The sequence below is a fragment of the Neomonachus schauinslandi genome, chromosome 13 (genome assembly GCF_002201575.2).
Source record: "Neomonachus schauinslandi chromosome 13, ASM220157v2, whole genome shotgun sequence".
Lineage (NCBI taxonomy): Eukaryota > Metazoa > Chordata > Mammalia > Carnivora > Phocidae > Neomonachus > Neomonachus schauinslandi.
Genome location: NC_058415.1, coordinates 24,793,094 through 24,913,322, shown reverse-complemented (window position 1 = coordinate 24,913,322; position 120,229 = coordinate 24,793,094). Strand labels below are relative to the sequence as shown.

The following is a 120,229-nucleotide window of genomic DNA, read 5'->3' as shown; positions in this document are numbered from 1 at the left end:
GTTAAACTTAGTCTTACTGGCAGAGAGCATCCCTGGATGTAACACTGGCTTTCAGAGCAGTCATTGGTCATTCAAAAGTCATGTAAGAACGTAGATTATTAGTTGGAAGGGTTTTCATTTTTGCCTTTTAACAAGTTCAGACCTTGAACATAACCTAAAAATTAAATAGACTCGAGAATATCTGGCACTGAAGAGTTGGGTGTACCACTTGGGAAGGGAAAGGCCTTTTGTGTTGCCACTATTTGTAAATGGTGTTTGAATATGGGCTGGAAATTAAGTGGGGAAGTTCTCAGTAAAACATGCTAATGGAACGTTGAACCAATTTTATAAGAAGCAACTAGTACATATGCTGATCTATGGAAGCCTCACATTTAAACGTGCAGTTCTAAAATGTGTTCAGCTTAACTTTGAAAGCTATTACCAGAATGCCAACAGACCTGTTAAAAACCAGGTTGCACCAGTTTTTTTAGGAATGATTTTAAAACCTGTGCTATTCAAATTTTAAGTTTGCCTTTAAAATGAGACTACAGGGGCACCTGAGTGGCTCAGTTGGTTAAGCGTTCAAACTTGGTTTTGGCTCAGCTCATAATCTCTGGGTTGGGAGATAGAGCTCCATGTCAGGCTCTGCACTCAGCACAAAAGCTGCTTCAGATTCTCCCTTCTCTCCCCCTCGTGCTCACTCACCCTCAATACAAAAAATGAGACTACAAAATATTTTTATTGGATGATCCAGTGTTTTACTCCTAAATCTGATAACTGATTCTACTGGAATGCATAGAGACTGGAGGAAAATGATAAGTGTTTAATGCTATCAGTTTTTTGGAAAGGGATTCAATCTTGGCTAAATAAATTAAATCATGACTTTACATCTCCCATTTATCACCAAGGGTTGCTCATTGCTGGCAAGTTTCAGATGAAATGGGCTCAGTTTCTCTATGGAGCCACTGAACTTATGGAAAGCTTTATAAGTGTTTCTCAAAAAACAGGTGATTTTAAAGGTGGTTCGTAGGACCACCTTTAAAATCAGTGGTGCTGGGGGTGCCTGGGTGGCTCAGTCCTTAAGCATTTGCCTTCAGCTCAGGTCATGATCTTGGGATCAAGCCCCACATTGGGCTCCCTGTTCGGCAGGGAGCCTGCTTCTTCCTCTCCCACTCTCCCTGCTTGTGTTCCCTCTCTATCTCTCTGTCAAAAATTTTAAGATTTTGAGACCGCGAGAGAGGGAACACAAGCAGGGGGAGTGGGGAAGAGAGAAGCAGGTTTCTTGCACAGCAGGGAGCCCAATGCTGGGCTCGATCCCAGGACCCAGGGATCATGACCCAAGCCGAAGGCAGACGTCTAATGATTGAGCCACCTGGGCACCCTGCAAATGAAGTCTTTAAAAAAAAAATTAGCGGTGCTGGTTAAACATTAAAACATCTGGACCATACCTCAATTTGAATCACAATCTCTAGAAGGAGGTACCAGGAATCTGCTTATTTAACAAAACGAGTTAATAGTGTGTTTTGGTTTTTTAAGATTTTATCTGAGAGAGGCAGGGGGAGGAGTGGAAGGAGAGAGACAAGCAGACTCATTGAGCGCAGAGCCCCACACGGCTTGATCTCATGACCCCAAGATTGTGACCTGAGCCAAAATCAAGGGGTGGGTGCTCAACTGACTGAGCTTACCCAGGTGCCCCAAACTCAGTAGTTTAAAAACTAACATAATACAGCAATATGTAGTAAGAAACAAGTATGGGGGCACCTGGGTGGCTCAGTCGGCTGAGAGTCTGCCTTTGGCTCAGGTCCTGGATCCTGGGGTCCTGGGATTGAGTCCCATTTCGGGCTCCCTGCTCAGTGGGAAGTCTGCTTCTCCCTCTCCCTCTGGCCCTCCCCCTGCCCCCCACTCGTGCACTCACTCTCTCTTGAATAAATAAAAAAACCTTAAGTATGTTACCATACTTTTTCATTAATTCACCCATACTTAGTTACCCAGGTGTACAGGTACAGTGGTAGACCCTAAGGATGCAGTGGTTAGGAATCGTTCATTTGGAGAGTGAATCCAGTAACAATGAGAAAAACCAGTGTTGTGAGATGTGTTTAGGAAAGCAGAAACCAATGTGTGTGTACATACATGTATACACATTCACAATGATACACTGTAGAGTTAAAACCAGGAAAATCCCTGTGCTTTGACCCAAAATTCTGTCCCCTGCTCTTAGCAGATGAAAGTAAAGACAGCTTGTGTACATAGGTAGTCATCATTTGCCCCAACCAGGCCTCAGCACTTAGAGAAGAAATCTGACCTGAGAGAAACAATACCTAGAAAATTAAGCACTTTACATTTGTCTGTATTTAAAATGGGGAGTTAATCTGAGTCAAGGACATTGGAAAATCTAAGATGCAAATGTTTTATAGGCTTGAGTTCCTGTTTGCCAACAGGGTTGTGGTTAACAGATACACCAGCTATCCTGTGACCTCAAGCCTTAGCCTTCCTAGCCACCTCATTTTCTGTCCAGAACCTGTTCTCCCACTCAATATCTCCACCCATTTCCCTCTGCTCCCCCAAACTCAGACCTGTAACCCCCAGCCCTGTAGTTGTGAGAGAAACAGTATGTCAGCAGAACTTCAAACCTTTTAGAATCGTTTCAGTATTTTACCCTTTTGGTCATCTTATCCCCCTTACCCCTTTTTTCCGTGAAGTCTTCCTATCTTTAAGGATGGACTTCATGGAAGGGAAGGGCCAGTTCACCTAGAACAAAATATCTGGGGGTCTGGGAGGGGGACGTAAAACAGCTGCTTATCAGAGCAAAAGGGGGAGAAGTCATTTTGATAGCGAAGAGAGATTAGGCAGGAACAGAGTAGAATAGAAGGCATCAGCCAGGTCCCTCAGTGACCTCCCTAGGGTTCATCCTGAGGCTGGACAAGTAGAGGATGATTAGTGAGAGCAGGAACTCCAGGTAGGTTAAATAGGAAGCTAAAGGCAGAGAAGGCTTAAGCCTCACTTCTATTTGGAATGCTGCAAAGTATTCCTATGACCACATGGGCTGGTAAAGCACAGCAGAAATTGAGGCATATCATGTTTTGGCACAGAGGGACACAGATTTTATGCACACACACACACACATACACACACACATACACACACACTCCACAGGATTTGCTTTGATTCCTAGATGGCAAAAGAGGGACACCAGTTGAGTGCTAATGGGCTTGCCATGGGGTCACCATGGTGAAGGGGAAGGTTACTGCATAGCAGAGGTTGTAAGGTAGATAGCCCAGCAATGCAGTAACCTTGCTGGTCTTGGAAAGGTGGAAGTGAAAGAAAGACCTTTTAGAAAAAACAGCCCTAATAAGGGGTCTGACCTTTAACTGAATAATTATTTCCCTTAAATTAGACCATTTAAAACTGGAAAAGACCAACTTGCATTTCACTTGGCAAGTTTATGTGGTTTTTTTCTACCATCACTGGGAATGGGAACTTAGGAGAAAGAGGGATATGGGAATCTGAGAGCCTCTGGAAGTCCCCATAAAAGCAAGAAAAGTGAGGCAAATACAACCAAATCATAAGTTTTAGGTGGAAGTGGCCCCAGTGGGCTTGGGGTCTTCATTTGGTAGATCAGGTAGGTTTTTATCTAGATCATTTCTTCATATCTGTGTTTCAGATTGGCACCAATTCTGTGTACAGTTCAGAACTCTGTGATCAGGCCCTGCTTCCGTGGCTTCCTTTCACCTGAGAGCCTTCCTCTAGTGAATCTCTTGCACAAGAATTCCTGGCTGGGCCTGTCTTTTAGGGACATGATCTAAGATGGTTGAACTGCAGCTGGAGCAGAGATTTACATCACCCAGACATCCTTGGCTTAGATTTTGATGCAGTAAGTAATGAGACGTACAGTTATCTCCTTCTGAGGAAGGGGTGAAAGTTTTTCATTTTAGAGAGAACAGCTGCATTCTGTTAGGCAGTATGTTTTAAAGTATACGTATGTGAACAAAATAGCCATAGGGGTGAATTATAATGGACCCTTTTGTTAAACGACACAGCTTCACTTTGCCCTCTTCAATAGTACCCAGCTTTGCTTTTGCAGTTTTTCTCTCGCAGCTGTATGTAGACTTGACAAGATAGAAATCCTGGTCCTGGGAGAGTCCTTCTCACACCAAGAGAGTAAGCATTTGCGCCAGGCTTGCCTAACCTGGGAATTTGTCCTGGGAATTTAAATCTTGAGCAGAATGATTGCAGGCAAGTTACAATGATCACGGTAAGTTTGTGAGTTTTTGTTGTTTGTTTTTTCAGCAGCACTAGTAGAAGAAACCTTTGGGCAGTTTCTAGAACTGCCCAATTGCCATTTAGAAGTCTTGTTCCCAGCCTCTCCTTCTATCCAGAGAGGTTTTTCATAGCTTTTCAAAAAGTTTCTTTGCTTAGTTTAGCCAGTCACTATCTGGTACAGGCAGCCTTGCTAACTTCAGGCAGGACAACAAAAGTCTGGGTAGCAGCTGCTTGCTCCACCTCAGCGGCCATTGCTGCCAACCAGCGTCACTTGGGCCTTCCCAGTTTGGCCATCTGGGGCATAAATCAGTCATTTTCTGGGGGACTGCGGGCCCTATCTCGAGGCTGCCACTGAACATCCGAGGCAACCAGCAACATGCCTCAAGTTTTCGCTTTTGCCTCCTCTTTCAGACTTGAACAAAATGCCACATCTCACAGAGAAGAGAACTGACTTCTGGAGCAGCTACCACAGCGGCTGGATGATGCCATGTGGAAGGAAAGAGGAGTCAGTTCCGGAAGGGAAAGCTCCGACCAAAGGGTAATCAAAGCAAGGAAAGAGATGTGCCGCCGGGTGAGCAGCCCCCTCCCACCGGCTAGCCTGGCCTGCCACGGACGCCTGGGCAGGCTGTCGGTTTGGCCCAGGCCACCCAGCTGTCTAAAAACGCTTGGTGTTTTTAGAGATACAAAAAGAATTATTAGACTACAATAGGAGTTGGCACTGTTGCTCTTGAAATGAGCCACAGGCCGTCAGCTTTTGCTAAGATGATTAACAACACAGAGAATCTTGGAAAGAAATTGTTAGCTGTTCCGGACAACTACAAGGTGACTTTTGTGCACAGAGGTGTGTCAAGGCCAGTCCCCTGCTGTCACTCTTAAACCCAGTTGGCCTGAAAACAAGAAGGTGTGCTACATGCAAGATGACAGGAGCTTAGTTAGCTAAGGCAGCAGGAGCCTAGAAGTTTGGGGATGTGAATATTGTCTACCCTAAACTTGGGAGTTTTGCAAAAATTCCAGATTCAAGCCCCTGGAACCTCAGCCCGGACACCTCCTATGGGCATTAGTGGGCCAACGAGACTGTGCACGGAGGGGAGTTTGCCTTTATCTGTGATGTCAAGGGAGCCATGGTGGTTGGCCCCGTGTCCTCCAAAGTCCTATCCAAGCTGGCAGATGTTTCCTAGTTTGGTGTGATTTTTGCTGGTGTTCAGAAGAATGTTGGCTCTGCAGGGATCACATTCGTGATCACTAGCGATGACCCCCTGGGGTTCGCCCTCAGAGAGTACCCTTCGGTCCTGGAATACAAAGTACAGGCCCCAAACCACTCCTCAGACAACACACCTCTGTGTTTCAGCATCTATGACACAGGCTGGGTCCTCAAGTGGATTAAGAACAAGGCAGTGCAGCCATTGGAGAAGCTCAGCTGCATCAAAGCACAAATGATTTGTGATATTATTGATAATTCTCAAGGATTCTAGGTATATCCAGTGGATCCCAGAATAGAAGCAAGACAAATATTCCATTCTGCAGTGGCAGTACCGAAGGACATAATGCTTTAGGAAAAAAGATTACTTGCTAAAGCTCTTGAACTCTATCTGATCTCCTTGAAAGGGAGTGGGCCTGTGGGAGTCATCCGGCCTCTCTATATAATGTTGACAGGATAGAAAATGTTTAGAATCTGGCAGCATCCATGAAAAATCTTTGGAGACACATCAGCTATGAACACATCTCAACCAATATGTATTCTGCCCCTGTGAACAATGTATAAAATTTAAAGTAACTTGAGAATGGCTACAAAAACAACAAATCTGGAATTTTTCTTGAATGAACATTTTATTATAGATTCTTCTTTTTTCAAAGAACAACAGCAAAACATTCACAGCTCTGCAAAGCTGGTGGGACTTAACAGACACCTTAATTCTTTTTTTTTTTAAGATTAATTAATTTTTTTTTAAAGAGAAAGAGTGGGGCAGGGAGGGGCAGAAGGGGAGGAAGAGAAAAAAATCTTAAGCAGGCTCCACACCCAGCGCAGAGCCCACGAAGGGCTTGATCCCATGACCCCGAGATCATGACCTGAGCAGAAATCAGGAGTCCGACACTTAACCAACTGAGCCACCAAAGCGCCCCTAAGATTTTATATTTTTAAAGTAATCTCTACACCAAACATGGGGCTCAAGTTCACAACCCCGGGATCAAGAGTCACATGTTCAGGGTGCCTGGGTGGCTCAGTTGGTTGGGCGTCTGCCTTCGGCTCAGGTCATGATCCCGGGGCCCTGGGGTAGAGCCCCACATCAGGCTCCCTGCTCAGTGGGGAGCCTCCTTCTCCCTCGACCTCTGTCCCTCCCCCGCAAAAGAGTCACATGTTCTGAGCCAACCAGGCACCCCAACAGACACCTTAATTCTGACTTGAACTGGAAACATTTTAAAAAAATCTTCCTTTTGCTTTTATAACAAATCTAGCTTACATTGTCTTTCCTTTTTTTTAATGTTGTCTTTGGTGCTACTTTTTCTAGGTAGATCTCAGTATTCAAACTTGTCTGTGGACTTAATTATGCAAATTGTAGCTAATTGCTTCTGGAGACACACAAACACACAGCATGGAGGGTGAATGGGGTCCTCTGGGTGCTGAATCTTGATCCTTTCCAAAATGACAGCAGTGGAGTCTCCTGGGTTCTGCACCTGTTAATTCAGGTCCACACTGCCTGTGTGGTGAGTGTTTAGGGGTTCCAGGCTAAAGGGCAAACTGGGGATCTTTCTTTATCCTGTTATTTTCATAAAGAGATATAAGTGACATACTATGTGTTTATATAGCAAGGTCTGTTTTTAATACCAAATAGTTTATATCTTTATGCATTTATATTTCTAGTAATACAGTTCTCAGAATCCTTGACTTTGTGCATTATAACATTACATTAGCAACACTTGTGGTCCCCATCCCACCCTCCACCCCACCTTTTAAGCTGCTTAACAAAAAAGATAGAGTTCTCTGATTCACTTTTGCTTTCCTTCTAATGGGTAGAAGAGAGAAGGCTGTATGTTTGGTTCTTTATTTTTTAATTAAGCCATTGAAATAAAATTCTCTGTCAAACTTCCTTATCCTTTGTTGATTTGACGGTTCTCTTTATAGTGTTTGACCAGAATGATACTATGAGTTCTGGAAGATCTTTGCTGAAGATTCTTTTCCCCTACTGTTTATCCACTGTCAGTGTTTTATGTTGAGTATGTGAAGGACATTAAAATCCTAAAATATCTAAAAAGAGAGAAAGAAAGAGAAAAGAGAATTTCCTCTCAAACTGCTCTGAGGCAGTTTCTCCATATAGTCTGTCCAGTGTAATGGAACTGTGACAACACTCCTACACTGTGACTAGCTGTGTCTCTTTGAGGCTCACCACGAAGCAGCGGCTAACACAGTATCACATCCCCCTGTATTACTTTCCATCTGAACCTTTTTTCCTTTCCTTCACTGTTGATGTCTTCAGAAGGCACCTCATAGATAAAACATCAGCACTTAATCTCTGCCTCAGATAAATCCCTGCCCCTTTTCAAAAGAAATATTCCTTTGTATCTGTTTACTTTTTGTACTTTTTAAAAAATATTTTTAAAATTTATTTGACAGAGAGAGCACAAGTAGGCAGAGGGAGAGGGAGAAGCAGGCGATGTGGGAGATGCGGGACTCAACCCCAGGACCCTGGCATCATGACTTGAGCCGAAGGCAGATGCTTAACCGACTGAGCCACCCAGGCGCCCCTGTAGTTTTTTTTTTAAGATTTTATTTTTAGGGGCGCCTGGGTGGCTCAGTCATTAAGCGTCTGCTTTCAGCTCAGGTCATGATCCCAGCGTCCTGGGATCAAGCCCCGCATCGGGCTCCTCGCTCTGCAGGAAGCCTGCCTCTCCCTCTCCCACTCCCCCTGCTTGTGTTCCCTTTCTCGCTGTATCTATCTCTGTCAAATGAATAAATAAAATCTTAAAAAAAAAAAAAAAGATTTTATTTTTAAAGTAATCTCTACACCCAACATGGAGCTTGAACTCACAACCCTGAGATCAAGAGTCAAGTGCTCTACTGACTGAGCCAGTCAGGCACCCCTGTACTTTTTTTAAAAGCAGGTTTTTACATTTATGATTGTTGTGTCCCCCTCCCTCACTTTTTGCACTACAGTCTAGCTGAGTGATATATTGCCAACTGGCACCAATTCTCCAAATCAAAGTGTGTAAGGGAAGTACACTTGTGTGACCCTCTTTAATAGAAGATACACCGGGCAATCTGTCTACTTCTCTTTGCCAGAAGTACAATAACTGGAAGGCCTGCTGCTCCTCTTCTACATAGTTGAATTTCAGTTCTGGAAATTTCTTCAGCCTGTTTGTGCAACAACCCCTTGCTTGATAATTTCCAGGACCCATTCCACTAACAGCTCAGCTTCAGCTTCTAGCAACCTTGAGCGAAAGAAGGTGGTTACCAGATCAGTATTTTGCATTATATCCTGAAGTGGTGAGGTCAAGATTGTTCAAAGAGATCTCATTTGTAAAGCAGTGCACGCACCAAGTTTGGATTGTGGGGAAGAGAATCTGTCAGGCAGGAACAGATGATTTTCAACGTTGTTCAAATCACCTCTTCAATGACATTTACTTAAATGCATAACCTATAAAGGAACATTAATGGAACTCAGAAAACCTCTCAAGGACTGTGTAGTTCGTTCCACAACTCTGTTGTGTTTTTTAGATAGCAAGGAAAACAAGCAGATTACTGGTTTATTATAAAAGGATATAACTCAGGAACCAACCAGATAGAGAGATGTATAGGGCAAGTTACCTGGGAAGGGGCATGGAGCTTCCATGCTCTCTGAGCATGTCATTCTCCCCAAATCTCTAAGGGTTCATCAAACTGGAAGCTCTGCACTGTTTTTTTATGATGTAATTTAGTTCTTTCTCCTAAGTAGGAAATATTAATTTCACTAAAGGCAAACTATGGTTCAAAAATTCTAATTGATTTTGAACTGTAGTAATGTTAATGCTATATAATGGAGATAATATATTTATTCTGTTATAACTAAATATTTTAAAACAGAAATTATTTAAGAGCCAGAGTTTTCACCAGAAAGGGTCCATTCTGTCCCTAAGCCAAAGCCTGTAGATGGAACATTTTACACACAATAAGAAGAGAGGAGGAAGAGAAGAGCTTCCAATGGTACTAAGAAAACCAGGATAATATAATGGCCCAAAAGCGAAGAGTGAATTTCAAGGAAGTAGTCAATTTTAAATGCTATAAATGGATAAATCAAGGAGAAAAGGAACAGAGGAAAATTACTACACAATAGCAAACCGTATCTCTTTTCTGCTAAGACTTCTTGGGGCTTTAGTCTATTGATCACTTTAGGAGAGTCCAGGGGGAAATGAAAATAGTTGAGATGTCCTATCTTCAAAAATCCATTTCACTTCTCTGCTTTCCTCCTTCCGCATATATGAAGAATGACAGCCTCCTCTCTAGCAATGTCTACTGTCCATCCATTGCTCTTGCCAACTTTTGCAACTTTTCCTCAACAGTTACCTCTTAACCCACTATTTCTTTAAGTTTCTGCCATAGCCTATCATGACAGAAAATAGCAGATGTAGCAGTGATCGTTGCCAATGCTTGACATTTAATTTAGCTATTCAGAATGATGGCTTTCTTGTTGACTGGAATAATCTACTTTGGATACTGTGTAGGAGGGGGAAAGGTGATAGGGACACACCATTTATCATGCCTCCTCCCTTTGTTAACCCTGAAAATACAAGTTTAGGGACTATTTAGAGGTCATCTTGATCTTCTCTTCAAAGGCCTATGCCTGCAGGGTAGAGCTTCTGGCAAAGATTTTCAAAAGAAAAAAACTCAGCAGGCATGTTCCTTTGGCTCTTTGCCCCTTTTATTTTCATCTTTCTTTCTGCGCACACAATACCCATAAGGGTAGAGTCATCCTACAACCATAAAGACAAAAGCCATATATACTAGGTATCCCTAGTGACACAGAAAGCAAGGAGCCTAGTTCCTTGCTGACATTCTCAAACAGGTACATCTGCTATGGGTTTATTATATGAGAAAAACAACCCCCTTTGTATTTAGTCACTATAATCTAGTTTTCTGTTGCTTAAAGTATAATACTACCCATTTGACTGTCTGCCTTCCTCACTAATCATAAGATGTCAGAGACCATGTCTGTATCTGCCACCTGTGCAAGACAGGAAACTTTCATAGCAAGTTACAGAAAACCCAACTCAAAATTGCTTTAAACTTTAAGGAAGTTTACTAACTCACATAATGAGATCCAAAAGTGGGAGAGACTTAAGAGCTGACATAATCCCATTATTCCAGCTCCATTTCTCGACTATTCTTTTGGCCTCCCCCACGTGTTGACCTCATACACAGGTTGCCATCAAAAGGATGGTAACAATTTCACACCTCATATCCAAGCTCAATCATGTCCAGAGGGAGCGTGAATCTCTTCTGGAAGTTCTCCTGGAAAAGCTTTTCTGGAAGCATCCTACAAACCTATCTTTGCAATTCACTGAGGTGAACTAGGGAACATACATGATCCTTACCCAGTCCCTTGCAAGAGGGTGGTATTACCCTTAGACCGGTCCAGACCACTCTTGGAGATCAGGATGCTGAGCTACACCAGTTGTGGGTAAGAGGGATTCCTGAACAACATCAGGATTCTGTCGGGAAGGAAGAAGGAGGGAAAGAATATTGAGTAGGTAAAGAACTCCCTTTTTGTATTCCTAACAGCTTGTACACATATTTAAAAAATAAACCCAACTACCACGCAAAATTTATGCTTTATCTCAACAATAAGTTGAGAGAAGGAAGCTTATTTTCTTATTTATACTACTCCTAGTGTCTAACTCAGTATCCTGAACATAGTAGTAATCTAAGTTGTTGGTTTTTCATTTCTGTCAATAAGTCTCGGTGAGAGAAAATGGCCTAAATTATATAACCTCCTGAATTCTTTTGTAGATTGCCAGATTTTCTTGCTAATCCATTTTTTTAAAGATTTTATTTATTTGAGAGGACAGCGAGCACGAGCAGGGTGGGGGGACACGGTGCAGAAGGGCAGAGGGCAAGGGGAAAGCAGACTTCCTGCTGAGCAGGGAGCCCCATGGGGGGCTCAAGATCCCAGGACCTGGAGATCATGACCTGAGCCAAAGGCAGATGCTTAACCGACTGAGTCACCCAGGCGCCCCTTTTGCTAATCAATTTGACTCCAAAGACTTAGAGCTGCTGGCGTAGACAGAAAAATCCCAAGTCAACAGATTTACATTTATTCAACAACGCATTAATGTACTAGTGACATCTTCTGTAAAAGCAAATCATAATGAAATCCTTAAAAGTTTTTTTCTTACCAAAATGAAGAAACTGGAGAGATGAAGATGTTCTGCTTCTCTGGGGGCACAGTTGTCAAACTTGAAAATTCTAAATCCTCCAAAAATTCTCTAATTCCAAGATTCTTTACTGTCAATAACTAGAGATGACTACTGTTATTTTTAATAGTTGATTTTCAAAAAGACACGAACATTTCATATTATGCATGGAGATTTAAGTCTGAAGGAGAGCACAAATACATTATCTCTGTACTAAAATTTCATCAATAGGCAAATTTGGATCATCACTAATTGACGAGGGTACCTCTCCTCATCCCATTAAAAAGTATTTTTTAAAAAAGTTTGGGGCGGGGCGCCTGGGTGGCTCAGTTGGTTAAGCGACTGCCTTCGGCTCAGGTCATGATCCTGGAGTCCCTGGATCGAGTCCCGCATCGGGCTCCCTGCTCGGCAGGGAGCCTGCTTCTGCCTCTGACCCTCCCCCCTCTCATGTGCTCTCTCTCTCTCATTCTCTCTGTCTCAAATAAATAAATAAAAATCTTTAAAAAAAAAAAAAAAAAAAAGTTTGGGGCTGTAAGGTGATACTTATTTCCTCTAATAATGTCTCCTCATTAGGGCCACTAATATAGTCACTACTTGACCAGAATGGTTGGCATTGGTGGTTTGGTTCATAGAAAGTGCCCCAGACTTGAGGGTTTGAATCCCAACCCAGGCCACTGCTGTGACCAGGGTCTAACCGCTGAACCATACAGCTTCTCTTGCAAAAGGAGGAGTACAACCGCCGCTGTTGCCACGGCCAGGACAATAGGGATTCAGTACGAAAGCACAACTCCAGGCACACAATGTTAATTTTAACAATACATTGGTTTCCTCATCCATTTCTCCAAACGTCTCAGCTAATCTTAAACGTCCATACGGCCTCCGAATGCGCCAGTAATTTAGCACAAGAGGCCTGCCTGGGAGATGGGGTTGTGGGGGACCCGCCAAGCCGTGTCACAGCCTGGGGGCGATTTAGCCCCCCCCGCACCGGAATGGGCGTCGCCAGGCTCGTCGCGGTCCAGGAACCCGGATGCGGAGCGTCGCCAAGGGCAGCTTGCCCACATTTCGCCCACTGGGTAGAGGGGAGGGGCGGGAGCCGAGGGAGAGCAACGCCGTACACCGCGTGCAGTCATCGCGACTCCGGCCACGGCGGCGAGCCGCAGTACCACGTGCCCGAAGGGAGGGTGGAAACGTGCACCAAATGGCGGAGCCGCACGCCTGGGCGGGAAGGAGCGCAACTGTGGACCGGCGGGTGCCGGACCCTCCGGCCAGTTTTCGGACCTTCGGAACCGGAAACGGGTCCCAGGCGCGCGCCCGGGCGAGAGTGGGCGGGGTCGCCCTCCCGGAAGTGCCTCTGGTCCAGGCCGGGCGCGCGACCCCGCGGCGTCCGCCGCTCAGCTGCCCTGCGCGGTGGAGGGAGGGAACCCGGAAGTCGCCCGCGCTGTTGGCTTTCAGAGCCGTTCTGGGAAGGCGGGGCCCTGTGAGGGCAGCGAGCCCACGGTGGGAAGGGAGGGACTGCTGCTGAGGGACCCGCACCCTTGCCCCGCCCAGGGAGGGAAGCGAGTTTGGCCAGCCCGCGGGTGAAAGCGCGGTTCACCAGTCCCAAAGGGAAGGACGGGATGGACGGGCCCCTAACTCCCAGGGAGTCCGCAAAATTCATTGCAGAGAATAGTCGGGATGTGTTCATCGACGACGGAGGCGTGCGGAGGGTGGCCGAGCTGCTGCTCGCCAAGGTCTCGGGGCCCGAGCTGCACTTGGGGGGCTGGAAGGCCCTTCACGAGCTGAATCCCAGGGCGGCTGACGAGGCCGCGGTTAACTGGGTGTTCGTGACAGACACTCTCAACTTCTCCTTCTGGTCGGAGCACGACGAGCACAAATGTCTAGTGGGGTACAGGGGGAAAACGTATAGCGGGTACTGGTCCCTGTGCGCCGCGGTCAACAGAGCCCTCGACGAAGGTTGGTGCCCCTTCTCCTGGTCAGCCCCTTCTCCTGGTCAAACGGCCTGTGACGTTTCGGTTTACCGGCAGGGTCCCGAGGAACGAGTCGGGAAATGGCATACGTGTTCATAGGCGAACTTTGAAGTTCTTCATTGCAGTTCTTACCTGCTTAAAATACAAGTGTGAGAAGAAGCTGGCGTTAAGTCCTTAGTGAGAAATGATCCTGTTTACCATCATAGCTAAGTATACAAGTTTTCTAAAGAACGCCACTTTGATGACATCTGAAGAACAAAGGGACAGATATAACACATTTTATGCAGTCAAAATACATCTGGTGTAGTATAACAATTGCTAGAAACGAATGAATAAGTACAGACGAGAAAATAGAAAGTGAAGGGTATGCTTCTCATTTTTTAATTCTTCACCCATTTTTAGTGCATTTCTGTAACACTCATTTGCTTTCTTATTATTGTATGTTGTAAAAGCAAGGGTCTGATGAATATAAAAGTATGACGTTGTTCCTCTGCATTTTCTTTTTTCCCTAAGGGATACCTATAACCAGTGCTTCCTACTATGCCACAGTGACCCTGGATCAGGTTCAGCATATATTCCGTTCTGACACGGACGTTCCCATGCCTTTGATCGAAGAGAGGCATCGGATTCTTAATGAAACCGGGAAAATTCTGCTTGAGAAGTTCGAAGGCTCTTTTCTGAATTGCGTCCGAAAAAGTGAAAAAAGTGCACAGAAGTTAATGCACCTGGTAGTTGAAAGCTTTCCTTCTTACAGAGATGTGACTCAGTTTGAGGTGAGCTGCTTCTGTTGGGGATTTTAGAATTCTTAATTATCTTCTCAGTTAACTTTTTTACTTCCAGAACTCCTTTTGAGATTTAAAAACTTAAGTTTTGAAGTTCCTTCCTTGTGGACAAGGAACAGTAACAAAATTGTTAGTGTTTCAAAGACATTACTTTTCTTAGTTTTCTAATTAATATATTTCCTTTATTTTTCTTTTTTTCTTTGTCCTTTTAAAATGTTTCAAAGCTACAAAACACTGAACCTTCAATATGATGCTATTCAGGGACAATGAGGTCCTTTTACAACTTCAAAAAATTTACTTCATTGGATGAAAATCAGAATGTATTTCTAAATCCTCTCTAATAAAAAGTATTTTTTGAGGCTCTAACATATATATATATATACTGTGTTTTCTTTTTCATACGTGGAATACTTGAACAGTGTTATTTTCTTTTTCTTTAAACAGATGTACTTTTAAAATGGTAAACATTTGGTATACCTTTCCACTGTACACCTGGGTTCTGTTTTTGTAAAATTCTTTTAGAATTCACTATCATTGTGTGTTTTAACTGTGGCAAAGAATTGAAAGCAACTTCAGAGGAATCACATAATATAAATCTACTGAATAAGTTCATGAATGCTTAAATCATATTGAAATTTTAAAGCTACCCTTTTGAAATCACAATTCAACGACTAACAAAAATTCCCAATGATATTGTTTAAGTCGCTCTTTATGATTTACAAGGTGTTTGCATGTACACTCTCATTAGATCCATAGAAGAGCTCTGTGGGGCCTAAGGACAAGGATCATTATTGCCCTGTTTGTAGACCAGGAACCAAAGTCTGAAGAGAAAGGTTAACTGGTTTATCTTACATCATTTAGTCAGGAAATAAATAGCTAGCTTTTCAATTCTGTAAAGTGAGAGATGCCTGATTATGTTAAGATTCTTTTATTTTTCAAAGATTTTATTTTTATTTATTCATTTGAGAGAGCGAGCATGAGCAAGGGGGAGAGGCAGTGGGAGAAGCAGATTCCCACTGAGCAGAGCCAGATGTGGGGCTTGATCCCAGGAACAGGAGATCATGACCTGAGCCGAAGGCAGATGCTTAACCATCTGAGCCACCCAGGCGCCTCAGTTAAGATTCTTTTAATTGCAAGTGACAGACACAAAACTAGAAAAACCTTAAGCAAAATGAAGAATTTGGGGATAGGAACATCAAGGACCAAGGACTCAGTGCCATCAGGATTCAGTCACTACTCTGATTCTCTTGGCTCTGTATTTCTCGCAGACTAGCTTTCTCCATGAAGTAGATGTTCATGAATTTTGCATCTTATTGCTTCAACCACCAGAGAGAGAGCGGGAGGGAGGGGTAGACACCCTCTCAGGTACCGTTCTAAAATTCCTGGCTAAATACTGATCAAATCGGCAGGGATTATGATCAATGAAGTGTGGCTGAAAGGGCTGTGGGTGGGGCAGAGGCAGTTCCTAGAAAAGAGACCCTAGACCACTGTTAAATTTCATTTTGTTCTGACTAACCGTTTTGCTGATGCAGAGGTTACTTTGAGATTTATCTTTGTCTTTTTTTTTTTTTTAAGATTTTATTTATTAGAGAGCAAGACACACACACACACACACACACACACACACACACACACACGGTGGTGGTTGAGAGCATGAGCAGTGGGAGGGGCAGAGGGAGAAGCTGAGCAGGGAGTCTGATGCGGGTCCCAGGACCCTATCTGAGCCGAAGGCAGACACCTAACCGACTGAGCCACCCAGGCACCCCTATCTTTGTCTCAACCTCTTTTAAAGAAACTGTGGATCAAGTTCCTTGGTTCATGATTCAGGCCATCTAAGTGTATTTGTGTATAAAAAAATGAAACTGCCATTCATGTGGCTAAGAATCCATGTATTCCAGAATCAACATTGGTTGGAGCAGAAGAAGGGCTAAGAGTAAATTTAGGATGACTTCAGGATGGAATAAATTCATGACATGTAGTTTGTTTGTCTTGAAGTAGTCTTGAGTTTTTGTTTTTGTGGAAGAAAGAGTAAACTTTTTTGGTAGATGGTAATACCAATTTAGTAAGCAACTTACTGATTTTCTATTTTATTACAGCACAGTGCTTTTGATTTACTTTGCTGAAAAGTTCAATTTTTTAAAAACTGTGCCGGGAGGGGTGCCTGGGTGGCTCAGTCATTAGCGTCTGCCTTCGGCTCAGGTCTTGATCCTAGGGTCCTGGGGTCGAGCCCCGCATCGGGCTCCCTGCTCTGCGGGAAGCCTGCTTCTCCTTCTCCCACTCCCCCTGCTTGTGTTCCCTCTCTCGCTGTCTCTTTCTCTGTCAAATAAATAAATAAAATCCTTAAAAATAAATAAATAAATAAATAAAATAAATCAGCCTTAAAATTAATCTATATCCTGGCACAGTTGTTTTTGTTTTTTTTTTAAGATTTTATTTACTTATCTGACAGAGAAAGAGACAGCAAGAGAGGGAACACAAGCAGGGGGAGTGGGAGAGGGAGAAGCAGGCTTCCCACAGAGCAGGGAGCCCGATGCGGGGCTCGATCCCAGGACCCTGGGATCAAGACTGAGCCACCCAGGCGCCCAAGGCTGATATATTTTAAAATGAATATTAGTACCTGGACCGTTTCCCATGAGTACTCTTTTCTAAAAAACATTCTTTTTTTTTTTTTTTTAAAGATTTTATTTATTTATTTGAGACAGAGAGAATGAGAGACAGAGAGCATTAGAGGGAGGAGGGTCAGAGGGAGAAGCAGACTCCCTGCCGAGCAGGGAGCCCGATGCGGGACTCGATCCCGGGACTCCAGGATCATGACCTGAGCCGAAGGCAGTCGCTTAACCAACTGAGCCACCCAGGCGCCCTCTAAAAAACATTCTTAAAGAAAAATCCCCAAAATGTAACAAAAATCATACTTAAGGATTCTGACACTTTCTTAAAGGAGTATTATATTTTTTCATTTATTTTTTTCCAAAAGATTATCATTAGTGTTACCCAAAAGCAACGTATTTCCTATGATTCCTAACATAGCACAGAGCACATATTCATTTAAAAGATATGTAAATAGGGGTGCCTGGGTGGCTCAGTGGTTAGGCGTCTGCCTTTGGCTCAGGTCATGATCCCAGGGTCTTGGGATCGAGCCCCACATCGGGCTCCCTACTCTGCAGGAAGCCTGCTTCTCCCTCTCCCGCTCCCCCTGCTTGTGTTCCTGCTCTCGCTATCTCTCTCTCTGTCAAATAAATAATAAAATCTTTAAAATAAATAAATAAATAAATAAAATAAAAGATATGTAAATAGTAAGGCGTGCCTGGCTGGTTTATTCAGTGGAGCATGCAACTCATAATCTTGGGGTTGTAAATTCAAGCCCTATGTTGGGTGTAGAGATTGTTTAAAAATAAAATATACATAACGTACTTTGGGCAATTAACTCCAAATCTAGAGGAGTTCTGAGCCTTTTAGGACTGCTTTTGAAATTGAGAAAGTGTTAAAATCAAGTGTATGTTTTTTGTTTTTGTTTTTTTAAGATTTGTTTATTTAGAGAGAGAGAGCACAAGGTAGGGTAGGGGCAGAGAGAGGGAGACAAGCAGACTCCCTGCTGAGCAGGGAGCCCTACCCAGGGCTCAGTTCCAGGACCCCAAGATCATGACCTGAGCCAAAACCAAGAGTCAGATGCTTAACCTACTGAGCCAACCAGGCGCCCCATTAAACAATAATAATAATAATTCTCTCACAGCCCAATTGTTTTCATAGTACCATTTTTAATGACTTCACAGTAGTATTCCACTATAGGGATGTACAATCCCATAATTATTTGCCCAACAATTGTGTTTGATACACAGTTTTATTTTTTAAATTGAATTTTATGTCATGTTGTTTTCAGTTTTATGTGATAACAAGCAATACTGCACAATCGTTTAACACTTGTAATTATTTTCTTAGAATGAATGGAATCATAGTAATGGAATTGCTGAGTCAGAGCATGGCCTGGATTTTCAGGCTTGTGATACATAAAAATGCTAACAGTTCTCTAGAAAGATGATAACGAAGATGATCAGCAGTAGCATAGGAGAATGCTCTTTTCCCAGCTCCTTCTTAACATGGTGATAGTATTGGTTGCCATATTTTTTAATATTTAACAAGTTGCATAAAATAGTCATAATTGTTTTTATTTTTTTATTTTTTTTTTATTTTTTTTTTTAAAGTTTTTTTTTTTTTTTTAAAGATTTATTTATTTATTTATTTGACAGAGAGAGAGAGAGAGAGAGAGAGAGCGAGAGCAGGAACACAGCAGGGGGAGTGGGAGAGCGAGAAGCAGGCTTCCTGCCGAGCAGGGAGCCCGATGTGGGACTCGATCCCAGGACCCTGGGATCATGACCTGAGCCGAAGGCAGACGCTTAACGACTGAGCCACCCAGGCGCCCCGTCATAATTGTTTTTAATGTATATTTATTTGCTTAGATTATCACTCATTTTTAAACATTATAAACAAATTAATAAACTTTTAATTTGGACAGATTTTAGATCAGTGATTTCCTAACCTGGTTGTACTCCAGAATCAGCCAGGAAGCTTTAAAATTCAGATACGTTTCCAAAGCAGCTCTGATTTAGAGCATATAGTAACAATGTAAAAGTCCTAATGAATAAATCAGCTTCCCTCAGGCTATTGTCTTTACTGTGACATACTAACAAAGTGCATGAAAAACGTGGTCTTTTTTTTTTTAAAGATTTTATTTATTTATTTATTTATTTATTTATTTATTTATTTGACAGAGAGAGACACAGCGAGAGACGGAACACAAGCAGGGGGAGTGGGAGAGGGAGAAGCAGGCTTCCTGCGAAGCAGGGAGCCAGACACGGGGCTCAATCCCAGGACCCTGGGATCATGACCTGAGCTGAAGGCAGATGCTTAAGGACTGAGCCACCGAGGTGCCCCTAAAAATGTGGTCTTTTTTGATACTTTAATCACTAACATTTTATGTTACTCTTAAGCATTTGTAATTCTTTTTTTTTTTTTTTTTAAAGATTTTATTTATTTGACAGAGAAACACAGCGAGAGAGGGAACACAAGCAGGCAGAGGGAGAGGGAGAAGCAGGCTTCCCGTGGAGCAGGGAGCTCGATGCGGGGCTCAATGCGGGGCTCAATGCGGGGCTCGATCCCAGGACCCTGGGATCATGACTTCAGCCAAAGGCAGACGCTTAACTACTGAGCCATCCAGGCGCCCCAAGCATTTGTAATTCTTGACCTTTCTAATTTGTTCATGATACATTTGTTGAAGAGAATCAACTCAATGGTCATGGATTTTTTTTCAGTGATAATAATTGTTTTATAAAGGTACTATTTTGAAAATATTTTATTCACCAAGCAATATTATGGAACACTTAGGGAATTGTTATTTTGGGATTCGCTGGTATTTTCAGTGATATCAGTTAATATTTTAGAGGTGAAGAATTTGATTACTAAAATCATTTGATTACTAAAACCATATCAGCTTGTTAAGAAAATGTTTGATAGATGACTTGAATTTATTTTTAGACTCCTCACTTGAATCTTTTGTTTTTTTTTCAAGGGTATTATAATCTAATCTTTGTGATATACTAGTTGGCTACCATGGAAACAGTGGTCATGATGTGACAATTTATGTTTTGTTAGATGCTAGCACTGATTTTGTTACGTAAGTCTGGTTCCTGTATTTTTCCACTTTGATCTATGGATCTTATTAAAAATAGGAGATAATAGCTTCTATCTCTTACAGTAAACATGATGTAATAATTGTGTTTGATGCACAGATTTATTTTTTATATTAAGTTTTATGTCTTACTCTTTAATACACTAGACTTAAATATAAACCTAGTTATCATATGTAATTTCTAGTCCAACAATTGCCAGGTTGTCATATTTTGATAGGTTTGGAAATATGGGCTATTCCCAAATGATGTAGAGATACTTTTTTTTTTTAAGGTTTTATTTATTTGAGAGAAAAAGAAGGCACGCGTGCACAAGCACGAGTGAAGGGAGGGGTAGAGGGACTAGCAGACTCCCCGCTGAAGCTGAATACAGAGCCTGAGATCATGACCTGAGCCAAAGTCAGACGCTTAACTGACTGAGCCACCCAGGTGCCCCTAGGGATACTTAATGGTGATTTGTTCCCCCCAGCAATCTCATTTATAGACTTTCCATCCTGTGAAAAAATGAGCATATGTGTTTGCTCTGGAAAACAAGATACTGAATTTCTTAAAGGTGGTTTTAGGCAATTTACTTAGTAAAAGTAGTTCTGGATTGATTGCAATAGGTATACCTTAAGCTTAGGCAAAATTAGGTTCTCTCTCATTAGGACAGAGTATCACTGGAGTTTGTTTTTAGTAAATAAAGGAATCTATGTTCTCATCTTAAGGAATTTTCACATGGAGCCTTTCCTTGAAGGATTTAATTTCTTTTTTTATTTAATTACTTATGTTATTTACTTATTAAAACATTCTCCAAAGTGGACAGAATAAATTTTGGGACTCAGTAATACTGATTTTCTCCTTTAGCAGACAAGCAGCTATAAAAGATGATTTGAGATTTTTCCTTTGGTATTAGGATTAGGATTAGATTGTAATTATCCATGTCTTTCCATAGTTTATGCTGATCTGCATTTGTAATTTTATAGAGAATTTTTGAGTTAAATTATAACCCACTATCCTGTAATGCTTGGTTAAATTTGTTTCTTTGTTGTATAAATATAATTGGGAGTTTATTTTGTTCTGTGGGCTTACATTACTGATTTTGACCATTTCCAAAAAGATAGACTTGATAAATTCTGGCTGTTGATCAGTTATGTCTTTATCTCTGAAATACGTTTATCATATTATCTGAAAGACAACAGTTAAAAGTTGAATGTTGTGAGTCTCTTCAGAGATGAGTTTAAGGATGTTTGTTTCGGGGTGCCTGGGTGGCTCAGTCATTAAGCATCTGCCTTCGGCTCAGATCATGATCCCACGATTCTGGGATTGAGCCCTGTGTCAGGCTGTCAGGTTCCCTGCTCCGTGGGAAGGCTGCTTCTCCCTCTCCCCCTCCCTCTGCTTGTGTTCCCTCTCTCGCTGTGTCTCTCTCTGTCAAATAAATAAATAAAATCTTTTTTTTTTTAAAGGGATGTTTGTTTTCTTCTTTATACTCTTCATGAATTATGTTGCAATCAGAAAAATTTAAGAAGCTTTCCAAAGAAATACTGTCTAGCCATTAAAAAGAATAAGCAGGTGGGTTATAGTGACACAGAAATATATATATGAGGTAATGTCATTGAAAAAGAACACTAAATGCCACAATTACCACAGTTGTATTTTATGTGCCTTGAAAAATATAGGAAGTAAATTTGGAGTGAAAGAGATAATTTAATATTTATTAGAGTCCCTTTTTTTTCTATAAAAGGTCCATAAATTCTTTTTTTTTTTTTTTAAAGATTTTATTTATTTATTTGAGAGCGAGAATGAGAGAGAGAGAGCATGAGAGGGGGGAGCGTCAGAGGGAGAAGCAGACTCCCTGCCGAGCAGGGAGCCCGATGCAGGACTCGATCCCGGGACTCCAGGATCATGACCTGAGCCGAAGGCAGTCGCTTAACCAACTGAGCCACCCAGGCGCCCCAAGGTCCATAAATTCTTACCAACACTAAAATTATTGCACCCTTGAGAAATGTTTTCAATGTGTGCCCTTTTTTTCATAGCATACATAAAAGCTATCGGATACCCAGGTAACATTTATATTCTCTTCATTCATCAGGGGAAAAGAATTTCTTTTTACAAACGGGCCCAAATCCTCGTGGCAGATACGTGGAGTGTGTTAGAGGGGAAAGGAGACGGCTGCTTTAAAGACATCTCCAGTATCACTATGTTTGCCGACTATAGATTACCTCAGGTTCTTGTTCACCTCGGAGCGCTGAACTACTCCAAGGAACTACTGGAAAAGCTTCTCAAAGGTTTGCCAGCTTAAGACATTCTTTGTTATACTATGAATTGTGATTGAGTCTCTGTCTTGTTTCTTTCACAGAAGTTCTCCTTTCCTTTAAAAAAAAAAAAGCACTGTTTATTGTTAAAAGCACATGTAAAGGGGCACCTGGTGGCTCAGTCAGTTGAGAGTCTGCCTTCGGTTCAGGTCATGGTCCCAAGGTCCTGGGATCAAGCCCCGCATCAGTCTCTCTGCTCAGCGGGGAGCCTGCTTCTCCTTCTTCCTCTGCCTGCCACTCTTCCTGCTCTGCTCTCTCTCTGTCAAATAAATAAATAAAATCTTAAAAAAAAAAAAGCACATGTAAAGAAAAATGCAGGGACAATTGAAGTAAGAGAAAATCACTTTTTTTTTTAAAAAAGATTTTATTTATTTATTTATTTGACAGAGCGAGAGGGAACACAAGCAGGGGGAGTGGGAGAGGGAGAAGCAGACTCCCCGCTGAGCAGGGAGCCCGACTGGGGGCTCGATCCCAGGACCCTGGGATCATGACCTGAGCTGAAGGCAGATACTTAATGACTGAGCCACCCAGGCGCCCCGAAAATTGCTTTTTGTTGTTGTTTACACTGTAGAATGTAGGGAATTACACTATTTAGTCATAGTTTCAGAGCCTCATCTTAAAATGAAACTGAAGTTTCTGTTACCTGAAGGTGTGTGATGGATGCTAGGTCCATCAGGTGTAGTATTTGAAGAGTGTTAATTAAGCAGTGACGAGCACACTACACTATGAAATAAAAGGTGGCCTGAGAGATAGGTAACATGCAGTGGGTTTCAAGTCAGGAGGCTCCAACGTCTGACACTGGGTTACCTTGCATGAGTCATTTGCTTTTCGAGGCTCATTTATTTATCATTATTGGATTCAGTTATTGAGTCTCAAGAGCGGGAGCCTTGTTATAATAAATGAGCATAGAAAATTATGTTTGTGTGAAAATCAGCTTTTTTAAAAGTTTTTATTTAAATTCTAATTCGTTAACATAGAGTGTAATATTGGTTTCAGGGGTAGAATTTAATGATTAGCTTTTTTTGTTTGTTTGTTTTTTTAAAGATTTTATTTATTTATTTGAGAGAGAGCACATGAGAGGGGGGAGGGTCAGAGGGAGAAGCAGACTCCCTGCCGAGCAGGGAGCCCGATGCGGGACTCGATCCAGGGACTCCAGGATCATGACCTGAGCCGAAGGCAGTTGCTTAACCAACTGAGCCACCCAGGCGCCCTAGCTTTTTGTTTTTTAAACATGTCTTTGTATAAGAAAAATAATTATATAATTTTCACGTTAATTTCTCTCTTTTGAATGCAGTATTTTCAGCTATTTTTTTAATTTTAGAAGAAAGTAGTTGTTTGCTTGTTTTTTTAAGATTTTATTTATTTATTTGAGAGAGAGCGTGCATGCACAAGCAAGGGAAGGGGCAGAGGAAGAGGGAGAAGCTGACTCCCCACTGAGCCGGGAGCCCGATGTGGGGCTCAGTGTGGGGCTTGATCCCAGGACCCCAGGATCATGACCTGAGCCAAAGGCAAACGCTTAACTGACTGAGCCACCCAGGCACCCCAAAGCAGGTAGTTTTTATGACTGAATAATTTTCTCTTGTGAAATAGATTTCAATCACCCAAAATAAGAATAACACAGAATATAAATTATTGCTGTGGTTGCTTCTACCAGTTTTTATGCTGCCTTGGGCAATCCATTTTATCCCTCTGTTTCTTCATTTGAAAATAAAGCTATCTTACATTGTAATGATCATGTCCTGGATCATTAATTATTGGATACCAAACATTTAAGCATTCAGGGCTTCTTTTCCATGTAGCCATATGCAGCTGATCTTTTTTTGGCCGGTCTGTCCACTGCTGGTTCCTATCCATAACCATTCTCTTGCCTGGTTTCCCTCACCCACATTTTCTTTTTTTTTCCAGTTCAATTCCTACACATCCACGAGAGCTTAGCTCAAATACTATCTCCTCCACATAGCTTTTTCCAGCTTTTCATGATTTGTGCACCTCCTCCTTCTGAATGTTTATAGCACCCAATTGTCTCTGCTACTGTGGGGGAAACCCTGCTGAGAACGGATCATGTGGCACAGCCATACAGAGTGGTCTGAATTTTCTTCTGCCATCCATTGCAACTGCAGAGGCCCTCTTCCAGATGTCCAGCTGCAGCTGTTGTTACTGCCTCTGTTATACCCAGAGCGTGATCTCATTTCTTTGCCTCTTAGTTTATTTAAGCAAAGTTGGATTTTTTTCAAAAAGTACTTCATTAGCAAACTTAGAGGAGAAACAGAAACTATAAACATAAAGGAGTACACACAAGAATAGCACACTAGTTTTTAAAAACTATCTGAAGTGAAATCTAGAACCAGGTAGCTTGACTAGATGAGGTAGAACCTTCCTTAACTGGCCTTCAGTGATGCTTCTTCCAAATTTGAGGATAGGTTACACTTATATATGTATATTTTTTTCCTCTCTCCTCTTCTGAATATCTCCAGGCTAGCCCTTGGAAGACCTACCCAGATTTCCATCCATTTTATCTTTTTTTTTGGGGGGGGTGGTGGTAAATACAGTCTTTTCACTTTATTTTAATATGAATTTAGATTCTTTTTTTTTTCTGTCCATTTTATCTTTAACCCATCTCTTCACCAAAGGCATATTTTTTTAGCCAGTTATAAATACTGCCAATCCAGTTTGGCTAAATTTATATTCTTCACTCTGATTCTAGGGCTGACACCAGTCATGGTATTTAAGGCCCACCCTAATCCAGTATGACCTTATCTTGATTACATCTGCAAAGATGCTATTTACAAGTAGGGCCACATTCACCTGTACCAGGAGTTAGGGCTTGAGTGTGACTTTTTGGAGGACACAGTTCAATACTACAGTGACTTATTGGATGGAGGGGACGTAAGTAATGCTATTTAAGATCCCAGGTGCGACAGTGGGCCCTAGTGGGGCTGGGGCATTGTCCTACTTTTCAGTGGATCACAGGGCCTCTTAGGTACTATGAAGCTCTGCAGAAGGCTGCGGATTGGTGGTCAGAGGCCAAATATAACCTGCAGGTGTGTTTTGTTTGGCCTGACCAGTGTTTTAAGCACTTTTAGTTACTTACTAACCTTGACAATTAGGAGATTTCACATGAAAATCAGACTTTTTTTTTTTTTTTTTAAGTGGACTCCACACCCAACATGGGGCTTGAAACTACGACCCTGAAATCAAGAGTCCCATGCCCTACCAACTGAGCCAGCCAGGCACCCCAAAAATCAAACTTTCTGACTTCACTTGTAAAAGGGGGAGAAATATGGGAACACTGGGTCTACCATTAGACAGGGCAGCACACATTCTGTAGCTCACGACAGTTTGCATCTGGCTGTGGCATTCCCTTACTCTGTCTCCCTGATCCTTAGAGGCAGTTGAGTTGATGAGCCCAGTTTTAGCCTCAGTGGCAAAGTACAGCCAGTACCCATCTTGCAGGATCAGCTACACCCCGGAGATGGGCACTGAAGAGACTGCGGGGCCTGTGAAGCTCTCAGCTACATATTCAGGGAGGGCTTGACCAAAGGATCCTGAATCCAAAGAACAGTGGTGGTCTTCCTTGCTCAGGTGAACAACTTTGATTTCTTAGGTTCTTCTTGATGCACTTAGGACGTACCTAAGACAATGTTCAGTTTTCAAGTGAGAAAGGGAGGTATTGTTTATTTGGCCCCCTTGGAGTCCTCCAAATTTTGCAATGTTTTTTTTTTTTCCTGACATCAAATCCAATTTTAAATCCTTTGTTTTCAAGAATTTAATAATCTTGCTGTCATATTTTTAAATTTCTGGTGACCCCATGTTCATTTAGCAGCTATTTACTGGGGAGCTGTATGTGCAAGGTGCTCTGCTACCTCCCAGGAATAGTGACGCAAGCCAGACACGGCCCCTGCCCTTGTGGAACGTGCAATTTTGAATTAATGCCTGAGTTTAGAAGTGGTTTAAATGACCCAAAATCAAGTCCGTGTAGATTTTATGTTATTGATGCTTAGTATTTGCTCTGTTTTTTTTCCCCCTTACAGGAGAAATGCTCTCGTATGGGGATAGGCAAGAGGTGGAAATCAGAGGGTGTTCACTTTGGTGTGTTGAACTGATCCGGGATTGCCTTCTGGAGCTTATTGAAAAAAAGGGTGAAAAAACTAGCGGAGAGATCAATTCTATTCTTCTGGATTATTACTTGTGGGACTACGCCCGTGACCACAGGGAAGATATGAAGGGAATTCCCTTTCATCACACGCGCTGCATATATTATTGATCCAAAGTAAACTTGCATTTTTGTATCACATAATCATTTGTACGGTTTTGCCTTAATATTAAGAGAAGGTAGGGGTGCCTGGGTGGCTCAGTCGGTTAAGTGTCTGCCTTCGGCTCAGATCATGATTCCAGGGTCCTGGGATCAAGCCCCATATGGGGCTCTCTGCTCAGTGAGGAGTCTGCTTCTCCCTCTCCCACTCCCCCTGCTTGTGTTCCCTCTCTCGCAGTCAAATAAATAAAATCTTTAAAAAAAGGAAAAAAAAAAAGAGAAGGTAGTAGACGTTACAGCAACAAGAAAAGTGATTACCCAGTCTCACTTAAAAAATTTTTCCTGACCCATCACTCTGCATTCCCAACTTTGTCCTTTGTCTCCTTGTTGAGTTTTGATCGTATTTTCCTTTTCTGTGGGCACATGACAGGAAAAATGAAGGAATTGTGATGCTCTCTTTAAAGCTCACATCTCTTAAAATTAATCATGCCTTATAATGTGATTAGTCATCAGTGATAATATTTCATCCGTTCAATTGGTATCTTTTCTCAGGGTGTACTAATTTCTTATATACCTTGATCCTTTGATATGGGGGGGTAGGGTCTTAGCTGTATGAATGCTGCGGCTTTTGTATAAATCAATCTTGACAGCTTATTTTAAGCTTTTTATTGGTATTGACAGTGGGTTTTGCACATAGTGATTTTCAGTTTAGGAAATCTATCTAATATTCCTTTTTTTTTTCTTTTTTTTCAGTGTAACTATACTGAAATTGAATAAAGGTTTTAAAATTTTTTCTTAAACCCGGAATGGATTATTTCATTAAAATTGAATTTACCACATATAATTTTAAAAGGTTTACAGTGAGGGGTGCCTGGGTGGCTCAGTTGGTTAAGCATCCTAACTCTTGATCTCAGGATTGTGAGTTTAAGCCCTGCTGTTGGGCTCCACGCTGGGTGTAGAGCCTACTTTAAAAAAAAAGAAAAAGGTTTTAAGTGAATTTGATTATTTGCTTTATGTTGCAGACCTTTTGTTGCCTACCAAGCACTCATTTCCCACCTTCAGCCCCACCTTCCTTCTAACATAATCTTGATTTTTGTTAGCTACCAACCTTGTCAGCTAGCCGTGACTTTGTGTGAATTCGAAAAGGCATCCTTTTCCCCAAGCACTTTACTGCCATCTGCTGAAAATTTATCATACTAACCTTACAAATGACAGTGACTGAATGTGAAGGTGCCTGGCCCGCACCCCTCCCCCTTTCCCGGTACCCCCCGCCCCCCCTTGTGCACTGCGCAACTAGCACCACCATAAGCAGTGCTTTGTTTTTATCCCTCCCTTATGTGACTCAGGGAAGGTGGTCCCGTCTTCATCTCAAAAGGTAGACCGGCTTAATATGAAAGGTTTATTGATAATCCTATCCTCTGCCTGTGATTGCTTTAGTAATGGGTATATAATCTCCTGGCCAGTGACATTGGAGGAAAGTCTGCGGGGGAAGCTTCTGGGAAAAGGTTTCTTCACTTTGAAGAAAGAGATAGAGGAGAAGGTCCCTCTTCTTCCTCTGAGCAGAGTTCTGTCTGAACTCGATGCCTGAAGCTGTTAGTAGCCCTTGTGTGGAGCCAGAGCCGGCGCCCCTCCCCTGCTGCACCTGTCCCAGCAACTGACCTCATTCCTGAGGTGATGGACATATTGCCTGATTGCCACCATTTTCAGTGGGTCTTCTGTAACTTGGAGTAGAATGTATCAAAATGAATAGTTTGCAACTTAACCCGCTCTCAGGGGACTCCTCCTCCTGCTGCCTTCCTGCCCCTCTCCCTCTCCTTGGGTCCCCTCCATCCTTGGGAGCTCTGTATTAACCCTCAATAAACTTTGCTTTGCTGCCCACCACTCTTCATCTGATCTACCTCTTCATTCCTCGAAGCGGCGGGACCAACAACTTCTGGCACTGAGGGAAAAGAAATCCTGCAACATTAGTTCTTATTCCTTTGTGACTCAATTCCTTTTAATAAAGCTTTTGCTCTGTAACAAGTTCAAAAACATTTTGGCTTTTTTTTTTCATATTTCATAAATTCTTCAGTGGCTACCTGATGATTTGCCTCCCTCTATAAACTCAAGTAAGTCGGCCATGGGACCAAGTTAGTGCCCTCCCACCGAAGCAAACAGGTTGGGTTAATGACTTGTCACTGCATGAAGTGTCTCAGTAAGAGGATGATTTGGGGGAGGGTCTAAGGATGCAGTGCTCTCTCTAGATTGGATGCTGTCAGAAAACAGGGGCAATCGGACCTTTGGCGCTCTCAGTAAATCTCATCTATAAAGAGAGGGCTAGGGCAAGGAAGAAGTGGAAGCCGTCCAGCAGATGCCACTCATTCACCAAGATAGAAGGATGTTTGGTACTGTGTGTGTGGCACAACGGCCTTGTTTTTGTCTGTGCTTGGACAACATTATCAAGCAGCCTTATTTCATCTCACTTTTTCAGTCTTGATGTTGGTATTCTGGGAGACTGTTCAACAGGAGCATACCATGGGGTGCTGTGAGGGCCAGCTTTCCCAAGGGCTGCGTTCATTCCTTTCACAACCTTTACCTTCCCCCTGGCTAGCACTAAAGAAATGAATAGATTTCATTCGATTTCATTCAGAAATCATTTATTGAGCTCCTTCCCCGTGCTCCCTCCCCTGAAGCTGAATGGGTCATGCTTTAATAATCTGGTTGAGGAGGTACAGGTTGAATGAACCACAGCAGATGATGTAGGAATCAGCCTTGAGGCAACTTCACCTTCTTTTTCCTTGTGAGTCTGTGACCCATCTCTCTCAGTGTACTTAGGTCACTTTTTCTTTTTTTTTTTTTTTTTTAACTTTGGTTGATTCTTAGCCATTCGGTGGATGCCATTGTCAAAGACAAAACCTGCTCAAGTAAGGAAGTTGGTCTTGTTCCGCACATTGCACCATGAAGAACACCCCAGATCCAAAGATTAGAGTCTCCTGGCAGGGTGGTGGTGCCTTAGACTTTTCTAGGGAGGAGTAGACACGTTACAGGTTGTGGGGGAGGGGATTTACAGATGGGGTTGTTTTGCAGTCAGAAGGCTCACTTCACTGAACGGGATTTCCCAGTGCTTATCTCCCTGTCTAGCTGGTTTCAGGGGAACAGACGGTTCTAACCTCAGCTAATCATTAACAACACAAAGAATGAGGGATTAGAGAGGCAGTGTCTGGCTGTGTTAGCAGGTTTAAGCAAAAGGGGAAGGATCTGTGTTGGGCCTTGTCACCGGTGAACAAGGGAAACGTGAGAAAGAGTTAATAGTCTTGTTTAAGTCACTTAGAGAAGGGTGCTCCTTTTGGATAGACTGTTTCCCAGAACATAAAAGGGTGGGGGATTTCATTAAACAAAAGGTTGGAGAGATTTCTTAATGTCACTGTTTTCTGGAAATACAGAGTCCTGGTAAAGTTGAACATTGTCACCATCAACCCTTTCTTGTGCTTGGGTATTGGCTGGAAACAAAGTAGGTTGTCATGGCCTGGGCAACATTTTTATTTGCTCATTTATTTTATTTGTTCCCAAACCATGGGAGGTAATGACTCTCAAAGTAAGGAAGTCTGGAATTGTGAGTTCTCCACAGTATAAAATGTCTAGAGTTAGGATCCAAAGTTCTGGGCTCCCCTCAGGGGAATCATTATATGCTCCCTGCCTTGTTCTGTCATCAACTTTTGAACAAATCAGCTAAAATCTCTGTGCCTGTTTAATTCACATATGAAATGGGATAATCTAACTCCGATTTTTTTAGTTCTGGTTACAATTTCCTTTTTTAATCATTTTGTAGAATATATGCATGCCTCAAATCATTTATAGGATGAGGTAGGATGAGACTGTGGTGGTTAATTTTATATGGCTAGGCTACAGTGCCCAGTTTTTGGTCAAACACCAGTCTAGATGTTGCTGTGCAGGTATTTTTTTAGATGTGATTGACATTTACAATCAATAGAGGAATAAAGCAGCTACACTCTATTAAATGGGTGGGCCTCATCCAATCAGTTGAAGGCCTTAAGAGTAAAAACAGGTTTTTCAGAAGAAGAAACAACTCTACCTCAAGACTGAAACATAGAAACCCTGCCTCAGTTCTCCACTTGCTGGTATGCAGATTTTATTTTTATTTTTTATTTTTTTATTTTTTTATTTTTTCTTTTAGAGGGAAAGAGAGAGTGTGTGCATGCACAAGCACTTGGGGGGGGGAAAGAGTGGGGAGGAAGGGAGGGAGAAGGAGAGAGAGAACCTTAAACAGGCTGTACACCCAGCATGAAGCCCAATGTGGGCTGACCCTGAGATCATGACCTGAGCCAAAATCAAGAGTCAGATGCTTAACTGACTGACCCACCCAGGGACCCCTGGCCTGCAGAATTTGGTCTGAAGACTATAACATCAATTCTTATCTGAATATCCAGTTTGCTAGCTTGCCCACCAGGTTTTGGGCTTGCCAGCACCCTGCCAATTCCTTAAAATAAATCTCACTTTCTCTCTGTCTAGATGGATTGATGGATGGATAGATATAGATTATATATCTATGTCTATCTTTATCTCTATATAGTCTATTGGTTCCGTTTCTCTGGAGAACCCTAATACAGGTATGAATAAGTAATGTGGCAAAATAACTCTTGTCTAACTCAAGAATATTGAATATAAAATAAAAAATTAATAAACGCATGGCAACACTAAATCATTTGCAAGATTCCTTTCCTGTATAAAATTCACTGACTCAAGTCATTGGAAGTTTGAAGAAATACATTATTGTGGCATTCATCGAAGTTTCTCTTTTTCCTATAAACTACATTCCTTCTTTTCTTTTTCCTTTCTGTTTTGATTTATCCCACTGGGTTTAGGATATTTTAGTTTCTTTTCTTTTTTTTTTTTTAAAGATTTTATTTATTTGACAGAGAGAGAGAGAGCGAGAGCAGGAACACAAGCAGGGGGAGTGGGAAAGGGAGAAGGAGACTCCCTGCGGGGCAGGGAGCCCGATGTGGGACTCGATCCCAGGACCCTGGGATCATGACCTGAGCCGAAGGCAGACGCTTAACGACTGAGCCACCCAGGCGCCCCTAGGGTATTTTAGTTTCAAGTGAAAGAAACCAGACTGAAACCAGCTTAATGAAAAAGGAAATGTAATGATAAAAAAACCACCCAAAACCCAGATAAGTCCAGGGAAAGAGCTGGCCTTCACCATACCCAGTTATGGTCCAGGGATTAAAATGCACAAAGACCACATCTTGTATTTCTTTTTTGCTCTGTTGGAGGAGATCACTCTAATAGCTAGTGATTCCAGGCCACAGAATGCAAATCTTTGCCAGTAGCACAAGCAAAAATCCGGGGCTTGGCTGACAAGCCTGGCTTAGGTCCCAGGTCCCTGTGGCCTGAGGCAAAGGCCAAGTGATTAGCTGGCCTACCAGGTGGAGCAGGGGCAGTTCTTGAAGAAATAGAGAGGGGGTCTGCTTCTAGAAAGGAAGAGGAATGGTAGGTAGCCCCAAAACCTTGTCTTCTACAACTTTGTATGTTCAGAATTCTTCGGCAGATCGGGATCATTTCAAGTTGGCAACTGCCGAGGAAGAGCTAGGAAAAGGGTAAGGCTGCATTCTGAATTGATCCAAGGAAAGAAATAATCCAATTTCCTATCTGGAGGTGGGAAAAACCTAGTAACTAACTCCCTTCCTTCAATATTCGATTTTAATGTTCTCAGGATAGACTAAGGATTGGTTGGCAGATGAATTAATTAGTATTCTTTGGTTGTGGGAATGGAATTCAGTTATTAAGGCTCAGTAACTTTGATGAAGGCTGAGTTAAAATGAAAAGAAACAGTAGCTCCCAATGGTGTTTAATAAGAAGTCTAGAAATACTTTGAGGAGTGGTGAAAATGGCCTTTGGACGGCAAGTAAAAAATATAAAACGTATGAGTTCATAATCACTCTGCCCCCACTCCAAAAGAAGAACCCTATTGGTTGACTTTAGAGCTTGGTAGGGACCAGTTCATCATTCTCAAAATCAATCAGTGAAAGGGAAAAAAAAATCAAGCATGCATCCTGTCATTCCTAACTGCTGTACTATTTTCAGGATAACCCGATAGAGGGAAAGCTCTTCTTATAAAACAGTTCCAGCTAATAAATGCGAAAAAGGATATTAGAATTAGAACATTACCATTTTGGAAGCCCTAATAAAATAATAGATCCAGAAAATGATCATCAATGTCTGTTAAAACCATTAGGTAAAATGTTAATGGGGAACTTTTTTTTTTTTTTTTTTTTTTTTTTAAAGATTTTATTTATTTATTTAACAGAGAGAGATACAGCAAGAGAGGGAACACAAGCAGGGGGAGTGGGAGAGGGAGAAGCAGGCTCCCCGCAGAGCAGGGAGCCCGATGTGGGACTCGATCCCAGGACCCTGGGATCATGACCTGAGCCGAAGGCAGACGCTTAACCGACTGAGCCACCCAGGCGCCCAATGGGGAACTTTTTAAATGGATGGATTAGGCTGGAGGCATCTGAACTCACTCGTAATTTTTATTTTATTTTTTTAAAAGATTTTATTTATTTATTTGACAGAGAGAGAGGGAACACAAGCAGGGGGAGTGGGAGAGGGAGAAGCAGGCTTCCCGCGGAGCAGGGAGCCCGATGCGGGGCTCGATCCCAGGACCCCAGGACCATGACCCTAGCCAAAGGCAGATGCCTAACGACTGAACCACCCAGGCGCCCCTCACTTGCAATTTTTTTTTTAATTTTTTTTTTATTTATTCATGAAAGTCAGAGAGAGAGAGAGAGGCAGAGGCAGAGGGAGAGAAGCAGGCTCCCCGCCCAGCAGGGAGCCCGATGCGGGACTCGATCCCAGGACCCCGGGATCATGACCCGAGCCGAAGGCAGACGCTTAACCATCTGAGCCACCCAGGCGCCCCCCTCACTTGCAATTTTTAACAACACTGAAAGTGGGATATGCAGACACTATGTGCCTCCTGGTGTGTTGCAATAGGAAGTACACAGTCCTGTGTATGAATTATTCTTGGCAGAAAAATTGAACCTGAATCTCATCAGGAATCTAGATCTAACTACTAGTTTTCAGGAAATGTAGGAAATACAAGAACAAGGTAAAATGAAATGACAACACAAAGATGCGATTGCCAAATCTAAGAATGTGAGATGTTCTAAAGGACAAATGGGCACTGTTTTTTCAATAGATCGTTTGTTTGTTTGTCTGTGTGTGTTTTAAAGGCGGGAATTGGCATGGGTGTGGAGAAAAGGGAACCCTTGTGCACTGTTGGTGGGAATGTAAATTGGCGCAGCCACTCTGGAAACAGTATGGCAGTTCCACAAAAAATTAGAAATAGAATTACTACAATGACACTTTTGGGTATACATCCAAAACAACTGAAAGCAGGATCTTGAAGAAATATGTACACACCCTTGTTCATAGCAGCATTACTCACAATAGTCAAAAGTTGGAAACAACATAATTGTCCAATGGAAGATGGGTGGACAAACAAAATGTAGTCTATCCATACACTGAAATATTACTCAGCCTTAAAAAGGAAGGACATTCTGACACATGCTACAACATGGATGAATCTTGAGAACCTTGAGTTGTTGTTTAACGGGTATAGAGTTTTGCAAAATAAAGAGAGTTCTGGAGATTGGTTGCACTACAGTGTGAATGTCCTCAACACTATTGAACTGTACACTTAAAAATGGTTAAGATGGAAAATTTCATGTAATGTGTATTTAACCACAAATTTGAAAAAGACAGAGGGTAACTGTTACTGATTATGAGAGAATGAAAGGCCATATCAACCCAATGCTACATGTGGACCATGTTTGGATCCTGATTTGAGCAAATAAACTGTTAGAGAGTGAGCGAGGGAGAGCGATGCAATATGTAGAAAGCCACAACTCAGCTCAGCCTTTCGGGAGGCAGCGTTGACTTTGTCATCCAACACACATAGGCTGCAGTCTTCCCTCTGCCACTTACCAACCATGTAGCATTGAGCAAATTACTTGTTTTCTGGTTTTGATTTTTTAAATTTCTGTAAACACTTACTGAATCTCTGCAATGAGCTTAATATTTACTATCTATTAAATACTGACTATGCTCAACAATGTGGACATAAAAATAAATAAAACATGGTCTCTGCAGATGCTGGAGAATTGATCAATGCAAGAGAATAAAGAACCCCTCAAATAAGCCCATGAATATGTGGGAATTTGTCCCATTTCATTGATTCTAAGACAATTTTTTTTCACATTTCACTTCAACTTATATGAACTGTATGAACTTATATGAAATATATTTTCTTATTCAAGATCATCTGATTTGGGGTTTCTGTTACTTGTAACATAAAGCACACTAACGATAAACTTTTCAACGAAGTCTTTTTTTATTTTTAAGTAACCCAGAGTTGGTTTTTGTTCCTTGGAACCAAGACTAATTAATTCAACTATAAAAATGACTTTAGGGCGCCTGGGTGGCTCAGTCGGTTAAACGGCTGCCTTCGGCTCAGGTCATGATCCCAGGGTCCTGGGATCGAGCCCCGCATCGGGCTCCCTGTTCAGCGGAGAGCCTGCTTCTCCCTCTCCCTCTGCCTGCCTCTCTGCCTACTTGTGCTCTCTATCTCTCTGTCAAATAAATAAATAAAATCTTAAAAAAAAAAAAATGACTTTAACCCAGTATTGCTGATGGTTATCATTTTGGTGAATTTTGTTGAATATTTTTACTAACTTGTGTTCTTACATGTGAATTTCTCCCCTGAACGAAATTGAAAAAATTATTGTCATTCTAGCTACCTAACAATTTTTGAGTAATTATTCCTACTTCCAAACCTCACAACAACCCTGTGAAATAGGGATGAGTTTTATCCCAATTCTTCAGGTGAAAAAACTTGGTATTATTTTGTATCCTTATTTGAAGCATTTTCCTATACCAATTTTTTGTAAACATGAGTTTCAATGAATAGATAATATTATTTTATAAATGTACCATTAATTTATCAATCCCTTTCATTGAACATTTATGTAGTTTCCAAGTTTTTGCTATTACAAATAGTATAATAAACATTCTTGCACACAATTCTTTTTTTTTTAAAGATTTTATTTGTTTGAGAGAGACAGAACAAGTGGGAAGGGGGAAAGGGCAGAGGGAGAGGGGAAGCAGACTTCCCGCTGAGCAGAGAGCCGGATTCAGGACCCTAGGATCATGACCTGAGGCAAAGGCAGACGCTTTACCAACTGAGCCACCCAGGCGCCCCAAGCATGTCATTCTTTATCCATGTATCTATTTTCTCAGGAAGATGACAAGAGGTGGGATTATGTATAAAAGTGACTCTTGCTAAATGCTTGTGGGTTACATTATGAAAAGTTGCTGTCAACTTTACAGGTGAGAATGGTTTATTATTTTAATTTGCATTGCTTGGTTTATTAGTGAAGCAAAATGCCATTGGCATGCAAGCCAGACTTCAGTTTTCTTCTAATCTTCTGCCTTCCAGGTCCACAGGGCCAATTTCTGGTTTTGTCCAGCACTAGACTGGACTTGGGGACTGGCATATCTTTAAGTTCCTACAAAAAACCCTCGGTCACAAATGCCTCAGTTAGCAATGCTGACTTTACTGAAGATTTTGCCGGAGAGAGGGAGGAAGGGTTCACTTTGCACACCTCTCAGCATACAGCCTAAGGATCCTGTTAGCCATTTCTGTTCTTCCTGAACCTCCCTTACCAGCTGTCTTCTCCCTCCTCTCTGCTTCAGCCTCTTCCCAACACCTTCCCCTCCCTCCATCTTACTCATTTCTTTTCAAGAGCAGTCAAATAATTCTTCTCCTGGTCTCATATAAACAATATTATTCTTTTTTTCTGAAGCCTGGGCACCAACCAACTCAAACCCAGCTGTAGGCTCCAAAGGGTCTCCTCAGCAAGATTGTGTCTGTCTGGACAGTGGTTTCTCGTTTCAGCTATTAAAGGTAATATCTCCATGGCTTTGAACGTGGACTTCAACTACCTCCATTTTGACCTCAAACTTTCTTTCTTTTCTTTTTATTTATTTATTTTATATTTATTTATTTATTTTAGAGAGAGGTGGAGGAGGGGCAGAGGGAGAGAGAGTCTTAAGCAGACTCCGGGCTTGAAGCACAGAGCCTGGCTCCGGACATGGAGCCCCATGCGGGGCTTGATCTCACAACCCTGAGATCAGGACCTGAGCCAAAACGACTGCGCCACCCAGGTGCCCCATTGACCTCCAACTTTCTAATGAAGTTCTTCTTTCCAACTTATCTCTTAACTCAGGCAAAGGATCCTGTGGGCAAAGCATCCCCTGATGGGAACAAAACCTACCCCCTCAAGCAATGACAACTGCCCTGAGCCAGCAAGACCCCATGTGATTGACCCCAAGAAATGGTGGATTAGATTTTCACTGCCCACCTGCACATATCCTACCACTTTTGCTGCACATATTCCTTATATCAACTTGGAAGCATTTTCAGCACCTTGGGGACAGTCTTTGAGATGCTAGTCCGCTATCTTTCCGGTGTTGGCCTCACTGAAATAAATTCCTTTCCTGTTTCACCACCACTTGTCTCTCTGCCTTCAGATTTTGTCAGCGGCCAGTGGCCGAACTGGTCTGTTTGGGACCCCTGGAGCCAGGTGCTTCCTGAAAATAGCATGGTCCTGCAAAAACTTTTGTAAGCCAAATGGTGTGAAGTGAAGAAGCAACTACCATTAAATTTTATGGAAAAATTTTGACCATTCCCAAACCCCAAAAATGACCTGTTGTAATTCCTCTCTGATACCTTAGGACACATCTTGCTAACAAATGCACAAAATAAATCAAGATAAAGCACAGATGCTCACAGACACACTCAAAACTATGGCGGCTTGATGCCCAGGTGCTAAGTGTGGTTTCCCTGAAGGCGACTCTCTTCTCCCGGGGTGCCCACTGCCTCTGTAAGGGTTGGTTGCAAAATAAACGCTGAACCTTATTTTGGCTTTCACCTTTTATCATAAAATCGAAAATCCTCTTTGGATTTCTTCCATTTAGCAAAAAGAGATAGTAATGTAAGTTTTTCAGCCAAGAGGCATAGTGTGAACTTTTGAAAAGCAGGGGATACCTGTAATTCAATTTATAACTAAGTAGCTTTTTTCCCCCACCTTCATTCCTAAGTTTCATGAGAGAAGGGATGCTTTTTGAAAGTTACTTAAAAAAAAAGAAGAAGAAACATCTCTTGGAAGAAAATGCTTGGATTGTGCTACTAAAAATGGGGAGGCATTAAGGCATTTAAAACTAGATTGGAAAAGTTAAACAGAATTATCATATGACCTGGCAATCCCATTCCTAAGTCTATACCAAAAGAACTGAGAACAAATACTAAACAAATACTGGTACGTGAAAGTTCCTAACAGCATTATTCATATTAGCCAAAAAGTGGAAACAGCTCACATGTCCATCAAGTGATGAACTGATAAATAAAATGTGGTATGCCCACACAATGGGATATTATTCAGCAAAAAAAGGAATAAAATTACTGATACATGCTACAACATGGGTGGACGAGGAAAACATTGTTTAGCAAAAGCTGGACACAAAAGGCCACAAATTGTATGATTTGGTGAATCAAAAATGCCCCAAACAGGTAAATCGATACAGAGAAAGCGGACTGGTGGTTGCCAGGGACTGTGAGAGAGGGGAATGGGAGTGACTGTTTATTGACACGGGGATTTCCTTTTGGGGTGATGAAAATGTTTTGGAACCAGAGGTGATGGTTGCACAACTTTGTGAATGCCTAATGTACACCTTAAAACGGTTTGATGTATGTTATGTGAACTTTACTTCAATAAAAAGAAATGGAATTGGCTGCAAAAATACTGAAACAACGTGAGTCTTTCTCACATTCATTTTGCAAACCGGCGGGGAGTTACTTTGGTTCCGCACTCTGCGAGAGGTCCCAGTGAGTTGGCTTTGTAGCCACGCCCGGAGCTGGCCTCCCCGCCCGGTGGGGCGGGGCTTGTGGGGGCGGGGCTTGCCGGGGACGGGCCTCGTCGGGGGCGGGGTCTGGGGCGCGGCGGAGCGCCCGGCCGGGAGGGGGCGCGTCCGGGACTGGTTTCGCAGGTTGCCCGGAGAACCCGCGACAACAAAAGGCCCGAGCCGCGGCGGCGGCGGCGGCGGGGCGAAGCGAAGCTGGGTAGTCCTGCCCTGGGCTAGCCGCCGGAGACCGGGGCTTTCTCGAGCTGGTCAGTGAGTGGAGGGCCGGCCTGGCGGGGCACGGTGCGGTGCGGCGCCCTCCCGCCCTACTGTCCGCCGCGCCGCCGCTCCAGCCCGCCGTTGCGGAGAGGGGGCGCCGCCCAGGGGTAGGGGGTCGGGCGCCGCTGCGGGACGGCTCGTGGGGTGGGGGGCGGTTGGGGCGCCTGCACAGCCGAGGAGGGCGCCGGAGGGGGCTGGGGTCGGTGCCGGGAACCCCGCCGAACGGCCGGGGGAAGTGGGGTCCCCCGTGAGATAGAAGGGCCAGGGGATTAGGGACGCGCGGGAACGCCGGACGGAACCTCACTAAGTCAGATCCTGTGTTTCTGGAGCTGGTGCTTCCAGCTGCCTCATGGGGGTTTCGTTTTGTCACCGGCCTCCCTTTTCCATGCGGATATTGAAACTTTGGTGCAACCCAAGCGCCGTAGAAGTCTGAAAGTCTCCTCCCTCAGAGGCAGGTTTCGTTGAGAAAGAACGGTGCCCAGGTTCTTTCGTTGAAACACCTTTTAAATAACCCTTCGCCCCCTCCAAGTTTTCAAATTTTTGTTTTTCCACTTTACGTTCTCTATTCTCTCTCTAGTTATTTATGCATTTGTGACCTGTTCTGAGATACTTTTGCGATTCACTGTCCATTTGCTGGGAAGTTTCTTACGGAAATATTAGTAAAGCAAAATTTTTAGACAACCACTACTTCTGAAAAATCACGGGCACTGGATGGCAACAGTATTTGGAGACACTTCTTTTTGATCAGCGACATGGCATCAGTGATCAAAGATTCTCTTGCTTTTCTCCGATTTCAAAACTCCATGGAGTATGCCTAAATATTACCAGCCAATCAGATTTCACCTTTCTTTACTTTTATTGGTGACATAATACATATGCTTCTGATGACTGCAGTTGATCAGAATCTAAAGTTTAAGTGCTATGGATTTTTTTTTAAGATTTTATTTATTTATTTGACAGAGACACAGTGAGAGAGGGGGAGTGGGAGAGGGAGAAGCAGGCGTCCTGCGGAGCAGGGAGCCCGATGCAGGGCTCGATCCCAGGACCGTGAGATCATGACCTGAGCGGAAGGCAGACACTTAAGGACTGAGCCACCCAGGCGCCCCAACTGTGGATTTTTTAATACTTAAATTCTTGGATACTAATTTTTGGGAAGCCGTAGATTTAGGGGACCTTATTTATTAGAAAAGATAGAATTTCTTTTGCCTTTTTAGGAAAACTTTCCCATTATAAAAACCAAGAAAGTGAAAATATCCCAGTTACACTGCACCTTTTATTAGCAGTTTTGTTGGAAATAGGTTTGGCTTAACAAAGACCATGACTTTTGTTTTAACGTGATAACATAAATAAAAAAAATAATCTGTATAATAAAAACTTCAAATATAGATGTTTAAAGACATTTGGAAGAACCAACTCATACAGCATCCTTGTAGTTTATTTGGAAAAGTTTCTAGTACCAAGTGATTGCGGAGTCCTTTAGGATCCAAGAAAAGGTATATCATACATATGAATATTTTTTCACAGCTGACTTTAGTTAGAATGATTAAAACTGCCAAGGTTAGGTGCATCTCTTTATTGTGGCCATTAAATATAGCATGTTGACTCAGGATTTTGCAGCCCAAGGGAGCTGATTTTTTTCTTTTTTACTCTCAGTGGGCTTTTAGAGTGATGTATTTGTTATTGTGATCCTTTTCAGACTGTCCACTCACAAAATTATAATGCACAGTACTGCTGCAGAGTTTTTTAAAGGCTAGTGAATATTAAATATGTATTAACATTTCCATAGTAAGTAGGGCTGAAAATGTTTTTTTAGTCTATTAATGGTCTACTAGGCTACTTAATGATACTGTGGAAGACTCTTTTCCAAAGCTGGCCGCATCATTTTACATTTCCATCTGGAGTATGTGATGTTTCCGTATTCTATACGTTCTCACCAACACTTGTTTTGTTTTGTTTTTTAAATTTTATTTATTTATTTGAGAGAGAGAGTGGGAGAGAGAGAGCACCAGAGGCAGGAGGGTGAGAGGGAGCAGCTGACTCCCCACTGAGTAGGGAGCCCGATGCGGGCTTGATCCCGGGACTCTGGAATCATGACTTGACCCAAAGGTAGACGCCCAACTGACTGAGCCACCCAGGCGCCCCTCACCAACACTTGAACTGACTGAGCCACCCAGGAGCCCCTCACCAACACTTGTTTTGATCTGTCTTAAAAAAATTTTTTTAAATATTAATATCCATCTTTTTAAAAATTGAAGTGTATTTAACACACAGTGTTACATTAGTTTCAGGTGTACAGACAAGTCTATATGGTATGCCATGCTCACCACAAGTGCAGCTATGATCTGTCATTGTACAATGCTATTGCAATACCATTGACCCTATGCTGTGCTTTTTATCCCTGTGACTCATTCATTTCATAACTGGAAGACTATCTCCCACTGCCCTTCACCCATTTTGCCCACCCCACAACCTGCTACCTGCTACAAACCATCAGTTTGTTCTCTGTATTTATGGGTCTAATTTTGCTTTTTATTTATTTGTTTGTTTTGTGTTTTTAGATTCTACATATAAGGGAAATCATGTGGGGGGCACCTGGCTGGCTCAGTCTGTTGAGCATGCAATTCTTAGTCTCACACGTGAGACTCGAGCCCCACATTGGGTGTAGAGGTTACTTAAAATAAATAAATAAATAAATAAACATTAAAAAGAAAGGAAAAAATAATACGGTATTTATCTTTCTCTGTCTGACTTATTTCACTTAACATAATACTCTCTAGGTTCATCCATGTTGTTGCAAATGGCAGGATTTCATTCACTTTTATGGCTGAGTAATATTCCATTGCATATATATACCACATCTTCTTTATCCATTAATTTATTTTTATTTTTATTTTTAAAGATTTTATTTATTTATTCATGAGACAGAGAGAGAGAGAGAGAGGCAGGCTTCCCACAGAGCAGGGAGCCCGATGTGGGACTCGATCCCAGGAGCCCAGGATCATGACCTGAGCTGAAGGCAGATGCTTAACCGACTGAGCCACCCATGCGCCCTCCATTAATTTGTTGATGGACACTTGGGTTGCTTCCATATCTTGCTAATTGTAAATAATGCTAATAAGCATAGTGGTACATAGATCTTTTTGAATTAGTGTTTTTGTATTCGTTGGGTAAAATACCCAGTAGTGCAATTAGTGGATCATAGGGTAGTTCTATTTTTAATGTTTTGAGGAAGCGCCATACTGTTTTCCAGAGTGACTGCACTAGTTCACATTCCCACCGATCATGCTTGAGGGTTCCTTTTTCTCCACATTCTTGCTAACACTTGTTATTTCTTGTCTTTTGATTCTAGCCATTCTGACAGGTGTTAAGTGATACCTCATTGTGGGTTTGATTGCATTTCCCTGCTGGCTAATGATGTTGAGCATCTTTGCATGTGCTTATTAACCATTTTTCATATCTTTGAGGAAAAAAAGATTTAAATTTGCTCAAATTCATTTCATCTGTTCTTCCTTATAAAGCTTATTGCTTTTGCTTTTGGTGTTATACCTGAGAAACCGTTGCCAAACCCAAGGTTACCAAGAGTTACCCCTATGTTTTCTTCTAAGAGTTTTATGAGTTTTAGCTCTTACACTTAGGTCTGCGAATGATTTTGAGTTAACTTTGTATATGATGTGAAGTAGGAGTCCAATTTCATTCTTAGCATGTGGATATCCAGTTTGTGTCAACCATTTGTTGAAAAGCCTGTTCTTTCCCCCACTGAATTGTCTTGGCGCTCTTGTCAAGAATCATTTGCCCATAAATATGAGTATTTATTGGGACACCTGGGTAGCTCACTTGGTTAAGCATCTGCCTTTGGCTCAGGTCATGCTCCTTGCTTGGCTGGGAGCCTGCTTCTCCCTCTGCCTGCCACTCCCCCTGCTTGTGCTCTCTCTCCCCTCTCTCTGACAAATAAATAAATAAAATCTTAAAAAAATATATAGGGATTTATTTCTGGATTCTCACTTCTTTTCCATTGATCTTTAAGTTTGTCTTATACCAGTATCATACTGTCTTGATTCCTGTTGCTTGTCTTTAGACTTGGGGAAGTGTGTCCTCTGACTTTGTTCTTTTTCAATATTATTTTAGCTATTCTGTGTCCCTTGAATTTTCGTATGAATTTTAGGATCAATCAATATATAAAATATTTAAAAAAAAGAATTTTAGGATCAGCTTGTCAATTTCTGCAAAGAAGTCAGCTGGGATTCTGATAGGCGTTGCATTTGAATCTGTAGATAGAAATTTGGGGAATATTGTCATCTTAACAGTGTTTTAAGTCTTTCAACCCACGAACATGAGATGTTTTTTGATGTATTTAGATCTTCTTTACTTTCTTTAACAATATTTTATAGTTTTCAGAGTATAAGTTTTACATGTCTTTCATTAAATTTTTATTTCCAAGTATTTTATCCTTTTTGATGCTACTATAAATGGAATTGTTTTCTTAATTTATTTTTCAGGTTCATTGTAAGTATAGCTACCAACTTAGGTTCCCCCCCATCACATGGCTTTCTTGATTTGTGTTTCTTTTTCTTTTTTCTTTTTTTTTTTATTAGCATATATTATTTGTTTCAGGGGTACAGGTCTGTGATTCATCAGTCTTACACAATTCACAGTGCTCACCATAGCACATACCCTCCCCAATGTCCGTCACCCAGCCACCCCATCTCTCCCACCCCCCTCCACTCCAGCAACCCTCAGTTTGTTTCTTGAGAGTAAGACTCTCTTATGGTTTGTCTCCCTCTCTGGTTTCGTCTTGTTTCATTTTTCCTTCCCTTCCCCTATGATCCTCTGCCTTGTTTGTCAAATTCCACAAAGCTGTGAGATCATATGATACTTGTCTTTCTCTGATTGACTTATTTCACTTAGCATAATACCCTCTAGTTCCATCCACATCATTGCAAATCCAATTTAATTTTTAATATATTAATTCTACCAGCGATTTTCAGAAACAAGTACAACATAAGTGAGGAGTGGAAAAGCAGTTTTTCAGTTAGTTCTGATTATTTTTGAAAAGAAATGATTTAAAATTATAGAAATCCTGGGGCGCCTGGGTGGCTCAGTTGGTTAGGCGACTGCCTTCGGCTCAGGTCATGATCCTGGAGTCCCTGGATCGAGTCCCGCATCGGGCTCCCTGCTCAGCAGGGAGTCTGCTTCTCCCTCTGACCCTCCCCACTCTCATGTGCTCTCTCTCATTCTCTCTCTCTCAAATAAATAAATAAAATCTTTAAAAAAAAATTAAAAAAATAAAAAATAAAATTATAGAAATCCTTAAAACTGTTTTCTTGGATTTATCTCTAATATTTGTGGCAAAGAGATATAGCTATAAAATCTAATAAAGGGTTTGCTTTCAACACATGTGTACAATTACTCAGTTATTTCCTTGCCTTAATTTTCTAACTCCCCAGTTATTCAATATTTAGATTAGTGAACTGGGAAACATATTACTGCTGCAGAAAGAATGGCATGATGGAATCCTATGCACTTATCTCTTAGCTTCATCATTTGCCAACTCATGGCGCCTACCCCTTAGATTGTTTTGTAGCAAATCCAGACATTTCATATCATCTGTAAATTATAGGTATATTTTTATAAGACAGATTTACTTGTAACTATCTCTCAATGGAACAAAACCTGCTTTAATTGACTTTGTTTTAGAAGATGCTTAGTTTATTAGGATAAAGAAGTCCATAATTAAGTTTTGTTTTTATTTTGATACACAGGAGTCCAGATCTTACATAAAATGGATATTTCTCACACTAGATACTGAATATTAAGTAGAAAGTTATTTAGTAAAATCTAAGCTGCTATGGAAGAAATACCAGTAAAAGTTGCTGTAAGAATCCGACCTCTGCTGTGCAAAGAAGTTCTTCATAATCATCAAGCTTGTGTGAGAGTTATTCCAAACACCCAGCAAATTATCATTGGGAGAGATAGAGTCTTTACTTTTGATTTTGTTTTTGGCAAAAATTCCACTCAAGATGAAGTTTATAATACATGTATAAAACCACTAGTGTTGTCACTCATTGAGGGCTATAATGCAACTGTTTTTGCCTATGGACAAACTGGATCCGGGAAGACCTACACCATTGGAGGAGGCCATGTTGGTAAGATTCGCATATTCTTTGACTTTTATTTGAGACACTGGAATGAAGCTAAAATATGAAGATGTGTTTGTAATATCATCATCTTTGAAAGATTTATTTTTAAATATTGAAGTTTTCATTCAATTTAATTTATGATTATATTTGATTAAGGAAACAAGTTTAAGACAGTGTTTAGTGTTCAGCCCTTTGCCATTTTTTCCCAGTCTTATTGAGATATAATTGACATATATCTTTGTATTAGTCCAAAGTTTACATATAATGATTTGATATATGTATGTATTGCAAAATGATTACCACAGTAAGTTTAGTTAACATCAATCACATCAAGTTATAAATTTTTTCTTGTGATAAGAACTTTTTTTTTAAAGATTTATTTATTTATTTATTTGAGAGAGAGAGAGCTAGAGAGAGCACAAGCAGGGTGAAGGGCAGAGAGAGAAGCAGACTCTCCACTGAACTGGGAGCCTGATGTGGGGCTCGATCATGACCCTAGCCGAAGGCAGATGTTTAACTGACTGAGCCACCTAGGCGCCCAAGAACTTTTAAGATCTAATATTTCAGCAACTTTCAAATACACAATGCAGTATTGTTAACTACAGTTACCATGCTGTACACTACATCCTCAGAACTTATAACTGGAAGCTTTTATGTTTTGACTGCTTTCACCCATTTCCCCCACTCCCTGCCTCTGGCAACCTTTTGTTGTTTTGAACAGAACTTAAAGTAGAAAGAAATGAGTTAACATGACCAGATTTTGATCTTTTAACATAGTCCACGTGTAAATATCAAGAGTCCTACAACCAGAACTTCAAGGCGATAGGAGGAATTTATTATGTGGTTTAAGGTGTCTTTTTTCCCCATTTTTAAATCAAATTTTTATTTTATTTGTTCCATTTTATTGAGGTACAATTGATAAATAAAATTGTACCATATTTAAAGTGTACATCATGATGATTTGATGAATGTATATGTTGTCAAACGATTCCTCCAATCTAGTTAACACATCCATCAACTCACATGTAAGTACAGATTTCTATTTTATTTTATTTTTAAAGATTTTATTTATTTGAGAGTGAGAGCATGAGCGGGGTGAGGGGCAGAGGGAGAAGCAGACTCCCTGCTGAGCAGGGAACGCGAGGTGGGGCTCGATCCCAGGACCCTGGGATCATGACCTGAGCTGAAGGCAGACGCTTATCCGACTGAGCCACCCAGGCACCCCCGGATTTCTATTTTAAATACTAAATATTTTAGGATATAATTTCTCCTGCTTGTAATTCTAGTTTGGAAAAGGTGGAATCCTTAGGATTTCCTGTAGAGCTGGAAGGAAACTTGAAAATCATTTCTCTTTGTAAGTGTGGCGCTCTAGCTATGAAGCGATCAATGAAGGACTTAGTTAGAGGGCTAGTGACAGCTGGGATGGAAGTCAGGTCCTCTGTTGAGATGCTTACTGTATTGGTATTTTTCTACTAAAAGCAAACTTGAGTATTGTACATATATATGTATTATTGTCTAAAATTATTGCTAGTATTCTGTATATGTGTAATGACTCTCAATGTATTTTCTACTTTCATGCTTTTCAAATATGGAATATGTGACTTTGAGAAACATTTCTCATTACATGTAGGGATTGTGGGGGAGAGTTGGAGGCTGGCTGTGTGGTTTGAGGAAGCCCTGATTGCAAAGATTAAATGGAGGGTCCATAAGTGCCCAATACCCCCCATCCCCCTCACCACCATTTTTAGAATCACTGTTATGAAGGATTTAGGAGATTAAAGATACTAGATTATTTTAGGGTCTCAAAATAAAAAATTCAAATTTTCTACTATAAGTTGTGTTTTTTTGTTTTTGTTTTTGTTTTTGTTTTTTAGGATCTTAGCTTTTTTTTTAATGGGCAAATGTTTTATGATCCTTAAGACTATGTTCTTTATACTAATAAGAGTTATAAAATGGTTAGAACTTGGTGACTTAATTATCGCTATATTGCTTTTATTAAGAGGCCGTGCATACAATTTTAATACCTTAAGGGAAAAAGTTAGGTTTATCTATTATCCTGAAATATTTTAACTGCTATAAAATACTTTATACTTGATAACACCATTAGAAGCAGTTTTTGATTTTTTCCCCCTAGCTTTTTTTATTCTTTTTTTTTTTTTAAGATTTTATTTATTTATTTGAGAGAGAGAATGAGAGAGAGAGAGCACATGAGAGGGGGGAGAGTCCGAGGGAGAAGCAGACTCCCTGCTGAGCAGGGAGCCCGATGCGGGACTCGATCCTGGGACTCCAGGATCATGGCCTGAGCCAAAGGCGTCGCCCAACCAACTGAGCCACCCAGGCACCCTATTCTTTTTTTTTTTTAAATCATTTTTTTTCATCATGACAAGTGTGCTCTTTAATCCCCATCCCTATTTCCCCATTACCCCATTCACCTCCCCTCCGGTAACCATCTGTTTATTCTCTATAGTTAAGAGACTATTTCTTCATTTGTCTCTCTCTCTCTCTTTTTTCCTTCGCTTGTTTGTTTTGTTCCTTAAATTCTACATATGAGTGAAATCTTATGGTATCTGTCTTTCTATGACTGACTTATTTTGCTCAGCATTATACTCTCTAGCTCTGTCCGGGTCCTTGCAAATAGTAAGATTTCATTCTTTTTTTATGGCTGAATAATTCCATTTTGTGTGTGTGTGTGTGTGGTGTGTGTGTGTGTATGTGTGTGTGTGTACTACATCTTTATCCATTCATGTATTGATGGACACTTGGGCTGCTCTCATAGTTTGGGTAAATACCCAGTAGTGCAATTACTGGACCATAGGGTAGTTCTATTTTTAAAGTTTTGAAGAACCTCCATACTCTTTTCCATAGTGCCTGCACCAGTTTGCATTCCCACCAATAGAGCAAGAAGGTTCCTTTTTCTCCATATCTTCGCCAACACCTCTTGTTTCTTGTGTTGTTGATTTTAGCCATTCTGACAGGTGAGGCAGTATGTCATTGTAGTTTTGATTTGTATTTCCCTGATGAGAGATGTTGAACATCTTTTCATGGGTCTGTTGGCCACCTGGATGTCTTCTTTGGAGAAATGTCTGTTCATGTCTTCTGCCCCTTTTTTAATTGGATTATTTGTTTTGGGGTGTTGAGTTGTATCAGTTCTTTATATATTTTGGATACTAACCCTTTATTGGTATTATTTGCAAATATCTTCTTCCATTCAGTAGGCTGCCTTTTAGTTTTGTTGATTGTTTCCTCCTCCGTGCAGAAGCTTTCTATTTTGATGTAGTCCCAATAGTTTACTTTTGCTTTTGTTTCCCTTGCCTCAGGAGACATATCTAGAAAAATGTTGCTACAGCTGATGTCAGAGAGATTACTGCCTGTGCTCTCTTTAAAGATTTTTATGATTTCAGGTCCCACATTTAGGTCTTTAATCCATTTTGAATTTGTTTTTGTGTATGGTAAAAGAGGGTGTTCCAGTTTCATTCTTTTGCATGTAGCTGTCCAGTTTTCCCAGCACCATTTGTTGAAGAGATTGTCTTTTTCCCATTGTATAATAGTTCTTCCTTTGTCGAAGATTAATTGACCATATAAGTATGGGTTTATTTCTGGGTTTGCTATTCTGTTCTTTTGATATATGTGTCTGTTTTTGTGCCAGTACCATACTGTTTTGATTGCTGAAGTGTTTTTTTTAAATTTAAATTCAATTAATTAACATATAATGTATTATTTGTTTCAGGGGTACACTTCTGTGATTCATCAGTCTTATTTAATACCCAGTGCTCATTACAATACAATTACATACCCTCCCCAATGTCCATCACCCTGTTACCCCATCCTTCCACCCTCCTCCCCTCCAGCAACCCTCAGTTTATTTTCTATAATTAAGAGTCTCTTATGGTTTGCCTGCCTCTCTGGTTTCATCTTGTTTCATTTTTTCCTCTCTTCCCCTATGAACCTCTGCCTTCGTTCTTAAAGTCCACATATCAGTGAGATCATATGATACTTGTCTTGATCTCTGATTAACTTATTTTGCTTAGCATAATACCCTCTAGTTCCAACCACGTCATTGCAAATGGCAAGATTTCATTTTTTTTTTTTTGATGGCTGCATAATATTCCTGTGTGTGTGTGTATCTTCTTGATCCATTCATCTGTTGATGGACATCTGGGCTATTCCCATAGTTTGGCTCTTGTGGACATTGCTGCTATAAACATTGGGGTGCACGTACCCCTTCAGATCCCTACATTTGTATCTTTGGGGTAAATACCCAGTAGTGCAATTTCTGGGTCATATGGTAGCTCTATTTTCAACTTTTTGAGGAACCTCCATACTGTTTTCCAGAGTGGCTGCACCAGCTTGCATTCCCACTAACAGTGTAGGAGGGTTCCCCTTTCTCCACATCCCCACCAACATCTGTCGTTTCCTGACTTGTTAATTTTAGCCATTCTGACTGGTGTGAGGTGGTATCTCATTGAGGTTTTGATTTGGATTTACCTGATGCCGAGTGATGTTGAACATCTTTTCATGGGTCTATTGGCCATCTGGATGTCTTCTTTGGAGAAATGTCTGTTCATGTCTTCTGCCCATTTCTTGATTGGATTCTTTGTTCTTTGGGTGTTGAGTTTGATAAGTTCTTTATAGATTTTGGATACTAGCCCTTTATCTGATATGTCATTTGCAAATATCTTCTCCCATTCTGTCCGTTTTTGGTTTTGTTGACTGTTTTGTTTCCTTTGCTATGCAAAAGCTTTTTATCTTGAGGAAGTCCCAATAGTTCATTTTTGCCCTTGCTTCCTTTGCCTTTGGTGATGTTTCTAGGAAGAAGTTGCTGCAGCTGAAGTCAAAGAGGTTGCTACATGTGTTCTCCTCAAGGATTTTGATGGACTCCTGTCTCCCATTTAGGTCTTTCAACCATTTTGAGTCTATTTTTGTGTATGGTGTAAGGAAATGGTCCAGTTTCATTCTTTCTGCATGTGGCTGTCCCAATTTTCCCAGCAGCATTTGTTGAAGAGACTGTCTTTTTTCCACTGGACATTCTTTCTTGTTTTGTCAAAGATGAGTTGACCATAGAGTTGAGGGTCCATTTCTGGGCTCTCTATTCTGTTCCATTGATCTGTGTGTTTGTTTTTGTGCCAGTACCATACCATCTTGATGGTGACAGCTTTACAATATATCTTGAAGTCTGGAATTGTGATGGCACCAGCTTTGGTTTTCTTTTTCAACATCCCTTTGGCTATTGGGGGTCTTTTCTGGTTCCATACATATTTTAGGATTATTTGTTCCAGGTCTATGGAAAAAGTTGATGGTATTTTGATAGGGATTGCATTGAATGTGTAGATTGCTCTGGGTAGCATAGACATTTTAACAATATTTGCTCTTCTAATCCATGAGCATGGAATGTTTTTCCATTTCTTTGTGTCTTCCTCAATTTCTTTCATGAGTATTCTATAGTTTTCTGAGTAGAGATCCTTTGCCTCTTTGGTTAGGTTTATTCCTAGGTATGTTAATGGTTTTGGGTGCAACTGTATATGGGATCAACTTCTTAATTTCTCTTTCTTTTCATTGTTGGTGTATAGGAATGCCACTGATTTCTGTGCATTGATTTTATATCCTGCCACTTTGCTGAATTCCTGTGTGAGTTCTAGCAGTTTTGGGGTGGAGTCTTGTGGGTTTTCCACATAGAGTAGCATGTCATCTGCAAAGAGTGAGAGTTTGACTTCTTCTTTGCCAATTCGGATGCCTTTTATTTCTTTTTGTTGTCTGATTGCTGAGGCTAGGACTTCTAGTACTATGAATAGCCATGGTGATAGTGGACATCCCTGCTGTGTTCCTGACCTTAGGGGAAAAGCTCTCAGTTTCTCTCCAGATTGCTGAAGTTTTGTAATACAACTTGAAGTCTGGAATTGTGATACCCCCAGTTTTGTTTTTCTTTTTCAAGATTGCTTTGGCTCATCAGCCTCTTTTGTGGTTCCATACAAATTTTCGGATTGTTTGTTCTAGTTCTGTGGAAAATGCTGTTGGTATTTTGATAGGGTTCACATTAAATGTATAGATTGCTTTGGGTAATATGGGTATTTTAACAGTATTTCTTCTTCCAATCCATAAACATGGAGTGTCTTTCCATTTCTTTGTGTCATCTTCAATTTCTTTCATCATTGTTTTATAGTTTTCAGATTACAGGTCTTTCACCTCTTTGGTTAAGTTTATTCCTAGATATTTTATTATTTTTGGTGCAATTTTAAATGGGGTTGTTTAATTTTCTTTCTGCTGCTTCATAATTGGTGCATAGGAATGCAAGAGATTTCTGAACATTGATTTTGTATCCTAAGAGTTTACTGAATTCATGTATTAGTTTTAGTAGTTTTTTGGTGGAGTCTTTAGGGTTTTCTATATATAGTATCATGTTACCTGCAGATAGTGAGAGTTTGACTTTTTCCTTACCAATTTGGATACCTTTTATTTCTTTATGTTGTCTAATTGCTGAGGCTAGGACTTCCAGTACTATGTTGAAAAAAGTGTTGGGAATGGACATCCTTGTCTTATTCCTGACCTTAGGGGAAAAGATCTCAGTTTTTCACTATTGATTATGATGTTGGCTGTGGGCTTTTCATAGATGGCCTTTATTGTGTTGAGATATATTCCCTCTGGACCTACTTTGCAGAGGGCTTTTTATCATGAATGGATGTTGTACTTTGTCAAATGCTTTGTCTGCATTTATTGAAATGATCATATGGTTTTACCCTTTCTGTTATTGATGTGATGTATCACACCGATTGTTTTGTGAATATTAAACTACCCTTGTATCGTGGGAATAAATCCCACTTGATTGTGGTATGATTTTTTTAGTATATCATTGGATTTGGTTTACTAATATTTTGTTGAGGATTTTTGTGTCTATATTCATGAGAGATATCAGCCTGTAGTTCTCTTTTTTTTGTGGGGTCTTTATCTGGTTTTGGTATCAGGGTGATACTGGCTTCAAAGCATGAACTTGGAAAATTTCCTTCCTCTTGTATTTTTTTGGAATGGTTTGAGAAGAATGGATATTAACTTTTTTTTTTTTAAGATTTATTTATTTATTTTAGAGAGCGAGTGAGAGCTGGGGGAGGGGCAAGGGAGAGGTAGACAAGCTGACTCTGCTGAGTGGGGAGCCCGATGTGGGGCTTGATCTCAGGACCCCAAGATCACAACCTGAGCTGAAATCAAGAGCTGAATGCTTAACTGACTGAGCCACGCAGGTGCCCTGAGAAGAATGGGTATTAACTCTTCTTTAAATGTTTGGTAGAATTCTCCTGTGAAGCCATCTGGTCCTGCATTTGTGTTTTTTGTGAGTGTTTGGATTACTGATTCAATTTCATTGTTAGTAATTGGTCTGTTCAAATTTTCTATTTCTTCCTGCTTTGATTTTGGTCGGTTATATGTTTCTAGGAATTTATCCATTTCTTCTAAGTTGTCCAATTTGTTGTCATACAGGTTTTTATACTATTCCGTTATGTTTGTTTGTGTATCTGTGGTGTTGGTTTTTATTTCTCCCCTTCCATTAGTGATTTTGTTTATTTGGGTCTCTGTCTCTAGACGTTTTTCTAGGCATTTTATTTTATTTTATTTTTTTAAGATTTTATTTATTTGACAGAGAGAGCACAAGCAGGAGAGAGAAGGAGAAGCAGATTCCCTGCTGAGCGAAGAGCCCGATGTGGGGCTTGATCCCAGGACCCTGGGATCATGACCTGGGCTGAAGGCAGACGCTTAACTGACTGAGCCACCCAGGTGCCCCTCTAGGCATTTTAGAAATACACATGTAGTTTTTTTTCTTGTTGTTTTGTTTAATGAGTGATTCTATAACTTCCTTTTTGCATTTGACAATGTTTCATTACTTCCCATATGGGTCATGGAATTTCACCTCGTTTTTTGGCCTATATAATATTCCACAGTTTGAATGGACCATAGTTCCTCCACTATTAATGGACATTTAGGTTGTTTCTGATTTTTACCATCATAAAAAGTTGCAGTGTGTATCTTTGTATCTTTAACTTTGCACCATGAGTTAGTATTTGTATAAAACAGATTCCTAAAAGTGGATTTATTGAGTCAAAGGGAGTGCACATTTAAAATGTACATAGGTACTGACAAATCACCCTCCAAAAAGTCTGTAGATGCCTCCCACCAATATATGAAAGCCATTTGCTCATATGTTTGTCACTTACTGGATATTATAAATCCAAAATATTTTTCTTTTGTCATCTGATAGGTGAAAAATTGTACTTTGTTGTTTGAAGTTACATTTCTTGGTATATTAGTGAAATTGGTAGCATTTTTTATTTCCCAGGCTGTTAAGGACACCAATTCTGGGTCAGTCATCTGCTGTTTGATTTTTAAATAATGCTGGTTTTTTTTTCTCCATTAAATAATTTGTCGAACATTTGTAGTGTCTAGGGTACCGTGCTAGGCACTGTGGCAGAATAATAATCTCTTATTTTTCAGTATGGTGCTTATTTACTAATATTCATTTTCCTACTTCTCAGAACCTTGGATTTACTAGCTTGTACGAGGTATAACATTCTTTAGAAACTCTTGTGTGTTCTCTAAGTAACATAATAGCTAAATAATGGCTGTTGAGATATAAAACTTTACAAGTTCTTTTCCTGAAACAGTCTGTCTCAGGAATGTAATTATAACATTGAAAAATGTGATATTTAGGTTACTAAAATATATGTTGAAGCTTTATTTTAAATATTACTTGAAATTCAGCATTTTGATAAGTCTTTTCAATTATTGTGCTTTGTTATCTGTTGAAGTAGGAAATGAATGAGCTGTTTCAAATCAGCCTTATAGTCTGGCTAATCTACAGTGCATATATTGCACTGTAATTTATACATAATGCTGTTGGCTAGTTCCTGGAAACTCTTCAAAAGGGATCTTCAGGGGCGCCTGGGTGGCTCCGTCGGTTAAGTGACCAACTCTTGATTTCTGCTCAGATCATGATCTCAGGGTCCTGGGATGGAGGCTTGTGTTGGCTCCACACTCAGCAGGGAGTCTGCTTCCCCCCTCCCCCTGCCCCTCTCCCCACTTGCACACACACACACTCTCTCTCTAAAATAAATAAAAGAAATCTCAAAAAAAAAAAAAAAGGAAATCTTCAAACTTCACTTTTTCCTTTGTATTAGAAAAACCTACAGCTTCCTTTACTTGCCACATGATGGCAGTCTTGCATCTTAAATTAAGTGAAAGGCAGTCCACGTTAATAGAGGTTCTGATGTTCAGAATGCTGCCCAAGATCTAAACATTGGTCATTTTCAACCTGGAAGCTGTTTTTAAGGTTCATTTGCAAGGCAGCTTTTTGTAGCTTGGAATGTATTTTCCATGGAACAATGCTACAAATGGTGGGTAGGTTTCTAAATTGGCCTAACATATTTAACCTTAAGTCTCAATTGATTCTTTCACTTATTTAAAATTTTTAAAACTATTTTTAAAAAATTGTGGAAACTTTTACACATGAATTTTATAGTTATGGTTTTAAAAATTTGTAATATAGCTGTATAAGAAAATATAAATTTTGTGTTTTAGCTTTTCTTATATCTTAATTTTCACATGTGCTTTCTTTCTCTAAATTTTTAGCTTCAGTTGTGGAAGGACAAAAGGGTATCATCCCTCGAGCTATCCAAGAAATATTTCAAAACATCTCTGAAAATCCTAGCATTGACTTTAGTATTAAAGTGTCTTATATAGAAGTATATAAGGAAGACCTAAGAGATCTTCTAGAATTGGAAACATCTATAAAGGATCTTCACATCCGAGAAGATGAAAAAGGCAACACAGGTAAAGTAACCTACTTAATTGATAGCCTTCACTAGCAAATATATGTGATTTAATTCAGTTTCTGGATATATTCCAAAGAATCTTTAAAACAGACATCGAAGCAAAATGCATTTGTTTTTACTTTAAAATTGAGTAGCTTTTTGATTACCAATATCCGTTAAATCACCCAGGTGAAGCATAGTTCAGACAGGTTGGTAAGATGAAGTTAGTAAGTTGTAATTAAAGGTACTTATTTTTTATAATTGCCCCCGCTCTGGGTTCATCTCCAGTGAGACTTTGAAATAGGCTAAATTAGTTTTCGTGGTTTTTTTTTTTTCCCCCCAGTTTTCCCCAGAGTGGGGATGGCTTCTTCCTTTGGTGTTTGTCCAGGTTGTTCCAGAATTCTCCTTTCTTCCTCTTTGATTTTGTCCCAGCACATCTATTGTCTCCTCTCTCTCTCTCTCTCTCTTTTTTTAATTTGGACAGTTTATGTGTTTGCTCCTCCATATTGACACTTACCTATCTTTTGTTGTGCTTCTCAAGGTCTGAATTTCTGTGCTAACAACCTGTTAATTTCATTAAATATCCAATTGTTTGGAAATGGGAGAAAGCTAGAATGGGTCAGAATACAAATATTTTGAAGAATAACACTTTCTGGGGTGCCTGGGTGGCTCAATTATTAAGGGTCTGCCTTCAGCTCAGGTCATGATCCCAGGGTCCTGGGATCGAGCCCCACATCGGGCTCCCTGCTCCGTGGGAAGCCTGCTTCTCCCTCTCCCACTCCCCCTGCTTGTGTTCCTGCTCTCACTATCTCTGTCAAAAAAAAAAAAAATCTTTAAAGAATAACACTTTATGCTTTTCTGATTTAAAGGGTAATATGTTCAGCACAGAACACTTTGAAAACACAGGAAAGTTTAAGGAAGAAAGTTGAAGATCGTCTTTAATCGCAGAACCCAGAAAGAGCAACTTCTGTTTTTGGTGTTTCCTTCCAGATTTCTTTTTCTGTGCACATATAAATCTTTTTTAATATACTTAGAACCCTGCGTATAATATTGCATCTTATTTTTTCACTTAATATTTATATTGTGAGCATTTTCACACACCGTTAAATACTTTTCAAACTTATGACTCAGGTCACGTGGTAATTTTTGTCTTCTGAATGTATTATACTTTTTAAAATTAATGTTCCATTATTGGGCATTTAAGCTGTTTCTACATTTTAACCATTATTAATAACACTGACTTGGGTGTGTTTCTCTCTTAGAAAAGATACTTAGGTAGAACCCTTTTGGACATAAAGGAGTCACAGACTCCTTGAGGAAATTTCCTAACAGTTAGGAAAGGAAGATCACTCAGACTGCCTGCAGGGGGCAGTGAAGTTTATGACCTTATTGGCCCTGTCTTGGCAGCCCTGGCATTCCTGGATATTTGGAGAAATTGGTTTTTGTTTTGTTTTTTAGAAAGAAAGCAGACATGGTAGTTTATGGTCTTCGTAGATAGTTCAATATAGTTTATCTTTTCTGGACAGAATTCAGGCCAATGTTTTGAGCTTCTGTATCGTATAAAATGTAATTATTCAATGTTTTTATCTTTGGTTAAGAAGATACAAAAATAACACATGTTTATTATAAAATAGTCAAATGCAGAAGTATACACTATCACTCCTGATAAACTTAATAGCTAATATCAATTCTGCAAAAGTTTTGGAAAGATGCAGCAAATTGTCTTAAGCCAGATTGCCGTATGTCTTATATAATATTCCACTCACAACCAAAGTGTATTTGTTTGACATATTTATTTAGATCCTCTGTGTGAAGCAATGGTTGGTATCCAACCCAGATGCTGCACCATGTATCACTGTGGAAGCTTTTTAAGAAATACTGACTTCTGGGCCCCACTTTTCAGAAATTCTGGTGAATTTGTCTGGATGGGGCCTGGGCCTTGCTACGTTCTCTTTTACAAAGTTTCCAGGTGATTTGCAGCTGGGTGTGAGGACCATAGATAGTGCTAAGCTGTAGCCTAACAGAAGAATTTTATGAAAGTTATCCTTTGACTTACAGTTACATTGTCATATTTTATAATTGCTGCTATTTTAGCATTCCCTGTTTGTAGTGGAGGTACTTTAGAACTTTAAATGTACTAGGTTGTTAAAAAAGGTGTCATGTTGGAAATAATGAAAGCAAAATGATTATTTTTCAGGAAGACAGTGACATAACAGGATCTGAATAAAGAGGAAACATGACCTGTAATTCAAGCACAGAATCAGGAGCTTTACTGCTCTGATTCAAATCCCAAATCCACCTACTGCTTTTTGAAATATGTTTGAATATAAACAAATAATGTGGGCAGTAAGCTTTGGTTTGTTTTCAGTTCTTATTCTGCTGTTCTTGAAATAGAAACTTTTTTTTTTTAATTGCCATCACATTTGTTTACCTTGTACTCTGCTATTATGTAGGGCATACCTGTTTTTAAAATGAATAACCAATTTTATTTATACTGAAATTGTCATTTATCATTGGTCATGACCACATAATACAAAAACCGTAAACCTAAGGATGGCTTGAATATTAACAAAACTCAAAAGACACTAATTTCTTTTAATTAATCTAATTCTTAATTAATTTAATTAATCTATTTTTAAAAATAAGTCTATTAGACTCTACAAGTCAAAATACTGGAATAAAGAGTTTTTCTTTTGTCAGTCATCTTAAAGAATTGAGTAGGACCCCAAAGAAACCACATTGTTTAAAAAATGTATATATCTATATTACATCTTTTAGAATGTAAATATCAAAATGAGTGCTGTCTATTAAAATAGTTCCTTTGGGAGATTATCTAAAATTACTTAATGATATTGCTGACATCACTATTGTTTGGAATGCTATTGATTTTTTTCTTTTTAAGAGCTTTTCTTAGCCTGGGCAGTTTAGCAAATATTAACTGTTGTGTGGTTAATGTAACTATACTGGGTTTTGATTAAAATTTGGTTTAAAAACTTGCTGTTGCTGTTTTAAGTGATTGTTGGGGCCAAAGAATGCCAGGTGGAGAGTGCAGATGAGGTGATGAGTCTCCTGGAGATGGGGAATGCAGCCCGGCATACAGGTACCACCCAAATGAACGAGCACTCCAGTAGATCACATGCAATTTTTACAATCAGTATTTGTCAAGTGGAGAAAAACATGGAGGCCGGTGAAGACGGATCGTGGTACTCCCGTCGGCAGATTGTCTCAAAGTTCCACTTTGTGGACTTGGCTGGCTCCGAAAGAGTAACCAAAACAGGAAATACTGGTGAACGGTTCAAAGAATCCATTCAGATCAACAGTGGACTGCTGGCTTTAGGCAACGTCATCAGCGCTCTTGGGGACCCCCGCCGGAAGAGTTCACATATTCCCTATAGGGATGCGAAAATCACCCGGCTCCTGAAAGATTCCCTGGGAGGCAGTGCCAAGACTGTCATGATCACTTGTGTCAGCCCATCCTCCTCAGACTTTGATGAGTCCTTAAATTCCCTCAAATATGCCAACAGAGCCCGCAACATTAGAAACAAGCCCACCTTAAACTTCAGCCCCGAGTCAGACCGCATGGACGAAATGGAATTTGAAATCAAGTTGCTTCGAGAAGCTTTGCAAAGCCAACAGGCTAGCATCAGCCAAACCAGCCAGATCCATCAAGAGGAGACTCCTGATAAAAACAGGATCCATTCTCTTGAGGAGCAAGTAGCTCAGCTACAAGGAGAATGTCTGAGTTACCAGAATTGTGTAGAGGAAGCCTTTACCTTCCTGGTGGACTTAAAGGATGCTGTCAGACTGAACCAGAAGCAGCAACACAAACTGCAGGAGTGGTTGAACATGACTCAGGAGGTGAGGAAGGCGGTTTTCACCTCCTTCCGAGGGAGCCACGGCATTGGCAACCTGGAAGAAGGGCCTCAGCATGTTACGGTTCTCCAGCTGAAGCGAGAGCTGAAGAAATGCCAGGTACGTGGACGCCTTTTGTTAGTGACTTGTTGAAGGACTCCTTTTATTTGGGCAAGGGTCATTTTGGAATTTCAGAAGTTTTTCAGAAGGATTATGTGTAAAATCTCATTTGCCTTTGCTCAGTTTCTTCTTCCCCTTTCCTACTGCTTTGTCCTCTTAAGTCACACCCTTCTCAGCTCCTTCTCCTTTCTCTTTTAATATCTTAACTGGTTATATTTATGAAGCAGAATCTTGCAGACCTGCTCATTAATTTAGAGGATGAAGAGAAACCCAATTTCAGAAACAAAATGAAGTATGTTAGTTGAGTCTTTATTCCTCTTTGGGTCAGTGGTTCTTGAAGGGAAAAAAATACTTCATCCCTTGAGTGTGGAATGTTGATTTTTTGAACAAACAAATCATCTTATTTGACAGTACTTAAGGGACATAAGTACATTTATTCATATTATATGTATGTATGTTGAGTTTAGAATTATGTTTCTCACTTTCCATTCAAACACAGTATGTGAAGATCTTATGTCACTGGGAAATCATGGAAAACAAGGTATATCCAGTTCTCCTTACATGGTAGAGTCTGGTGGGCAAATGGATATTCTGCCAGTTTTTGAAAATAGGAAAACGTATAGTTAAAAACATAGCTTTCTAGTTAGAAATCTTTCCTCAATACCTTTCTATATGTATTAGAAAGAAACCTCTATTACAGCAGTTCTTGAACTTTTTGTTCACAAGGTTTCTTTACATTTTTAAAATTGAGGTCCCCTAAAGAGCTTTTGCTTATGGGGATTGTATCTATTGATATTTACCACATTAAAATTAAAACACAAAAATTTAAATGATTAACTCGCTCAAAGCTAACAATAATAACCTGATTACATGTTAAATAAAGTACTTTTTTTTTCCATGAAGGATAACTATTTTCCAAAACAAAAGAAGTTTAATAAGAGTGGAACTGTTTCACACTTTACATGTGTCTGGCTTAATAGAAGACAGGTGGATTTTCACATCTGCTTCAGCATTCAGTTTGTTGAATATGTGTTGTAGTTGAAGTACGTGAAGATAATCCAGCTTTATATAGATTTGTAGTTGGAAGGGAGGAATCTTTTCATGGCTTTTTCAGATAATTATGGATGTTCATCTTTGCTATTACACCAAAACTCAACCCCTAGAGATTTCCTCAAGGTTACTTGCCATGTAGAATTTGAAACTGTCTTTGTTATATTAATATTTATACCTTAAAATTCATTGATCTATATGTTGTACTTTGAATGGATCTTTCATCACATGATTCTGAATTGTCACTTATTGGTCATTTGGAAAATGTTTGTTTCCTAAATTATGCAGATCTTCTAAATGTTGACACATATCATTAGGTAGTGTTCAAATAATTACATTCACTAATCTTACCCACTGATCTTACCAGCAAGGTCTTTAAGTATTGGAAGCTGTCAAACTCATAGCAGAAATGTTTTCCAAAATTCTAATTTTTGCATGAAACTTGAATTTTATCATTTGCAACAAATATTGTTGTTTTCCTTGAAATGATGGTTTTCATTTTTGAGAAAATGTTTGTCACAGTCCCGGGTGTGAGTAACCATAGTTGATCTGTCATATTTTAGAATAAAAATAGTTCCCCATGAAAAATGTGGCTAGTTCAGCTTGCAACTCAGTTGCACAAAATTTTTTCCCTATAGATAACCATCACCCTTCATTACACAGCAGAGCTACCATTGGAATAGCTCCCATTTTGTTACATGGAATACTAAAAGTACTCATATGTTGAGATAAATAAATAAAATAATTTTTATTGCTTCATCAAGATATTCTTTTTTCTTTTTAAAAGATTTTATTTATTTATTTGACAGAGAGAGACACAGCAAGAGAGGGAACAAGTAGGGGGAGTGGGAGAGGGAGAAGCAGGCTTCCCGCCGAGCAGGGAGCCCGATGTGGGACTCGATCCCAGGACCCTGGGATCATGACTGAGCCGAAGGCAGATGCTTAACCGACTGAGCCACCCAGGAGCCCCTTCTTTTTCTTTTTAAAGAATTTATTTACTTATTTGAGAGCACGAGAGCACAAGCAGGGGGAGAGGCAGAGGGAGAGAGAGAAGCAAGCTCCCCACTGAGCAGGGAGCCCGATGCGGGGCTCGATCCCAGGACCCTGGGATCATGAACCTGAGCTGAAGGCAGCTGCTTAACCAACTGAGCCACCCAGGCGCCCCCATCAAGATATTCTTAAGTGAAACTGGCATTTGTTTGTATTGTGAGTGCGTGGCAGTGAGGAATACGGTGACTCCTAGGACAGTCTGGTGACACTTCCTTTTTTCACGCTAGGAGCCAGCAGTTTTACCCACCCTTGTGTACCATCAGTGCAAATGTCAACATGGTAAACAGGGCAAATATTGTCTTAGTATTATTAGGAAAATAGTTTTGATCTCCTGGATACCCTGAAAGGACCTAAGGGATACGCCAAAAGGGTCTTTACTGAAACGCTATGATCACTGCTGTTCTATCTCAGAACTTCTGATATTTAAATATAAGCATTTAAAGTAATACTTCTAAAATCATGGATTTTTTTAAAAGCAGGAAGTCTGCCCTACCTTCTTCGTAGATAGAGCCAGGTCTGGCCCTTCCTCCTTGGTATAAGAAACTGGCAGAACAGGGAGTATGGTTGATGGGAAGCTTGAACTTTGGGATGCTGTAGGAGTTGGCAGTAGAAAGTGCTTTTCCTTCCTGCTCCTAAGGTGGCTGAAAGTGGAAACTCATAAAACCCCCTGGTTGAGGATGGGGGGTGGATAGTAACTTTTTCTCTCCATCTGTTGGAAACTCTGAATTAAACTTGCTCTAGATGATGGATTCTAGATTAAGACTTCCCAAAGATATTAACAGTCTTGGTGAAAAAGGGTATCATTCATGAGCAGATGGTTTTCAAGGATGCTGGCTAGACTGCAGAAATCCCAAGACTTCTCAGGACTTTGAAAGTGCTAGTGTATGTTATTAATCTCAAAGTGAGAGATAGAACGTTCAGTATTTCCAAATTAAAAAAAAAATGGATTCCTTCTTTTTGGTCTGCAGTCTTGCAGGGCTAGTAATCTTGGATACCACTAAGTAGCAAATCGAGAAATACAGCTGTCATTCCTCACCCCGTATGTCTCTTTAAAAAGTTGTTTTTTAAACTTTCTTTTCTGTTCTTTTCTGTGAGAGACAGAATAACATAATAGTTAAGAACATGTATACCAAACCCCCAAGATTCGAATCCCGACTCCTCTGCTTACTCACTCTGTGACCTTGGGCGAATACTTCACCTCTCTGTGCTTCGGTTTCCCCATCTGTAAAATAGAAACAATACTAACAAGCACCTTTAGGATTGCTGTGAAGATTATTAAAGCACTAGTTCCCATAAAGCTCTGAGAGGGATGCCTGGCCAGGAGTAAGGCTCCATAAATGTCAGGTCATTATTGTCTCCTCATTTATTTTTCACCTGCCTGGGCCGACATTACGTAGCAGCGGCAGCCAAGTGATTGGACTTAGTAGTGGTACGTAGGGCCACATGCCAGGAATTACTGTGAAGGCCACTTGATAAACTCTGTGCAGGGAGATAGCAACTCTGTGCAGGGAGAGGCGTGGATGTTCTTTTCGTTCAGCCCTGCTTCCTCGAGCCTATTACACAAGCAGGTAAGTACTTTAAAAAAAAAAACTCCTAATCAAGATGAGATGTGGGCCATCTTGCAGGTAGAATTACTGCCAGACTGTTGCTAGGGAAGTAAGGGTCAGTTCGAAGTTACCATGTTCTTTTTAGACGCCGTCGGGTAGTGCCGGAATCCTTGGTTTTTGCTATTAGTCAATTATTGGAACACTCCATCCCCTAATAAAAACCTTTTAAAGGATTCCATTGCCTTTCTATTCCAAATTTTGAGTACAAGAACAGTATGTGAACATGAGTTTACTCAACAGTTAAACACTTTTAAATAAATAATAAATAACTGTAGTTTATAAAGCATATGTAAAAATAATTGAGTATGCAGTACTGGGAGACAAACTACATTTAAAAAAAAAATATTTTATTTTAGAGACGGGGCGGGCAGCAAGGGAGGGAGAAAGAGAATCTCCAGCAGAGTCCCCGCTGAGTGCAGAGCCTGACTCGGGGCTCAGTCTCACAACCCTGAAATCATGACCTGAGCCGAAACCAAGAGCCAGATGTTCAACCGACTGAGCCACCCAGGCGCCCAAGACAATTACACTTTAAGCTCAAATGCACAATTAATTTTACCATAAGAGGATATTAGCCAATGAGAATTAGTTATATCTTATTTTATGAAAGAAGTCACATAGGTCCTATAAACATATAGAGTCATAAGGACCATCAGGGTCATCCGTCCTTTCCTTATTTGATCATTTGAGGATCCCAAGCGGAGAAAAGAAGGGCCTTGCCCTAAGTGCTACTCTGAGGCTGTGACAAAATCAAGGCAGGCCTCAATCTGTGGGTTCCCAGTGCTGGGGCCCATCTACCCCCATGCCGTTGCCTGAGAAGTCACATACATACTCTTTCTGTGAATTAAATCTTATGTAAAGTGAACACTGGTTTTTGCAAATCAGCTACTTGTTCTTTTCCTGTAGATTAGTAGAAAGAGCATGAGCTTTAGATCCAGATAGGCCCTGGGGGTAGAAGATCAGGAGTTGGGTTTATCCACTGTGTCATCTTGGGGAGAGGTTTTAATCTCTTAGTTTCTTCATGAAAAAGGAACCCTGTCTATTCAGTGAGATATTTTTTAAATGTCAAGTCACTATCTAGCATAGAATAGACTCTTGACAAATGTTAAATTTCTTTCTGTTTATTTAATTTAAAAATTGTTTTAAAGTATTATTTGCATATCCCAAGTTTATTTGAAAACAGGCATAATTCAGTAGAAATTAAGAAAACTCTTTGTTTAACCATATTTTTATTATTTATTTATTTATTTTTTTAAAAGATTTTATTTATTTATTTTTTAGAGAGCGAGCGAGAGAGAAACAGCATGAAAGGGGAGAGGGTCAGAGGGAGAAGCAGGCTCCCCGCTGAGCCAGGAGCCCGATGTGGGACTCGATCCCAGGACCCTGGGATCATGACCTGAGCCGAAGGCAGACGCTTAACCATCTGAGCCACCCAGGCACCCCTGTTTAACCATATTTTTAGACATCTTCAAAATATTTCTTCGTAGTGAAAGTGCATAAAATTAGCAAATATTTTTATTTGGAAATCCAAATGCATTCTTAACTCTGTAGGTCAGTTTGGAAAATGTGACCTCTGATTTTTAAAAACCCACATTAAAAATCTCATGGCAGTTCTAGCAAACTTGTAAAAAATCTTACTGAGTGTACTCTAGAAACTGAGTAACTTTTTTGTTTTAAAATAAAACCAGGAAAAATTTTCTATATAGTAATTAATTCTTAGGTTGTAGCCATGATAGGTCCTCGACATTAGAGAACAGAAAAAAGTTGAAAGTGAATGGGATAAGAAAAATTTCAAGAGACATCATCAAACCATCAATAAATCCCAGTTTTCGTGGTATTTTCTGGGCTCTCTTGAGTATTTTCCATGATGAATCTCTTGTGCTTTCTTTCCCTCCTCCCAGTGTGCGCTGGCTGCTGATGAAGTTGTATTTAATCAGAGAGAACTGGAGGTGAAGGAGCTAAAGAATCAAGTGCAAATGATGGTCCAGGAAAACAAAGGCCACGTGGTATCTTTGAAAGAAGCACAGAAAGTGAATAGATTGCAGGTAGAGTTTCTTAACGTATCTAGTGCTGTAGATTTAGTTGAAATAGTACTTCACTAAACAGTAGCATTTTTATTTATTTATTTATTTATTTATTTATTTATTTTTAAAGATTTTACTTATTTGACAGAGAGACACAGCCAGAGAGGGAACACAAGCAGGGGGAGTGGGAGAGGGAGAAGCAGGCTTCCTGCGGAGCAGGGAGCCCGATGCAAGGCTCCATCCCAGGACCCTGGGATCGTGACCTGAGCCAAAGGCAGACGCTTAACCATCTGAGCCACCCAGGCACCCCTCTAGAATAATTTCAAAACATAAAACATATACAAAACAGAAGGTACTGTGCAGTGATGGATCGCAAAGAGAGCAGCTGGGTAACCACCACCAGGTCAAGAAATAGTAAACTTTTGAGGCATCTAGGTGGCTCGGTCTATTGAGCGTCTGGCTTCTGATTTTGGCTGGGATTGTGATCTTGGGCTTGTGGGATCTAGTCCCGTGTAGGGCTCCGTGCTCGGCTCCGTGCTCAGTGGGGAGTTTGCTGAGATTCTCTCTCTCTCCCTCTCTGTAAAATAAATACTATATGATTTCATTCATAGGTGGAATTTAGGAAACAAAACAAATGAGCATAGGGGAAAAAAGAATGAGAGATGCAAACCAAGAAACAGACTTTTAACTATAGAAAACAAACTGATGGTTACCAGAGAGGAGGGGGCTGGGAGGATGGGTTAGACAGATGGTGGGGACTAACTTGCTGGGATGAGCACCGGGTGTTGTATGAAAGTGTTGAATCACTATATTGTATACCTGAAACTAATATTACACTGTATGTTAACTAACTGGAATTTAAATAAAAACTTAAAAAATAATTTAAAAAAAAAGAAATAGTAAACTGTCGGCCCCTCAAAAGTCCTTGGTTCGTCCGGCTCAGAGAGAATCACTTTCCTTACTTCATAGTAATGCTTTCCCTACTTTGCTTTGTGGTTTTACTATGTATCCCTGAACACTACAGTTTACATTTTGGATTTTTGTAAATGTAATCATTCAGTATATATATTCTTTAGTATCTAGTTGCTTTTATTGAATGTTTTTTTGTTCTAATTCATCCACAACGTAACTGTAGTTTGTTACGGTTTATAGCTATATAGGATTTCATTGTATGAATATATTGCAATTAATTTTTCTATTCTACTGTTGATGGACTTTTTTGGTGATGGACATTTTCTTTTTTTTTTTTTTTTAAAGATTTATTTACTTGAGAGTGAGAGAGAGAGAGCACACGCATGAGTTGGGGGAGAGGCCAAGGAGAGGGAGTGAGAATCTTAGGCCGACTCTGCACTGAGTGCAGAGCCTAAGGTGCGGCTGGATCTCACGACCCTGAGATCATGACCTGAGCTGTAATCAAGAGTTGGACGCTTAACCGACTAAACTACCCAGGCTCCCCTTCACATCTATATTTTTACTTATTCTTGGGGTCTTTTTGTTATACCAGTAATTTGGAGGGATGTTACAATCTCCTGCTATGATTTTGGATTTGTCTTCCTTATTCTCCATGAAGTAGTGACAATTTTTGCATTATACATATTGAAGCTGTATTATTAAGTACATAGAAATGCATGATTGTTACAGCATCCTGGTGAATTCACCTTTTTAATATTTCTTCTAATGGTTTTTGCCTTAAAGTCTATTTGGGTATTCACATAGCCCTACCAGCTTTCTTTTGGTTAATATTACATGGTGTCTCTTTCTCCAATTTTTGTGTGTCTATTTTAGTTGTGTTTCTTGGTAAGCAGCAAGTTAGATAATTTTATAATCCTCTCTGATGAATTATAATCTTTTAATTGGATTACTTAGTTTATTTAGGAATGTAATATAATTACTCTTATATTTTGGTTATAATCCCACCGTTGTCCTTTTACTTATCCTGCTCTATGTTCTTTTTCTCTCTTTTCTTATCTTCTTTAGGATTAATTGTGTATTTTTAATTTTTCAATTTTTACTTCATTAGCTTAGGTATTATACTTTTTATGGTTTTGGTGGTTATCCTGGAGAGTATACCATACACTCTTGATTTAATAAAGTCTAATATTATTGGTATTTTTACCCTTTCCCAGACAGTATAAAGACTCCAATATATGCCATTGGCATATATTTTAATTATCTGGATACATGAATTTTTAATAAGGTTGCCTTTTTATTTTTATTTTTTTTGTTTTTTTGTTTTTAAAGATTTTATTTATTTGAGAGAGAGAGAGAATGAGAGAGAGAGCATGAGAGGGGGGAGGGTTAGAGGGAGAAGCAGACGCCCCGCTGAGCAGGGAGCCCGATGCGGGACCCGATCCTGGGACTCCAGGATCACGACCTGAGCCGAAGGCAGTCGCTTAACCAACTGAGCCACCCAGGCGCCCAAGGTTGCCTTTTTATAGCTTAGCATTAGCATGATGAAACTTTAGGGTTTTTTTTTTTTTCCTATTTAAACATTGTAGTACATGTGAAGTATTAAGATGAATGACAATTTCTTGTTTACATATTTTGTGCTGATAAAACAAAGATTGATGTTAGAGCTTGCTGGATTGGATATACTTGAAAAACTTTCTTTAGAGGATACATAGAAAGCTAAGCCACAGGCATGCGCACACACACACACACACATACACACTCACACACACACACACACACACACACACACACCCACTGACTCCTGATACACAATTTGTTCAGCTTTTGATTTCCAAGTTCCTCTTTCTCCCAGGACTATCAGTTACCTATCTTTTATCTCTTTGTGCTTTGGCTTTCTTTGCACTGAGGAAAGGCTCTCACTTCACTGTACCTGTGACCAGCTCATCTCCTTTGGTGCCACCTCTGCCATTTGCAATTCATTCTCCACTTTGCAACTTTCTTCTCTCTTGTTACTGCTTGGATTTCCCTCAGAAAGGCCAACCATTTATAAAGATCAACGAATCAGAGTGCTTCAGGATGGCAAACCAACCAATCACAGTGTGCGGGACATTTTCTTTGAATATTTAACTCTTCAGGCTCTGTTTATTGTTGCTTCCTTTTCAAAAGTTTTTACCCTTCAGAGTGATCCTAGATGCTGGTGAACATTAGAAGACTAATCTGTGGAGAAACGAGGTTTTACCGTACTGTTAAGGTAGTTGTGGTTTGGGGCAATGTACAATTTATCTTTAACCATTACACACATATGGAGGTTCTCTATTTTAAAAATGTTCATCTCTCTTCTACAAAGAATGAAAAAATAATAGAACAACAACTTCTTGTGGATCAACTGAGCGAGGAACTATCAAAACTTAACCTGTCAATGACCTCTTCAGCTATGGAACCTTGTGGAGATGGGCCAGATGCCAGGACAGCCACAAAGAGGCCGTGTACTGTACCATTTGATACTCGTCTGGGGCATTATATTTATATCCCAGCCAGACCCGGTTCCAGGAAGGTAATGTCGAAACACTGATCTCTTTCTGATTTTGGGATTTAAAAAATATTCTGTATAATATCACAGTGTATTTGTATGGTCTCAACAGGGTTTTTTTCTGTTTGATTTCATGGACTTTTATGCATATTCTTTCTTTTTCCATCATGCTTCTTTTAAATAATAAATTAATAAATAGGAGAATGTATAGTTATATTTGGAAGGAATAGTTGAAGATGATGTCTGTATTCACCGAGGAGAAAAAGCTATCCTTTGCCATCATATTTTCAAACGTGCTTTAGTCTGATATCTTGCATGAATTTTTTCTTTCTTTAACCACAACAAGGTTGAGAGGAGATTGGAGGGTATTTATTTTGATTTATTTGGCCTGTTTTATTATTTTCAAAATGATATTTATCTACTACTCGATATGCCAAGCTGACATAATCAAGACTATGAAGATCAATACAAAGTTTCATTTTAATTTTTGTTGATAAATATGTGTGTGGGTGGTAAATACATGCACACAGATTTTTCTTGAAAAACAAGGAATCTCAGGACGCCTGGGTGGCTGGGTTGGTTAAGTGTCTGCCTTCAGCTCAGGTCATGATCCTGGGGTCCTGGGATCGAGTCCCACATTGGGCTCCCTGCTCAGTGGGGAGTCTGCTTCTCCCTCTGCCACTCCCCCTGTTTGTGCTCTCTCTCTCTGACAAATAAATAAATAAATAAATAAATAAAATCTTTAAAAAAGAAAAAGAAAAACAAGGTATCTCTATTGGAATGGAAATCTCTAATGGAAAAGACTCAGTAGCAGATTCATGAATTTTGGTTTCGATTTATTAATTTTATGAAGGGAAATGAGTTGTTTGAGGTCTCTATGATGGTTACAGTTAAAAGGATGAGCAATAGGAGAGGGGTCCGAGGCTGCGCCGTGTGGCAGGCTTGGGTGTGAACACCAGCTCTGTGCATAGGCCTATACGTATGCCTAAACCCGTGTGGGCTCCAGGGTCCCTATCTGTCAGACTGGGGGAGACATTGTCGGGGGTGTGGAGGATTTACGTGAGATAAGGAATCTGAAACTGCCTGGCACACCGCGTCTCCGGCACATGCGCGTGGGGTGCCTCTACTGTGTCCCAGGCTCGGTGCCTCAGAGCGAGTAACACAGATGCTCCCTTACCCGTGTGGCTTTCAATCCTAAGTGGTTGGGTTTTAACATTTAAATCACTGTTATTATCAATCTCAGCTTTACTTTGTAGAGTTATTGACATGTTCCTTATGGTTGAATACATGGTAAATTTTCATGGAACATGACAAAAGGGTTCAAATTTGATAACTCTTAATTCAACTTTATGATTATATATCTTCTATATTTAATTTATTTACTGTTCGCTCATAATGTGAAAGAATTTTCTGTTTCTTCTATTCTTTCATTTTTTAAAAATAACATCTGGGTTTTTTTTTCCCCACTGATTACAAAAGTCATACATATTTATACTTTCAGTATAAAGTCTCTCTTTTTCTTTTTTACTAGACATTCACACACACACGTACACTCTTTGAGGAGATAGAGCTCTGTGGGCTCTTGAAAAAGGTTAGGCCCTTAGGAGTTCTTACCTCTAGCTGTTTGATTAGGCTTGAAACAGACATGACTGGAATAACGACTTTTGTGGTTATTGTTTCAAATAAGCAAATCCTTTGTTTTGTTTTGTTTTTAAAATGTTCCTTCTACCCCAAAAGAGCCCTGCTAGCCAGTAAAAGGAGAGGAAACGAAGAAGATGTAAAAGTCATAGAATCAGCAGTTTTGAGGGTTCTCTTGTTCCTACCATGTGTCCAGGAATCCAGACTACCTCTCTTGTTTGGACTGGTTTCTGCAGCAGACGTGAGAAGGCAGGCTTGCATGGGAAGACACGTTGTATGGCCAGCCTTGTCCTGCTCACTGTTCATTGTTCTAAGAGTGAGGCGAGGGTTTCGTACTGAATACCGTACCTAACCAAATTACACCAAAGAGGACATCTGAAATGCCATTTCATTTTCTCCCTGGAGTTTTGCCTCCTTGGCAGAGGTCTAGCTGATATTTTCTAGCTCTGCTAATTTCTTTTAGAGTTCATTAGCTCTAATATTTTCTTGAAGTGCAAATAGTCTGCATTTCTTATGAGGAAATATTTCTGTTCTTTTCTTCATTGGAAATATTTCTTTTTTTTTTAGGAAATATTTCTTATATGCTTGTTTATACATATTGGAGGGAAAGAGCAAAAAGCTCTTATTTAATTTTAAAAGTATTATTTGTTATATTTATGCATGTACTTTCATTACCGGCTTTTCTCAATATATCATGAACATTTGACAGTCACTAAATATTTTATAACATCATGATTTTTAATAGCTGAATAATATTTATCCTGGGGGCATACAACTGTGTACTTTTTCCTGTTGTTACACATTTGTTTTCAACTATCTCTTAACCTGAAAAGTTAAACACCAAAATGGAATTATAGGACATATCTACTTATGCAGAATTTCTAAAGAAATTGCCCCTCACAACTAAATAGTATACAGGTAAATAAAAGAAAAAGTTTCCACATTATTTATCAAATTAATAGGAAAAAAGAGAAAAAAACCCCTCTGTCTCAGTAGATATCAAAAACTCATCTTATGAAATGTAAAACTGAATCTTGATTTAAATTTATATAAAAAGGTATGACAGGTTTCTACTTTCTTAACATGGTAAATATGATATACTTGAAGCCAAGAGCCAGTATTATACATACTAAGGGCACTTTGGAAAGAAAAAAATTACAGAGGTGGTCCCAGTCAATGCTTAGGTATAATATAATATCAAAATGCTGATGAAAATCTGCCATGTTTCATTGATTGTAAGACTCACATTTTTTGTCACATTTTATCATCTTTGATGGCAGGGTATGTTTTATAATTAATGGCATGTCACGGTTTGACAGCTTTTTTTCTTGATGGAATAAAAATAATGGTGTGTCTTACAGTTGATAGCATTTCAGATTTGATGAAATTTGATATAAAAACAGAAATAAAAGCAATAGGTAACTAATACACTTTTTTTAAAAGATTTTATTTATTTATTTGTCAGAGAAAGAGAGAGAAAGAGAGCACAAGTGGGGGGAGCAGCAAGCAGAGGGAAAAGCAGGGAGCCTGACCTGGGGATCGATCCCAGGACCCTGGGATCACGACCTGAGCTGAAGGCAGACGCTTAACCGACTGAGCCACCCAGGCATCCCTAATACCACTTTCAGTACTTCACATAATTGTATGCTAAGAAAACCAACCAAAGTATTTTTTTTTTTTTAAAGATTTTATTTATGTATTTGACAGAGAGACACAGCGAGAGAGGAAACACAAGCCAGGGGAGTGGGAAAGGGAGAAGCAGGCCTCCTGCTGAGCAGGGAGCCCGACGCGGGATCGATCCCAGGACCCTGGGATCATGACCTGAGCCGAAGGCAGACACTTAATGACTGAGCCACCCAGGCACCCCTAGATAAATACTTTTTTTTTTTTAAAGATTTTATTTATGTATTTGAGAGAGAGAATGAGATAGAGAGAGAGCATGAGAGGGGGGAGGGTCAGAGGGAGAAGCAGACTCCCTGCTGAGCAGGGAGCCCGATGCAGGACTCGATTCCGGGACTCCAGGATCATGACCTGAGCCGAAGGCAGTCGCTTAACCAACTGAGCCACCCAGGCGCCCTAGATAAGTACTTCTTGAGTTGGTTCTTCTGTAAGTAATTCCCCTCCTCACTCCCTCATACCCCAGGATAGGGAGTCCGCCTAGAAAACTTTACTCTGCCTCCATCGTGGTACCGATATGACAGATGGTCTTACTAGGTGGCCAACTGTGGAGCCATGAAAATCAGGTATCAAGGAATCTTTAGTATCAGGCAGGCTTTTCTGGGAGGGATTATGTGAGAGACCTACATCACTTGAATCTTGTCACCCCATGTGTTATACATATTCCACTATATGTTAAAATTTTAATAGCTTGTAATGATTTCTAGTAATAAATTGAATGCTTCCTCTAATATTTTATTTACCTTTTTTGAGAAAAAACTCTGGTTACAAAGAGGTGGTGAAAAAGGAAATATTTGGTAACTAAAACTAGAATAAATGTATAAAGGCAGTTTCTAATTTTTGTTGTTGTTTTCCAAGGTCACTTTTTAAGAAGATTTATTTTTTATTATTTTAGAGAGAGAGCACATGAGCAAGCATGGGTTAGGGGCAGAGGAAGAGGGAGAGAAAGAATCTCCAGCAGACTCCCCGCTGAGTGCAGAGGGGCTCGGTCCCACGACTCTGAGATCATGACCTGAGCCAAAATCAAGAGTCGGATGCTTAACTGACTGCACCACCCACACGCCCCCCCCAAGGTCATTTTTTGAGAGCTTAAGGTGCATTGCCAATAGAAGCACATTATAATGTAGAAAGTTCCCAGGCTAGCCCATGAAAATCTATTTATCCATGATACATATTAACTATGTCACTTAGAGCATTAAGTCAGCTATCCCTAACCACCATCGGGAAAGTGTGAGTAAATCCATTTGGATTTCCTGCAGGGTAGTACACAACGTGTCATTGCCTCTTGTCACACCGTGTGCAGGTTTCACATTGGCTGGGGCATGCCTGTGCTATGTTTAAGAGCTGTGATCTTCTCACTCCTGCCTCTCTTTGGTTTCATTTTTGAATACTATTTTCCATGAAGGCATAATTGAAGATAGAGAACTTTCTAGAAGGAGTAAGAGCTGTGTAGATTCTAAAAGATGTATGTGTCTATGGGGCACAACGGCATTGTGAAATTTATTTTGACTTTTGCATATTTTCAGTAATTCGCTGTTTTAAGTGTAACTATCTAAATGTCTCTTTAAAGACATTTTGAGTAATAGGATAAAAATAAACGTTAAAAAAATCACTTTTTTTGTTGGGTGGTCACTTGTAAGGTCTACACAAGTCCTTCTGTGTACTCTCTGGATCGAGTAGTTGCTGGATTTCGAACACGAAGTCAGATGCTGCTGGGTCACATAGAAGAACAAGATGAAGTCCTCCACTGCCAATTTTCTGACAACAGTGATGACGAAGAATCTGAAGGCCAAGAGAAATCTGAAATTAGGTATGTTAAATATTGACTGATTTAATAAACATGTGATGCAATAAACATATATAGACGTAGGTCTTTTTTTCATTAACATGTATCCTTATCATTTAATATAAGAGTAAGTAGTTTTTGCTAAATGCACTGTCTGCTAATGTGTTATGAAAAAAAAATCGAACAAAGTTATCAGTCTTAAAATTGAAAAATAATATTGCATTTAGGGCTTTCATAGTTGTTGGATTTTAATTTTCAGAGAGAATGTTTTTGGATTTCTTGATTTTGCTGCCACAGTGAGCAACAAACATAAATTTTCCACTGAGTTCATCTTGGGGGAGATACCCTTTTATTTTGAGGAATATTAGTAAAATTCTGTTTATATAATTAATAATTTGGGGTTTTTTTAATTGAATTTAATTTTATTATGTTATGTTAGTCACCATACAATACATCATTAGTTTTTGATATAGTGATCCATGGATTCATTGTTTTCGTATAACACCCAGTGCTCCATGCAGTAATTTTTTTAAAATTACTGTCCGTTTTGGGGAACTAATTTGAGGGCAGAGGAGAAAATGCTAACAGACAAGTTACCTTTGATCCTGATGTTTTTTTTTTAGATGTAGAAGTCGCTCATGGATTCAAAAGCCAGGCTCTGTTTGTTCTCTTGTTGAATTGAATGATACTCAGGATCAAACACAAAAGTCAAGTTTGGGGAATGAAGGTACACAGATTTTCTCAAGTAATTTAGATTTAATGTTTATGACACTTCTCTTTTTCTTTAGTCAATAATTTAAGAAGCATCTAGGAATTCTCGAAGATGGGAACTTGGTAGGAGTGCTTTCCTGGTTGGTAGAACTTCCTTTATGTTCTCTGTTCTACCTCTAATTTTTCACTCTCACTTTTTTTTTTTTTTTTTTTAGATTTTATTTATTTATTTGTCAGAGAGTGAGAAAGCAAAAGCAGGGGGAGTGGCTGGCAGAGGGAGAAGGAGAAGCAGACTCCTGCTGAACAGGGAGCCTGATGCGGGGCTTGATCCCAGGACCCTGGGATCATGACCTGAGCCGAAGGCAGACGCTTAACCGACTGAGCCACCCAGGTGTCCTTCACTCTCTACTCCTTAATAAAAAAATTTTCCCAACAATCAGTCCTGGCTAGAGTTATAGGCTAAATGTCTCAGAGTGGGGATCTTGTAGCCAGACTTGAGTTGATATTTGCATTGTACTCTTGACTACTTTAAAATACATTTTAATTAATTTACTAGGGACGCCTGGGTGGCTCAGTCAGTTAAGCATCTGACTTCAGCTCAGGTCATGATCCCAGGGTCCTGGGATCGATCCCGCGTTGGGCTCCCTGCTCAGCAGGGAGTCTGCTTCTCCCTCACCTCTGCCCCTCCTCCCTGTTTGTGTGCTCTTGCTCTCTCTCAAATAAATAAATAAAATCTTTTTTTAAAAAAAGTAATTTACGAGGTGTCTACTGCTTCAAGGGCGCACCTGCCTACCAGTAGTGATGCATGCCACATTAGAGCCAAATTAGTCTGCTGAGTGCTCATAATGTTCTAGCGTACAACGGATGAGAATTTTTATCATCAAAAAACAGCATCAAAATGTTTGTGTTGCCAAAACTATGGTGATTTTTAACTCATTTCTCTTGGCCTATGAGTGGTCAAAACATAAAAAGAAAGAGCATAGGGAATATCAATCACATGATAGATAAGTCCTACACTATGAAAATAGAGAGTATCTTATCTTTTAGAGAGCCTATGCATGTAATATTAACAAAAATTGACTATACCACAAATAAAACACATTTTAAAATGTATAAATAGTGCCTACTCAAGTAGCCATCCTTGAACTGTTTGGTACTGGTCTACAACCAGGTAAGAAACTTATGCCAGGGACGCCTGGGTGGCTCAGTCGGTTAAGCGGCTGCCTTCGGCTCGGGTCGTGATCCCAGGATCCTGGGATCGAGTCCCGCATCAGGCTCCTTGCTCAGCGGGGAGCCTGCTTCTCCCTCTGCCTGCAGCTCCCCCTACTTATACTCTCGCTCACTCTTTCTTGCCCACACTCTCTCTCTTTAACAAATAAATAAATAAAATTTTTAAAAAAAAAAAAAGAAACTTATGCCAGAATGTAACTCTGTACGCTAACCTCTTCACTGAGGAAGTCTTGCTGTGAAAAAAACCCAAAAAGTTAGCTGAATTAAAACAGTGACATAGTTGACTTACATTCCAATAGCCAGCAGTGCTGGACTACACTTTGAGTAGTCTGCTATAGACCACATTCTCGGATTACAATAAACGTAGAAGTTAATGGGAAAAAATTTCAACCCTCTACCCACCCTGGAGATTTTATACCTTTTTAAAAAATAACTCAAGTTAAACACTCAAATCACATATCTAAGGGCAGTGAAATACTATGTATCAGAACCTACAGGATATGACTAAAGCTCACCATAAGCTAGAAAATTAAAGTCCCAATTGCCATGTATTTTTTCCTTTCTGTTTGTCTCTTCCTCTGCTACCTCTAGACTGTTTCTCTGTCTGCTTCTCTTATTTAACTTCACTGCTGTTGAATACTTTATAAGCAGGTAGTTTCATTTCTCAGTTTTGCTTCTTTTTCTTTAAAGATTTAAAGATTGAATGTCTCCAGGAGAGTCAAGATATGAATTTGCAAAAATTAAGGAATTCAGAACTCATACTTACTGAAGCTAAACAAAAGATGAGAGAACTTACAATTAACATCAAGATGAAGGAAGATCTAATTAAAGAATTAATAAAAACAGGTAATACTGTCCTGTGAACCAGCTTATATGAGAAAGAAAAGCTTCTAAAATGGCTTCTGATGTTGTAACATTTATTTTAGCTTTTGACACTGAGCTCTGTCCACTGTAGTTTGGAAATTGGTATAACAAGGTGTGTTTCACAGCCAATAGGTGGAGGTTAGTTATCAGAAGAACTTTGTTACATTGGGATTTCATCTATGAATGGTTCTGCCACTGTGAACCCTGTGTTGTGCTGAAAGTCTAGGGGCACTTTTATGCCACTTTTTAAGAAACATTACACTAGCTATCTGGGAATAGGTCAGATATTTTTCTAACTCATTTTAATATTATTAGTTCTCATTCTTTTGGATAGTTTGTTTTCAGCATTAATAAACTTTATATCTCAAATGTAGATCCTTTTTATTTCTCTAAAGATGTAAGGATTTATCCTTGAGAGCTACTCTCTTAGTGAGCCGAGCTTTTAGCTCTTCCCCTTAGTTTCAAATTCTGCCTGGTTGGGCGTATACACCACATCCTCTCCTCACCCTTAGCTACATTATTAGGCTTGTCTTGAGAAGCATGTCTCAGGCTTTTGGGGGTTTTGCCCCTTACAGACTCAAAGTGTGAACTTTGACTACTTTGAAATTCAGTAAGGAATTGAAGGGATAATAGACCATAGCATTTCTTATTCTCACCTCCAGTGAAACATGGGTCACATTTAAGGGAACTGAAGGAAATACTACCTTCTTTTTCTTTAAGCCCAAGGCTATAATCACGCTCAGATTACATGAATGATGGTGGCTCCCAGCTCCTCTGCCAGCGAGGGGTGCTCTGCCTTCCCGCTTCCTTCCTCTTTCTGGCAAGCTTGCTTTCTGGCTGGCTGTCCTCTTTTCTCACCCTCCTCTCCCTAACTGCTGTCCCAAAGCATTTCCCTTCCTCAGTCCTAGTGATGAATGTGCTGTGTATCATTCCAGCTCCGGGTGTCCCAGATGTTTAATTGAGCTTGACCATGCTACTCCTTCATAGGCAGGATCGATGCCAGTAAATCCCTCTCAGGAGTGTCTAGGAACTGATTTAGGGGCTTAAATAGCTTCTCCATCAGGGATACTGCCTGTGGAAGTTAAGAGTATGTGCCCCTCTGGAACAAATGATTTTCTTTTCGATCAGTGGAGGCTACCATGGGATCTCTCACTAAATCAGCACACTTTTGTAGCCCGGTATACTCATCCTGGTTGCCTTAAAGTAGAGGATACTTGAACTTACACAGAGAAGGTCCTCTTCTTACTCGTTAGAACCAAGGGCAGTTTGGAGCTTTCCTTAGAGATGGTGACTCGCAAAAGGGTCAGTGTGTGCTTGCTTTTCAAAGCCTTCTCACCGAAGTCTTCCCCCAAGTAGCAGTTATTTCAGCCAACAATAAGTGACAACCACACTGTATTTCATCATTTCTAATCACATTCTTTCACATTTTCATATCTCTGCAATCAGGATGCACCTTACCCTCCGTGGCATCCGGGCATTTTATCATGTAACTGGTGTAAATGGGACTCTCCCTTTTTTCTTAGTGACTCACATAGTACTGATGTGTTGAACAATATATGGGGTCTTAAATTCATTCAAATATAGTAGCCATGTGTATTTTAAAGTTACTCAGATAATCAGAGAGTTTTAGAGCCAGAAGACAACTCAAAGTGCATTTTTCAGTCATTGCTTTTTATTAAAAAATGGAGATATTCAGTTATAACAGTAGAACGCACTTCCCCTGATGATAATTCATCCCACGAGCTTTGGACTCTTACTTTTCCATTGCCACGAGTTTGCTAGTCTAGTTCAGGGATAAGTTGGCTGCTCAGAACAAATCAAAACCAAGTTTTTAGGGGCAGTAACTTAGCTTAGGATGAAAAGAGAGACAGAAATATCTGTATTCTGTTTTTCTCTATGTCCCAAATATAAGAAAATGATTGAAAAAATTCATCTTTGACAAGTTCAGCCGAATGGAAAAAGAGGGGGCCAGCTCTAGAATGAAAGATTCAGGAGAGACAACAATCAGATGTATTGTGGGCCTTGTTTGGATGGTGATTACAATAAACCAATTGTAAAAGACATTTTGAGACAACTGGGGAAGTCTGAATAGGGTCAGTAGGGATTAATATTGTGAGGTGTGAAAGAATTTTTGGCTATGTCCATATTTGGTATAGATGTTTATTGAAGTATGTGTAGGTGCAAAGACATGACATCTGAGATTGTTTTTACAATTCTTCAGCAAATTAAAACAGAAGAAAGGCATAGATGAAGCAACTATGGCAAAATCTTGTTAACTCTCGAATCTCAGTGATGGGGCTTCATCATATTATTTTTTTACTTTAGATATGCTGGGAATTTTTCATAGTAGAGAAAACACGATTACAGATAGCAGGAAGCCAACGTGTAGTAAGCAAAAAGCCAAAGAGTCACCCCAAATATTTTTCTTACCTGGAGTTTGATGCCAGCAGAGCTAACCCCCAAATTCAGAAAGTCGGAAATGTCACACTAACACACAAAGATGAGCCTCTCAGGGGCTGGGCTGGCACCAGGTGCCAACAGTCAGTAAGCAGCTGATCAGTAAGAGGCCAGGTGTCGAGTTGTATTTGATGGGGTTGGGTGAGGACAGCGGGGCTCATACTGCTGGGTCTTAAATAGATACATACCCAGCTGGATTTTGAAGAATAGAGCATTTTTAGGGTTTTGATGTTTTACTTAGTTTATTTTTTTAAACATAATTTATAATTGTTATTACTCTTATTACTGTGGTGAAGGTAACGATGCCAAGTCTGTAAGCAAACAGTATTCTCTGAAAGTAACAAAACTTGAGCACGAAGCAGAACGCGCGAAGGTGGAATTAACTGAAACAGAGAAGCAGCTACAAGAGCTAGAAATCAAAGATCTTTCTGATGTTGCTTTGAAGGTAAAATTACAGAAGGAGTTCCGTAAAAAGATGGATGCCGCAAAGTTAAGAGTCCAGGTAATTTTCTCAAAATGTAATTGTGAGCAAACTTACTTTTACTGCTTTCGTAGCTGGCTAGGAAAGAGGTAGGATTGGGTTTTCACCAGCAAGAGAAACTGGATGGCATCTTTTCTTTCCTGGTGTGCTGGCGAGTTTGCCTCCTTTCAATCTGGGTCCTATAATCTTCATTCGAAAAGTATATTATTTTAAACTTTTTACCAGAAACCATGGTGAGAAATAAAGATAACCACAGAAATTGTGTTCTTTTCTGAAGGACAAAAGATTGATGATTAAATAATACATAGAAAACATCTGGTAGGCATACGGCACCTTGTAGACACACTCAACAAATGCTAATTATTTCAGACCATTTTCTGGAACCATCACTGATTGCCTTAAGAAAGGTTAATAATTGACTACTAACATCTCATTCTTGATTTCCTAATGCTGGATTTAGCTATGGCCTCAGAAATAGCTACCATTAAAAATGCCATTCTATGAGAAACACCCCATTACCGAGAGATTTTGTGTATAATGAAGCCATTTTCAGATGCTTTTGGGATGATCGGAGTGCTCTGTTAGTCCGATTCTAATGAATTTGCTAGAATGCTATCTCCATTTTTTTCTTTTTTTTAAACAAACTTTTTTTTTTTTGAAGATTTTATTTATTTATTTGACAGAGAGAGACAGCGAGAGAGGGAACACAAACAGGGGGAGTGGGAGAGGGAGAAGCAGCCTTCCTGTTAGCAGGGAGCCCGATGTGGGGCTCCATCCCAGGACCCTGGGATCATGACCTGAGCCGAAGGCAGACGCTTAACGACTGAGCCACTCGGGTGCCCCTCCATTTTTTTCATTCATCATCTATTACTTTCCTATTGTTTCCACTGTAGGGAGAGTGGAATTGTAGTTCACCTGTTCAGAGCATGATTTATTTATTTTTGGAACTGTGCCACAATTATTTTCTCTCAACAAGGTCAGTGTCCACTGCACATGAGCAGACCAAACACCAAATCCCACCTCAAACATCTGGCCGTCCCCGCTAAAATTTTTACCTAAATAGCCTGTCAACACAGAGATAACATAGTATGACTTAACATATGAACTGCTTAGAGGAGAACATGGTAGTGGTATGTGTCACCCATTTTACTTTCCTTCATAGTACTTATTTCAGGAATACATGTTTCCGTTTAGCACTTCACCTCAGAGAGTCTTGGGATCAGTTCTTTTTCACTTCTCGACCCTTAAAATTGGGCCTGCAATGTCTGACAAAGTACTCATGTTAACACAACATTAGTAGAACAAAACAATTAAGATTTTTCCTTTGTGTTTATTATGAAATTTTACTTATAATTTCATAGTTTTATATCCCAACCTTCAGTTCTGATTGTAATTTTTATACTCAGTATTAATAACCAAAATGATTGTTTTCCTAAGGAGGTTGTTTATCATCTACAACTATGGTTTAAGCCTTGTTTGTGGATTTAGTAAATATTTTTTTCCAAGTTTTTATTTAAATTCAAGTTAGTTAACATATAGAGTTTTATTGCTTTCAGGAGTAGAATTTAGTGATTCATCACTTACACACAGCACCCAGTGCTCACATAACAAGTGCCCTCCTTAATACCCAACACCCATTTAGCCCTTCCCCTCCACCCCGCTCCTCTCCATCAACCTTTAGTTTGTTCTCTACATTAAGAGTCTCTTATGGTTTGCCTCTCTCTCTTTTTAATCTTATTTTATTTTTCCTTCCCTTCCCCTATGTTCATCTGTTTTGTTTCTTAAATTCTACATATGAGTGAAATCATATGGTATTTGTCTTTCTCTGACTGATTTATTTTGCTTAGCATAATACCCTCTAGTTCCATCCACATTGTTGCAAATGGCAAGATTTCATTCTTTCTGATGGCTGAGTAATATTTTATATATAATATATATATATCTCACATCTTCTTTATCCATTCATCAGTTGATGGACGCTTAACACTCTTTCCATAGTTTGGCTATTGTTGATAATGCTGCTGTAAACATCGGGGTGCATGTACCCCTTCGAATCTGTATTTTTGTAGCCTTTAGGTAAATACCTAGTAGTGCAATTGCTGGGTTGTAGAGTAGCTCCATTTTTAACTTTTTGAGGAACCTCCATACTATTTTCCAGAGTGGCTGCACCAGCTTACATTCCCACCAACAGTGTAAGAGGGTTCCCCTTTCTCCACAACCTCTCCAACATTTGTTGTTTCTTTCCCTGTCCATTTTTGCCATTCTAACTGGTGTAAGGTGGTATCTCAGTGTGGTTTTGATTTGAATTTCCCTGATGATGAGTGATGATGAGCATCTTTTCATGTGCCTATTAGCCACCTGGATGTCTTTCATGGAAAAATGGCTGTTCTTGTCTTCTACCCATTTCTTAACTGGATTATTTGTTTTTTGGGGTGTTGAGTTTGATAAGTTCTTTATAGATTTTAGATACTAACCCTTTTTTTTGATACTAACCCTTTATCAGATATGTCATTTGCAAATATCTTCTCCCATCCTTTGCTGTGCAGAAGTTTTTTATTTTGGTGAAGTCCCAATAGTTCATTTTTGCTTTTGTTTCTCTTGCCTCTGGTGATGTGTCTAGTAAGAAGTTGCTGTGGCTGAGATCAAAGAGGTTACTGTTAGTGTTCTCCTCCAGGATTATGATGGTTTCCTGTCTCACATTTAGGTCTTTCATCCGTTTTGAATTTATTTTTTTAATTGGTTTTTTTTTAAGATTTTATTTATTTGAGAGAGAGAGAATGAGAGAGAGAGAACATGAGAAGGGGGAGGGTCAGAGGGAGAAGCAGACTCCCCGCTGAGCAGGAAGCCTGATGTTTGACTCGATCCCAGGACTCCAGGATCGTGACCTGAGCCAAAGGCAGTTGCTTAACCAACTAAGCCACCCAGGCTCCTGTTTTTTGAATTTATTTTTGTGTATGGTGTAAGAAAGTGGTCCAGTTTCATTCTTCTGCATGTTGTTGTCCAGTTTTCCCAACACCGTTTGTTGAAGAGACTGTCTTTTTGCCATTGGATATTCTTTCCTGCTTTGTCAAAGATTAATTGACCATATAGTTATGGGTCCATCTCTGGGTTCTTTATTCTGTTCCATTGATCTATGTGTCTGTTTTTGTGCCAGTACCATACTGTCTTGATGATGGCAGCTTTGTAAAAGAGCTTGAAGAATCATGATACCTGTCGCTTTGCTTTTCTTTTTCAACATTACTTTGGCTATTTGGGGTCTTTTCTGGTTCCATACAAATTTTAGGACTGTTTGTTCTAGCTCTGTGAAAAATGCTGGTGGTATTTTGATAGGGACTGCATTGAGTGTGTAGATTGCTTTGGGTGGTATAGACATTTTAACAATATTTGCTCTTCCAATCCATGAGCATGGAATGTTTTTCCATTTCTTTGTGTCTTCTTCAATTTCTTTCATAAGTGTTGTATAGTTTTCAGAGTACAGATCTTTTACCTCTTTGGTTAGGTTTATTCCTAGGTATCTAATGTTTTTGGTGAAATTATAAATTGGATCTATTCCTTGATTTCTCTTTCTTCTTCTTCATTATTGGTGTATAGAAATGCAACAGATTTCTGTACATTGATTTTATATCCTGCAGCTTTGATGAATTCATGTTTCAGTTCTAGAAATTTTTTGGTGGAATCTTTCGAGTTTTCTACATAGAGTATCATGTCATCTGTGAAGAGTGAAGGTTTGACTTCTTCCTCACCAATTTGGATGCCTTTTATTTCTTTTTGTTTTCTGATAGCTGAGGCTAGGACTTCCAGTACTATGTTGAACGACAGTGGTGAGAGTAGACATCTCTCTCGTGTTCCTGACCTCAGGAGAAAAGCTCTCAGCTTTTCCCCATTGAGGATGATATTAGCTGTGGGACTTTCGTGTATGGCCTTTATGATGTTGAGGTATGTTCTTTCTATGCCTACTTTCTTGAGGGTTTTTATCAGGAAAGGATGCTGTATTTTGTCACATGCTTTTTCTGCATCTATTAAGAAGATTCTATGGTTCTTATCCTTTCTTTTATTAATGTGGTGTATCACATTGATTGACTGATTTGCAGATAATGAACCACCCCTGCAGCCCAGGAATAAATACCACTTGATCATGATGAATAATTCTTTTAATGTACTGTTGGATTCAATTTGCTAGTATCTTGTTGAGAATTTTTGCATCCATGTTCATCAGGGATATTGCTCTGTAATTCTTTTTAGTGGGATCTCTGTCTGGTTTTGGGATCAAGGCAATGCTGGCCTCATAGAATGAGTTTGGAAATTTTCCTTCCATGTCTATTTTTTGGAATAGTTTTAGAAGAATAGGTATTATTTCTTCTTTAAATGTTTGGTAGAATTCCCCTGGGAAGCCATCCAGCCCTGGACTCTTGTTTGTTGGGAGATTTTTGATTCCTGATTCAAATTCCTTGCTGGTTATGGGTCTGTTCAAGTTTTCTATTTCTTCCTGTTTCAGTTTTGGTAGTTTATACGTTTCTAGGAATTTATTTCTTTCATATTGCCCAATTTGTTGACATATAAGTCTTCATAATATTCTCTTTTAATTGTTTATATTTCTGTGGTGTTGGTTGTGATCTCTCCTTCTTTCATTTGTGATTTTATTTATTTGGGTCCTTTCTCTTTTCTTCTTGGTAAGTCTGGCTAGGGGTTTATCAACTTTGTTAATTCTTTCAAAGAACCAGCTCCTAGTTTCGCTGATCTACTGTTGTTGTGTTTTTTTTTAATTTCTGTATCATTTATTTCTGCTCTAATCTTTATTATTTCCCTTCTTCTGCTGGTTTTAGGCTTTATTTGCTGTTCTTTTTCCAGTTCCTTAGGTGTAAGGTTAGGTTGTGTATTTGAGACTTTTTTTGCTTTGAGGAAGGCCTGAATTAGCAAAGGTTATTTTGTATGTTCTGTATTTCACACAGATACAATGATTGAATTAAAAGATTAAATGAAAGGTTATTAATAGGGTTTGAGAATTATCATGGTCTTTTGCTTTCCATGTTTCTTGTTGCATATCCTTTTCTGCTAAGGAGATTGATAAGGAAAGGAAAGAAGACACAGAACATAATTAAGCTCAAAAGAAACATCCACACAGCAGGGGACTGACACAGGATTCCCATGCAGTTTTAGAAATGTCTGTGCTTTTGACCTATTCAGGCACACCCAACGGGGATGGGGATGGTGGCAGGGCAGGGGAGGAGGATGGTAGTTACCAGTTAAGTGTCTACATACCAGATGTTTCAAATGTGTTATTTAATCCTTTAGAGAGTATTTTTACTGTGTTTTACAAATGAGAAAACTAAGATTTAGAAAGGTTAAGTAACTCAGAGTCGCATAGTTGAGGTGACAATAACAGTTTTCAGTACTCTAACATCTCATGCCATTTTACAGTATTGAAATCCTAATGTTTTTATTGGTATAGTGAATTTTTTTTTAAGTTTTGAAAGCTTAAATTCTTTTATTTAAAAAATCTAAAATCTGTATTCTTTACATCTGCATATATACAGAGAGTTACATAATGCATTAGTACTTTACTGCTGCCAATAACATGCACTCTTGAGCATGTGTGGAATAAGTGCAAAAGACAATGGCAGCCTATCTCACTTTTAAATAAGATTATCAGTACTTCTACTGAGATTTTCAGTATTATGTGGAAAGACACTAAAATGCCAGTATTATCATTTTTGCTCCAGTATTGCAGTTACTATCAAAAGTAAGTGGCAAAGCTAGTGTCCAAATCTAGGAATGGGAAACTACAGAGTCCTGTGGCCTCCAGGCTGGTGGTGCTCAGTCATTGTCTGCAGATTGTTGTTATGCATCTGTGACGAGAGAAAGGCACATGGGAGCACAGCTCCCTTCATCAGAAAGGTCTTGATGCAACCAGTGTCAGCTGAACCCAATAGTATGTTCAGTGATACAGGCTGACAACAATCTGTGGCCAGTACTGGTCCGCAGACCACACTTTAGTGCTGCTCTAAGCGTCAACGCCTCTGTGAATGCCTAGGTTAATGAAAACAAAATGTGTTTTTGCCAACAATTTATTGCCAAGATAAGGGAGATAATTGTAGTCTGCATAATTTACAAATGACCACCTTTTTTATGTCACATAAGAGGTACTTAGTGCAATGCTAAAGCACATAGTACAGATTTGTTTGTTTATTTATTTATTTATTTGACAGAGAGAAACACAGAAAGAGAGGGAACACAAGCAGGGGGAGTGGGAGAGGGAGAAGCAGGCTTCCTGCTGAGCAGGGAGCCTGATGCGGGGCTCGATCCCAGGACCCTGGGACCATGACCTGGGCCAAAGGCAGACGCTTAACGACTGAGCCAAACATAGTGCAGGTTTAATATATGTTTGTTTGATCAGGATTAAATTGGAAACCTGATATTTTCTATTAGTAGTATAAACTCTTGGCAAATGTTCACAAATTTTTTATGCTACTCATCGATAATTTTAGCAAGATGAGGAGAAGCTTTAAGATAATTAAAATGATGATAACAGTGGTCACTGTAAGGAAAATGGTATCAGTTCTGATCATCTTAACTTAGGGATTAATTATTTAGGCTATAGCTGGATGTAAAAGAGGAACACAGTGGACTACTTTGCAATCACATAGAACAGATTTCTGTGAAAACATCTCTAAGATGAGTAAAAAAAAGTGAGTGAAAAATAGTCTATTTAGAATACATATGAAGTTATTTGTATGCGTGTTAATTATTTCTGGAAGAATAATTAAGAAATTGGTAATTTGGTGTTAGGAAGCAGAACAGTAGATTTGGGGTCTGAGATAAGTCTTATAAAATGGAAGTACAGTTTTGTATTTTAATTTTTATCATTTTTAAAAACACTCAATAAAAAAAGCAAAGATTCTAGTTTTGTTCTGTTTGGCTGTTAGTATCAGGGAGTCTCATCATTCATGATATCTGGTGAAAATTATGATGGCCCAATTGTCAAAGTAGACCTGTAGAAAGCAATTATGAACCTGCCAAAAATCTAGGCAAAATGTCTACCTTTGCCATAAAATGAATAGTTTAAATTTACTCGAGATTTGTTAGAGATGCAGTTTTTCATTTTGAAATATTCCATATGATCCACAGGTCTTACAGAAGAAGCAACAAAATAGTAAGAAATTGGCATCACTGTCAATCCAAAATGAGAAACGTGCTAATGAACTAGAGCAGAATGTAGATCACATGAAATATCAAAAAGTACAGCTGCAAAAAAGACTTCATGAAGAAAATGAAAAAAGGAAGCAACTGGATGCAGAGATCAAGCGGGATCAACAAAAAATCAAAGTAATACTGTCCTACTTTCCTGCTAAGCCTAATAGGAAATGTTAAATGGCTCAGGGCTGATGAAGCCAAGGTCTCAATTCATTTGGCTTCTGAGGTATCTCCCCTTGGCCTGTCCTCAGCTGCTGTCCTCATTCGCTTAAAGCTTTGTTCATCTACATAGTAAAACCTATTTATTGAATTCTGAGTACTGTCTTGAAGGCTTTGACTTCATGAAAGAAGGTACAGTGAAGACAGTTTCTCTAACTAGGACCTTAACTTTACCTGAGGCTGTCAAAAACATATAAAGCTGACTTTTGAAAAAATACCTAACATTTGATAGGATTTCCCATTTCCAAAGTGCTTCAACATGCATTGTCCGTGTGGCAGCATGGGAAAAAGCACAAGGTAAAATGGTACCATTTCGTTCATAATGAGCAGAAGGATGATGAGACCAATCTGGCCAGCAGTTGTGTAGAACGGATTGGTCTGGGGAAGAACTGATGCTGTCCACCTGGGCCCTGGGGCCAGGCTAGCGTGGGTTCAGATCCCAGCTTTCTCAGGTCCTGGCTGGCTTGTTGACTGAGAAAATCACTTACCCTCTCTGAGTCTGTTTATTCTCCTCAAAAATGGCCTTAATCACACTTACCTCACAGGGCTCTTTTGAAAAGAGGAGGACGATAAAGGTCATGACAATAGCCATCACACACACTTACCTGGCACTAGGTACCAGGCTCTTTTCTATTGAAATGTTAAGCTGAACCGAAAGCTTGAAACATAATTGATTTCTAGATTTTTAACTTTGGAATATGGTCTATTCTTAGACCTTAAAAAACAAAACAAAACATAGAATTTAGTGATGGAACAAAGGTTAAATAGTATTTAAGACAAGTTACTGATTCTTCTTTTTAACAGCTATATTGAGGTATTCTTGACATACCATACAATTTACTCACATAAAATATACAGTTCAGTGGGTTTGGGTATATTACATTATTTTTGTAAATTTTGGTAAAATAAACATAAAATGTTCCACTTTAATCGAGTTTAACTGTACAGTTCCGTGGCATTGATTACATTCACAGTGTTGTACAACTGAGACCACTAGCTATTTTCAAAACTTTTTCATCACTCTAAACAGACACTCTGTAACCATTAGGCAGTAATTTCCCGTTTCTCCCTCCCCTCCCCCGCCACCAGCCCCGGGTAACTTCTGATCTACTTCTGTCTCTCTGAATTTGCCTATTCTAGCTATTTTATAAAAATGGAATCTTACAATATTTATCCTGTGTCTGGCTTGTTTCACTTCCTTTAACATTTTCAAGGTTCATCCGTGTTGTAGCATGTATCAGAACTTCATTATTTTTTGTGGCCAAGTAATATTCCATTGGGTGTATATACCACATTTGGTCCATCCATTCATCTGTTGGTAGACACTCCAGTTGCTTCTGCCTTTTGTCTACCATAAATAGTACTGTGGTAAAAATTGGCCTACAGGTTAACTGTTCAAATCCTAGGAGTGGAATTGCTGGGTCATATAATTCTGTTTCATTTCTTCAGAATTACCAACTGTTTTCAATAGAGAACAGCACCATTTTACATTCCCCCCAACAATGTATGAGGGTTTTAATTTCTCCATATTTTTGCCAACACACGTTATTTTCTCTTTTTTATTACAGTCATCCAAGTGTGTGTGAAGTGGTATCTCATGGTGGTTTTGATTTCCATTTCCCTAATGACTAATGATGTTGAGCATCTTTTCATGTGCTTATTGGCCATTTCAGTATCTTCTGTGGAGAAATGTCTGTTCAAGTTCTTTGTCTACTTTTTAAATGGATTATCTTTTTATTGTTAAATCATAGGAGTTCTTTATGTACTGTAGACATTAAACTCTCTCACATACATGACTTCCATATATTTTTCCCATTCTGTAGGTTGTCTTTAAACTTTTTTTTTAGGGGAGTTATTATGGGCAGAACGAGAGGGAGAGAGAATCTTTTTTTTTTTTTTTAAAGATTTATTTATTTATTTTAGAGAGAGAGAACATGTGAGTGGGGGGAGGGGTAGAAGGGGAGGGATAGAGAAAATCTTCAAGCAGACTCCCCACTCAGCATAGAGCCTGATGTGGGGCTCGATCTCACGACCCTGATATCATGACCTGAGCCAAAGCCATGAGTTGGACACTTAACCAACTGAGCCACCCAGGCACCCCAAGAGAATCTTAAGCAGGCTCCACTCCCAGTGTGGAGCCCAACAGAGGGCTCGATCTCACAACCCTGAGATCATGATCTGAGCCAAAATCAAGAGTCAGATGCTTAATCGACTTAGTCACCCAGGCGTCCCTTTAAACTTTCTTGATAATATTCTTTGATGCAGCAAAATTTAAATTTTTATTATTTATCTATTTTTTCTTTTGTTGTCTGTGCTTTTGGTGTCTTTTAAAGATTCATTGTCAAATGTAAAGTCACAAAGATTTACCCCTTTGTTTTCTTCTGAGAGTTTTATGGTTTTAGCTCTTATATTTAGGTTGTTAATTGATTTTGAGTTAATTTTTGCCTATAGTGTGAGGTAGAGGTCCAACTTCATTCTTTTGCATGTGGAAATCTAGTTGTGCCAGTTCCATCTGTTAAAGACATTATTTTTTCCCCACTGAATGGACTTGGTACCCTTGTCAAAGATCAGTTGGCTGTAGCTTTATGGATTTATATCTAAACTCAGTTCTATTCCATTTGTCTGTATGTCTGTCCTTATGCTAGCACCACATTGTTTTGCAGTTAGTTTTGAAATTGGAAATAAGTCCTTCAACTTTGTTGTTGTTCTTTTTGAAGATGGTTTTGGTTATTTGAGGTCCCTTGCAATTACATATGAATTAAAGGATCAGCCTTTCCATTTATGCAAAAAAGGCCATTGGAATTTTGATATGGATCGCACTGAATCTGTAGAGTTCTTAGGGTGTATTGACATCATGACAATATTGTCTTCCTACTCCTGAGCATGGGGTAACCTTTATTTAGGTCTTCTTTAATCTCTTTCAGCAATCTTTTCTAATTTTCAGTGCACAGTCTTTTTACCTCCTTGCTTAAATTTATTTCCAGATATTTTATTCTTTTAGATGTTATTGTAAACAGAATTATTTTCTTAATTTTCTTGAGCTACTCATTCTTTTTTTTTAAATTTTTTTATTCTTATGTTAATCCCCATACATTACATCATTAGTTTTAGATGTAGTGTTCCATGATTCATTGTTTGTGCATAACACCCAGCGCTCCATGCAGAATGTGCCCTCCTCAATACCCACCACCAGGCTAACCCATCCTCCCATCCCCCTCCCCTCTAGATCCCTCAGTTTGATTTTCAGAGTCCATCGTTTGAGCTACTCATTCTTTTTTTTTTTTTTAAGATTTTATTTATTTATTTGAGAGAGAGAGTGAGAGAGAAAGAGCACAAGAGGGGGGAGCGGGAGAGGGAGAAGCAGACTCCCTGCTGAGCAGAGAGCCCGATGCGGGACTCGATCCCGGGACTCCAGGATCATGACCTGAGCCGAAGGCAGTCGCTTAACCAACTGAGCCACCCAGGCGCCCTGAGCTACTCATTCTTAATAATGTAATAGTTATTATAGCAGTAGTTAACATTTATCTTCAGTCAGTACTATTCTAAGCGCTTACGTGCTTTATCTCATTTAATTTTTTTCTCCAGTATTTTCAACTTTTTCTTTTCTCCTAGATTTTCTTTAACATCTTCGATTTTTCCCATCTTAAAATTATCCTCTTTAAACTTAATACTTTTCTCCTTCTCTCTTCTCCCCTTTATAACCAAACTTGTTCGTTATAAAGTTGACCGCATCTGTTTCTGTTTCCTGTGCTTCCATTCATTCTCTCATCCTCTCCAGTTTGGCATCTGGCTCCTGGTTTTACCGTCCACTTCAACGCTCTGGAGAAATTCACTAGTGCTCTCTCTGTCACTAAAGTCCTTAAAACCTCAGCTGCATCCAGCATAGTTCACCACTCCCTCCATCTTGAAATATTTTCCCCTTGCCCTTTGTTTTTTCTCTGATTGCTTGTTCTCTGTCTTTGCTAACTCATCCTACACTATCAGTCCTTCACATATGAGAATTCCTCAAAGCTCTAGCTTTATGCCTCTTCTGTACTGTCTTAGATACTTCATCTTTTTCCATGGCTACAGTTAAACTCTGACAACTTCCAAATTTAATCCTTAATCCCAGATTTGCCTTCGAGCTCTGGATTCCTGTATCCAACCACTGACATCTTCAGGCAGTTGTTTTATAGATGAATTCATGATCTTCCTTACTTCTCTCCCCACAATTCCCTCTCCCTACTCCCTTAAGGGAGAATATATAGTTTTCCATGAGCTTTTCCAGACCTTTCAATCCATTCGGATAGGTAAACTAGCAGTCATCCTCGACTCTGTCTTCTTCCTTATTACCCATGAACCCCTAAGTCCTATAGATGATATCTTCTGAATATCTTGGATCTGTTCATTTCTCCTTACTACTGCCAACAACCTAGTCTCCTTGTTATGGTCCTTCCTCCAATGTGAGGATTAGGCCTGCCTCTCAGTCATGTGATCTTTGGGTCTCAGGTTCTTATCTCATAGACCATGGTTTAAACCAACAAAACATGGCACTCTCTAAATCTCCAAACAAGAGTTTTTTTTCTTTTCCCTAAATAGTGCATAGTGCATAGTGTGCTGAAATGCAAATCTGCCTGTAACTTAAACTTTTTACATTTTTATCTAGGGCAGTTTTGCTTCTTTTAGCCATATCTCTCATTCTAAGGAAACGACCCTATTTAAAGGGAGAACGAGTATCCAGAAAAAGAAACAGTCTGCCCCAAAGATACATTGAAGTTTCCACTACTTCACGCAAAAATAGAAAACCTGCTCACAGTCCTCTGTTTGGAGCTAACTTTCTAACATTCCTGTTTGTCCATTCTCCATTTGACTAAACCATTTCCAGAGAATACTAGGATTTCTGCATAGGTTCTCCTTAGAGCAGCAGTTCTTAACTGAAGTCTGTGGATAAGCTATAAAGAAAAGGTACGGGAACCCAAAATTGTGGGCCATCGTGTGATCTTGAGCTTTTTACTTCTCTAAATAGCAGTTTCCCCATCTACAAAATGGGAGTTTTTAATAGTCTCTGTCTCATAAGATTATTGTGAGGATTAAATGGGATAATTAAATAGATGTGAAAAGCCTAGCGTCATAACCAGTGAACAGTTACTTTAATATTATAACAGGGATTATATTACAAGTAAAGGCAATAATGTCTGGAGCAACATGTAGCAGAGAGGGTGAGACCTACTGCGGTTACTTTTAAAGCATTTGTGGAGGGAGAGGAATAGCAGAGAGTCTGCTCCCAGTAACTATAAGGTGTCTTTATTTCTGCATCTTGGAGTTGCTGTGACTGTGAGAGGGGCTAAGTTATAACTACAGACCAGAGCCTGGGCAGCATGAAAGAACTAATGGGTCAATATAATGGGGTCAAATTCACTTGTAATACAATGCAGGTGAGCAGAGAAAATGTCTTTATTTAGTCTATAGCAGACCTATGTTCTTTATGACACCACCACCCCTCTTGCCCTGTGCAGCCCATATCATGAGAATTGCTGGAAATATAGGAACTAACCATATGCTCAATCTGTTCAGACCTTGTCCTGGTAATTTCACCATTTTCTTTAAGTAATTCCCGGCTCTCTTGAGTAAGAATATTCAGTTTCTTTGCCTCTTCCATCTTCCACCCTGTGCTTCTCTCCCTAAGGTTGAGTCCAGTGTATGTCATGGTTGGGTATATAGCTTTTACTACATTGTATGGTGTTATAGGGAAAGGGACCTCCTGAATTTCAGTTGGTCTTTTGGATGTGACTACTGTCCTTCGTCTACCTTTCTTTGTTGGGCCCTGATGATGAAGCCCAGAGTTGGTATAACCTGTAGTCCGGTCTCACTTTCAGTTTAGAGCACGGAGGTGCTTTGGTTTCATCTCGTCTCCCGGTGGCATTATAAATCCTCGTGGAGGCTACTAGGTCTTCTGTCTAGCTTGCTGGCCCAGTGGCCTGTCCTCATCTTCAGTTTTGGGGTCAGTGCCCCACGATAATGGACTCCCATTGGCTGTCAGGATCCACGTCACTTGAGGCCAAGGAGTCTGTAATTAATTGATTGTACTTCCCTGCTCTGTCAGCGAGGCCGGGCAGTCCCATATGGGTGTGGGACCTCTGCACTGCAGTCTGCTTTCTGTCCCTCTGTCCTCAGTGATACCTTATCACCCCATTTTGGGGCCAAAACTCACAAGGCCAGATCTCAGGAAAATTGGGACCCACATCTTTCTTACCATTTCTTGTCTCCTTTCTGCCCTTCCCACGGCTGGAAATGGTAGAGTTTCCTTCTGCTTTCTTTATATCGGTACTTCTGAAATTACCTGTGGAGAAGGTGCAGTTTTCAATCTTGTTATTAGTTCATCACGGCCCAATACTTTTGTAAAACATGAACTAGTCGTAAAGTGAAATAATAAAATATATAATAAAAGGCCAGGGGCGCCTGGGTGGCTCAGTCGTTAAGCGTCTGCCTTCGGCTCAGGTCATGATCCCAGAGTCCTGGGATCGAGCCCCGCATCGGGCTCCCTGCTCAGCGGGAAGCCTGCTTCTCCCTCTCCCACTCCCCCTGCTTGTGTTCCCTCTCTCACTGTGTCTCTCTCTGTCAAATAAATAAATAAAATCTTTAAAAAAAAAAGTCCATCTTTTCATTATTATAACTATTCATCTACTTATTTTCTTTCTTTTTGCAAAAATATTTAAGAAAATATTAAATAAATATTTAATGATGGCCAGGTAGTAAAAGCAATAAGGTGTTTTCAATTTCTGTTCTCTGCAGGAACTAAAGTTAAAAACAGAACAGGAAGAAGCTCTGAAATTGAGAGCTGAGGACCTCGATGCATTTAAGATGAAAAAGAGAAAAGGTTCGTTTGGAAGAACAGACCAGCTCCAGGTTTGTCTGTTCTATTCAGTGTTTCCTGCTTTCTCTTTGCTCTGATGATGGTCTAAATAGAGGTATAAAGTGGTGGACTCTGAATAAAATCTGCAAACACTAGACTTTGCCACTTGAGTACAAATTTTCTAGTATTTCTCCCGAAACGTTTCTCTCATTAAAAAATTACTCTCTCCTCCAGAAATGTGCTGTGTTCTTATTTCAGTAGAAATGGATTTATTTGAATGTTGTAGAATGTAAACATGAAATCCGTTTTCACTAGATTGTTTCCATGGGACTAAACCAGTCTTGATATGGGAATAAAGGCTGGCTTATTCCCATGGAAACAATATATGTCTAAGAATCAGAGCCCCCGCCCCCCCATTCCTACATAACCAAATTATATATGCACCATATAAGATGAATTAAAAAGTTATTGTATTAGTGCCACATTTAAAACATGAAATCCAGGGGCACCTGGGTGGCTCAGTCAGTTAAACATCTGACTCATTTCGGCTCAGGTCATGATCTCAGGGTCGTGAGATTGAGCCCCATGTCAGGCTCTGTGCTGAGTATGGAGCCTACTTGGGATTCGTTCTTTCTCCCCCCCGCCTCGTCCCTCCCCTGCTCTCTCTCTCTCTCTTTCTCTAAAAAAAAAAAGAAAGAAAGAAAGAAAGAAAGAAAACTATAAATTAATCTCTTCAAAGAAACAATCTCTTAGTTTTATGTAAATTCAAAATGGCCATTCTAAAAATCTTACTGAAAGAAAAACAAGCACTGAAAACTGTAATTACACTCAAAAGCTAATACATGACCTTAATTCTGAAAAATTTATTTGCTCTTAAATTTTATATATCTTAATAGTAAAATTTAGTACATGAATGTATTCCCAGTTATTTATTTAGTTATTTATTTATTATTTTTTATTTATTTACCTGAGAGGGAGAGTGAGCACCAGAGGAAGGAGAGCACAGGGAGAGGGAGAAGCAGGCTCCCCACTGATGTAGGAGCCCGATGGGGGGGCATGATCCCAGGACCCTAGGATCATGATCTGAGCCGAAGGCAGACAAGATGCTCAACCGACTGAGCCACTCAGGCACCCCTCCAGTTATTTATTTTACTAGTGTGTTTTAGACATTGGTTAAAGTGCTGTCACTCTGACATTCTGTGCTGCTTGGTAATAATATTTCTGGGCAGAAAGGGTATGCCGGGGAGTAGGAGAGGTAGGAATGCAAAGAATAGTGAGACCTGTTTTTCAAAATGTTAAGGATCTAAATTTTAAATGAATATGATAACAAAAAGATTCTCACAGCTTGCACTATGTTGGGTTAAACATATTAATAAAACAAAAACAGAACTTCATGTTTTTCAATACTGCAAAACAAAAACCCGCTTTCCAGAATTTGACTCTAAATAAGAACAAAATTATAAGGTAATCCATATGAATATCCAAAGAGCTTAGAATAGGACATTGATTTGTAATGAAGCTCCTTTATAAGAAAGCATTTAAAATTGGAACTGTGTGATAGGAACCTTTGCTATTAAAAGAGAAAAAACAAATCAAGAAATTTTCAGAAAACTTACTAAGATACAGTGAATTATACAAATCATAACCTTTATTATGTCAAATGCAGAAAAATCTACTCATTTATTAGTTTCCCTAAAAAACTTGTATTATGTGTACTCCTACCGTAGCATTCTTCAAAGCACTACTAAAATATTACTTACTCTGTGAGGCCAGCACTGACATTTCTTCCATTTCCCAGACAGAGCCAATCTCTCCCTCCATTTTTGCTGACACAGTGCCTAGGAGTTAGGTGTATATAGCATTTATTATCAATAACCATAGTTTTTCGGGTTTCCCTCCTATTGGAATGGACCTTACAAAAGATCTGTTACTCACCTTTCAAACCCCACTCACAGTTAAGGAGTGTTTGTAGAGTGTTTCAGCTGATTGGTAGACTTCATAGGGTCTCATATATCGAGTTTCTAAGGTAGAGTTGGATATAACAAAACTAAAGTATTTCTGTAGTTGTTCTGGGATATCTTCCTGTTCCTTTGATTGTAGAGCTACTATTTTAGGCTTCAGTATTATTTGGATGTGATAGTGCTTATAGGACCATGCTATGTAGGTCTGGATGGAGGACTGCATAGCTCTGGATCTTCTTTGGTTTGGCCATTTTGCTCTCTTTTTCTCATGCGTATTCACTATCTCATTTTTTTTTTAACTATGTTTTTTTTTTTTTTTAAGATTTTATGTATTTATTTGAGAGGAAGAGTAAGAGAGAGAGAGAGGGAGAGAGTGAGCAGGGTTGGGGAGAGGAGCAGAGGGAGAGGCAGAAGCAGACTCCCTGCTGAGCAGGGAGCCCGACGTGGGGCTCCATCCCTGGACTCTGGGATCATGACCTGAGCCAAAAGCAGACGCTCAACCGACTATGTCTCATTGTTTTAATATAGATTTCTAGGCACCCTTTTTATCAAGCTGGAGAAGAACTGGGAAATAGTACTGTATTGATTTGTTTTCCTATTACTTGTTGGTTAGCTGGCGTTGCTTCATTACTATGTCCACAGCGCAGATGGGCGCTTGGTAGAGCTCATCTTGGACAGTCATATTCCATTCATATTTTTGTTTTCTTTGTTTCTGGGCGTCCTCAATTCAAGAGAATACTAAGATGCTTCTTTTGGAAATCTTTCCAGCTCCGTTTATTTTATAATTACTTGATGTTGACAGGCTACAGTGCAGAGTGCATTCCCATGCTCCATCATATGTGCCGTCCACTGTATGGATTCATTTATTCACTTTGTTAATTAATTGATAGAATCAGGCATTCGTTCAGTTAGTCATCTGATATTTTATTGAAGGCCGGTCACAGGCTAGGAAGTATACCAGGCACTGGGGATAGAGAGGAAGAAGAGACAGTCTCTGCAGTCCATCAAGGGCTCAAGAAGTGGAGGCAGACTGTAGGGCAGCCAGCAGTCTAAGTGCTGTGATGAAGGTACGCTCCTCTATGTCAGAGAAGATCCCAGCATGTTCTCAGAACTAACTCTTAATATATATGTGGAAAATTGTCAGCTCTTTCTTTGTCAGCCTAGAAAATCCCAGACTCCAACATATTTGGGGAAGACATCTTAATTCCTTATAAAACACAGCAAGATGTTAACTGGAACCACTTCTTGGTGGGTTTAGACAGGAACACTGTTTTATTATTTTCACTGAGAGTTTTTAAAAGTTCACTTAAGGGCGCCTGGGTGGCTCAGTCGGTTAAGCATCTGCCTTCAGCTCAGGTCATGATCCCAGGGTCCTGGGATCGAGTCCCACATCAGGCTCCCCGCTCTGCAGGAAGTCTGCTTCTCCCTCTGCCTGCCACTCCCCCTGCTTGTGCTCTCTCTCTCTCTGCCAAATAAATAAAATCTTAAAAAAAAAAAAAAGTTCACTTAAGGTGTTCCAGAGAGTTTAAAAATGTTCATTTAGGGTGTGTTAGCCAATCAGAAGTTCTATTACCATATATGTCTTATGGCAGAAGAAAAACAAATGATGTAACATTTCTTTGGAATTTTAATGTAGAAATTGGATGAGCAAAAGAAATGGTTAGATGAAGAAGTCGAGAAAGTCCTGAACCAACGCCAAGAATTGGAGGAGCTGGAAGAAGACTTAAAGAAGCGAGAGGCCATAGTTTGTAAGAAGGAGGCCCTGTTACAGGAGAAGAGCCACCTAGAAAATAAGAAGTTGAGATCAAGTCAGGTATTCTCTTTGTTATGCTCTTTGATTGTGGTTGTAAGCCAATGAATGAGGATTTTTTTCCCTAAGAAGTAAATGAGACCACTGTGAACTTCAAAACCCAAAGAAAAACTCTTCTGGTTTTCAGTGTATTTTGCATGTTAGTGCTTATTTAATGACCACCACTAAAATCTATCGCAATTTTGACATCAAATGTTCAATGTTCTGCCAAGTATGATTTATTATTAACTTTTTTTGGCATTTAAAAAATTATGGTAAAATATATGTAACATAAAACTTGCCATTTTGACCATTTCTAAGTGTATGATTCAGTGGCCTTAATCACATGCACAGTATTACACAACCATCATCCTATTTCCAAACCGTTTTATTACCCCAGACAGAAAGTCTGTAACCATGAAGCCGTAACTCTTCATTTCCTCTGGCAACCTCTATTATAACATAGGTGGATATTTAAGAAATAAATTGTACTGTTTGATGCTGTATAGAGAACACTGGTAATTTGGAAAAACAGACTTAAAAATGATCTACTACTACCCAAAGTTAGGGGTTTGCAGGGTATCTTTAGAAGAAAGATTTTATGTAATGAAGATTTGTTCATTTTTCAAATTATAATGACATGGGGACCTTTACAAGAACTTTTGCTGGAGAACTCGTGTTTTGTGAGCCAAAAAAAAAGTGATTTTATGAAGGAGTTTGCCTTAATTTCAAGTTCTGAAAAAGGAATGATTGTGGTGGGAGTAGAAGAACCAGGAGATAGCTTTTTTGGATGTAGCTATAGATATTTTCAACAATAGCACCAACAGCATCTGAAAATGAAGCTGGCTTGCCCCACACTTGAAGAGGACTTTTTACCCAGCAAGCCAAGGACACACTGAGTAATGGAACAGAGAGGATCGGTGACCTGCCTCTTTATTAGACCTGCCTTTCAGCCAGCGTCTAGACCAGTAGGATCTGAGATGATGGTGGCGTGTTCTTACCCTCTCCTCCTGAGTATAGCAGGTAGGCAAGCCTGGAGACCTGTACTTACCTCTGCCCTGTCCTCCATTCCCCAGTCGTGTTGAATAGCTATTAGCACCAGGCTGTGGATCACAGGGGTAGGTGCAGCCCCTCCATCCAGCCTAGTTGCTGGCTGTCAGGGTCAAGTTTTAAAAGCTATCCCTCAGAACACATCAATAACAGCAAAGGAGATGAACAAATTAAAATATCAAGTGAGTAAATAGAAGAAAATAAACTGGGACCTTTATTATATGTTGTGTATCACAAAAGAAAAAAAAAAGAAAAAGGAATAAGGAGGAAAATCTGTTTCCTGAAATAAGTTTACTTCATGATCCAGGCAAAAAAAAAAGAAGGAAGTTTTCCACTTTCAACACAATGTAAAATTTAGGAGCAAGGACATACTGAGATAAGGAGAGAGTACAAATAAATAAAACCCCCAGTAGAGCAAAGCAAAATGGATTCTTTGAAGATCGTTTTAATGAAACAGAAGAGAAACTTGAGACTGTTACATTGCTGGGTTCTTTTCTGAACAAAGTATAAATAGATTACATCTTTTTTCAGTGTTTAAGAAATATACAAGGTTCGATCCTATGCATTTCGGACAAGGAACGTGATATTAAAAAAAACTATTTTCATACCATATACGATTTCAACTCAAAATAAGTCAAAGACCTAAATATAGAAATAAAACTATAAAACTCTTTTTTAAGATTTTTTATTTTTTATTTTATTGAGAGAGACAGAGAGAGAGCATGAGAGAGAGGAGGGTCAGAGAGAGAAGCAGACCCCCTGCTGAGCAGGGAGCCCGATGCGGGACTCGATCCTGGGACTCCAGGATCATGACCTGAGCTGAAGGCAGTCGCTTAACTAACTGAGCCACCCAGGTGCCCCAAAACTATAAAACTCTTAAAAGAAAACAAAGGTGTAAATCTTTGTGACCTTGGGTTAAGCAATGGTTTCTTTGATATTACACCTGAAGCACAAGCAACAAAAAAATATTAGATAAATTGGTCTTAATCATAATTAAAAACATTTGTTATGCAAAGGCCCATCAAAAAAGTGGGTGTTGAACCCACAGAATGGGGGGAAAATATTTGCAAATCATATACCTGAGAAAGGACTAGTATCTAGAATATATAAAGAAGTCTTAACTCAATAATAAAAAGACAACTCAATTAAAAAATAGACAAAGAATCTAATAGACATTTCTCAAAGAAGATATACAAATGGCCAATAAACATGAAATGATGGTCAACATCACTAGCCAGCAGGGAAATGCAAATCAAAACATAGATGAGCTCCTACTTTACACTTACTAAGATGGCTGTGGTCAGAAAAATAGGTAAGAAGTGTTGGTGATGATATGAAGGAATTGGAATTTTCATACACTACTTGTGGAATTGTAAAGTGGTGCAGTTGCCTTGGATAACTATCTTGCAGGTCCTTGAAAGGTTAAACAGAGTTACTGCATCACTCAGCAATGCCACTCGTAGGACACATCCAGGAGACTCAAATGTCCATCAGCTGATAAACGGATAAACAGAAAGTGGTATATCCATACTGTGGAATATTACTCAGCAATAGAAAGGAATGAAGTTCTGATCCATGCTACCACATGGATAAACCCCAAAACATTGTGTTAAGGGAAAGAAGCCAGCCACGAAAGAACATGTATTGTATGGCTCCATTTATATCAATGTGCAGATGAGGCAATTCCAGAGACAGAAAGTAGAATAGTGGTTACTTAAGGCTGGGTTGGGGATTGGGGAAGAAAGGAATGACTGCAAATGGGCATGGGGTTTCATTTTTGGGGGCGATGAAAATGTTCTAAAACTGATTGTGGTGATGGTTGCACAACTCTGTGACTATACTAAAAACCATTGAATTATACACTTTAAATAGGTGACTTAGGGGCTCCTGGCTGGCTCCGTTGGTGGAGTATATGACTCTTGATCTTGGGGTTGTGAGCTTGAGCCCCACACGGGGTGTAGAGATTACTTAAAAAATAAAATCTTGATCAATCAATAAAATAAATAGGTGAACTGTATGGTATGTGAATTATCTCTCAATAAAGCTATTACTCAAAAAAAGCTATATATCCATAAAGGGAAAAAAAAAAAAGATAAGACAACAGAAGACAAAAGATTACCAGGAAATGTAAAATGGAAAGCAATAGATAAGTAGTTACTCACGTAGAAGAGGCTGAAATCCAAGCGCCTTGAGAAGGACATGAATGAGAGCCATGGCCGTAGTATTAGCCTTTTTTTTTTTTAATGTAATAACAGCTTTATGAGATAGAATTCACATAGATAAAATTAAAAAAGACTCAGAGAGGCACCTGGTGGCTCAGTTCATTAAGCGTTTGACTCTTGGTTTCTGCTCAGGTCATGATCTCAAAGTCGTGAGATCGAGCCCTATGTGGGGCCCCACGCTCAGCGTAGAGTCTGCCTAGGATTCTCTCTCCCTCTTCCTCTGCCCCTCCCCCTGCTCATGCATGCATTCTCTCTGTCTCAATAAATAAATAAGTAAAAATTAAAAAAAAAAAGACTCAGAAATGAACGGACCAAGATTTTCAGAAAGCAGGAGTGAGACATAAGGATGAAAACAGGGAATTATCAGGAAACCATCCTTTTCCCACTCTGAGACTAGATAATTTATTTTCTGAAGGTTGAACCAGGTACAACAGAGGGTTGGGGTAAGTCAGAATACTCACAACAGGGAATGAATGAAAGTCCAGTCTACATACGAATCCCGAGATAGCCATTTCCTAACTCCTACTTGGATCCCAGAATGCTGGCAGCCAGATTTACACCTCCCAGCAGGACACTGGCAGATTTTCTGAAACAGTCCCTGAAAAAAGGCCTAAAAACATCCTTGGGCACCCCCAACTAAGTGGCCAGACCCCAGATATATTCTATGGTAACAAAGCATACCCACCACACAGCATATCAGCATTTTCATACCTGACTCTTACACGGGATGGCCATTTCAGGAATGCTACTAACATGAAAGAGACTGAGAAGAAAAGAAGCCCAGAGACATTAGAGATAGGGGAAGGAGCTGAAAAAACTTCCAACAAAACTTTAATATCCTCAAGGTGGTGAAAGATGATGCTCTATCCATAAAATGGGAACTGCTGGAAATTTTAAGGGTTGGAGGAGAACGTTAAGGAAATATCCCAGAAAGTAAATAAAAGGATAAATAGAAAATAGGAGAAAAAAATTTTAGTTGGCAGATTATAATCCAGGAAGTCCAACATCCAAGAAATAAGAATTTCAGAAAGAGAAAACGGGAGAGGGGATTATTGAAGACAATATACAAAAGTTTCCCAGCACTGAGGACATGAGACTCTAGATTGAAATAGGTCATCAAGGGCCCAGCAAAATGAGTGCCAAAGGCTTATCATTGTGAAGTTTTGAGTACACTAAGGGGCAAGAAAGATCCCGAAAGCTACCAGACGGAAGAGATGAGTCGCTTGCAAATCTCAACAATCAGAATGACATTGGACTTCTCTACCTTCTTCAGTAGAAACTAAGAGACCTGCAGCAGTCTTCCAACTCAGAAGGAAAGTGATTTCCAGTCAAGACTTCTCTTTTGATTTCCTTGTTGATCTTTTGCTTAGACGATCTGTCCATTTCAGTGATATGAGGAATTCTTAATTGCAGGAAACCAACTGAGGGTTGCTGGAGTGGGGGGTGGGGTGGGAGGGATGGGGTGACTGGGTGATAGACACTGGGGAGGGTATGTGCTCTGGTAAGCGCTGTGAATTGTGCAAGACTGTTGAATCTCAGATCTGTACCTCTGAAACAAATAATGCAATATATGTTAAGAAAAAAGAAGAAGAAGGAGGTAGCGGGAGGGGAAGAATGAAGCGGGGGAAATCTGAGGGGTAGACGAACCATGAGAGACGGTGGACTCTGAGAAACAAACTGAGGGTTCTAGAGGGGAGGGGGGTGGGAGGATGGGTTAGCCTGGTGGTGGGTATTGAGGAGGGCACATTCTGCATGGAGCACTGGGTGTTATGCACAATGAATCATGGAACACTTCATCTAAAACTAATGATGTAATGTATGGGGGTTAACATAAGAAAAATAAATAAATAAGTAAATAAATAAATAAATAAATAAATAAATAAATAAATAAATAAATAAATAAATAAATAAATTTCCTTGGGGGGGGGGGAGAAAAGACTTCTCTTTTGAGCCTAATTCTGAATAAATAGGAAAGCAGAATAAGGACATTTTCAGGTGAAAAAATGGTTTCTGACCTAGTCTGTCTCAGAAAAGTACTAGAGGATGTGCTCCACAAACATGAGGGCATCAGCTATGAAGAAAGAAGACTCAGGGTCCTGAAAGTGTGATCCAACATGGAAGTTCCCAGGATAACACCAAAAGGAGGTCCCAGAACAACTAGTTTGGAGCAGGAGGATGGAGGCTTCAGGCAAAATGTTTCCAGAAAAGAATGAAACAAAAAGACTCCCTGAACTCTGAGAAACAAACTGAGGGTTCTACAGGGGAGGGGGGTGGGGGGATGGGTTAGCCTGGTGATGGGTATTAAAGAGGGCAAGTACTGCATGGAGCACTGGGTGTTATATGCAAACAATGAATCATGGAACGCTACATCAAAAACTAATAATGTAATGTATGGTGATTAACATAACATAATAAAAAAAAAAAGACCCCCTGATTTAAGTTTGGTCAAGTGAAAAAAACAGTATTGAGAGGAATTGTATAGTTCTATGGGGGAAGAATTAGTAGATGGTACCAAAAGTTATATCCTATGGAAAACGGTCATTTTATACTAGATAGTTCAGCTGTGAATAATATTCACAAAGCCATACAAACTGAGTATTGATTGATTGATTGATTTTTAAAGATTTTATTCATTTATTTGAGAGAGTGAGTGAGCGAGATAGAGCACAAGCCAGGGGAGGGGCAGAGTGAGAGAGAGAAGCAGGCTCCCTGCCAATGCAGGGATCCATCCCAGGAACTGAGATCATGACCTGAGCCGAAGGCAGACACTTAGCCTACTGAACCACCCAGGTGCCCCAACAGAGTATTGATTTAACATAAAATTGCAATATACCTTATATTGGGAGACTAGAGGAAGGGAAGTAGAGGAGGCATAATGGTGCCAAGTCTTTGTCTTCCATAATAGTCAGTCCGTAGGTAATATCTGAAATTGGTCATGTTATTTAGAAACATGGACATTAACACCAGGAGAAATGGCTAGAAACGTTGAAGATGATTGTTTCTGGGGAGTGGGACTCAGATCAAAGGGTGAGGTAGGGGGCTGCTTTAAAAAAATATATATATACATATAATATATATACATATAATTAACTTAGATGCAAAACTATTTTAAAAATTCTCTTAGGTTAGATCATAATGAGGATCTCCATTACTTTAGGTGGCCATATTTTCTGACCAGAATGAAATAAGAGTAGAAACAAATTATATATTTAAACAGCAACAAACCAAATCTCAATCTTTAGGGGAATTATAATATAGTTAGTTACAAGCCATATAACCATGTACCAGGCCAAGGAAGGAAAGTTTAATTTAGGAAATAATAAAAAAGAAAAATACCACCTCTCAAAACCAATATTCTTTAGTCTGGTGTGGTCAAGCAATACTTGGCAATAAATTCAACATTCAAATCTCCATATTTTTTTTTTTTTTTTTTGCGAGAGAGTATGAGTGGGGTGGGGGAGGGAGAGGAGAAGGAGAGAGAGAATCTTTTTTTTTTTTTAAAGATTTTATTTATTTATTTGAGACAGAGAGAATGAGAGACAGAGAGCATGAGAGGGAGGAGGGTCAGAGGGAGAAGCAGACTCCCCGCCGAGCAGGGAGCCCGATGCGGGACTCGATCCCGGGACTCCAGGATCATGACCTGAGCCGAAGGCAGTCGCTTAACCAACTGAGCCACCCAGGCGCCCAGGAGAGAGAGAATCTTAAGCAGGCTTCACGCCCAGCGCAGAGCCTGACACAGGGCTTGATCTCACCACCCTGAGATCATGACTTGAGCCGAAATCAAGAGTCAGACACTTAACCGACTATGCCACCCAGGTGCCCCTTGAATCTCCATTTTTTAAAAAAAGACAGTCAACTTAAGATTTTAGAAAATGAACCCCACCCCCAACAAAAACCCCACGAGAAAACAATAATGTGGAAGCTAAAAATATATTCAGTTAGTAATTTTCTCTATTTTTCTAATGTATATGCCATCTGGATTTCAAGTAACTGTTTTGGGGGTGTTTGGTTGATTGTGTCTTTTAGGTCTTAAACACAGATAGTTTGAAAATATCAACTCGTCTGAACTTGTTGGACCAAGAGTTGTCTGAAAAGAATGTAGAGCTTCAACACAGCACAGCTGAGAAGCAAGTAAAGATTTCAGAACGAGTTCAAGCCCTCCAGAAAGAAAAGGATCAGCTACAGAGACGAAGGAACAGTGTGGATGAGAAACTTAAAAATGGTAGTGTGTTATCACCTGAAGTAAGTCAGTATTCCTTAGAACTGGAAGTGCTCTATGATGGGTCACTTGAATGATTTCCTCTGTCTTTGTTAACTTACACATAAAAATGAGAAATCTGGTAAGCTTTGTTTCCTTGAGGCTTTGTCCGATGTATTGAGTTTACCTGGCTCCTATTAGGTGCCATAAGCCATGCTTGACTCTAAACTGTGATATCCTCACACACGGGTCCATGAACGTGGCCCCTTGCTGGCATTGCCAGGGATTGGGAAACTAACACTTCCCTTGAATAGGGCCTTTCTCAGCTGGGGTTTCTCACCTGACATCACAGAATACAGAAGATGATTTGAAGGGACTCTTCCTCAGTTCTTTCAAAGAGAGCACCTACCTTCTCTCTGCTTCTTTCTCGAGCAATTCTAGGTAATCTATCACATACTATGGATGGCTAGGGCATTCACGGTTAGTTCTTTCAGAAAATCCCAGCCTTTGAGAGCATGTTCCAGCCAAGTAGATGCATGGAATTCAAATCCCAATAAAAATACCTTTGATAATTTATCAGTTACTGATAAATTATTGAACACTACATCTGAAACTAATGATGTACTATAAGTTGGCTAAGTGAATTTAAATTGAAAAAAAGAAAAAATATAAAAACAATATAAAAATAAAAAAAATACCTCAGAGTTTGAGTCCTCATGAGGAGCATATGACTCCTCTTACCTTTCTTTTTTTTTTTTTAATTTTATTTATTTATTTGAGTGAGAGAGAATGAGAGATAGCACGAGAGGGAAGAGGGTCAGAGGGAGAAGCAGACTCCCCACTGAGCAGGGAGCCCGATGCAGGACTCGATCCAGGGACTCCAGGATCATGACCTGAGCCGAAGGCAGTCGCTCAACCGACTGAGCCACCCAGGCGCCCTTACCTTTCTTTTTTAAAACTATGTAAAAGATAGTACATTTATCATTGTCAAATTCCCCCAGACTTTTGTCTTTTTTCAAAATTTTACATCAGTTGGCAATCCCGTCCCTTACTTTATCAGACAAGTATGAATTTTTGAGCCTAAATTTTCTCTGCAAACATTTATTGTGGATGTCCTGTCATGACCAAAGCAAGAGAAAACTGCTAAGAGAAAGTGAGTAGTTGGGAATCATGCACCTTGCTGAATCTTGTATAGTTTTAGAATGGAGCAAGTGGGAGAGAAAGTTAAGGGGGCTCGTTAAGAAAGAAAAGGAGCAAGGATTTCATAAAATTAGATCGTTGTTCACTGTGTGGATGAAAGGAACTGAAGACTGACTGGATTGGGGGCTCTGTGGCATTATAAGTCTCACTGCCCCATTTCATAGCCTGAGTGCTGTGCAGAGGATCACAGAATCAGACTGTCCTCCCGAGGGTGTTAAATTAGAGCCTGGCCTTGTAGATTTGAGGGTATGAGAGCCTAAAATACCGCAAAATAGAGGAGTATTTAAGGAATTCTTGCCTGCCCAGGACTGTCACTAGGCCCTATGGAAGAAACAAAAAAAAGTAAAAAGCATTATGCTTCTTTTGAGAAATTCATACTCTACCAGGGGAAAAGAGACAGATACAAGAAAACTCTAAACCCTGAAGAACATTTAAAAAAACAAGTTATAATAATATACTAAAACTATACTTGTTACATTATTTATAAAAAACAATGCAGTGGTCATTTGGGGGGGGAAGATTCATCAAGGCAGCTTTGGTGGATTGGAATCTCAAGCTGAATTATGAAAACCATGATATTGGTAGATATAAGAAAGAAGGCCTTTGTAGCTAGAACACCATTATATAAGGCATGAAGAAGTGAATGAGCAAATGATGTTTGCAGAAGGGTAGAGGGCCCGTTATCATCAAGAAACATTGACTTTTCTGTTTCATGTGGAATTCTGTAACTACAAATCATGGTGTAGTTTGTGGTGAAAACCATGCGTAATACCTGTTTAGCAGCCAGGCTGGATTGGTTTGAGGAATGAGGGAGCGTCCTACCACTGGTGGGGTTCCATTAGCCATTTGAGTTTCTTGCAGCCTTCTTCCACAAGATTGGTTCTTCTTAGTTCACTCTGCAGTGGGCTCTGCTCTCTCCACTGTCTTAAAGCCAAGATTACTCTTACCAGATAGATCTGCCAATAGCAGATGATCAGCAACATGAGATTCTGATGTGACACAAGACATCAGTAACATCTAGGTGGAACAGTCTGCTGCTTCGATCTCTGTAAACTAGTTTAGGATTATTTTCTCTTTCTACAATAAATTAAAATCAGTTTCATAATCATACTACTTAATGGGAAGTGACTGATTTTTAGATCACTATACTAGTACAGGATTACCCAACAATATAGACAAATACTTCCTTTTTTTTGGAAAACTCCATAAACAAATTAAAAAAAAATACTCCCGACTCCATTTTTCTAATAATGCAGAGCAGTTGCTCAGTAAGTGGGATATAGGAAGAAAATATGAGACTATTATATCTATGTTTATTTCATCTTTTACACTTTCGATTTCATGTTTTATCGTTAGAACATGCATATAATTTATGGAGAAATATGCATATATGCAGTGCTTACTTAAAATTTTTTGCTTTGTTTGCTTGTTTGTTTTACTGATAGGGATGTATGACCTAAACTGCTTTAGGTCCTTGTTGCTCACAGTGTGAGGTCTCTGGATCAACAGAACTATCACCTGGGAGCCTGTTAGAAATGCAGAGCCTCAGGCCCCCCACCCAGACCTGCTGAATGAGAAATCTGCCTCTTTTTTTTTTAATTGGATAGTCTAGCACCTCAGTTTTTCTTTTCTTTCTTCTTCTTTTTTTTTTTTTAAAGATTTTATTTATTTGACAGAGACAGAGATAGCGAGAGCAGGAACACAAGCAGTGGGAGAGGGAGAGGGAGAAGCAGGCTTCCCGCCAAGCAAGGAGCCTGATGTGGGACTCGATCCCAGGACCCTGGGATCATGACTGAGCCGAAGGCAGACGCTTAATGACTGAGCCACCCAGGCGCCCGAGAAATCTGCATTTTAACAAGACCCCTGGTGCATGTGTGAAAAGCAGTGCTCTCTGATAAAGCATAGTCAACTCGATAATCTGTTGTTTGCCATGTGGCAAATTTTTCATGCTGGACCAGTTTCTCATTGCCATTCATCTTCTCGCAGCTGTTGCTTGATTAGAGGGCGTCAGGATTATTTGCATGCTGCAGCCTCACTGGAGTGGGCCATCCTCAGGGTTCTGGAGTCATACTGCCTTATACTATCGCAGTACTTCCCTAACTGCGGTCCAAAACTATAGAAACTAAATTTCTGCCAAATTGTTCTCACACATATATAAAGGCAAACTCCTTCCACATTTGTTTTTGGTAAAATATCATCGTATGCATTATTCAGAAGTCATATATGTTCTTTGGATAATCCACTTTTATTTTCTGGTCCCTCTTATCCATTCACTGATGTACCTTTTGTTTGTTTTTCTTTTTTTTTTTAAAGATTTTATTTATTTATTTGACAGAAAGAGAGAGACAGCAAGAGAGGGAACACAAGCAGGGGGAGTGGGAGAGGGAGAAGCAGGCTTCCCACTGAGCAGGGAGCCCAATGCGGGCCTCGATCCCAGGACCCTGGAACCATGACCTGAGCCGAAGGCAGTTGCCCAACCAACTGAGCCACCCAGGCACCCCAGTTTGTTTTTCTTAAAAAGGTGATTATTTTCTTCCAGATGGAGTGATGATCAAATCATCAAATTTTTGATGGTTAGTGATTGCACTAACAAAATGGCTGTTAAATATTTTTTTTTCAAAATGGCTTTTTCAGGAGATTTTTATATAAAGTAGCTTTTAAAAATAAGTATTATTCGACCTCCCACTGGAATAGGTTATTACATACCTTTTCCCTGAATTCCAGAACAGGAGTTCTGGAAGTCACTTTAACTATTCTTTAGGTAGATCAGATATATTAACATAATTTTCCTTTGAAATGCTGGGGGAAGGAGTGGAGAGAAGTATTTGGGTCATCTAATCAGACATATGAAAATATTTTTTTCTCCTTTTCCCTCATTAACCCATTCAGCAGATACTTACTGAGTTTAAACTATGTGATATGTACTGTACTAGGCAATAAGGACATGAGTATGGACAAGATGGTCTGCCTTCAAGGAACCTAAAGTTGTGGTAACCACCACCACACATACAGGTATACAGAAATGTCTATCGAAGTCTCACCAGGTTGAAATAATTTATGAGAAATTTGGACACTCTCAAGATGTTTGGATAGTTCAAAGAACTGCTAGGTTTTCTGACAGGGATTCATCAAGTTTTTTTTTTTTTTCTCCCTACAAAGAAAATCTCCTCTAGCTTACGAAAAAAATGTTAGATCGTCGACATTTTTAATGCCTTTGTTTGCTCTTTAATGATATCTCATAGGAATTTTATGAAATGTTTCATGTCCTTAAATCTTCCCTACTTTTTTTTATGCCATACTCTTTTTTCCCTAGAGACCCTCTTCTGATGACTAGTTCTTAATAATTTATTCTAAATCTATTTCTTCTTTCCCTCCCGGCAGTATATTGTTTCAATAGATCCCTGAAGGGACACCAGGGAGTCTCCAGATCTCTCTAACACATAATGTGAATTTCAGGAGCTGTGGAGGGAGATACATGGCTATAGTGCTGGTCCTGGAGGCGAGGCTTTGTTCAAGTGTATTCCTTGGTTATCAGCATTTGCTGTATGACCTTGGGACGTTTCGTACATGAGGTTTAGTGCGAGGATTCAGTGAGTGTATGTTTTATATATGTGTGTATACACATGTTGTACTGTGTAGCATTGTAAGCACTCAGTAAACATCATTTTCTTAAAATTTAGTAGACGAATGATAACGTCCATTAGACTTAGATAGCATAGTGAGATCCTAGTGTATGACAAAGTCCAAGTAATATTATTTCATTTGAAATGAATGATTTCTATTATATTATATCTAGGAAGAACATGTTCTTTTCCAACTTGAAGAAGGGATTGAAGCTTTGGAAGCTGCAATTGAATACAAGAATGAAAGTATCCAGAGTCGCCAGAACTCGCTCAGAGCTTCACTCCAAAACCTCTCTCATAGTGAAGCAGATGTCTTGGAAAAACTCATTTGCCTGAGTCCTGTTGAGATTAGAGCTATTCTTTTCAGATATTTCAATAAGGTTTGTTTCGGAGGGACAGAGGATTTTCTTATACAGGGGGGCCAAGGTGCTTATACATGTCACGTTTCAGAAATTGAAAAGCCTAAAACTTTGATGTTGTAACTACAGATTTAAGCATGATTTCTCCTTACACTACTGAATGTGGTCATCTGAAAGCTGCGTGCTTTCCAAGTATGTACGCCTCCCTTTGGGAGGTTCTTAAAGTTGGAAGGACCTTTTGAAAGAAAGGCTTTTTGAAATAGTTTTAAAAACCCAAGGATTCAAGTTATATTCCTCAATCACTATTTCTTGGATACTTTCAAGATTTGGTTGTTGCTGCTCAGCATTCATGAAAAATCAAGGGCCTTCCAGGTTCGGGCTCCCTTTCCTTCATTGCTATAAGGTCGGGGTACCACTTCTTTATCATCATACCTAGGAATTTAAATGAAGATGAACTGGTGCCTCAGTGACAAAGATAACAATAAGTTTTAGCATAAGCGTGAATAATGTCTTCTCTTAAGGTATATATTATGAAGTGGTAAGCAAGGAATAACTCTTCTCTCTGAAAGATATCTTCAGTTTAAGGGACTATCAGACAATTAATGAAAAATCAAACACTGGAGTTTTAAAATAAAGTCCCAATTCTGTTAGACAAGTGAAATATAGATGAAAAACTTAATGGAAATGTTGTACACAGCCCTCCTCTTGGGTAATGAATGTGGTAGTAAGCTACTATTACTGATAAGAGTGCATCCTATCACTGCATGTGTGGATGGCAGAAAAATGGTGTGGTGCTGTCGGAAGCTTTGATAGAATTCTTTTCTGGTGTTCTTAGAGAAAGGGTTCTTAACCTAAACCACGCAGGCCAAGGTCAGTGGATTTTCTGGCCCTGGGTACCCTTTGTAGAAACAAGTATTTTTCTAGAGAGAAGGGCATTACATTAGCAAGTTGTGTGACACATACCTGGAAGTATATTCACTTCATAGCAGTGCCGAGAAGAACCCATTGGACTAAGTGCACAATCTGAGACTGAACTCTGTATAGTTTTAAAAAGTCTGTTACTTATTTATAACATCCATTTTGGAGTTAAAACTGGGAGGTATCTAGATGTTACAAGAGTCTGTAGGTTCCCGTTCTCTTCTTAGACTAGAGAAATGGAGTTAGAGGATTGTAAATTAAATTGCAGCAACCATGTCTAAGAGCTGATGGAGGGGTGATAGTTAGAGCCACATTATATTTAAAGTGAAGTTGTTACCAATTCAGAATCCCAACAAACTCAAAAGGCTGTTAGGTTATTTTGTTGGGTATGTTAGAAAGCATTTGCTTAGTTATACCATGGTGACTAAGGAAGTTGTTCCTGTAGCCTAAGAGAAGTAGGTTATTACATTAGGCTATCTTAAGACACACTTAAAAGGTCAAAAAATGTCTTTGCTAGGTGGTCAATTTGCGAGAAACCGAACGGAAGCTACAGTTACAGAATGAAGAAATTAAAATGAAGGTTCTGGAACAGGATAATATGGTTCGTGAATTGGAGTCTGCACTGGAGCATCTGAAATTGCAGTGCGACCGGAGACTGACCCTTCAGCAAAAGGAACATGAGCAAAAAATGCAGCTGCTGTTACATCATTTTCAAGGTACCTGCCCCTTCTGGTCAGCTGTAGAAAGGTGATGTGTCGGAGGGGCTGGGAGAGGAACACAGGACAGAATCTGATCACAGAAAAGCCCAGCATGAATAAATAGCTCCTACTTATATTTGTTTTTGTGCTTTACGTGTCTGGGTTGCCGCACGTGGGGATAGCTGACTGTGATGTAGGGCTCTTGGTGCTTGAAATGCCAGCCCTCTGCCTGTCCCCAGTGCCACACGTAAGAACTCCCACCCGTTGGTTGTTGGTCTATTTTTATGTACAAATGCAGGATTTCTGGCTTCCTGGTGTACAGTTGAAAAGTGTCTCTCTCTCAAGGATGGAGTACTTTGATATTTAAATTACTTTCCCTTCACATAAGTAAAGTGATAGGCCCTGTCAGATTTCTAGTTATATTTCTTGTTATAATTTTCAGTTGATTGTAAATTTTATGCATTAAGGTTATATCTTAGGTCAAAATTAGTCTACCACCGATGGACACATACTGTTATCAGTGCACAGTAGTTCAGCCGTCAACTCTGGTGTGGAAAGAGCTGTCAGAGCAGTTGGTCCTCATGTTACCTGGGCATTTGGCCAGTACACAAAGAGTTGCTATGGCAACAAAATCACTGCCTGGCAGTGCTGGTAATGCTTCAATCCAGGCTGCTTAGCTGCTTAGTCTTGATTCTTGTGAATCTATAGCTGGAGAAACAACCTGAGTAAGCAGAAAATCAGAAAATATATAAATTTGAGTGTTGAGGCAATTTGCCTCTAAGTTAATTCTATAACCAGTCGATTAACAACCAGTTGCCTGATGACAGGATCCTATACATCACTTCATTCAAACATGCTCTCCTTTCCTTATTTTTAGTTCTGCCTTATGTCTCTATAAAGTGATATTTTCATAGAATTTTTAATGTATTTTTCAAGTGATTGGCATTGCACCACAAAAGCTCATGCTACAGCCAAATGAGAACATTTTAAAAATCATTTCTATACCTGGGATAAGTTTTTCATAACAAAGTTACAGCTAAAAATGATTATGAATTTTCTAATTTCAACTGAATATGTTGTATAAAATTCAGTTGACATATATGATATTCTTTATGGGGATTCTAATTTACTGTGTTATTAAAGTATTTATTTTTTAAAGATTTATTTATTTATTTTAGAGAGAGAGAGAGTATGGTGGGGAGGGGGAGAGGGAGAGAGAAAGAATCTCAAGAAGACTCCCCACTGAGCGTGGAGCCCAACATGGGGCTTGATCCCACAACCCTGAGATCATGACCTGAGCCAAAATCAAGAGCCCAATGCTTAACCGACTGAGCCACCCAGGCACCCCTTAAAGTATTTTTAAATACAAGACAATGGGTTAATTTAAAATATCCAGGAGTGCCTGGGTGGCTCAGTCAGTTAAGCGTCTGCCTTCGGCTCAGGTCATGATCCCAGGATCCTGGGATTGAGCCCAAAAGGGGCTCCCTGCTCAGTGGAGAGCCTGCTTCTGCCTCTCCCTCTGCCTGCTGCTCTGCCTACTTGTGTTCTCTCTCTCTCTGTCAAATAAATAAATAAAATCTTTAAAAATAAATAAATAAAATAAAATATCCAATATACTTAGATCAAATTTTTCAGGAAAAACAGCCAATTACAACAAAACAACATTAAAACCAGTAGGATCATGTTATACACAACTAATGAATCACTGAACACTACATCAGAAACTAAGGATGTACTATATGTTGGCTAATTGAATTTAAATAAATTTAAAAAATTAAAAAAACCCAGTAGGATCATTTTATAAATATACCAATAGGAAAGAGTAGGTCTGAGAGTATGTATTTTCAGAAGGTCAATAAACTAGGTTTTACTGGTTCTAAAACACCCAATAGGAACAGTTTTATACATTTATAAATATTAATTAGAAGCTTTAAGGTATATGGTAGCATAAGCTACAATTTATTGCTATTTCCCCTCTTTTTGTATGAGTGTTTTCTTTTGTAATTTAATCTCTGTAGCCTCTTTTGGCAGGTTTTTGGATATGGGGTTTTTTGGCTGTAGATTTCTTGGGCCTATAAACCTGGGCCTATGACTTTCCATATAGCCACAGTTCCTGATGTGAACTTTATTTTTTATTTTTTTTAAAGATTTTATTTATTTATTTGACAGAGAGAGAGAGCACATGAGCACAAAGAGGGGGGGAGCCGCAGAGGGAGAGGGAGAAGCAGACTCCCCACTGAGCAGGAAGCCTGACGTGGGGCTCGATCCCAGGACCCTGGGATCATGACCTGAGCTAAAGGCAGACGCTTAACAGACTGAGCCACCCAGGCGCCCCCTGATATGAACTTTAAATAAGATATTGATACAACTGATGGATACAGTTCCAAATGTGAATTTTTTATAGAAAACACTTTATTTCTGCTGTTCTAAGGATAAATCTAGTTAATGTTACTCAAAAAGTGCTTATGAATCATGAAGATGTGGTAGTTGATAGGGGGTTGAGCAGAGAAGGTGACTTAGGGCAGAAGAATCCAAACTGTAGCTGAAAGCAAATCCATTCAGGTAACAGATACATGTAACATACTTCTGACCCTTTAAACATAATCTGGAGACTGTGTTAGAACATAGTTTTTAGTCATTTAATTGAAACCGATCTTAAATGCAAATCTCTGTTTCATAGAGCAAGATGGCGAAGGCCTTATGGAAATGTTAAAAACATATGAAGATAAAATCCAGCAGCTGGAAAAAGATCTTTATTTCTATAAGAAAACCAGCAGAGATCTTAAGAAGAAACTTAAGGAATTGGTAGGGGAAGCAGTTCGGCAGCAACTAGTACCATCTGGACGTAAGACCTTTAGTGTTACTTGTCATGCTAACAGTATTTGATGTATCTAGTATTGGGTGAAGTTGTGCCTGACTTAATAGTTTAGCCTTTCCCAATTGATTCGATTATTTAGAATTAGATATTGGACTTGTATTTGTCTCTGTAAACAAAAATAGTTGTCTAGTCCTAATCATCAGGGAAATGCAAATCAAACCACAATGTGACATCACCTCCCACCTGTCAGAATGGCTAAAACCAACAACACAAGAAACAACAAGCGTTGGCGGGGATGCGGAGAAAAAGGAACCCTCGTGCACTGTTGGTGGGAATGCAAACTGGTGCAGCTACTGTGGAAAACAGTATGGAGGGTCCTCAAATTAAAAACAGGATTACTATATGATCCAGTAATTCCACTACTGGGTATTTACCCAAAGAATGTGAAAACACTAATTCGAAAAGATATGAGCATCCCTATGTTTATTGTAGCATTATTTACAACAGCCAAATTATGGAATCAACCCAAGTGTCTGATAGATGAATAGATAAAGAAGATGTGGTGTATACATACAATGGAATATTAATTCAGCCATAAAAAGAACGGAACCTTGCCATTTGCAAGGTCATGGATGGATCTAGAGGGTATAATGCTAAGTGAAATAAGTCAGAGAAAGACAAATACCATATGATCTCACCCCCAAGTGGAATGTAAGAAACAAAACAAATGTTTTGATTTGGTTATTTAGAATTAGATATTGAACTTGTATTTGTCTCTATAAACAAAAATAGTTGTCTGCCTGACCCTCACCCTAAAACGTGACATAACTAAAACTAGAAAGTGCCATGGTTAAAATATACCCTCTTTAAGTCTTCCAATTAGAGAAGAATCAATATTTCTAAAATAATATATTTTACATTTTTTCAAAGATTTTATTTATTTGAGAGAGAGAGAGAGCAAAGGAGAGAGAACACAAGCAGGGAGGAGGGGTAAAGGGAGAGGGAGAAGCAGGCTCCCTGCTGAGCAGGGAACCCAAAGCGGGGCTTGATCCTAGGACCCTGGGATCATGACACGAGCTGAAAGCACACGCTTACGTAACCGACTGAGCCACCCAGATGCCCTAATATATTTATATTTAAAGGCGCCTGCCTTTAGAGAAGGTATTCTTCTACTAAGTCAAGTATGGCTTATGCAAAGTTGACTTTACAACCTTTTAGGAGCACAGACCTATTCTGTACCTATAAAGAAGACCATTTAAAGATGGGTAGAACAAAATTGTAAAGAGACTAGTGAAAACTATATGTATGCATAATGAAAAGATACATGCTGAATATATAATGTAAGCAGAATTAACATAGCTTTGAAGTTTAAAACAGTAATATCTTAGAAAAGTGGTTCTAATGCTACCTTATACTTATGATATTTATAATTTATAGACATTTTCACAAGTAGTTCTATTTAACCCTCAAACTCAAGGTGGGTCAGTGTCTGCTAATGCCGTTTTTAGAAAAGAGAATTGAAAGTTAGGTCAAGTAACTTACAAACACAACAGTAATTAGAACATGGTCTAAGGTCCTTCATCTTATGATTCCTGGTTTAATATTCTAGGATAAAATTTGTCTTAAGGACAGAGATGTGACACAAACAGACAAGATCCTGCCAGAGACACTAAATTTTCTGATTTTCAATGTAGTAATGCAGAGGTGCTAATGTAATTAAAACATATACTTGAAATACTGCCCGCACTATATAGCTGAACCTTTTACTTGAAACACGACTTAGAAAAAATTAAAAAGTAAACAGGCGTTAAGTAGCAAACAGAACAATCAGCATAAGACCATTTCAGCTGTAAAAAAACCCCACTTTCAAACTTGAGACATCCGAAATTAGATATCTAGTGTTTAAATGGCCCATGTTTATATTACGAGTTAACTAGACATCTTTTAAAATGCCAGTGTGGGATGGTGAGGTTTCATCCTCGTCCTGCATCTTCATCCTGCTCTTTAATGAGACAAATGCAAAAAACTGAAAAAGTTAAGTAATCTTGGAGTTATGTAAAATGAGGACACCTGTCTGACCAACTTACTTGGGAATCTAGTCTTGTTTGTTTTTAAGTAAACTCTACCACCAGCGTGGGCCTCGAACTCAAAACCCTGAGATCAAGAGTTGCATGCTCTACCGACTAAGCCAGCCAGGTGCCCCCAGGAAATCTAGTCTTGATACTAATGTTGAAGATACTATTTCAGCTAACTTGCAATCCCACCTAGAAACATCTATAAAAAGTAATAAAAGTAATAGTCATTGTAGAAAAATTTGAAAATATAGAAAAGAGCTGGAAAAAAATCACCCATAATTCTACCACAACTATTAACATTTAGCATAATTCTTTTCATTATTGTCCCCATGCTTTAAAAAATTACAGTTGGAATCATATTAGAGATATAGCTTGTATGATATATATACTATCTCAAAATGCTGTTCTAATATAGTGACATTAAACAAGACTTCTTTGACTTATAAATATAGCAATTTACATATATCAAATTCTGAGTTCCCTAAAAAGTATTATACACTTCATAATCAGTGATCTTAAAACTTAACTGTCTTGGTATTCAGTTCGTTAGTTTTTGATAGTAGTCTTTTCATTGTCTGCATACCACACTTATATTTACCTTGAGTATTTTTAGCATTTTCAAATGCAGAAAAATTAATCTTTGGACTAAAATATCTTGGTTACCTCTTAGCCGTGCCTCTGTTACAGTGAATCTGTTTTCTAACAAATATATTAGGGTGTGAGGATAAAATATGTAAGGATAAAATCAGTTTATATGGACATGCAGTCGATGTACTTATTTAAATATTTAAAACTCTATCCTTATATCAATTTAAATCACTATAAAACTCTGTGAGGATACTTGAGTCAGAAGAGTTGGGTAGGGATCCTAACTTCTTTTCCTCACTCTGTGACCTCAGGTGAACTAATCTTTCTCTGGTTTGTTCCCTAATGGAAAATTCTGGAAGAGGGAAACTTTCCACTGTGAAATATCCAAGTCAGGTAGGGAGTAAGCTTCTCCAGTGAGCCCATCTCTGCTCTTTCGCATATGATCTTTCAAAAATAAGATGCCTGGCTCCCTTCCCCAGACACTGGGACCTGAGCATCAATTCTTAAAAGCTTCTGGTGACTAATGTGCGGCAAAGTTTGGGAGCCACTGTCTATGGTCAACTTTGTGAATGTCTGCTAGTTCCATGTGAGAATCTGTGTCATTTGTTAGTTCTGCTGGTTTGTTTGTGAGAGTATGTTAAAAGTTAGAAAACCAGTTATGTTTTCAACCAGGGGTCACAAACTGAAATGCCTTCAGGAACCAGGGAGCCAGAGTGAGCGGAGGGAAGGTAGCAATTGTCTAAACAGGCAGGGCCAGCTCTGCTCCAGCTGCTGTGGCCAGGCAGAAATTGTCAGTTCTCATTTTTTTTCTAGAAAAAATGGAAATCTATATTTTTATATGAAACTTTCCAATTAAAAAATTGGGGGTCACGTGTTATTTCATAGGCTAAATAAAACGTGTCTGTAGGCCAGATTTGGCTAGGGATTGCCAGTGTGCAACTTCTGTTTTTTAAACTTGGTATTCATAGGACTAGAAGTGTACTAATCTAATTACTAGTTAATCTAATTAACTAATGTATGTTAAAGTTGGCATTTTTCATCATATTAGGTCTCGGGCCTATATGGACTCCTCTCAAGTAAATTTTGATATTAGATAATTCTATGATTTGAAGACCTCAAGCTTTGATCTCTTCACTCCCTCCTTCACTCATTCCAGCATTCCAGCAGGGTATCCCCACTGAGGGGGTTGGCTGTCATCTCCATTTTGATGGTGGATCCCCAGAGTACCTTCAAGGAGCAGAACCCTGCCGTCATGCTGGGAGTTCTAACCAAGACTAGAGTTTCACATACACGACGCCACATCCTGAAAGATCGCCCAGACATAGAGCCAGTGTTCTCCGGTGCTGGCTTCACTTAGCCAAGGTGTGGACCATGGTTCACCAGTGGCAAGGCAGTGGGGGGCAGGTGTGGAAGGGCACCAGAGGCCCAAAGCACTCCTGCATTTCCAGGGAAAAACAAAATCACTAGATGACTGTTTTCTCAACTTTGTTCTTTGAATTAAAAGTTCTCAGTTATTCACATGCAAAATGCCTGTAAGTGAAACTTCTGTTTGTCTAAGTCACCTAACGAAGAAAAAAAGCTGAAAGACATCATTTATATTGAGTGATAATAATATGGTTATGTTAGGATATCATGATCAAAATACCTGTTTTTGAGGAAATCTCTAATTTTTTTCTTTTTGTATTATTTTTAGATCATGATGCTGGGGATAGAGTTCTGACCCCTGAAGAAGCAGGCATGGTTCCAGAAGAATTAAAATGGGCATCCAGAACTGAAAGTATGAAATTAAGTGGAAGAGAAAGAGAATTGGACAATTCAACAAGCAGTTTAAGAACACAACCAAATCCTCAGAAGCTCTGGGAAGATGGCCCAGAATTACCTTCGATCTGTAGCTCTTTAGCACCCACTAGTGGGCATTTGTTAAACAACGAGGATAAAGTAGAAATAGATGAAAATCATTTTACAAAATCTCATGGTCGACTATCACCCCAAATCCAGCCAGCGGGAAATGTGGGAAAGCTTCATGGTGTCACGTCTGTAAAGTTGTGTCGTAAAGAGTTACGTCAGATTTCTGCTTTGGAACTATCATTACGACGTTCCAGTCTTGGAGTTGGGGTTGGATCTATGACTGCTGATTCCATTGAAGTAGCTAGGAAACCAAGTGACTTAAAAACTTAGACCTTTAATAATAGAACTTTTAATTTGGTAGAGGTGTAAGATTCCTTTGTCTAACCTGTTAGAAATGAAAGTTTATGCTCACTAGCTCTTCCTTCAGGATGAAGAAGGGGAGGAAGGAATCATTTTGTATACTGTAGATGTGTATATCTTCTACGGTATATTTGGGGAGTTTTAATTGTTAGCAGATATTTCCATAATAACCAAATGAACATGTATTCTAATACTGTCAAGTAATAGAACATTTAAATATTTCCACTTACAAATTTGCTTAAAATCCAGGCATTTTATAAAGAAGAAAACAGAGTGGAATAGTCATATTGCTATATAATGTAGAAGTATGTTATAATACATTAATTACACCTTATAAGTTTATAATACTGTTATTAAATATATTTGTTATTTTGAAGAGGCCCAGTTAAATATTGCTTGTATGAGAAGGGGGAGTTACCTGCTGCATATCTTTTGGTACAGCTGAAAATCTGTGCCAAAATGCAGTCTGTGGGTTTAAGGCAACTAACTAGATTTATGGGTTGAAGTTAATTTATGGTCCTCAGAGTCCACAGAGCTTGAGTGATCAGTCTTGACTTTTTAAACACGGTTCTCTGCTCTTTTTCTGGGATTGCTTTTAGAATGTCATGTTGTTGGTTTGCTAATATTATGGAATATAAGTTTTCATCTCACCCCTACCCTGTCTATTCAATGTGTCTCTCCCTAGGCTACTAGACTAGGGGAAAAGGATGCGGTTCCATGCCACAGGGAAACAGAATAATGGTAACGCATTCTAGCGTTTCAAGGAAGAGAGATCTGGTCACATGGAGTACGCCTGTAAAGCTTGAAGCCTTGCCAGAGGCTCTTTAGCTAACAATCTGATGGGCCTAATCGGAGATTTTTCTCTAAAGCCTGCTTACTTGGGTCTTGCACACAGGCAGGCCAGACTGCATTGGGGCTGTAAATATGTAAATGAAATTTTTCTTCAAGATTTTTTCAGTCTAAATCTTATTATATAATATAAACTTCAGTTTGGAATTAAGAATTAAAACACTGATTTGCCCAACAAATAGTTTGTACTTTTTCATCATACTTTTTAATCATAGAAAACATCCCCTTATAATGACCAGAGGTATTCTGTTACTTTTTGTTACTTGTGTTGTTATTTTTGTCACTTTTCCAAATTTTCACTTGTAAAATAAAGTTGTTTCTTAAACTAACTACTGTTTGGGTGGGGCAGTAGTAAAGCTGCCCTGACTTATGGATGCTACTCAATTCTTGCAGACTCCAGGTTTTCTTAGGTGATGCTGCTACTAATATTTTTTTGTCCTTGTCCTTTGTTGTTATTGACCCTGCCCATCTTACCTAAGACCTCAACTGCCACTCTGTGCTCAAATACTTCTGGTTTCCTTTTTCTGGTTTCTAGTGCCTAGGGAGTAGGGTTCCTTGGTTCCCATTGCTAAAAACCAGTTCCTAGAGGAGAAGAAAAACAAACCAAAACAAACTTCTAAATCAGTCAATAGTTTCTGTATCTCTTAAGCATGGTACTGAAATTTATTTAAATTGTGGGTTAAAT

The 120,229-nt window shown here is 39.6% G+C and overlaps 2 protein-coding genes and 1 pseudogene across 7 annotated transcripts; all 3 read left to right on the top strand.

Annotated features, from left to right (window-relative positions):
• The first annotated feature begins 4,202 nt into the window (after positions 1-4,202).
• Positions 4,203-5,955, top strand: LOC110569978 (annotated as a pseudogene).
• Positions 5,956-13,091: 7,136 nt separating this feature from the next.
• Positions 13,092-26,635, top strand: C13H9orf64 (chromosome 13 C9orf64 homolog). The gene is made up of 4 exons (XM_021677920.1): positions 13,092-13,575; positions 14,103-14,362; positions 22,124-22,319; positions 26,378-26,635. Exons 1-4 carry the CDS (start codon positions 13,239-13,241, stop codon positions 26,608-26,610), a joined length of 1,026 nt encoding a protein of 341 aa, XP_021533595.1. The 5' UTR covers positions 13,092-13,238; the 3' UTR covers positions 26,611-26,635.
• An 18,045-nt stretch (positions 26,636-44,680) lies between these two features.
• On the top strand, positions 44,681-119,841 carry KIF27 (kinesin family member 27). Of its 6 annotated transcripts, XM_021677922.1 has the most exons (17): positions 44,681-44,978; positions 54,579-54,779; positions 57,774-58,732; positions 64,338-64,481; positions 67,720-67,926; positions 72,858-73,027; positions 73,627-73,730; positions 75,635-75,790; positions 78,562-78,767; positions 85,872-86,069; positions 92,928-93,041; positions 96,586-96,762; positions 104,037-104,252; positions 109,205-109,411; positions 110,826-111,024; positions 113,687-113,851; positions 118,181-119,841. In XM_021677922.1, the coding sequence occupies exons 1-17, from the start codon at positions 44,681-44,683 to the stop codon at positions 118,663-118,665; spliced, it is 4,206 nt and encodes a 1,401-aa protein (XP_021533597.1). In that variant the 3' UTR covers positions 118,666-119,841. The 6 variants fall into 6 exon arrangements, with proteins under 6 accessions (XP_021533597.1, XP_044776341.1, XP_044776342.1 ...); XM_044920406.1 differs by lacking the exon at positions 85,872-86,069; XM_044920407.1 differs by lacking the exons at positions 92,928-93,041; positions 96,586-96,762.
• The last annotated feature ends 388 nt before the right edge of the window (positions 119,842-120,229 follow it).

Bases quoted from the DNA above. Each gene is read 5' to 3' on its own strand.
- C13H9orf64 (XM_021677920.1), top strand. From the start codon at position 13,239: ATGGACGGGCCCCTAACTCCCAGGGAGTCCGCAAAATTCATTGCAGAG. The intron at 13,576-14,102 runs GTTGGTGCCCCT...TTTTTCCCTAAG, and splicing joins CAACAGAGCCCTCGACGAAG to GGATACCTATAACCAGTGCT. The intron at 14,363-22,123 runs GTGAGCTGCTTC...TTCATTCATCAG, and splicing joins GAGATGTGACTCAGTTTGAG to GGGAAAAGAATTTCTTTTTA.
- KIF27 (XM_021677922.1), top strand. From the start codon at position 44,681: ATGGAAGAAATACCAGTAAAAGTTGCTGTAAGAATCCGACCTCTGCTG. The intron at 64,482-67,719 runs GTAGAGTTTCTT...TCTTCTACAAAG, and splicing joins AGAAAGTGAATAGATTGCAG to AATGAAAAAATAATAGAACA. The intron at 113,852-118,180 runs GTAAGACCTTTA...TATTATTTTTAG, and splicing joins GCAACTAGTACCATCTGGAC to ATCATGATGCTGGGGATAGA.